At 39.2% G+C, this 144,179-nt stretch overlaps 2 protein-coding genes across 5 annotated transcripts in view; one reads left to right on the top strand and one right to left on the bottom strand.

Annotated features, from left to right (window-relative positions):
• Positions 1-54,179: 54,179 nt before the first annotated feature.
• LOC118800225 (potassium channel subfamily K member 2-like) lies at positions 54,180-112,644 on the top strand. The gene is made up of 7 exons (XM_036560422.1): positions 54,180-54,308; positions 61,246-61,556; positions 81,923-82,040; positions 91,409-91,569; positions 108,767-108,953; positions 109,468-109,607; positions 112,315-112,644. Coding segments are annotated over exons 1-7 (1,248 nt in total). The 5' UTR covers positions 54,180-54,307.
• A 30,791-nt stretch (positions 112,645-143,435) lies between these two features.
• Positions 143,436-144,179, bottom strand: part of prkg3 (protein kinase cGMP-dependent 3) — a 25,820-nt gene continuing 25,076 nt past the window's right edge. For all 4 annotated transcript variants that reach the window (XM_036560419.1, XM_036560417.1, XM_036560420.1 and 1 more), the window contains exon 23: positions 143,436-144,132. In XM_036560419.1, coding sequence (XP_036416312.1) covers positions 144,046-144,132 — 87 coding nt within the window. In that variant the 3' untranslated portion in view covers positions 143,436-144,045. The remainder of the gene's footprint in view (positions 144,133-144,179) is intronic.

Raw genomic sequence — 144,179 nt, 5'->3', positions numbered from 1 at the left:
TTTCAGTGGAGATGAAACCTAAGCTGAGACCAGACTGTAGGGATCTAACACAAATGACATACAAGAGAAAATGCAGCAGGTCAACTGGGCTCAGAAATGTGCCAGACAGGCAAGATACACAGGTGTGTAATTGAAAAAATATCTTGTTTGATAATGCCTACTTTAGGGATTTAGTGCAGGAAATCATGTGGCTGCTAATGCTAATCTCATACGGCACATCATTCACATTCACAACATTGCTTGAAGCTCATTTGCATTTTCTAGAAGGATGAGTGAAAAAAAAAACACCCAAGAGAATGTCTGTGTGTGTGTGTGAGTGGGTGTGAGTGTGTGTGTGTGTGTGTGTGTGTGTGTGTGTGTGTGTGTGTGTGTGAGCATTTCAGAAGAACAGAAATCAAAAGAACAGGAGGAATGCTCAGAAAGGAACAAGAGAGAGAAACAGAGACAGGGCACCTGTTACAAAATGCTCCATGTCCATTAAATATATGTAAGTACGTATATGTAATATTAATATATCCTATTTGTGTATGTATATCTAATTAACCACATGAAATAATATGTTTTAAATCAAATCAAATCAAATCAAATTTATTTGTATAGCGCTTTTTACAACTGATGTCGTCACAAAGCAGCTTCACAGAAATCCGTTTAGAACAAAGTTTCAACATGAAATGTAAATCCTCCAGGTGAGCAAGCCAGGGGCGACAGTGGCAAGGAAAAACTCCCTCAGTTGAGGAAGAAACCTTGGGAGGAACCAAGGCTCACATGGGGGGACCCATCCTCCTCTGGTCAAACTACGTACAAAATAATTATTCTACTAATATTAATAGTAATAGTAGTAATAGTTAGGAGACTTCAGTGTAGAGTGGGCAGCCAGTCCAAGGCAGGTGGCGGTGACTGGGTTGTGGGTAACTGGTCTGAAGCGGGTAGCCGGAGAGCTCTACAAACAATCATCCAGCAGTGTCCGGCCGGACAGGTGAGCAGTCGTTTTCTCGGAAGAAAGGTAGGGAAATGGAGTTAGTTTAGTTCTGTATGGGTGTATGTATAGTAGTATGTAAAACATTTCCAGAGTGTGGCTAATGACTCCGGCAGATCTGACTATAACAGCTTAACTAAAAGGAGAGAACCAAAAGGGCACACAGACACGGGAGCACCCTGAAACAATCTGGCATTCCTCCGCTCCACCGTCCACAAACCTGAGTGATCGCGTGTGAGCGGCGGGACGACAGCACCAGCGTCTCAGTTTACTATAATTCCCTGCGTCCATGGACCCCTGGATCTGCTGCCTTTATCTAAGAGGAAACATTAACTACCAAAAGCTAAACTAAACAAATGAGTTTTCAGCCTAGATTTGAATATTGCGACTGAGTCTGAGTCCCGAACATTTTCTGGAAGATTATTCCAGAGTTTGGGGTCTTTATAAGAAAAGGCTCTTCCCCCAGATGAAACCTTCTGAATTCTGAGAACTATTAAAAAGCCAGCACTCTGTGATCTGAGTAATCGTGGTGGCTCGTAAAGGGAAATAAGGTCTTGCAGGTACTCAGGAGCGAGCCCATGTAGGGCTTTATACGTCAATAAAAGAATTTTGTAATCAATACGGAATTTAACAGGCAGCCAATGGAGTGATGATAGAACTGGACTGATATGATCAAATTTTCTAGTTTTAGTGAGAACCCTGGCTGCAGCATTTTGAACTAGTTGAAGTTTACTTAAATTCCTGCTGGTGCATCCTGACAGTAATGCGTTACAGTAATCTAGCCTTGAGGTAATAAAGGCATGTACTAATGTTTCTGCATCGTGCAGCGATAAGGCATTTCTTATTCTGGCGATATTGCGAAGATGTACAAAAGCTGTCCTAGTGATGCTGCCTATGTGTTGATCAAATGATAAATCTGGATCGAGTATTACACCAAGATTTTTTGCTGCTGAACCTGGTATAACTGGAAAGTCAGCGAGATTTAAAGTTAAATCTGATAATTTATTTCTTGCCACTTTTGGACCCAGAAGGAGAACCTCTGTTTTGTTACTGTTTAGGAGGAGGAAGTTACGCGACATCCAACCCTTCACATCTTTTACACAGTCCTCTATTTTCTTTAACCTGTATTTGTCATCAGGCTTGGCTGATATGTACAGTTGCGTATCGTCTGCGTAACAGTGAAAGTTAATGCCATGGCTACTTATAACTGTGCCTAACGGTAACATGTATAATGTAAATAATAATGGTCCTAAAATAGAGCCTTGCGGAATTCCAGATCTTACTTGTGAATAATTGGAAGATAAGTCATTTACCTTTACGAACTGATAACGTTCCGTTAAGTAGGATTTGAACCACGATAGGGCTGTCCCTGTGATTCCAACCATGTTTTCTAACCTTTCAAGGAGAATATTGTGGTCTATCGTATCGAAAGCTGCGCTGAGGTCAAGTAGCACTAACAGGGATACGTAGCCTTGATCAGAGGCAAGAAGAAGATCATTTGTTATCTTAACTAGAGCTGTCTCAGTGCTGTGATGTGGCCTGAATCCAGATTGGAATTTCTCAAATATGTGGTTCTTATGTAGATATGAACTAAGTTGCTGGGCTACAGCTTTTTCTAAGATCTTAGATATAAATGGCAGGTTAGATATAGGCCTGTAATTAGACAATATGCTAGCATCAAGGTTTGGTTTCTTGATCAGGGGCTTAATAACTGCTAGTTTAAAAGCTCTGGGTACATGGCCCAGGCTAAGGGACGAGTTTACTATAGTTAAAAGAGGATTAATGATAACTGGTAGTACTTCTTTGAGTAATTTTGAGGGGATTGCATCAAGTGTGCAGGTTGTACAATTTGCAGAGGAGATAATCTTTTCTAGTTCTAGCTGTGGGAGTGGGTAGAAATTTTCAAGCCTTTCTTCTGCAGCTATGTTATGTTTTATATCAGCCATGTCAGATGACAGCCAAGTTGGATGTAATACTTTTACATGTATGTAAGTGCCTACATATAATAATACACTCTTCAAAAATATTCTGAAGGTTCTTTAGTAAAGACAATTAACACTCAAAGACCCATCAGACACAGCAGTGCTGCTGGAGTTTTTAAACACCTCAGTGTCACTGCTGGACTGAGAATAGTCCACCAACCAAAGATATCCAGCCAACAGCGTCCTGTGGGCAGCGTCCTGTGACCACTGATGAAGGACTAGAGGATGACCAACACAAACTGTGCAGCAGCAGATGAGCTATCGTCTCTGACTTTACATCTACAAGGTGGATTGACAAGGTAGGAGTGTCTAATAGAGTGGACAGTGAGTGGACAGTGTTTAAAAACTCCAGCAGCACTGCTGTGTCTGATCCGCTCGTACCAGCGCAACACATACTAACACACCACCACCATGTCAGTGTTACTGCAGTGCTGAGAATGATCCACCACCCAAATAGTACCTGCTCTATGAGGGTCCATGGGGGTCCTGCCCACTGAAGAACAGAGTAAAAGGGGGCTAACAAAGCATGCAGAGAAACAGATGGACTACAGTCTGTAACTGTAGAACTACAAAGTGCACCTATATAGTAAGTGGAGCTGATAAAATGGACAATGAGCGTAGAAACAAGGAGGTGGTCATAATGTTATGTCTGATCAGTTTATATATATCTCAGCTGGTCATTTTTCTTGGTATCTGAAGCTGTGATGGATAACACTATTTCTATTTCACATCAACCTTTTTTCATAGGACACATTGAGCCGTCAGAAATGATTCACTTTAAACATGTGAGTTAAAAGGTGGAACATTAACTCTGTACATTGTTACACGACTGTAATGATAAATGGCACCTGATAGTCATTATCAGTATGACAGTCTGTGTCACTGTTTTATGGCTGAATCCACATGTTTAGGCCACAAGCTCAAAAATGACTAAAAAACAGTCAGAAGCCTGAAATTAGCAAAGCAGTAGCCCATGGCAACAAACAAACAAACAAACAAACAAACATACAGACAGACAAAAACATGGTTACATTTATGTTTGAACTGCACTGTTTAGTTTTGTAGTGTGTTTGTAAGTGAGATTTAAAAGGTGCCTCAATGTTTATGTTTGCATGAATCAAAGTGAGAGTTCAAAAATATGGGGTTGCACAGTTATAGCTATGTAATTACAGTCTTTATATATGAATGACAGCATGGAGAGAGAATGTAAACAAATTATAGAGACATCAGAGAGAAAGAGAGATAGAGAAGTAGGAGAGAGGGAGAGAGAGAGTAAGATAGATAGAAGAAAGAGAGATGGAGAGAGAGAGAGAGAGAGAGAGAGAGAGAGATCCAAAGTTAGAGAAATAAAGCAAAGAAAGGCAAAAAAGAAAAGAGAGCAAGAGAGAGTAATAGAGATGAAGTGAAAGAAAGAGAGAACAAAAAGAGACAGAAGAGAGGGAGGAGAGAGGATGAGAGGGTGAGAGAAGGAGGCAGGACGGGGCGATAGAGAAACAAAAGAGAGAGAAAGAAAGACAGAGAAAGAAAAAGCAGAAGACAGAGAAAAGAAAGAGAGAGAGAACGAGAGACGAAGAGAGAGAACATGACAGAGGAAAGACGAAGAGAAAAAGAGGAAGAGAAAGAAAGAGACAGAAAAGGCCACAAAGGTGAGGGAGAGAGCGAGAGAGAAAAAGAGAGAGAGAGGTAGAGAAAGAAGGAGGAGAAAGAGAGAAAGTGAAAAAAGGGAAAAGGAAGAGAGAGACAGTAATAGAGACAGATGAAGTGAAAGAAAGAGAGAATAAAGGGAGAGAGAGAGAGAAAGAGAGAGAGAGAGAGAGAGAGAGAGAGAGAGAGAGAGATGCACATCTGCCATTATTGATTGTCAAACATATAAGAATGTCTGTTTTTTATACTGCAGACTAAATTCCTGAACATGAATTTGCTGATAAAAGAAGTGACCGAGTCTGCTAGAAGAACAGAAGTGGACCAAGAACTGACCTCTGAGGAACTCCTGTTGTGAGGCTGAGGGGGGCAGAGAGATCCATTCCAGGCTACTCGGCAGAATCAATCCTGAAGATAAGATGAAAATCAAGCAAGATGACAGTAATAAATCTGAAGGGTTATTATGGTCAAACCACTAAACATGAGCTTTTTATAAAAGATGTTCATCATCATTTCACTCAAACTGCAGCGACAGGGTCAACATTCCTGCATTAAAACAGCACTTCAGTCCAGACACTCCAGACACAGCAAAGAACAAAAACAGAACGTATGAATAATTTCATACCACGACAAACACAATCACTGAGAGCGACAGGGAGAGTGATGGAGTCGGACTGTTTACTGACGCCCGTGTTCACGTCTGGATGATGGAATTAGGCTCTGATGATGTGTTTCAGACTGGAGAGGATGAGGCAAGATGAAAAATAAAGATAAAGAAAATAAGAAGAGAGAAGAAAGCAAGTGTGAGGACACAGACTGCTTGACCTTCAGTTTCTTTATAGTGGAAGCGATGTGGGTCAGAGATTACCGTTCTGAGGATAAGCAGTTCTGACCCACCAACCATAAGAAACCCTGTCACACTGCCCTGCTGTGAGAGAGAGAGAGAGAGACAGAGAGAGAGAGAGGGAGAGAGAGAGAGAGAGAGAGAGAGAGAGAGAGAGAGAGACAGAGAGAGTAAGAGAAAAAAGAGAGAGACTGAAAGAGAAGAGAGAGTCAGAGAGAGACGAGAGACAGAGAGAGGAAGAGAGACAAAGAGCAGAGAGAGAAAACAGAGAGACAGAGAAAGAGATAGAGAGAGAGAGAGAGAGAGACACAGAGACGGAGACTGAAGAGAGAAAAAGAGTGTGTAGGTGTGCAAGTGTTTCATAGCTGTGTGTGAGTAGCGTGTGTGTTTCATAGCTGTGTACGAGTAGTGTGTGTGTGTGTGTGTTTCATAGCTGTGTGCGAGTAGTGTGTGTTTCATAGCTGTGTGCGAGTAGTGAGTGTGTGTGTGAGAGTAGTGTGTGTGTGTGTGAGAGTAGTGTGTGTATGTGTGTGAGAGTAGTGTGTGTGTGTGTTTCATAGCTATGTACGAGTAGTGTGTGTGTGTGTGAGAGTAGTGTGTGTGTGTGAGAGAGTAGTGTGTGTGTGTGTGAGAGTAGTGTGTGTGTGTTTTTCATAGCTGTGTGTGAGTAGTGTGTATGTGTGTTTCGTAGCTGTGTGTGAGTAGTGTGTGTGTATGTGTTTCGTAGCTGTGTGTGAGTAGTGTGTGTGTATGTGTTTTGTAGCTGTGTGTGAGTAGTGTGTGAGTGTGTTTCTTAGCTGTGTGTGAGTAGTGTGTGAGTGTGTTTCTTAGCTGTGTGTGAGTAGTGTGTGAGTGTGTTTCACAGCTGTGTGTGAGTAGTGTGTGTGTATGTGTTTTGTAGCTGTGTGTGAGTAGTGTGTGAGTGTGTTTCTTAGCTGTGTGTGAGTAGTGTGTGAGTGTGTTTCGTAGCTGTGTGTGAGTAGTGTATGTATGTGTTTCATAGCTGTGTGAGTAGTGTGTGTGTATGTGTTTCGTAGCTGTGTGTGAGTAGTGTGTGTGTATGTTTCGTAGCTGTGTGTGAGTAGTGTGTGTGTGTGTGTTTCGTAGCTGTGTGTGAGTAGTGTATGTGTGTGTGTTTCGTAGCTGTGTGTGAGTAGTGTGTATGTGTGTGTGTTTCTTAGCTGTGTGTGAGTAGTGTGTGTGTGTGTGTGTTTCGTAGCTGTGTGTGAGTAGTGTGTATGTGTGTGTGTTTCTTAGCTGTGTGTGAGTAGTGTGTGTGTGTGTGTGTTTCATAGCTGTGTGTGAGTAGTGTATCTGTGTGTGTTTCATAGCTGTGTGTGAGTAGTGTGTGTGTGTGTTTCATAGCTGTGTGTGAGTAGTGTGTGTGTGTGTGTGTGTTTCATAGCTGTGTGTGAGTAGTGTGTGTGTGTGTTTTCATAGCTGTGTGTGAGTAGTGTGTGTATGTGTTTCTTAGCTGTGTGTGAGTAGTGTGTGAGTGTGTTTCTTAGCTGTGTGTGAGTAGTGTGTATGTGTGTTTCTTAGCTGTGTGTGAGTAGTGTGTGAGTGTGTTTCTTAGCTGTGTGTGAGTAGTGTGTATGTGTGTTTCGTAGCTGTGTGTGAGTAGTGTGTGTATGTGTGTTTCGTAGCTGTGTGTGAGTAGTGTGTATGTGTGTTTCTTAGCTGTGTGTGAGTAGTGTGTGAGTGTGTTTCTTAGCTGTGTGTGAGTAGTGTGTATGTGTGTTTCATAGCTGTGTGTGTGTGTTTCATAGCTGTGTATGAGTAGTGTGTGTGTGTGTTTCATAGCTGTGTGTGAGTAGTGTGTAGATGTGTGAGTGTTTTATAGGTGTGTGTGAGTAGTGTCCGTGTGTTTGTGCAAGTAATGAGTGTGACAGTGTTTTATAGGCGTGTGCGAGTAGTATGTGTATGTGTGAGTAGTGTGTGTATATGTGAGTAGTGTGTGTGTATATGTGAGTAGTGTGTGTGTGTATATGTGAGTAGTGTGCGTGTGTGCAAATGATTCATTTCGCTCTAAACGGCCCCCCATGAACCCCCCCCCCACACACACACATTCACTTGTGTTTTTGTATGTTTTAACGGTTCAGTGTATTCACGGTCACAGCTGGCTCCTACATGCAGCACTAATGAGTTTATGTAAGAAGGTGCCCAGAGCTGAAAGTCTGATGACAACAGGGCAACAGTAACAAAGGGAGGTGGTTATTTCCCACGGAGTGATATGTAAAGAGAACGGTTTACCTGAAATTACAATTCCCCAATTCCAAAACACTTGGGACGCTGTGTAAAATGTAAATAAATGTAAATAAAAACAGTACGCAATAATTTGCAAATATCATAGACTCATATTTTATTCACAATAGAACATAGAACACATATCAGCTGTTAAAACCTCTACATACTCTTCAGCATTGATAGTGCCCTTCCAGATGTGTAAGCTGCCCATGCCATAGGCACTAATGCAACCCCATACCATCAGAGATGCAGGCTTTTGAACTGTGCGGTCATAACAAGCTGGATGGTCCCTGTCCTCTTGAGTCCACAGGACACAGCGTCCCTGGTTTCCAAAAAGAATGTCAAATTTTGATTCATCTGACCACAGAACAGTTTTCCATTTTGCCTCAGTCCATTTTAAATGAGCTTTGGCCCAGAGAAGACGGCGGCGTTTCTGGATCATGTTGACATATGGCTTGTTCTTTGCATGATACAGCTTTAACTTGCATTTGTGGATTGTGCGGCGAACTGTGTTCACAGACGATGATTTCTGGAAGTGTTCCTGAGCCAATGCAGTGATTTCCAGTACAGAATTATGCCTGTTTTTCATGCAGTGCCGCCTGATGATCACAAATCATTGCATTCTGTTTTTATTTACATTTATTTACATTTTACACAGCATCCCAACTTCTTTTGAATTGGGGGTGTAAATTGTGGTGGGGGGCAATGGAATAAAATCCATAGAGAAGCTTTCTAACCTGTTTTCACTCTTTCACAGTGTGGACCACACATGCTGTTGAGCAGTTCAGACCACTCATAGTCTTTGCCGGTCAGGGTGGGTGTGGATGAGTCCATGTCCTCCGTGACATTGGTGCTGTGAGTGAACCGGACAAATCTACACTGCTGGCAACTAATCCAAGGGCTTACCACAGAAAGCGGATGGGAAATAGGGAGGTGTAGTGTGAAGTGTAGTGTGAAATCAGCTTGTTATGTAGATATTACACTCACTGCCATGTTATTAGAGACCCCTCACTAGCTTCATCTTGCTAGTGTACAGTCAGAGACTGTAGTCCCTCTGTTAATGCACAGATTGTTAGCTGTCCCTTAGCTCTTCATCAGTGGTCACTTTCTGACCAAAAGGACACTTTTGTCTGGATATTTTTGGGTGTCGTTTGACTTTTGGGCGAGCGCCAATCTCACTGCTGCGCTGATAGTGGACCACTGCCTAAATAATATCTGGACACAGTGGGCTTGTGGTCAGAAAATGACTAGAGGGGGCTGATAAACTGTGCAGCAAGAGCTGGACTGCAGTCTGTAATTGTGCAACTACATTGTGGAGCTATAAGATATGTAAAGCTCATACGTGGCCAGTGGTAGATGTTTCTAATAAAGTGGCCAATGTGTGGACACACAAGGTAGGCGTTTCTAATAAAGTGACCAACGAGAGGAATTACAAGGTGTGTGTTTCCAATGAAGTGGCCAGTTAGTGGAAGTGTTTCTAATAAAGTCGCCAGTAAATGGACAAACAAGGTAGGTGTTTCTAATAAAGTGGCCAATCAGTGGATGTACAAGGTAAGTGTTTCTAGTAAAGGAAGTGGCCAGTTAATGGATGTATAAGGTGGGTGTTTCTAAAAAATTGACCAGTGAGTGGAAGTACAACGTAGGTGTCTCTAATAAAGTGACCTGTAAATGGATGAAGAAGGTAGAGGTTTCTAATAAGGTGGCCAGTGAGTGGAAGTACAAGGTAGGGGTTTCTAATAAAGTGGCCAGTAAATAGACAAACAGACTTTATTCTAATAAAGTGGCCAGTGAGTGGAAGTACAAGGTAGGTGTTTCTAATAAAATGGCCATTGCGTGCATGTACAATGTCACTGGTTCATGGGAGGGGTTTCTAATATAGTGGCCAATATTTGTATATCGTAATGCATAATACATACAATGATAACACCAATATTTCCGGTAGACAGCAAACAATTCAACCAGCAATAACTGTTGTAAACAAAATGAAGTAGCTGTCCTTTAAAAAGAAACCGGCAATAAAAGAAGCACATTAAAAAAGCATCAAGACTGCCTTGAATATGAACAATGAAAAAATCACAGCTGTTAACCGGACCATTTTTAGTAACACATCCTTCTAGTAATAGTGTCTCTGTCCTGCCATTTATTTGCACTCACTCCTTATGGACCATTAGGAATGGAGGCATCAGCTATTAAAACACTATCTGTTCTCCATTGAGACCACTGACCCTCCGCAAAGTGTGAAATAAGCGCTGGTCTGCTCTGCGCTGGCGTAAACACAGAATCAGAGTCACACCCATTTCACACCTCGTCTCATGCGACGGAGCACAGCTCCACTGTGGGATCAGAACATAATGGCCATCTTCCCTCTAAAGCAACACAGCACAAAGCACAAAGAACATTGTGCATAGCAGTGTCAGAACTGATCAGGAGCGGAAAAAACAACAGCAAACTGTTTTCATAATCCTTAATCCCCAGGGTCTTTAGATGAAGATAATGAGAAGCAGAGAGTGATTCACAGCTAATCTTATTATAGCATAGCTTGAATGTGCTGCATATCCCCAACAATCTGTAAATAGCTTTAAACTGTGAGGCTAATCAGTTTGTAGAACAACAGAAAAGACAATATTTATCTGTTTTCCTCAGCACCACCAGTGACGTGAATGCCACCATGTCCTGATATGAAAGCCCCATATTCGACATTATTAGTGATTGTGTATTGCTCTGCAGTGTGCAGCACTGTTGTTATTTCAGTTATATTCTCCTTCTTTGTCGGCTAAGTCGTTTTGCAGTTTTTGAGGTATTGACTCTGGACCATAGATATGCATACCTAGATGCCACGTTGGGTCCAGCCAGGCACGTCGACGGCACCGCCATTTTGGGAAGGTCAACATCGCTGCTGGACTGCATTCAGTACTGTTACAGAGCGGCAGTTTAATAAAGATACTGTCCGAAATTACACTATTTCAAAAATATTGCTCTCGGAAAGTGGGATAGGATTATATAACGGAGGGAACGCAGTGATCCACGCTCATGTGTGTGTGATGCGTATTGTTTGTGTGATGTTTATAGATATGGCCGTGTGGTTGGTGAAGCACAGAGAACCTGTTGATGTGATTGTTTTTCCTCTGGTTTTATATTAAGCTTATTTCATTTAATAGTCTATTCAGAGGATCTTAACTTTATGTAGTAGTTATTTATTCATAACGATGGATAATGTTTTGTAGTGGTAAATTATAGTATTCCTTAATCCGTGTAGATATTCATAATAGATTAACGTTAGCACCTTCTTATACAAACCTGCGGTTAGCTTCTTATTTGCCAGTGTCTTGTTCGAATTTTCCCGTTCCATCTTAAATTGTACAGCTTCAGGCATCAGAGTGTAACTGCTGCACCATTTAAGGTGGAATGCGAAAACTCAAACAAGAAGCTGGCAAATTGGAAGCCAACTTTAGCTTCTTCCTTCTTACTGTGTTTTGGGGGTTCATTTTATTTTTATGTGTATTAAGATTAGAAGTGATTCACACATTGGTGGATTTGCTGATTGGGAGATCATGTTTCTAAACTCGGTTTTTAACATCAGGTGCAGGCTGAATACTTTCCTGCTGGTCCGGATGGCTAATTAGCACGATCAGTTATTAGAGAAATAAAAGCTACCGAAAGCAGATCCGTGCAGCCTGGATTAATCTATGTTTGAGGATTATAAGAAAACTAATTTGGTTGAGTAATACGGAAGTTGTGGCCGATTTAATCCTGAGACTCCTCAAATCTCAGTACAAGTGAATCTGTTCACAAGCGGATCTTGACCTCTCCAACATGGCGGACGCGCAGACGTATCGCCTCAGATAGAGAACAACAGACAATGCGGCATCTAGGTATGTGTATCTATGCTCTGGACCAACTCTAGAATGTTCAGTCTAATTATAAAACAGATTTTTGATTAGTTGCACGGTTTCTGCATAGCAACCGTTTGCAGTCAGATTATGTGGCCAAGTGTTTGTCACTATGTCACCAAATATGATAGCAACACTCTAGTAACCACCATCAATACCTCTGAAATCACTTTGCACTAACCTAGCAACCACCTGAAATACCATAGCAGCTACCTAGCGACACCCTAGCAACTACTTGAGATATCATAGCAACCTCCCATCAGCAGCCTAGGAACCACCTAGTAACCACAAAACAACACTAAATAGTGACCTCTCTCTCTCTCTCTCTCTCTCTCTCCCTTTGTTTATTTTTTCTTCTATTTCTCTCTCTATATATTCCCTTTCTTTCTATCATCTTTCTTTCTTTCTTCATCTCTGTCTCCATCTCTCTCTCTCTATTCCCTTCGTTATCTCTCTCTCTCTTTTATTTATTTATTTATTCCTCTCTTTCTCTCTCCCTCTCTCTCTCTCTCTCTCTCTCTCTCTCTCTCTCTCTCTCTCTTCTCTCTCTCTCTCCCTCCCTCTCTTTTCTCTTAGCCCCCAGAGCTGTTTTTCTCTGTATCTCGTTTTCTCTTCACGTTGTACGAGTCTCCATCAAGGACATCTCCAACCTGCCTGTCTCCTCTGATTGCATTACATCCACATGTGTTCAGAGAATCTGAGCTATTTTGCAGGAATTTAATTGAGAACTGTTGTCATAGCAAAGCCATTTCACATGTTACGCAATGGCTTTCAAATCCGTGAAAACGATGCTCGTTGTTATCTTGACAGAAAAACAAGAGAAGATACGAAAACAAACACACACAGAGCTGTTGTCAGCGTTTGTATTCCCACATGAAGATCACAGCTCTGGACAGCTTAACCGAGTGGATCAGTTATCTGCACAGCAGCTGCTTCTCTGACAGTTTAAATGTCTCATAATTGGAAAAAAGGTTTGACAATAACACCTGTTCAGAATTCGGCTATTGTGTCTCAAAAGGCCGAACACACAAATTCCGCCTTTCATGAAAAGAGCAGTGTTTGTGTATGACCAATATAGTCATTATTGTTATTATTATTATTATTATTATTATTATTATTATTATGCCTTTCTTAATTCAGTAGTAATAGTCGTAGTAATTGCAGCAACAGTAATAGTCATACTAGTGGTAGCAGTAATATAACATCAGCAGCAGCAGTAGCAGTAAATATAGTAATAGTAGTAATAGCTGTAGTAGAAGTAATACTAGTAGCTGTAGGTAATAGCAATAGTAGTAGTAAGAGTAGCAGCAGTAGTGGTAGCAGTAGCAATAGCAGTGGTAGTTGTATAAACAACAGTAGTAACATTAGTAGTAATAGTACTAGTAGTAGCAGTAGTAATATTAGTAAATGCAAAAAGCAGTAGTAACAGTAATTTATGCAACAGTTAGTTCCAGCCATGCAAGCTGATTGGTTGAGAAGCATTCTAACCGTGCTGTTATTTTGCCATAACTGCACGTTTTTTTTTCACAAACACTGTATCACTCCATTGAGACGCCGTTGCTAAGCAACGACTTTGACAGCTGTAGGAGACACTCAAGCCATTTGCACGTTTTTACTTCTTACTTTGCCACAAACAGAAAATGACTTTTAAGATCACATTTGACCGACAGCAGATTTGGTCAGACTCTGAGGATGAGACAAGTTTTTCAGTCGGCAGCTGTGACAGAAGAACACCTAAACAACCTGGAAGCAGCCAGAAATTAACTGAGTACATTCGCCAAACTAAAATGGTCTGTAAGATGCTTTACAGACTGGCTGGAACAAAACAACATTAATACTCATCTGGCAAAAAATGATAAAACTGAGCTAAACTTGATATTGCGGCAGTTTTATGGCTCAGTCTGATTTGGTCAGACACTGAAGATGAGACTACACGTTTGACGAAGGGCATTCTGTTTATTTCTAGTTAATTCCGGGTTTTTAGGTGTTCTTCTGTCGCAGCTGCCGACTGAAAAGCTTGCTCAGTGGTGATGACAGTGTCGGAATTTAGTGTAAGGTGCTGGAGAACGAACTGCTGACTGTGCAGCGAGTGAGCGGAGTTCGTTACCCTGACATAGCAACAAGCGACCAAATCCCAGCCGTGATGTTATTTTGCGGTGACACACTCCCTCTCGTGTTCTATTAAGTAGCAGTAGTAGTATTAGTACTACTTGCAGTAGTAATAGTAGTAGTAGCAGTAGTAGAAGTAGCAGCAGTAGTAAAATTAGTAGTAATTGTGGAAGCAGTAGTATGAGTAGCAGTAGCAGTAGTAGTAGTAGCAGTGGTAGTAGCGGTATTTGTAGTTGGTGTAGTAGTAGATATAATAGTAGCAGTCATAGTAGAAGTAGCAGCAGTGAAAATAACAGTGGTAGTATTATTGGTAAAAGCAGTAGTAGTAAAAATAATAGTAGCACTAGTTACAGTAGTAATAGTAGTACTAGCAGTACTAAAAGTAATAGCAGCAGTTGTAGTAGCAGTAGCACCCCATGTACTGATTCCAGCACTCATTTCTGAAATGTCTTCTGTCTGGACCACATTTAGAGTGTTCTAGTGCAGTACAATCAGCTCTATGAACTCACAGGGCAGATTTGAGTGTGTAGGTGTTGATACTTCAGTACAGCACACACACACACACACACACCACACACACACACACACACACAGACACACACAAGCAGAGAAAATAGACAGAACACTCACCCACCTGACTGTGAAGGATGACTGTGTAATTCACACAAGATTTGGAACAATAGGTCATGGAGTAGCTGTCTGGAAATAGTACTTCTTTAATTCTGCACAGCTAATAAATGTCAGTGCACAGACTAAATGATACAATTAGCACAGTGTATGTTTTATTACTGAACAACAACATTGATCACTTCTGCTGAGGAGATCTAACATGATTGGTTATTCAGGAAATCTTGTACTTCATATAAAAAAAATGAAATATGAGTGACCTTCATAACTGGCTTTACAAACATCTCTTTTCAGTGCAACACATATACTTTTGTGTTCAGTCTTACTTGCATCACAGCATACAGAAACATATTAAAGACTTGTTTTATTCAATAGTACATTTTTATTCAATAATATTTTTTTATTCAATAATAACTTATATAGCACAGAGTGGAATTAGCAAGACACCAGGAGGATTTGTAGATGTGTCATTCTATAGTTTAACCACAAAAGACGTTAATTACATAATAATTAATTGGTAATTACACAATAATTAATATACTGCATTACTTGTAGCACTTTCTAGTAAAGTCACCCACTTGTAGATTTGATCACCACTTTTTAAATGCAAGGAAATGAGTTTTAATGAATTAAACGTTTTTCCCAATCATTTTGGAATCATTCTGAACACACTTTTACATTTCTTGTAACATAATAATTGAATCCCTTTATACATTTATCTTCAACAAAATCGGTTTTATAATGGTGAAAAAGAGCAATTCTATATGTTTTAAGTGGCAGCTTGAGACAGTTTGTGTTGTCCCTTTAGGGTGTTAAGGCCATTACCGGACATCACCTGCAAAATGCCTCAATAGGTCCCATTTGTTGCTTCGTGGTGGTCACTGAAACTTTTCCACCACAACTTTAAGATTTTCAGTGCGTGACTATCTAATTCTGCTGGAGAGGTTTCTTTATACAGTTTGCTTCTGTTGGAAAAAAAAACAAACTTTACTGCTTTGAACTCCATTAAAGTCACGGGTAAAACTGCTACAGTGACTGTGCTATTAAGTCGCATTTTTCCCTTACTGTGACATTTTAACTGTCTTTTACGGTGACATTTTAACTGTCTCGTCCTGCTGGTTTTAAAGCACTTCGTGAACACAGCAGATGAATTGTAGCTTTTAGTTAATTAGCAGACACAATAAGACACGCAGAGTCCCTGTCAGGTGAATAGATAAATATATAAATAAAATGATCATTAATTGGAAGTTTAATCTAAACTTGTATGTTTTTCAATTTTATAGTCTGGCACCCCTGAGTGAAAATCTCCACAAGCTGTAAAATAATAATGCTAATTAAGTATTTATCTCTCACATCAAACTGCAATGAGTTTAATAAGTTTGTTTATTATTAGCGGGAGAGGAAGCTGTAAAGGGCTGTAAACTCTCAGCTCAGAGCTCTATCAGGGCGGAAATTTGAAGTACTAATAAGACCATATTATCTGCTCTGATTTTGGCAAATTCTTTAAAACTCATTGGACAGTGTTTCGCAATGCAGGTGAACAGTGACCTGAAGCATACTGAGAAAACAGCCCAAGACTTTTTTTAAGGCAAGGAAGTGGAATGTTCTGTAAGTCAGCCACGCCTCAATCCATTTGAGCATGCATGAAAGCATGAAAGCTTTTTTTTTTTTTTATCGAAATTTTTCTTTGTATTTGGATCATTTTACTAAACTGATTTAAAGTGAAAGTTGAAAACACATTTCAGACTTTTAACTGACTTGGACATTTGCTTTGAGTGACCCTATACCCTAATTATGTTTATCAAAACACATGATTGAACATTCCAATTCGCTACTCCCAAAACAATCATAATACTACTGAAATTTTACCACATCGTCCCCTTGAAATTCTAAGTTTCTATCTGACATTTTTGTCAAAATTGAGTTTTTCACATATGTTTATTCTGTAACAGCTTCTTAACATTATCTGAGGCGTTTTTTTGTACACATTTTTGGACTCTTTATCTTGAAAAAAGGTTCTATCTCCAAAGTCAAACTCTAACCCTCAAGAGGACAGAACCTTATAGAACTAAGTTAGAGTTTGACTTTAGAGATAGAATCTGCTTCTTTGTCATGTTGCTGCACTGCTCAGTGATGTGGGAAAAAAAGTTTATAAAACTTTATGAAACATGAAAACATATTTTTATTAAAATATTTTATTAAATAGTGAACATTTGAATTGATGGGGTCTTAATTGCAAGATAAACATAAATTTCATTCATACATCTTTTCTTCTTCTTTCTCCCAAAATAAGACATTTCTATATAAAACAAAACATGATCCTGCTGCTAGACTACACTTACTTGCTGGGACAGTTTATTGCAGTAGCTGTCTAATCTAAAGGAAACGCAAACTAATGATTCTGACCTAAAACTGACCTCTGCACTGGACAAAAATATTTAGAGCTGACCCATATACGTATTGATACAGTAGAAAGTATCCTATAAATAATTTTGTACGTATTTAGACTATTACTATCTCAATCTATGTCTTGGGATTTAATAGATTGTAACATAATCCTTGTAAACATTTTGGGTCTTTTTTTATTAGTAGTATTTTTTTTTAACCACAGTACAAGAACTACTTCAGTCCATTTATGCTTTTAAATTAATGTGCTAAACATAAAAACTACAAGGTAATAAAGAAAAATGATTTTTATCATTGATAAAATCAACTTTTAATAAGACAAAACTGAGCTGACAATAAAAATGTGTACGTGCCAAATCCAGTGTTCTTGACAACAGAGAACAGTTGGTCGTGCAAGGTGATAAATTTCAGTTTTATTTTAGAGAAACTTTGCTTTTGCCAGTCTTTTGGGAATTTTTTACCATTTCAAAATGTGAGACTGCAGATGTTGTTGTTACGTTGGGACTTTCCTGTCTGCTTCCGTCGTTTTGCTGTACTGAGCAGGATGTTGTGATCTCAGGGGGTGTCAAATCTGTAGTGGAGGCATTCTTGAGTCTTCAGATCTTCTCTTGATTCTCGACGTGTACAGAATAAATAAATCGCTTGTCTGATGTTCCTCACAGAGTTCCATTCATTTTTCTCCACTGTTTGTCAGCTGCTGCTCAAACTGTTCGAACATGTCTGTGCTGACTGGAACAAGAGACAAAAGAACAAACAACATTTTTAATCACTGTTTGCTGTTTTTATTCTCATTATCATTAAAATGATTTATTAAGAGTTAGATTTTGACACTTTGTTTCAGGCTTATATCATCTTTTTTGGCCAAAATTTTCAGCTCTTTTCTTTCTTTCAGCCAAAAGCTGAAAGTGCCAGTTGTGACCAAAATGTTTCTGTGGTCAAATTTTTTGGTGGGCAAAATTTTGGGACATCCCTAGTTGTAATCCCGCCCCCCCCGCTTCACCACCAACACCCGCCCCCCCCTTCTCATAAGCCCCCATACACCCCACCCACCCCCTTCCAAATTACACCTATGAACACAAAGTACTGCACAGTACTGTACTCATCAAAGGAAAGAGACCTGAAGGACAAAATGCTTGAAGGATACAGTGAAGTGTACATCCTGCCCACACACACACACGCACACACACACACACTCTCACACACACACACACACACTCTCACACACACACACACACACACACACAAACCTCGGAGCCTCCTTCCTCAGCTAAACCTTCCAGGGATTTCTTTGTATTGATTTTCTGCATCCAGGAAAATAGCAAGTAATATCACTGCAAGATTTCACAAATGAATGCACATCAGTACAGAGCTCAACCTCATATCCACATATACAAGATGACCAAAAGTATCCAGACACTTCTTTTAATGAGTGACGTCTGCTATTTTAAGCTGCATCCATTACAGACACAGGCGTTCAGCTGTGTCTCCATAGAAAAGCACTGATTATCAGAATGAGACACTGTATTTCTTTTCTCTTCTCTTTCTCTTCTCTCATCGCTCTAATTCTCTCTGTCCTTCTCTTCCCATCTCTCTTTCTTATCTTCTTTCTCCCTCTCTGCATCCATCTCTTACTTTCCCCCCTCTGTTTATTCTTTTCCCACCTCTCTACTCTATCATTCTCTCTTCTTTCCGTTTCTATTTCATATTTTTTTCTCTCTATTTCTTTTTTTCACATTCTCCATATTTATTCTTTTCTTCTCTTTCTCGCTTTCTCTCTCTCTCTCTCCTCTTCCTTGCATGCTCTCTCTTTCTTCTCACATCTATCTCTTCTACTCTTTCTGTCTCCATCTCTGTTTCTTCTCTCTCTCTCAGTCTCTCTCACATTCTTTTTAATTTTTTTACTAATTTCTCCCTCTTTCCATCTCTCTCTATCTGTCTGTCTCTCTCTTTCTCTCTTTTTCTTCTGCTCTCTTTCTTTTTCTATTCTCTCTCGTCTTGTTCCGTCTCTCCCTCTCTTTCTCCTTCTCTCTTATTCTTTTCTTTTTCTTTTCTCTACCTGTCTTTCTCTTTCCATCTCTTTTTCTTCTCTCTCTCTCTCTTTCTCTTTTTCTTCTGTTCTCTTTATTTTCTCATCTCTCTCATCTCTCATTCCACATCTGCCTTTCTCTTCCCATCCCCCTTTCTTCTCTCTTTCATTCCATCTCTTACTCTTCTCTTTCTAATTCCCCCTTTCTGTTGTCTTTTCTCATCTCTTTACTCTGTCTAGCATTCTATCTCTCTTTTCTTTCCATTTCTCTTTCTTAACATTTTCCTCTTTCTCTCCATCTCTTTCTTTCTCATGTTCTTTCTTATCTTCCTTCTCTATATTTCTTTTTCTCCCTCTCTCCATCTTGATTCCTTTCCTTTTTCCCTCTTTCTCTCACGCTCTTTCTTCTCTTTCTTGTATGCACTCTATTTTTTGCTTTTCAGCCTCATCCATTCTTTCTCTTTATCTGTTTCTTCTCTCTCTCTGTTTCTTTCCCATTATTTTTGACTGTTTTCCCTATTTTCTCTCTCTAATTCTCTATTTCTTTTGTTTTTCATCTCTTTAGTCTCTCAATCATTCCATCTCTCTCTTTTCTTTACATGTCTCTCTTACCTCTCTTTCTCTCCATCTCTCTTTCTTGCTCTCTCTTTCTTATATTCTTTCTATTTCTTTTTCTCTCTCTTTCCAGCTATCTCTCTTTCTTTCTCTCTCTCTCTCTCTATCTGTGCTTCATTTCTCTATCTTTTTTCATCTCCTCTCTCTCATTCCCCTTTTCTCCCCATCTCTTTAATTCTCTATTTCTTTTGTTTTTTTTTCTCATCTCTTTACTCTCTCTATCATTCCATCTCTCCCTTTTCTTTCCATTTCTCTTTCTTATCCTTTCCCTCTCTTTCTTTCTTGCTTTTTCTTATCTTCTTTCTCTCTTTTCCTTTTTCTCCCTCTCTCCTTCTCTCTGTCTCTGTCTGGTTAAGTGTTCCAGCAGCTCATCGCTGTGTGTGTTTAAATAGATCTGGTCTGAGTGGAGTTAATCAGACGTGTATTGTTTCAGAGTGTCTGAACTCCGTCTGTGTGGGAGACAGTCCTATCAGAGCCGTTATTTCAGAGTCTGAGTGTGTGAGAGTGTAGTTGTGGTGTTCTTGCAGTAAAGAAGAGCCAGAGAAGTTTTAATCGACCTGTTCACTGCCTGACTGAACACACTGAGTGAGAGTGTTGCTGTAATGCATTTCCAGCTCTGACAAACAGCATTAAACATTCAGCAGCTGTAGCTAAAGGCTAACACAATACACCACTCATTCTGCTCCAGCGCTGAGGAGCTCCTGCTGAGGCGATGGCTCAGAGGTGAGAACTGCAGAGCACACTGAGAGGCTGACCACCGGCAGTCAGGTCAGCTGTAAAAATACCCAGAGGCACAGAGATGGAGGAAAAGAGAGAGAGAGACAGAGAGAGACAGAGAGAGAGAGAGACAGAGAGAGAGAGAGGTGAGAGAGAGAGAGGTGAGAGAGAGAGAGAGAGAGAGAGAGAGAGAGAAAGATGGAAAGTAGAAAGAGAAAGAAACAGATAAAGGAAGAAAAACAAAGAAAAATTAAGAGAGGGAGAGAGAGGGAGAGAGTGTGTGAGAGAGAAAGAGAGATTGAAAGTAGAAAGAGAAGAAACAGATAAAGGAAGAAAACAGAAAAATGGACAAAGAAAAAGTAAGAAGGAAAGAAAGAAAAAAAAGGAAGGAATGAAGAAAGAAAGAAAGAAAGAAAGAAAGGGGAAAACAATACAACAAAGAAGGTTAGACAGACAAAGAAGAAATAGAGATGGAGAGAGAAAAAATGGAAGACAGAAATGCAAAAAAAGAGAGTGTACACAGAAGAGGAGAGAGAGCGAGAGAGTGAGAGAAACAGGAAAAAGAAAGATGGAGAGAGGGAGAAAAAGAAATAGAGAGAAAGAAGATAAGTGCAACAAAATGAGAGAAAGCCAAAGAGAGAGTGAAACAGAGAGAGAGAGAGAGAGAGAGAGATAGAGGTTAAATAAGGCAGAGTGGCAGTAAGACTCAGTGGGAGTGAATGTAAGTAGCTCCTGTGCTGACATTTACAATAAGAGCCTGTAGAGCTCCTGCCTTCAGCTGGGCTTTTAGAGGCGGAGCCTTCATTCACCTCCTTATTACATAACAGATCAGGTTGCCCTGGTAACGGCCACCCAGACTGTTGCATGCTGGGTTCAATCTGCTTAATGTAAACAGTATATAATGAAAGCTGGTAAAGCTAGATATGTGTCACAGTTTAATGTAGCAAACTTGTGTATGTGTGTGTATAAAAGTCTATCTACACTTTTTATCTATACTATTTCGAGTATTACAGGACATTGTTGCTCAAGTGGGGACATTTTGCCGGTCCTCACTTGAGCATTTGTTGTTTTTAGCACATTACTTTTGTGGCTAAAGTCTTTTGGATACTGATGTTAAGGTTAGGGTTAGGATTAGGTTTAGGTGTGGGTGTACTATTATTTGGCTACAGTAATACAAAAATCAACAGAAAACCATACAGGTCCTCACATAGACAAGATTTGCATGTGTGTGTGTGTTTTTTCACACATTTTAAGGGTAAAATATGTCTAGACTTGACATGTCCTGTAGTAAAAAGTGAGAAAGTCAGGAATGACCTCTTTTTTTAAACGACTGAATTTTGTTTTGGGTACTGATGTGAAGGTAAGGGTCAATATATATATATAATCTTTATTACTAGTAGCAGAAAAGGCACATACCACTGAATGAAAACAGCAGGGAGGTCACCTCAAGCTATAAACTCCTCTGACCACAACATGCTCACCATATATATATATATATATATATATATATTATATATATATATATATATATATATATATATATATATATTTCGAATGTTGGCCCTTCCTCTGTGCTGCCCCACTCAGGTGAAGCTAACCTTAGCTACCTATATTCACCTTATCTAGCTGGCTATCTTCAGCAGCCCTTGTCTGACCGACAAGCCTGACAACCAAAACACAAACGTGGTTTCATAGCAAAAAGCACCCTATAAAACTCATAGCCTATATCAAGGGTATCCAGCCTATATCAAGGGCTGTTTTTCTTCATTCATTTAAGAACTGTAACTTACCTTATCAAATGCAGCAATTTTCTATTCCTTTTTCCCTTTTCTTTCTTATTGAAAGGAAAATGGTATGATGATAATTGAGTAGTTTGGAATAGTATAGTGGGTTTCTACACCGTAAACTGGGGCTCAAACCCCTGCCTGGATAAGCACCCTACACTATACCAATAAGAGTCCTTGGGCACGACTCCCAACACTATCTTTGTCTACCTGTGTAAAATGATCAAACTGTAAGTCACTCTGGATAAGAGCGTCTGCCAATTGCCATAAATGTAAATGTAGTTTTTTGGACTCAGATCTATTCAAATAACAAGGACCACAGCACTGCAGCATGTTGAAAAGACGACAGCCCCAGGCAGCACAGTAGAGGTTCGGACCAGGACTTGGTTGATACTTCACGTCTTAACAAGCGGATACTGCAAAGCAATAACATGACCTACTTTGTTATCTCCTGATTTTTCTGGTATGTTGTGGTTTCCTGCTGCTATGGTGATAATGACGTTGTTCTGGACTGTATAGCCATCCATAATGCTGTCAAAGCTTAAAGTCACTTTTGGTAGCCAAGATGTTGAATATGGAGAGAGATGAAGCTGCAGCTGAGCTAAAATGATGATGTTTGTGTATGTGGGTGTGACGTTGATTGCCATCCAGTGTGAGATTCATCATGTGGTCAGAAAGTGGTCTTGATCCCATTAACAAGTGAAGTGAGATGGAGGAATAACTGGCCGAGCTTCAGGTGAGCTACCATCAACAGGTTTACAAGCATCTTCAGTAAAGCAAACCACTGAAGCACTACCCTGGAAGAACGTCCAAACAACCGGAATCCACTTGGTTGAGTATTGATTGAACTGCTTTAACAGTGGTTTGAAAAGTGTAGATCAAAAGAGAAAACACACACACACACACACACACACACACACACACACACAGTATGGATAGGTCTGCAGTAAAACTCATATTTTGAAAACTACACTGATGGATGTTTAGAAGAAAACTCATAGAATATTCTTTGTTTTTGGTCTTTGAAACAATAACATAAATCTGGGCTGGAATCTCTCACTGTCATGACAAAACTTCATATCTTTATAATGAAAACATGGAAACTATTTTAAAGTACAGTAATGCAAAAATGATTGATATGCTAAGCAAAAATTAGTACACACTTCTGAACATTTTCATTCGCTATTACCTTTTAGTGAATTTAACATATTTTGGGGGGGACCTTTTAAAATGGAGCCCTTACAAAAGTTACGTGACATTTCATATTTTATCTTTTATTTTTCCACCTCAAGCTGGTTAAGCTGGTAGACCAGTTTAGCTCATTGACCAGCATAGGGAATGTTTTTGTCTGATGGTTTAGCTGTTCAACCAGTATGACCCAGTTGATCAACCAGCATGACCAAGTTGTTTGACCAGCATGACCATCATGATCAAGTTGGTTGACAGGCATGGTCAAGTTGGTCATGCTTGCAGACAAGTTAAACCATCAAACTCAAGTGAAAACATACCCTAGACTAGTCATCCAGCTAAGTTGACTTACCAGCTTAACCACCTAGTTAATATGTTTTCATCTAGTCCAGCTGGATGTCTAGCTAGTCTCGGTCTGTCAGTCTGATGGATGAGTCTGGGTTTGGCGAATGCCAGGAGAACATTACCTGCCTGATGGCACTGTGCCAGCTGTAAAGTTTGGTGGAGGAGGGATGATGCTATGGGGTTGTTTTTCAGGGGTGGGCCTAGGACCCTTAATTCCAGTGAAGAGAAATCTTAATGCTTCAGCAGACCAAGGCATTTTAAACATTTGTCTGCTCCCAACTTTGTGGGAACAGTTTGGGGAAGAACCTTGTCTGTTCCAGCATGACTGAGCCCCAGTGCACAAAGCATAGTCCATAAAGTCATGGCTGGTGAGTTTGGTGTGGAAGAACTTGACTGGCCCTCACAGAACCCTGACCTCAACCCCATCAAACACCTTTGGGATGAACTAGAACGGAAATTCTGAGCCAGGACCTCTCGCCCAACGTCAGCATCTGACCTCACAAATGCTTTCTGGATGAATTGACAAAAATTCCCACAGACACTCTCCAAAATCTTGTAGAAAGATTCTCAGAAGAGTGGAAGCTGTTATATCTGCAAAAGGGGGACAAACTCTATATGAATGCCTATGGATTTAGAATGGGATTCATAAAAGCTCCTGTAGGTGGAATGTGTAGGTCTCCCAATACGTTTCTTCCATAAAGTGTATCTTGGTTGGTGCAGCTTGATTTAGGAGGCTACATTAAAAGGTAGCAATTAAACACAAATATATCAAACAGTGTATTATATCAGAGGAAGAGAGCTTGAGAACAAAACATTGGAGTACAAATGTTTTCACTATTACACTATTGAAAGCACCATGTTTATAAATGAAATGTCAGTGTGAAGAACTTTTGAAGTCTGAAGAACCTCCACATTGTTTCTATATACTTTCCACACTCTGTTTGTGCTGTACTCACCATAAAATAACACTCTATCAAAATGCTTTTGCTTTGTTGTAAGTCTGATGTATAGCTATGTTACCAAAGCAGACAGTTTGGGTGAAATTCCTTTGTTTAGTAACCCGGAAAACCAAAAAAGAAAGATTTACTGGACGGAGCCAGGTCCACTTGCTGAGCCTTGTTGCATATACATGGCGCTCTGAGAAGTGGAGGTCTTGGTAGATGGTGTTATCAGAATTCCATTAACTTCACAAAGGCAGCATGACGCAGAAAAGCCTTTTTGAAACTTCAATCTGTCTCATCAGCAGGAGAATAATGACTAAAATCTGAGTCATAATTCAATCTCATGTAAAGCTGTCATGGTAAGAGATTAATCATGACTGTTAAAAGTGATTGTGATTAATCAGCACAGCAACCAGCTGCATATCAGATGCTTTCTTAAGACAAATCTGAGCTTAGATCTCAGTTAATGAACGCTTATTAGCACACTTGTGTAATGTGGTGCCCAGTTCGGACACTATTCACCGCAGTTATTCAACCAACTATTAAGAAAATAACAGGGGGTTTTTACATTGTGAAGTGCTGGTTTCAATATTAGTAAGAAAGTCTATAGAAATGTGAACCAACTATGCTTGAAAGTGACTAATACTAACCTGGCCCCAGTTATAACCCAACGGTAATGTAGAACATGTAACATTTAATGTGGAACACTCTTAAAAAAGATGGTTTCTTCAAAAGTACTTTAGTAAAGGCAATGGTTCTACATAGAACCCTGAACACTCAAAAATCCATTTGCATGTTTAAATGGTTCTTACCATGGTGAAATAGTTCTTCAGAGTGATAGAGAATGTGTTCTATACAGCACCAAAAAGAGTTCTATTGCTACAAGCTTGACATTGTACACAAGAGCAGAACCCCTTTTTGGGAACCATTTTCCCAAAGGTTCTGTATAGAAGCATATACAACACATTCTCCATCAAGCTAAAGAACGATTTCACCATGCAAAGAGCCATTTAAGAATGCAAATAGTTCTTTGAGTGTTCTATATAGAACTAAAAAACTCTTAAAGAGCCATATGTTTAAGAGTGTATGTTCAATGGTGAATGTGAGACTTTGCAGTAGTTTAAAGAGTTCCTGCCAAAAATCAAATTTGCATTGTATTACATACTGATATCTTTAAGTGATACCAGCCATCTTGAAGCCTGAATTAGGTCTGTACTTCTGTGCATATTTCATTTTTCACAGTGTATCAGAAACCAGATAGACACTCTGGGGCAGGTGTATGTATGAGACCCCACACCTAGTTTTAAAAGCCTGAGAAAAACTGTCCACCACAAGTTGTGGTCACACTTTAAATAAGCAGTACAGCTTATGTAATTACACAAGTGTACCAACTTCAGTTTTTACTCATGTAATTACTAGGGGTGGGAATCTTTAGGCACCTCACGATTCGATTCGATTACGATTCAGAGGGCTGCGATGCAATTATAAAACGATTATTGATCTTTTTTCTCTATACATGATTTCTATCTTCCTACTGTCTGAGGACTTGGTAGTTTTAAAGCAAAGTATTTGTAATGATCCATAATGTAAATGCATTACGGATCATTACAAATACTTTGCTTTAATTATATAAAATATCTTTTATTAATAAATCAAATGGAAGTGATGTGGCAAGTGAACTAGAAGGCTCTCATTCAGAGACAAATAAAATGCTCTGTTGCCCTGAAATAAGATCCAGTGGTAATGGGTGACCACGCAACACGTTACAGCCACCCTTTTGGTCTCGTTGTAGAGAGTGGGGGGGTATTTTTCGAGACTGGACGCTGAATCTCGGCTCCATAGTGTGCAGCATAACGCGAAAGCCCTGGTTCTCAACGACTGAGAACAGACAGCAGACAGCAGGTCACATAGCCCCGAGGTCTGGCCTCACCAGTAGCGAATGAAAAAAGAGGTTAAGACGAACATTTGGAGGACTTATTCGCCTTTATAAGCAGCGCGGTTGGTTAAATCTGCTGAGAGACTGTCTTTCTCTAAAAAGTTGCGAAAATGAACTTGCTTCTCTTTCGTATTTTCCCGTTCCACCTTAAATGGTGCAGCAGTTACATTCGGCGCCTAAGGCAGAATTTAAGGTGGAACGGGAAAATTAGAACGAGAAACTGGCGGATGAGAAGCGACTTCAGCCTCGTGAAACAGCCGGACGCTGAGACATTTTACAAGAAACTCTTCTAGTTTTGAGGAAAAGTTTTCTGGCGGAGATGGGAGGAAAAGCGGCTAAAGCTAAAGCTTAAAGCAGAGCGAAGTAAATCTGCGCTCTCGTTTATATGTTTAGCCCATACTAGGACATTAACACACACTGAGACATACTGGACATTAAATGTTGTGGCTCCCGAGGTGGTTTGACTTCGTTGAAAGGCAAAATGGCTCTTCTTATCATTTGTGTTGTGACTCCTGACCTAACCTGGCTTTAACGCAGAGGGAGCCGGTTGAATTTCTCGCTCCTCCAGTAGTGTTTTTGTTATGTGCCACAGACTGTCCGGGTGCTGCGCTTACCCACTTCCAGTTCAGCCTTTTGCGTTCCGTCAACATTACGTTATAAATTAAATATTTAGAAAATCGATTTTTGACGTTGAATGAATCGATTCAGAATTGTTCACGTCCGCATCGTGATGCATCTAAGAATCGAGTTTTTCCCGCACCCCTAGTAATTACACAAGTGTAACAGGAAAGAGGTTATAACAGTTGTAGATACTGCTCTTTTTAAGGCAAAATATGCTACTACAACTGTCAAGATACAATTCTGTAATTACATAAGCTATAATCCATCTGTTACAGTGAATACATCACTAGTAGTTACATTGTTGTGTTCCATTGTTGTATTATTAATGTGTAACCACACAGTTATTATAGACATATGATATTAAGTTGGATCCAGATGCTAGCTGGCATTAGTGAGAATGTTAACTAACTTTACCACTATTTCACTGATATTAATGCAGCTCAGCTAGGTCTTTAACATTTGAATTACACTGATGATACTGTATGTTTGATGTATTATTACAATATTGTTATAGTAATATTACAGTGGCCATACAATAAGGTGTTTGATACAGTACAACCTGCATGTACTGTAAACAGTTACCCAGAATTCAGTGTATAAAACTGCAAAACACATTTAAAGTACCACACTGGCTTGAAAACAGTACATTATTGTAGAAATTACAGAAATTCTTTACAGTGAGCACGTTTTGCACAAACCTGAACTGCTTTTTGTGGTTTACCATGGATTCATACTCAACACATGGGCAGAATGCATCCGATTTGCACCTAAAACTAACACAATAGACTTAGTACATCACACCCCCAGTCTTTCTGGACACTCTCCAGACACTTCTGAATAGCAGAAGAAATGAGAAAGGGCAAAAATATGGATTTTCCTTATTCATATACATATATTTTGTTTATGTTCACCAGTCCCAAAGACATCTAATACACTGCCTAAAACTAGTCTTATCCTTTTTGGACCGTTGTCTCGAAAGGTAAATCAGTTTAAAGTGTGATCTTAAATAATAGTGATTATAAATACAAATTTACACAGATTTCTCCTGACCGCAAATGTAGTTCAACAACTAAAATATACAAATAGGCAAAATTACACACTAAATATTGTTGGAGAAATCCAGCTTTTGCTGGTAGCTTGTTTCGGATGGTCTGAATTGGTCTTGATGCAAGCTAAACATCCAGCTGGACTAGATGCAAACATATCCTATGATGGTCAACTAGCTGGTTAAGCTAGCAAAATCAACATTGCTGGATGACTAGCATAGAGAATGTTTTCACTTGAGTTTGACAGTTAAGCTGGTCTGCAAACATGACCAACTTGACCAAGCTTGTCAACTAACTTGATTATGTTGGTGATGCTGGTCAACTAGCTCAGTCATGTTGGTTGACAAGCATGGTCATGCTAGTCAACCAGCTTGGTGAACCTGGTCAAACAACTTGGTCATGCTGGTTGATCAACTTGGTCATGCTAGTTGAAAAGCTAAACCATCAAACGAAAACATACCCTATGCTCTTCAAAGAGCTAAGGTGGTCTACCAGCTTAAACAGCTTGAGCTGGTCACTTGTTTTTTTCAGCAGAGTTAACTATTCAACATGGTTTGAGGCAATTGGGTAATGAGTTAAAGCTAATCAGCATCCATTACATGTTAGCTACATTAGCCTCATGGCTCCAGTGTAAAACTAAAGAAGTGAACTCCAGACACCGATCTGAACTCTGTACCCTCTTTCTGGGGGCCCTCTAGTGGCCACTCCACTGGTGGAATTGAAATCAACTATGGCTATTTTTAATTAATTCAACCAAATAAATGTTTTTCCCAGTAACTCAAGTTATCAGATTAACAAAGACACTTTTGTGAACTATTGTTGAGCCGCTAGGGAGCAATGAGGGGTGAAAGAGGAGGGGTGAAAATGATTCATACCTCTCCGCAAAGATGGCCGTGCTGGGATTAAATGGACAATTGCAGCTTTCTACAAATCAAACAATCCAACAATCCAAATTCAGGTAGCTTCCAGTTTTGTAAACCATATAAATTTCCATAATACAAATTCTTTATTCCGTCAGTATTATTGCAGCAAAAAAAAACAAACAAAAAAAAAAACAAACATAAACAACATAGTTCAACTGAGGAAACTCCAATTACCTTTATTTTATTGCTACTACGAAAAAAAAAAAAAAAATCACAGTCTTATTATTCTATCACTACACAAAAAACAACAGAGTTATTCTTAAGTTATAGATGTGAAAAAGGGAAGCCTGGGCCTGCCAACAGATCCTGGAGGCTTCGCCACCAATCTCTTGCCTTGTTGACCCTCCTGACCTCAGATTCCAAGCAAAATTCATTTATTCAGGCTGTAGAGATGCTGAGGATGTGCACGCTGAATGACTCAATAATGAGTTCTACTGAAGATCTGCACAGTGTTCTGGCCTAAGAATAATTGTTTGGTCGGTCTGGCTCTTCTCAGGCCGGTGCTTGAGGGTCATTGGCGCTGGCAGAGCACTGGCTACCGTCCTGCAGCAGCTGGCTGCTAATAAGAATCAGTTCTCTGAGGACCAGGTCTGTTTCTCACACCAACATATCCACCACAGCCTGTCTGACTGCTGGAACAATTCTACTGCCAAAAAGTGGAGCATTCAGCCAGGAACACACCTCAATCACAGGGCAGGACAGGGCTGCTAACCAAGGCCTGATGCTCTGTGCAGTCCTGTGGGGCGTCCAGGCTCTGTCTGAGTCTTTGATAGAGAGGAGTTTCTGCTCTCCGAATGGGAATCAGAATCATTTCTTAGATAAGAAAATATAACATAGGAGAGCACAGGTTTGCCTGCAGGTGATACCACAGCCAATCGTGGCTTTGAGTCAGTCTCTCTGGGTGGGTTGGATCGCTAACATGGTCATCTGTTCGCTGATGTAATAGAATTGGCAGTTAGTGTTCTCCTCCAAGTGTGTTGAAGCTGTCCAGTGAGAAAATGCAGGGGGCTTCACGGTTTCTCAAAGGAAGCACCTGCTAGCCTTCACACTGCAGCTTGGTAGAATCATGTGACAGGAAACACTTTTTCCCCTTGTCCTATAAAGTTGCCATTTTGGAGATACTGGGTGTGTCTCAAAACCTAGTGAGCTCTCTAAGTAGCCACTGTCTACATAGGCAGCTGTCTAAGTAGGCAGCGTTCCAACCATCATCTATCCTTATAAGATAGATAAATGAGACGCTCTAGTTAGACAGCAGTGACATCACCACTTGTTCCCGCCCACTGCACGACACCGGCGTTTACTTACCTCAGCCGCCAGAATCGCATTTAGCCAACATGGTTCCCACTCTGGCAGTTTATATAGCGATTTTAATTGTATTTGCTCTGAATGAGACAGCAAAGTAGACAATAGTTGTGGTCAAACATGAGAAGTATAGCTATTTGTGCACCTTTATGACTAGAAAACAGATAAATACCCCAGAAAATCAGAATAACATAACTTCATACATTTGAAGATGACGTCGCTTCTGCCCGCCATCTTCAAACAAAAGTTGCGGCGCGCTGCATCGTGGGATTGCCTCAGCGGCTGAGGAAACATCAGATGCTCTCTTGATATTCGGCCAAAATGAGGTACCTCAGTAGGCAGCATATTTGAGATATCTAAGAATTGGGACAGCCTTCTTGTCGGGAGCGCGCATATTGTGACGTAAAATGCTGTCTATGTAGAGAGCTCACTAGGTTTTGAGACACAGCCACTGTATGAAGATTTGTTCTAATGACAATGATACTTACTAAAGCGCAATAGACAGAAGCCTCGTCCACTTTTCGTTATGTTAACATTACATTATTGTAAAAAGAAATTCTATTAAAATCAATTATAATCTATTAGGACTTTCAAAGTTAACACATTAATGTGCTAATTGTTAACAGCACTCATTTTTTTGAATGCGTTTTCCTAGTTTGACGCTTTAAATCATTTGTAGCACAGGCTAAAGCCCAGCTGCAGTGTGCTCAATGTTGCTTTCATAGAATTTGTAATTGTTGTCCTCTCATTCATATACAGCCTATAGATGGCTTTTAAAGGTATACCATCAGCATATATATAGAAAGAGCCAGATCCTCTTGAGATCCTCCACTGTAACAAAAATCCACGAACTGGATGAATGAAAGAGAGAGGCCACAGTCACAGAAGAGTTTGACCATTTACTGTATATATGATATTTTTCACTGCTGTCAGGAAAAAAAAAAAAATCATTTGTCATTTTTCAGTTTTTGACATAATTGGAAAATGTCTGTTGCTCTTTACATTGTTTGTACATTTTATGATAAATGGACTAAAAGAAATGGCCCAAAATTACTTGAAAAAACTCTGGTTCCATTGACTTACATTGAAAGTAAAGTATGTTTTTTCCTTCTCCTGTAATGTTACCATTTTGGAGATATGAGATTTTCTTCCAACAACAGCGACAGAATATTCACACTCACTGGTTGGAACATACAGCCAGTGTTGCACTCACTGGACCTCAGGATGAAAAGTGGAGGTTGCATTCACTCTGTGGAAATCAGATTCTGTGTAAAATGTAATAAATATATTATAATTAAGCTTATTTTAGTCCACTCATACAGCTATAACGACATTTCACTGGAAAAAGCAGTGCATTATCTTTAGTGTCAAATGGGAGCATTACTGGGACACAAAATAATGTGATAAGTTATTTGAATCATTTGAGCTAAAAATAAACACAATTATAAAATGTGCAATACTGTGCAGCTTCAGGTTTAAGCAGCAGCCATACTGTATATATAATACTGCACGTGTATTACAATACACGGGTTAAATCTGTGTCTGAGTTCTGCCAAGCACTTTAAAAGGTAACACTAGGAACCGTGACTGATGATTTTGTTGCTAGGGTTAGGTTTAAAATATGGAACGTTCATTTTCATATTCATGGGCGAGGAATTCGTGCTCTGGGTGAAGACGCTGATGCTCTCATATTATTTCCGAGAAAGCCAAAGGGAGCATTAGTGATATTTAATAATCACAGTTCTTCCACCCAAACACTGAGAGCTGGCATTTAATGCGCGTTTCCCATCAGAGATAAGGCTGCTGGCTCTGTGCACTAACGCCTCCATCACCCATAATGCCCTTCTCTCACCATACCCATTAATGTAGTTCATTATCTCTCATAGAGCCGCAGTGAGTCTTACAGAAACTCAACTCCTGCCGGCACCCACGCCAGCTTTAATGAGGACTTACACTCGTTTTTCATCTCTCTCTCTCTCTCTCTCTCTCTCTCTCTCTCTCTCTCTCTCTGTTTCATCATTTACTCGCTTCTCTTTCTCTATGCCTGTTAATTTCTCTCATCTATCTCTTTTTCTTGAGTTTATTCTCTCTTTGTCTATCTCTCTCACTCTTTTGTTCACCCTCTTTTCTCTCTCTCTCTCTCTCGCTCCACATGTTTATTCTTTCTCTTTCTCTCTCTCTCCCTCTCTTTGTCTTTCTGACCTTTCCCTCTCTTTTTTCATTTGTTTATTCTCATCCTTTCTTTTTATCATTTACCCACTTTATTTACTCTTGTTACTCTCTTTCTCTCTTTCTCTCTCTCTCTCTCTACTCTCTTGTCTCTCTGTCCCTTCCTCTCTCTGTCTTTCTGCCTCTTCTCTCTTTCTTACTAGATTTATTCTGATCTCTTATCTCTCTCTCTGACTGTTTCGTCTGCCGCTCTTTTGTTCACTCTCTTCCTCTTTCCTCTACATTTGTTTTGTCAAAGCATTATAAAAATGATCTATATATTAAAAGTTAATAAAAAAGAAGTACAAAACCGAGATTAATATATAACAATACCTCAGTTAAGAAGAGAAAGTGTTATCAATTAATAATATAAAAGTATATACAATAATAAAACAAAACCCATTTGAAATGTGTCTGTAGTATATAACAAGAGGGATAGAGAGAAAAGTGAATTATCAAATATATTTAGGTAAGTAAGAAGGAGAAACAAAAGAAAAGAAAAAATCTATAGTCCACATATCGCTGTTGTCAGAAGAAAACCTCGTATCTCCAAAATGGTAACTTTACAGGAGAAGGAAAACACATACTTTACTTTTAATGTAAGTCAATGGAACCAGACTTTTTTCCAGGTCATTTTGCACCATTTCTTTTGGTCCATTCATCATGAAATTCATCACAATGTAAAGGAAAGCAGGCATTTTCAAATTATGATAAAAACTGAAAAATGAAAATGAGGATGAGGTTTTATTCCGACAGTGGCAATATGTATATTTAACAATGAGTAAAAGAAAAAGTTGTGATGTGGTGGTCGCTCTCTGTCCCAGAGTGTTTGACACTCATACACATATCTGGCTGCAGCGGACGCTGATGGACCCTCTCCTAATAAAATTACCATTTTATCTTTATCTCCCAACATCCTGAAGTGATTTGTTTGTTTTTTAAATTGATTCAAATATTTATTTCTAATAGATTCATTTGGGCAGTTTAGTAGGAAGTGCACCCTCTCTCTCTCTCTCTCTCTCTCTCTCTCTAGCACAGTTTCCATTCAAGCATTAAACAATTTTGAAGTGAATTTCTAAAAAGTTGATGAGAGAGAAATGTGAATGAATCAGTGTTTCCATCAGATACTGTTATTCATGAATTCCAGAAGATTCCACAGAGAAGACTCTCACTCTCTGTGTGTGGAGGGTCTCAAACCTTTACTGCTGTTTTGACAGCTTTTTGTCAACCGTAAACAGCTGTAAACGGTGCAGAGAAGTCCAGTGGAGCGGGCAGGTGCACATTTAGTGCTAAGGTCACTGTCCCAGACAGACAACCAGCGAACCTCTGGGAGCGACATAATGTTAGCTTCTTCTGCTGGGTTTGTTACCAGATGGAGCAGAAACGTGACTGTCACAGCTCCAGCACCACTTTTTTAAAAATCTGTTCCCATCACTGTTTCTTGAGTTTCTTCTCCACTTCATCCCAGTTTACAAACTTTTGTCATGAAACTTCCAGCTTTTCCATTCAGAATTTTAATGCGCATTTCCAAATTCAGATTAAAGAGAGGGATGGAAAACCCTCTGCTGTCTTTCTGAACCCACCACCAACCCCACTCACTCTCCCTCTCTTTTCCTTTATTCTGCTTCTTTCTTTCTTTCTTTCTTTCTTTCTTTCTTTCTTTCTTTCTTTCTTTCTTTCTCTCTCTCTCTCTTTCTCTCTACACTCTCTTTTCTCACCCCTCTCCCTCCCTCTCTCTCTTTCTTTACTATCTTCCTCTCCCTCTCTACACTCTCTTTTCTTATGACTCTCCCTCCCTCTCTCTCTCTCTTTCTTTACTATCTTTCTCTCCCCTCTCTCTCTTTAATCTTTTTTTCTCTCTCTCTCTCTCTACACTCTCTGCCCTCACCTCTCTCTCTCTCTCTCTCTCTCTCTCTCTCTACTATCTTTTCTTGTTTCTCTATCTCTCTCTACACTCTCTTTTCTCACCCCTCTCCCTCCCTCTCTTTCTTTACTATCTTCCTCTCCCTCTCTACACTCTCTTTTCTCATGACTCTCCCTCCCTCTCTCTCTTTCTTTACTATCTTTCTCTCCCCTCTCTCTCTTTAATCTTTTTTTCTCTCTCTCCACACTCTCTGCCCTCCCCCCCGCTCTCTCTCTCTCTCTCTCTCTCTCTCTACTATCTTTCCTTGTTTCTCTCTCTCTCCACACTCTTTGCCCTCCCCCCCGCTCTCTCTCTCTCTCTCTCTCTACTATCTTTCCTTGTTTCTCTCTCTCTCTCTCTCTCTCTCTATTCTCTCCCCTCTTTCTCTGTCTCTCTTTCTCACTACACACTCTCTCTCTTTCTCTCTACACACACTCTCTCTCTCTTTTTACTCTCTCTTTATTCTGTCTTTCTTTACTCTCTCTCTTTACTCTCTCTATCTCTCTCTCTTTCTCTCTACACCCTCTTTCTTTTTATTCAATTCAATCCAATAAGCTTTATTGGTATGACCATATTCAGTTACAGCATCATCAGAAAGGAACAAGAAAAATGAACATTTAGAAAAGAGTGTAAGAACTCTCAGTTTTATTTGATATAAAATAATTATGAAAGAATCACATAAAAGAATAGCAAAAATAGTGGTTTGGAATTAAGTTGTAAAAAAATGTAGAGGAAAAATAATAAATAACAAAAACTTAAATAAATACATAAGGACATTTACAAACAGGGCAGTTTTGATATCTTGCGTGTGTGTGTGTGTGTGTGTGTGTGTGTGTGTGTGTGTGTATGTGTGTGTTTGGTTTGGTCACTCACTGTCCCTCATATTGTGGCAGGCAGATATATATTGTGCTGCTAAAGCGCTGCTCTCTCTCCTAGCCAGATGGGCAGCTTCTCATTTTTACAGAGGCGGCTAAACTTGGGGTGAATCTTCTCGAATTTATTAAAGTATATTTTTTCTATTTTTTCTCTGTTTCTACAGTGTTACTGTCGTACTGCTGGCAGAGTCTCTGCTCTTTAGGCAGTCAGGATCTCTTATAGAGGCTGGTCTGTACGGCCAGGCTGTGTTCACCGAGTCTGTACTTTGTCAGCGTGGTTCTGTTTTTAATATCAGTCAGAATTGGTTCTATAACTGATTGGAATATTTTGAGCCAAATTTGAATTGGTATTTGAATGTGAATTTGTCATTTGATTGCAGTTGATTCACTCAATGAGTCAATTTGCTCTCTCTTTCCTCTCCCATCTCTCTCTCTTTACTATCTTTCTCTCTCTCTCTCTCTCTCTCTCTCTCTCATACTGTCTTTATCTTTACTCTCTCTCTCTCTCTCTATTCTTTCTCTCTTTATTCTGTCTCTCTCTCGTTCTGTCTGTCTCTGTCTCTCTCATTCTCTCTTTCTCTTTACTATCTCTTTCTCTCTTTACTCTCTCTCTCTCTCTCTCTTTATTCTGTCTCTCTCTTTACTCTCTCTCTCTCTTTCTCTTCACTCTCTCTCTCTGTATTGTTATCCACTGTAGGTTATGTCTCAGATTATATATTTTTGATTTGTAACCATCTCAGTGAAACACACACAACACACACACACACACACACACACACGCACACACACACGCACACACACGCACACACACACACACACACACACACACCACACTTCAGAGTGGTAGAATCATGAGAGCTAAAAGAAAATGTGCCTGAGGCAATAAAGAACACCAAACACACACACGCTGTGTGAGCGGCGGCTCACTCCGAGCGAATGGATGAAACAGCCGGTCAGTGTTGTTTATGAGCCTGAATTTTTTTCTCTTCTGAACAGAAGATAAAGGAGGAGGCGAGTCTGCTGTGCGCTGCTGTTTTGAGTGCAGAATATCTCTTCTGAAAGGGGTAAATGAGTTCAGACCATGTCGTGCTGTGTAGCTCATTTGGGGATGCACATTTCATCTTCAGGACTTCTGAAAAAAGTGCAAGTCTTTAAGCTGTGGACACTTCCGTCCAGCTCTGAGCACTGAGACGCACTGAGACGAGGGTAGAAAGAGCTGGATATTCTATTTTCTACAGACAGATGTTTTGTTCATGTTGATCACTATCAGAGATGTCTAGCATCTTCCCTCGAAGTACTTATTAAAATTCCTACAATTTCTCCTTAAAGAACTTTCAGAAATGTGAGATCCTGCAGACTGATGGCCATTCTGAGTGCAGGATGGCCATCATGATCTGTTTAACGGGCAAAATGCATAGCTGACTTCTAGGCTTCATAACTTCAGAACGGTTTAATGACCGGACATGATAGACATATCAGAACACTCAGCAGACCTGCCCCTAACTAGAAAGCATGTGACATCATCGAGCTGTGACATAATCATCTGTGAGTAATCTGGCTTGGAAAATCAAAACCTGATATTATTTCTCTGCTTTTAACCATCATATTGCAAGGTGACATATCAGATCACTCATCAGACTCTGCCCTTACAATCCAGAGTGACTTCATCCACCTGTGACCATTCATCAGCCAGCAATCCAGCTCCAAAATCACCCAAAACCCACTCGCTACTGTTATATTGTATCTGTGCTGTTAGCCTTCATATTATAAACAAAAGGTTAAAAGTATGATTATTCACACATCAAAACAGAAAGAAGAAACCAGCTCTAACATCACACAACCCAGAAATACAGCACAAACACACAGCCGGATCACTGTAAGACCTACTATTAGCTCTCAGCTTTAGCCTTAATATGGCAACAACAGCGACACACCTCACAGCTCAGCAGGACTTACCCTATGTGTCCAGAGTGACTTTGTGGACTTTCAGTGAAGATTCAGTCAATAATCCAGTTAAAAAAAAAAACACCATTCAGATCCTGCATTTACGCCCATTTAAATGCCCCATTTAAATGCATTAATTAATATAATAAGGCAGTAACTTTGTTATCAGCTTAACTAAGACACTGTTGGCTCACTGTGAGTGAAACATTGTGATTCTGTGTTGAGCTGCTAGCGAACAATGAGGGGTGAAAAGGGAGAAGTGAGAAGCCCCTGCTGTTAAAACAATTCAAACCGCTCACAACAAAAATATCGATTAAGTCCAGTTTGTTTCAGGCTTTGTAGATTGAAATATATTCCATCAAAATTATTGAAGATAATGTTTAGTGCTGAAACTGAAGGTCCTCCAAAACATTGCATTTTATAGCTACTGTGAAAATAGGTTAATATGTCATTGCAATGGCATTTACAGTGAAACAACATTCACAATATCATCAATGGGGACCTGATCGACACTACATCGCAGATATGTGGCTTTTTGGATGATGCTGCACTGCAGCTGTGAGGCAGCCTGGACCGGGGACTTGATTGACGCTACATCGCAGATATGTGGCTGTTGGACCGGCTGACTGGATGACGCTGCACTGCAGCTATGAGGCTGCCTGGACTGCTAGTGTTTGGCTGCAGGAAGTGTTTGCCATCTTTATCACTGAGGAGACATTTAAAAATGTTATTACAGATGTCCCCCTGATAAACGGATCCAATTTGAATAGGGTTTTAGATAATTGACAATCGTTTATCAGATCTATTGCATCAGTGTTTTCCAATGCTTGAAAACCTCAAATAAGCCTTGAACTCACTGACCCACCTATTAGCTCTACAAAGCTTAAACAACCCAACTTATCAAATATCTTTAATCAATTAGCATAACAAATCACTGGTGTAAGACACTGATCCTGACATCAATATTCAACACTTGCATAACCTTGGCTTGGCCACCTCCATGACCTGAGCAAAATTCTCCACATTAACTAAAACCCCACCACCATTAAGATGTCCAGTGCTGCTAATTACTTCTAGTCATTCCTGATTTTAAGAGGCTTGTTAGACAATCCTTAATCAGCATGTTAGAAAATCCTTAATCAGCATGTTAGAAACTTTTCCATGTTTCCCTTTCTTTCTTTTTGCCAGCGTCTGAGTGTCCAGGCAATCACAGTCTAGCCCATCTCTTAGCAATTAGTGAATAAAAATGAAACGATCTTGCCCAGGAAAGAGACAATTTATTCGATTACAGGCTGGGCTAAAATAATTATTGTCTTCTATACTTAGATATTAGCCATGCATCTCTCCAAATTCAATCACAGCGCCAGAGCTATTACATAAGGGAATTATGAAATAGATACTCTGGAAATTAGTTATTGCTGCAAATCCTATTACATTTCACTCTATAGACTGTGTTCCTGTGTTACTTGGGATGAAGTTATTGCTCCATTTAGAAAACAGACAACTGACTTGATAACTCAAGAGAAAACATTACCAGCAAATTTACATTCATACTGTTCAATGCTTTTCCATCTATTACATCCAATTAATTACTGCAGTCTTTACTCAATTAGATTGTCTCATTACACAGTGGTTTTGAAATGAAACAGTAAATAAGACTCTTTATCCCTAATCATCACATTATCTGAACATCTTTGCCATTAGAGATGCTGCTAAATCTGATCAGAATGTTTTCAGGCTTTGTGGTGTATTTGACGTATGAATTAAGGCATAAATGGGGCATTAAACCTCTCTATGCCTTTCTCAGAACATTTTGTATGTAACTTTTCTTGTATGTAACTTGTCTGATTGTTTGAGCTCCAATTTAAAAAGCGAATTATTAAAATTAATGAAATAATTCTTTTCGAACCTCACTATTGCTATACTCAGGTTCGGACCAAATTTTGTTGGGGTGTAGTGTGGTTCGGACAGAAAATCGTTGGGGTATAGTCAGGTTCGGACCAAATTTTGTTGGGCTGTAGTCAGGTTTGGACCGAATTTTGTTGGGGTGTAGTCAGGTTTGGACAGAAGTGTATTGGGCTATAATCAGGTTTGGATGTCATTTTAGTTGGGCTGTAATCAGGTTCAGACAGAATTGTGTTGGGCTGTAATCAGGTTCAGACAGAATTGTGTTTGGCCACATTTAGGTTCAGGAAGTATGTTTGTCAAGCTACAGTCAAGTTTCATTAGAGTTTTCTAGGGCTGCATTCTGGTTCTGACAGAATTTTGTCAGGCTACACTTGGGTTTAGAGAAAACTTCAAGCCACAGTCAGATTACACAAAATTTTGTCAGGCAACAGTCAGATTGGACAAAATTTTGTTGAGGTAACATCAGAATATTGTCAGGCTACAATCATATTGGATAAAATTTTGTTGGGCTACAGTCAGCTTGGACAGAATTTTGTCAGGCTACAGTCAGATTGGACAGCATTTTGTCAGGCTGCAGACAGATTGGACTCCAGGCTAGTTGGTTTCATACATAATATTTTTGGGCTACAGTCAGATTGGACAGAATTTTTTCAGGCCAGAGTGAAATTACATAAAAATTTGTCAGACTACAGTTGGGTTTAGACAGAATGTCATTGAGCCACAGTCAGATTGGAAAGAATTTTGTCAGGCTACAGTCAGATTAGACAGATTTGGGCAGGCTACAGTCAAATTGGATAAAATTTTGTTGGGCTACAGTCAGACTGGACAGAACGTTTTAGGACTACACCAAGGTTCACATTCTAAATGTGCTGCTGTGGGTCAGTTTGGATCAGACTTGGGCCATATTCAGGTCTGGTTTAATATTTTGAGCCTGAATAAAGCTCCAAGAATAACAGAATAAATCAAATGTCGAGGTTCCCCTTATTCAGCATCATATAATCACACAATTGCTGTTCTCAAGGACCCAGTGCACCATCCCGCAGCTGCCTGCGTCCAAAGGAAAATGCTGAATGAGGTACTGTCCTTGCCTTGATCTTCAGCCTTCAATGTGTTAGCCTCATCATAAAATCACACCTAACTGCTGATGCGCTCTCCTGCTGAGAATAAATTGGATTACCATTCAGATGAATCTTTTGACTGGTGGGATTGATTGGCTCAGGCTGGAATTATCCCTCTGCAGCATGCCCTGCCATGCACAGCTGTATACATAGGACCCCTTCCAACATGTACACTGCCAATCCCACCAACATATGCATGCAAACACATACATCCTTGAATTCTCCTGCTCTCTCTCTTTTTCTCTCACTTGCACACACAGCTATTAAGAAACCCACTAATGGCACAGGAGCACTAAGGCATTAATAACAAATCAAATGATGTTAACACTGAACTTTCACTAAAAAGCTCTGAAGACTCCAGTAAGATCAGAGAAAGTGCCTTTGCCTCTGGCCAAAGCATCATTATTTGTTATAATGGGCTTTCATAACATTACCATAAGAAGCAATATTAAAGCATGAATCAGAGCTAATATTCAGCTCAAATGAAATATGGGTAACGAGTGGTTGTGGTACATGGCTTTCAGTAATGAGTGTCGTTTAAAATCACTTCATGGATTTCAACTGGAGTGCACTGGAGAAGTAGAGGAACACAAACAGTAGGTGTGAACCATCATAAGACCACTCCAAAGCCCACTGTCGACTGTGTGATGACAGCACTGTGATATGTTTATATGTCAACTGTAATTCTGGACCAAATTTCGGACACTGTCTGAACTTTGTCGTAGGTTTTCTTTGGTCACAAACATACATGGTTTGCATGGAACATGTCACTTTAAACATTCATGCACATTTAAAAATGATGGATCTTCAAGGATTCTTTAGTGAAGAAAATGGTTCTATTTAGAACCACGAACATTGAAAGAACACTTTCCATGATTAAAGTGTTCTTTGCATTGTGTAAAGCTTTTTGAAAAGGGTTCTATATAGCACCAAAAAGGGCTCTTCTATTGTTACAACGTCAGGCTTGTTAAATTGGAGGAACCCTTTCTGGTGCTATATAGAACACTTTTTGGTCCATCTACAGCACATTCTCCATCACTCTAAAGAAGCTTTTCATGTTACAAAGAACCCTTTAATCATGCAAATGGGTCTTTGAGTGTTTATGGTTCTACATAGAACCATTTTCTTTTCTAAAGAACCCTTGAAGAACCTTCTTTTTTAGTGTGTAAACTACCAATTTGAACTCTTTTTGATTTGTGCTTTAATTTGTGATTGTTCAGGGTAAACCTGCCTTAATTCTACTCTCACTGTGAATACAAGTAGAAGTTGCCTCACTTACTATAAGCAGGATAATAAAAAGAACTTTTTCTTTGCTTTAAAATCATTTTGTCTAATAATGACACACGAAATAAGCAAGACATGATATGAATGAGGAGGCAAGATACAAGGAGAGCAGAATATTTTAGTGGCCAAACTGACTGACGCCCCAATAAATACACATCTTTCCTTGACCCACCAGCATATATGTAAGTGGCTAAGTGGCTACAGCTAATCATCCTTGGACAGATGCACCATGCAAGATTTCATAATGTGCTCAGACTACTGATAAGGAGGGTAAGAGAGAAGAGGGTGACCTGAAAGGAACTGGAGCAACAAGCAATGAAAAGTGCTACATCTCAGTAACTGTAGTCACTTTTTGGTCATATGCATATGTTCATAATGTCAAGAAAATGTGTAAATTTGTAAATATACTACATAGTACTGGAATTATATAAAACAAAGACAAAAGTGTCTTAAAAGTGAATATTTGGTTCCCCTTACTGTATATCATTGTTTTTTAGCCATACAGTCCCTGATTGCTTGACCAATCACACATGTTAACTTCCCAACAAAAGCCAAGCATGTTACAGAACATCTTACCTAAGTCTGTTATGTCCCCATGCAATCGCAAGTAAACAGATTACCTAATAGTGCCCATAACACAACACTTGCTTTTTCAATAGACTGACAGTTTCAACAGAACTGTACATGTTTACCACAGCCTACAATCAACCCTACTTTTACACTTAACAGTCAAATGAAGGAGCTTGTTTTCCAGTGTGGAAAGAGGATGTGCCTAGATTGAGTTGTGTTTGGAAGGCGAGGCTGGCGGAAGGGGATTTCAGCCTGTTTATGCAGCCGCTGCCTCAGCCCATCCCCACACCGACAGATTGACCAAGTGCCTGAGGGCTGTGATGCTCTGGCTGAATAAAATGTAACTCTCTCCATGCTGCAGTTCAAAAAAGCTCCAGAAGCTTCTGCTTAAATTGCAATAGCAGTGCTTTCACTTCATATTGCAGTTCCAGAACTCTCCGTCTAAGGTGTCACGCTTGTCCCCTCACTTCACACTACATTTCCAAAAACATATAACCAGAAGCGCCATAAAACACTGCCATTCCAGATTTATGCACCATAGCCCTCAAAAGAAATTCCATAACCATTAACCATGACAAAAGTTCCAGACTTCAGAACCATTAACCCTCACAGAGGTTCTAGACTTAATAAACAAGCTCTACAATCATTTGGAGCCACATCCGAAAATCTACAAAAGAGTTTCAGAAACCTGTAGAACCACAGTTGTAGAAAACTGACCGACAATGGAGTTCCAGAAGTGCCTCAAAGCTGACTTCTGGGATTCTTTAAAACAGTAGTTCTGATGTGGTGTTCACATGTTTGATGTAGACGGAGAACGGGAAATCAGGTATTCCAATGTTTCCAGTAGCAGCACAAGAAAAAGTTCTGCCACAGAAGCAGCAATGGTCTGCAAGACCAAGTGTAAGTGAAAAGCTCTATCAAGAGATCAATTTTCAACTTTTGCTGCCGTTTTAATAAACCAGATATTGTTTTTTTGGGATCCATGAACACCAAATGTGTCATTGACTTTTTTCAGCTCTAACACATGAATGCAGCATAACTCTGTGACCACTGCTATGTATTTCTAGAACTTCTCAAACCATATAATGAGGAGTGCTAGAACTGTTCCAGAATGCTCACAATGTACTACAACACCAGAACCCTCTAATCAAACTGTACCCTCACTCCACAATCCCTTTCCAGAATGTTCAATCCACTCTGCAGTTCCAGAGCCTTTGTGTTGCACTGCAGTTCCAAGACCTCATCCCAAACTACAGCTCCTCAACCTTCTGTTACGGCCCCACATTTCATCTAGGGTGCAATGGGATCAGTAACATGTGGCATTAAAAGACTGAACTGGTGATGGCGGATTAAAAGTTTGAGGAACAGGCCAAAAGAGCTTCTGGAGCCATTTTATTAAATCCAACCACAATAAAGTGGTGTGCTGTGATACCTAATACCACACTGGAAGAGTCAAACTGTGGACGGCACCAAAGAAAAGAACAAAACAAAACCTTCTCTGAAACAAAAGTCCTTAGCTAACCTAAAGAAGGAAACAAAAGCTAACTACTGTACACTTCCCTGGCCAGTAATCAAAAGTACATGTGGTGCCCTCTAACCTAGGGAACTAGACAAAGTGGACTTCTATGTGGTGCAAATGTATAGATACGCCCCTCTTACCTGTTTGAAACCCCAGGTGGTATAAACAATCTCTTGTAAAACAAAGTTGAAAACACAAACTAAACACAGCACACATATGATCAGTCCGCTTTCCCTCTTCGGCCATCTTGAAGGCTTTCTTTTAGGGCTGAAGCTCCTTCTCCAGTTACACCAGCTGGGCCTCTAATTGGTTAGACGTCCTCCTCACATGACAGATTGCCTTTACAGGTACACCTGTAAAGGGAGAGACCGGGAGACATAGACACACACACACAAACAAAAACCCAAAATACGTGCTTGCATGTAACACTTCGCAGAAGTTCTAGAAACCTTTAAAACCACAGTTCTAGAACTCTGATGCACATTAGGGTTCTAGAACTATCTTCCAAAACTGGAGATCCAGAATGTTCTTCAACTCCCACACCCAGTGCTTAAACTGCAGCAGCATTACCCTCACTCCATACTGCGGTCTCAAAACGTTCATCAAAACCTTCATTCCTCCACTCCTTTTTGAGCTCCAGAAAACTCTTTCGTTCAGTCAAGCTGACCCAGAACTTTCTTTTCAAACTGCCATTCTAGCAGTTCTAGGATCTTCATCCCAAACTTTATTCTTCCCATCCTTTCCAATGAGTTCCAGAACCAAAGTTCTAGAAGACCGACCCACACTGGTCCAAAACTACAGTTTCAGCACCTCCTGTTCCAGATGTTTTGGAGTTAAACACTCAGGAGAGCCTCGCTTCTAAAGAACAGGCATTGGAAAAGTAAACTAACTCTCACAGTGTTCCTTCCTCCAATGCAGAGTGAAACTGGACTCTTAACAAGGGAAAAATTAATTCAGCACTGGTGATTTTTCCACCGAGCTGCTAATGCACTTTATACCCATTAACTTAACATAGACTGAGCAAAGAGCCAGTGGGTTAAGTCCTCATTAGTGTCATTCTCAAAGATAAATTGAGTGGACCGAGCAAATAAAGTAGAGTTGATTAATAATTATCTACATTATCATCTGATTTCAGTTAAAGAGGGAGAAATTAAGCTATGCAGCACTACCGTAAAATGCCCACCAAGTCTGCATCTGATGCTTAGAAACTAAAAACTCTTTAGACAGCTCTTAGCCAATGTGAATTGAGTTGTAATTAACAGCATGGGATAGGAGTAAATCATAGACAAAGGAGAGAGAAAGGAGAGGCATAGAGGACAAGCAAGAATAAGGCTTTGTTCACACAGCAGGGAAAATTAGATTTGTACTAATGCCACTTTAGTCTGAGAGAAAAATGGAAATGAAGGTGCATGCAGAGTGCAAAATATGTCTGAAATGAATGTTCAATTTACTAAGGTATGTGTGATTTTTGAAAGTCCCCAAACTGCATATGGTCATAAAGATGCACTGAAGCAATAGATCCATCAACAAGCTCAAGGCATGAACATGAAAGTTCATTGATGAAGAGATAGCAGTGAATAAAATGAAACTTTGCCCACCAAAACATTCTGGTACTGTGTGTTCCTTTGTGGTGTGGAGTGGAGTGTACTTTTTATAAATAATATAATTTTGGGAACAAAAACATGGCCTACAAGTGCACATGTGCTTTTGATTACACATTGCAGCCCCGGCATGCCACATTTGGCACTAGGTCTTTCAAATGTACATCTGAAGCTGAAATGCTATTTTGATGGTAAATAATCTTTTGGTACGTGTTCAAGGCACATCCCTCCACCTATCTGCTGGAGTGTCTCAAGAACAGACATCAGGAAGCGTAAGCAAGTTTTTGAAAAAATCCAACTGGAAAAATCCCACCCCCTACTTCCAGCCCTCCTTCCAAAGCCACTCCCCCAAAACACATGCATATACATGGCCAACAAACATATAAGCTGCATTCCAAAGCCTGGGCTGCAGCCAAGGTAGGGCGGGTCCTCAGTAGGACTGTCCAGTGAAGACTCCTCCTTAGTAGCCTATTGCTCACACAAATGAAACAGTCCTAACGAGCCTGCTTGGTGACATCAACAGAAAGGTCCCACCTCTTGAAATTGCTGTGCGAAACTTGTGAGGGAGCTGGTGAGAGAAAATAGAGCCTGTTGCATTGTGTTCGTTGCTATGGTAGCTAATATGCCAACAAGCCTATGTAGTACGATAAACTACATATATACAAATACTTCTGAATAAAATATGATATATGGATGAATGCTTTAATCAATCATTTTACACTGTAAGGTAATGAAGAGGGATTCAAGGACGTGAACAACTTGCATGCCTCTGTTTTCCGCCATTTTCTCAAAATCACTCCGAATGTAGGCTGCATTTCTAGGCTCTATATCAAGGGCCCTAAATTTGGAACAGACTTCTATGATGTAGTGGCTGAGAAATGCAGCCTACCTCAGCTGCAGTCTAGGCTTTGGAATGCAGCTATAGCCTACAAACACAGATTACATATAAAATAAACATAGCTAGCTGTCACAATTCCCTCCATTTCTGCTGTCTCTGCCTCCCAGCCTCCGGACTCCATTACCCAGAACCCCACTCCGGATCCATGACCACAGATCTCCCTCACATGACTCTACACTGGTCTGCCTCACCTGACTACTGAATACACACACCTGTGCCTTGTTCAATGTGCTGGTGAGTTTAGTATATAAGCCTGGGCTTTAGCTTCGCTTCTTTGCAAAGGTTTGCCTTTGTTTACAGAGCCTTCTGTTCTGTCTGTTTGCTTTATCGTGTATGACCATTGCTTTGTTTGTTTACCCACTTTGCCGTTTGCCTTGCTCTTCCAGTATTGTTGTACTTGCTGGTTTGACCTTATTTTGAACACAGCTTTTTGAACTCCCCTTATGGTTACCATTTTCTTGTTTTGGCTTTTGACCTTGGACTGGCTGACCCTGATTTTGGATCCTCCCTTTGTTAATAAACCCATTTTACTAACGTATGGTTTGTGAGCATCTGAATTTTGTCCGAGCCTGGCGCTAGCAATCTTACACCTACAGCTTAGCTAACGTTAGCGTTGGACTAATACATAATATAGCTATATAAGTAGCTAGCTACATTGGCTACATAATTTAGGAAAATAACAAATTCCCCAATAAACAAAACAAACCAGATAATTACCTGTCCAACAGAAAAATAGCAACCTTGGCATTGCTTCCCAGGCCTTTTAGCTCCCTCAGGTTTCACCACTGTTAAAAAAAACACATCAATATTCATTCTGGCTTCACTTTATCTTTTTGTGCAAAGCCTTTTTTTATTGTTTTTTTTTTCTTTCTTTTTTTTAGCCCTGCAAGCTGTTGAAGGTACCTGTGTGACTTTCTCTGCCATTCTTGTGAACCCAGTTTAGCACCTTTCAGATGTGTGTGTGTGTGTGTGTAGAACCGTATGACGGACTCTGCACATGTACTCATGTGGGCAGGATGTGAGGAAGGTAGGTAGACAGGCAGATAGGCAATCCAACCATTTCATTCGGCCCAAATGAAATGATATGATTGGACGGGGTTTTTACAGTCTGTGGCCAGATAATGTTTTTTTTTATTGTCAGAGCATTTAATTTATAAATTGCTAATGGGATGTAAAGAGTATATAAATAAATATGAAAGAAAATGATTCTAAAATAAATCACCTCCACCTTTAATTTATTCCTGCTTTTAAATTCACACATAAAACCTGCCACTGGTAGTGTCTCCAAGTTTAACAAAACTTTAGCAAAATATGTAATCAGCCTCACTTTCAATAGCTCCTCCATATCTTTCCACAATCCTCCCACATTTAGCACAACTCATCTCAAACACATTCATGTGAGGAAGTCAGTACCCCATGAAAAGCTGAGACTTTTGGACGTAGACATCTGGTCTTCATTTAAACAATAAAGGTGATGTAGTTAAACAATTGACCCTTAAAATGAAGATTCATTCTGTGTATAATTGAAATAAACATAAATGCATTTTCTTTTGTGGAAATTTCAAATGTGTCAAATGTGTGTGCAATTAGGTGCCCAATCAGGTACTAATGATTCAAACACTATCAGAGAATATCTTGTAACCATTTGTCTTATTTAAACAGCAGATATCTAGTCTGGTTTGCTCTTTGTTATTGAAGTGTGTGGTATCATGATGCCTGGATCAAAAGATCTCTCTGAGGCACTCAGAAAGAAAGCTGTAGATACCTGTAAGTCGGGGAAGGAGTTTAAGAAGATTTCCAAAATATTGGAAATCAATCATTCCCCTGTCCAGAAAATCATCTGCAAACTGAGAAGATCTAAAACGACTAAAAACTCCATGCCAGGTCGCCCCAAGCAGATTTAACCTAAGTGCAGAACGCAAGACACTAAAAGTCATTAAGATCCCCAAAATTTCATCACAGGATCTGCAGCAAGATCTTGCTACTGTTGATGTCAAAGTTCATCTACCATTAGAAACAGATTGCACAAGTTCAGCCTACATGGAAGATGCACCAGGAGGAAGCCTTTACTGTCTAAAAATAACATCAGTACAAGGCTAAAGTGGGGTAAAATATCCACGTTAGGACACTAATGGATGAGTTTGAATGGAATGTCAGTGAAGTACTTGGTATTTATTTCATAAAACATTCTGTTGCAACTTTTAAGATGTAACAGTGAATACTTAACCAGTAGTTACATTGTTGTTGGTGCATTGTTAATGTGTAACTACACAGTTAGTACAGACACAATATAAAGTGGGTCATATTTTCTCTTAAGTATTTACACGTGTAATAAATTGAGCTGTTTCTCCAGCAACATAGTCTGATTCTGACTGGTGTATATTTTCACAGTGTTTACATAAAGATTTATCTTTCAAATATAAAGGACATTTGCTGTTGCTGTGTAAATACTGTCCAACCACTAGATGGTTTAAAGCCAGAATTTTGGTTGCCATGACACAGCACAGGTGTATTACGCTTGCTAAATGTTAGGAAAACAGTCATTTCCTGTGCAGATTCAGTGTGAGTACTCTAATAATGCAGGTAATTACACATATCCTGTTACAAGTAAATAAGTACCTTTGACTCTATTACAGGTGTAATTACATAAGAAAAAATATTCAATTACAATAATCAAGATACATTTGTGAGTAAAAACATTGGTACACATGTGTTTACATAAGTTGTACCACTATAATCCATCTGTATCAGTCAATACATCACCCCTAGTTACATTGTTGTTAATATGTAACTACATTAAATAAAGTGGGGAACAGGAGGTATAAGAGAAACAGATGATAAATGAATCTAATAAATGAATAGGGCTTGAGTTGTTAAACAAGAGCTCAGTACCTCCAGGGCACGATGAAATTAATGAAACGAAGTGGCAGTGGAGAACCAAGCCTGGGTGAAGACTTTTTTTTTGGATCAATATGACCTGAAATAAACTAGCCTTGAAATTGTGAGGAAATGGTCTGTTCTGTTTCTCTCGGTCTATTCCCCTCAGCCGCAGCACATTGGGGAGCAAGCTCACTTCTGAGACAGAGGAACAGTCTGAATGTTTAGTGTGTACCTGTGCGCTGGCAGACTGAGAGAGACAGAGAACAGCAGCTGCCTAACAGGAAAAAGATCTTGTTTGTATGTGTGTGCTTTGGCAGGCTGCCATCTGCGCTGGTTAGGGGTTTACGTGACACTTTCTGCCTCATAAAAATAGCACAGATACAGACAGAGATAACGTCTCATAAACAACTGACTATGGCCTAATCCCATTTCACCCCTTGCCCCTACCACCTAGCCCTACCCCATCATTTTGCGTGTTCATGCCTAGGGGTGGGGTGATTTTTTGTTGAGATTGGGGGGAATTGTTAGGGCTACATGACCCTCCAAACAGAGGTTTTTCCGAGGCACACTCCAAACAGTGTATTATGAGAATTAAAGAGGCTGCACAAGTGACCAAAGAAGCCCACAAGTGTGAATATTTTCTTCGTTAAAAATTACAATAACCATTGTGTTGTACGTTTTATGGTCCTTTTCTTCATAACAAGCATAAAAAAATTGCTAGTAGTAAGCAGATGTCTTGATAGCCAGCTAACTAAATTTCCTTTTCCACCTTAAATGGAGCAGTTACATTCTGGCACCTCAGATGTGAGAACTGCTGCTCCATTTAAGGTGGAATGAGAAAATTCAAACAAGAAGCTGGCAAATATCTGACTTCAGCTTCATATCACTGAAAAATTAGGGGTGGCGATAGTGAATAACTGTTGCCTCTCCCCTCTTTGAAGGCATATGATGCCCTAAATGTAACTAAAGCCCAGCAGTGAGGAGCTGAACTTTACCCTCCTCTGCCATCACTGCAGACTGGCAGGGTCACATACAGAGCAGCGCTAGTAGCCTGTTAATAAGGTAATGTTCCTTTATTTGAAGGTTGTCTCATTTCATAGGGGAAGATTTCAACCACTACCCCTTATAACTCAGTACCAAGGGGCAAAGTGACACTGAAAAACAAGGGGTAGGGTATGAATAAGAAATGGGATTGGGCCTATGTCTTTATAAATCTACTCAAGTTCCACCCACAAATGTATTCTTCATAATCACTGTTGCAAGGTTGGAGAAATGTTTTAGAACTCTGAGAAAAATCCCACTTAACCAAATGAGAAACCATAGCACAACTCAGTTTTGGTCATAATTCCAAAATTTCTAAACGTCTAAATTAAATTTGTATTCACATGGGTGGTTACAGTATTGTGATAGCTTCAGTAATGAATAGAAGTAAACACTGCCAGCTTGTTTTCCCTCTATACTTATTTTAGGAGTTTTCATCCACTCTTCCTTGCAGAACACTTCTACTTCTACTACAATATTCTTGGGCCGTCTTTCATGCACAACATTAAGATCTACCCCCAGATTTTCAGTGATGTACGAGTCAGAGAATTGAGTACCATTCAATAAGCTTCAGCTTGAGTTTCTTGAAGTACTTCATGGTGGATTTTGAGGTATGTTTTGGATCATTGTCCTGTTGTAGCAGCCAGCCTTAGTCTGCTTCTTGTCAAATTTGCCTCCAAAATTTGTTGGTATATAGTGGAATTTATGACTGCTTGCCAAACAACCCCAAAGCACTTATGCTTTACAGTTGGCACAGTGTTAGTTTCATCAAATGCTGCTCCTTTTCTTCTCCAAACATACGTTTGGTGATTGTAGACGAAGTGTTCCATTTTTATTTCATCAGTCCACAGTACTTGTTTCCAAAATGCCTCTGGCTTATCTAGAAGTTATTTTGCATACTTCACGCACTGACTTGTGATGAGGTTGCAGGCAAGGTTTCCATCTGATGACTCTGTAGCACCACTCTTGTGGCAACTAAACCCTCCTCCTGGTTCTTTGCCATCATGTGGGGGTTTTGCTTTGCCTTTCTGGCCAACATATGAGCAGGTCTATCTGAACGTTTTCTTATTCTTTTAGATCCAGCCTTGACAGTTCCCCTTAATTGCCATTGGAAAGTAGAAATTGTGATTTTGAAGCACTTTGATCAATCAGCTTCAAACAGCTTCATTTCAGATCCACATCCAGCTGCTTAGAGGATTGTTATATTGTTGTTGAGTGTTAATTACATTTTGAGACTTCACAACTGAAAGAATCTCCAAACATTTTCACTTGCCACAATTAATCTTTATTTTTCAACAGAAACAAGATTTTCAACAAGGCGGAGACTACAAAGCAAACTGTCAAACTCTTATCAAACGAACCAGAAATCAGAAATACTAATTATGTGATTTAGACTGTCAGAAGCATTCAGAAGAGTCTAGTTACTTTTATGTTCGATATGTTTATGTTTATATACCTAGCATGCAATGAATATCTGACATTAGCAGTCTGGCTAGCTGTATATCAGTGATTAAGCGACCTTATATTTGAGTGGCATTAACAAAAATGCTAAATTATGGTGGACATTTTAAGATGTGAGATCACCTATAGGATTTTTAGCAATAAACACATAATGACTGTGCTGCAGCACCATGACTTTCCATAGGCTGAATGGACAGTAGTTTGTGCGTGAGGTGCGTCCAACAAACACTTTGCTTCATGCACACATTTGAAAACAGTGGAAAACAACTACACACTGTTTTCCTATAAAAAATGTTAAGTACTGTTGGAACGCCAGTCCACCCTGACTTTTACTTCTGGATCTGGGTTCTAACATTCTGGGCCATTTCCAACCATGCTGCTGGATTAGGAGCATCCATTTTTTTCTATCATCAAGTAATGTAATGACCATTTCGGCCAGGCTGTGTACTCCCGCTCTGATAAACCTCCTGGAATTCTCACTCTCTTTCTCTCTGCATCTCAAAGCAGTTACACAGGAGTGTGGAGGCTTTCATAACGTCATAAACACGTGCTGGAGAAACTAACAGGAATGAGCAGACTGCAGTGTGAGGAGGTGAACTGAGGGGACAACATGCTGTCCTTTTAGCATGCTTATGTCTGTATGTGGTCATGTGTTGATCTCTTTGTGGGGGCCAAATGTCCTCAGGGAGGAACTATGGTCAATTAGTCAATGAGTGATATATATATAATTTATACAATTTTAAGATCTTTTTGAGTAAAATCTGAGTGTGCAAGATTTAAAGTATTTTGTCAAATCTGAATATTTCTGTGTATAATTTAAACCTTTTCATGTAAAATTTCAAGATCTTTGTGTCTGATTTGAAGATTTCTGTGTAAAATGAAAAGATTTTTGTGTAAGGTTTAAAGGTTTTGTGTAAGATTTGAAGATCTGAACAATCTGAAGGAAGATTTAAAGGTTTTTGTGTGAGATCTGAAAGGTTTTTTGTACAACTGGAAGCTATATTAGTAAAATTTAAGCAAGGTTTGAAGGCTTTTGTTCTAACGTTTGAATGTTTTGTGATGGTTCGGTTTTTGTGCATAGTTTAAAGGTTTTTGTGCACAATATAAAGGTTTTCATATACAATTTGATGAAGTAAAATTGATTGCAAAATTGCAATTTAAAGATTTTTGTGTAAATTTGAAGGCTTTTGCATACAATTCTAATAAGTATGATGAAAAAAAGGAAGATTTCAAGATTTTTGTGTACGAATTGAAATTATTTTGTCTAGCTTTTCAAGATTTCTGTATACAATTTAAATATTTTTGTTGGACAACTGGAAGATTAATGAGTAGAATTTGAGCAAGAACTGATTTTTTTTGTGCTAAAATTTAAAGACGTTTTGCATAAAATTTGATGGTTTGGGCAATTTAAAGATATTTATGTAAACTTTGAAGGGTGTGCATACAATTTGAAAAAAAAGTATAAGTAATAATGGAGTAAAATTTCAAGATTTTTGTCTATGATTCAATAATTTGTTCAAAGATATTTTCAAAGAATTTCCTGAGTAAGATTTCAAAGTTTTGTATAACAACAAACACTTTGCTTCATGCTCACATTTGAAAACAGAAGAAAACAACTACACACTGTTTTCCTGTTGAAAATTTGTTAAGTACTGTCGGAACGCCAGTCCACCCTGAACTGGGTTCCAACACTCTGGTCCATTTCCAACCATGCTGCTGGATTAGGAGTGCCCATTTTTTTTCTATCATCAAGTAATGTAATGACCATTTTGGCCAGGCTGTGTACTCCCGCTCTGATAAACCTCCTGGAATTCTCACTTTCTTTCTCTCTGCATCTCAAAGCAGTTACACAGGAGTGTGGAGGCTTTCATAACGTCATAAACACGTGCTGGAGATTTGGAATTTTTTGAAAGATTTGAAAGATTTTTGTGCAGCATGTCATGATTTCTGTGTATGAATAAACATTTTCGTGTAAAATTCTTTTTGTAACATTTGAAGATTGTATTGTGAACCTAACCCAAACAAACAGAGAACATTTATTTATTTAATTCATTTGTTTAGTCATTTGTACATATTTAAGAGCTGTTTGTTAATCTAACGCTTGCATCTGCAGTGGACTGTCCCAAGTATTTGAGCCCCCTCGAGCCTTGTGGTCTGAAGCCCCCTAAGGCTGCTGGCAGTCAGGGTCCCAGGACACTGGCTTCAATGACCCCAGAAATAGGATGAACAGTTAGTGACTGTTGGGACATCTGTCTGCTCTCCACGACGACCGGGACTGATTTCAGATGCATCTGCTGGTTTCCTAATGGAATCTAAAGGTGTCCTACAGGAAAATAATGGTCTCTAATGGTAACCATGGAGCCAATTTCCATTAAAAAAGCAAAACCATCAGGATTTTATCCAAATCTGGTCTCTGGTTGCTGAGGTTGAGCTGAGAGCTGAGTTGACTGGAGCGCAGCACAATTTACACGCGCTGGTACACAAATACGTGGAAACACTAGTGCGTAGGGGGCAGCGGAGGTGTGCACGCGCACGTGCGCATGCTGAGTCGGCACTGGCGCGCGCGCACACAGCTTCAGTCCAGCACGTTCAGTACTTAAGCGATGCGGGCGCGCGCCAGGGAGCCCGACGTGAGTGCGGAGAGACCGCGCGCTCCACCTCAGCCAGCGCGCGCCGCTGCTTCACCACAGAGCACAGCCGCCGCGTCCGGTGAGCAACGCTGCTCTAAGAGAGAGAGAGAGAGAGAGAGAGAGAGAGAGAGAGAGAGTATAAAGCAGAGCGCGAGGAGCGAGCAAGAGGAGGTGGAGGAGGAGGAGAAGGGAGCTCGAGCTCCGATCACGAGTCATGAGGAGCCGGAGAGGACGGAAACGGAGAGTTTAGGCGCGCTAGCTCTGCAGATGAGGACACGAGGCAAGAACCGGGGATCAAAGAAGTAAGAGCGGTTATGCTTTACGCACGTTCAGAATGTTTGGGCGGCTCGTGAGACGGTAGTTTGGTGGCTCGTGAGACTCTGGCTGTGGCTGGATGGGGTCCCAGGGTGTATTTAGTGTAGGGAGGGAGATGCTGAGGTGGAAGCAGCTCATGACTGATAGACCACTGACCACTCCAAGAGTCAGTAGATAGCAAGAGGAATTGAATAAATACTCAAACAAACAAAATTACCAGCTTAGGTTTTTCACAAAGCCAATATATCATCCAACAGACTGATATTTGTTGATATTAATTGATATTCAGATCATTTTAATTAATGACGAGCATCTAAAAGTTGACTATTAGAGATGGATGTTGGTAAATTGTTACCAGTGGGTTTCAATATGGGGACAACAGTGCTGGATTTGACTCTGGAGGGCAAAAAGAATGAATCCACTCCAATCCAGTAACAAATGGAACCACGTATTGATTTATCCGTAACTATGAAATAGGTATCATTTATTGTCCTTTCCACTTTGCATGCATGAGTGTTCTGCATACAAAACTCCAGACCTGGTTTTCCTACCACATGAGGAAAACGCCATTAGTTTTCCAACAGTATTTGTCCTTCTTAATTATTAGTGATTGTATAGTCGGCATGAGGTCTCCTTCTGCAGTTTTAATGGATGAAATGTGGATGCAGGTAAAAAGTTAATGCAGTGAAAGTTTTGCTCCAGTGAACTTTTTATTAATCACTTGTGGAACAAAGACAAAGAGGAAGAAGGAACGTATTCTTCAAGCAGAAACAGCGACAAAGTTATTATTTTTCTTTTAATCAGGGCGAATCATCTAAAGCTGAGTGGGTAACGGCCCATTCTGCTAAAGCGTTCATCAACGACTCAGAGCTGAAGCTCCACTGCAGCACTTTAAGTGAGATGGCTCTGCTTTAGCGTAAAGTTACCATGAGCTCTGACTTGAAAGACGACATTAGCATTAATGTAGAGGTGGCAAAAATGCAGTATCACGATACTTCAAGAAGTTTTCATGATATGCCATATGTCACTATATATACATATATAGTGTGTGTGTGTGTGTGTGTGTGTGTGTGTATAAGTGATATGTTGGAAAAGATGAATTGCATTAAAAATGGTTCATGGTTTTATTGTCAAGTTGTTGCACCCAGGAAATATGATACATGAAGACAATTGCTTTCTGTAAGTTTACGAGTTTCGGCAATTGTGTTCATGTCATATATTTTTTCATAATGTGCCACTCTAAATCCAGTTAAACATGAATTATTGTACTGTCTTCGTTATCAAAAATGCAGTTTGAAAGTGTTTCATATCCAAGATATGCTAAGAAAAGAATAATGTGATACAGTACGATAAATACGATAAATATGGCTTAGCCCTGTGTTGATGTGTATGTGGTGAAAAGGCTTTTGGCTTTGTCGCCCCCTTCTGGCACTGAAGGAAACTGTCCTAGATATATTGGACATTACTGGTTTTACGTTAAGAAAATATCAATATTTACTGACAATTTTGTTCTGATTTATCAACTTTACATCAACAGAATTGCTTATTGTCCCAGCCCCAGAAAAAGAATACTCACAGTATGTGACATCATGTTGTTAGCTATAAAATTGTTGGCTTATTTAATAGCTTAGTAGTTTTCAAAGAAAAGTTATCAGATCAGTATCGATATTGGCCCATAGTTAAGGTTGTATACTTAATCGATATGAGTATTAGAAAAGAGAACATGGCATCATTCCGTCTCTACAGGTTCAAACTACACACAGTGTGAGTGAATGCAGTTTCAGGACACATTTGTTACAGGATCAGCATCCGTCTGATCTCCCATCCAGTGTCTTCTGCTGATATCAGTCCGAAACCGATACCCATCGATACCAATATGTATTGGCAGAGTAAATATGACTATTTTTGTCTGTTATTTTTATATTACAGTCGTGTGCAAAAGTTTCGGCTCCCCCGGTCAAACCAAGTTTTGTTAACACATCCTCTACAGAGAACACACTTCTGCACACTTTACTGCACACTTACTGTTTATTTGCTGAGGATCTATTTGCTCAGCAAATGCATTTATTTATTTACTGAGTAGAAACTGCGCATGGAAATCTTCAGAAAAAATGCCTTGTTTAAGTTTGTTCTCTGTAGAAGACGTGCAGACTTATTGTCACTTAGAAAATCAACAAAACATAATTTGAGTGGGGGTGTTAAAACTTTATGTACAACTGCAAATATATGTAACAGTTTATTTTTTATGTTATGTTTTTGTTTTATTGGTAGCCTATTTATCGTATTATTTGATCCTTTTATGCTGCTCATGTCTGTGCCACCTTTTCAGCTGTTTTTATGTCTTTGTCTTGTTTTATGCAGCCTATTTATTGAATTCTATTCTTTTTCATTTTCGTTTGAAGTGCTCTTTTGATTTAGCCTGGTGTACCTGTATGTGTATCTGAAGATTAAAAGTCAAGTGGGCTTTTGCTGTGCGTGGGTTGAGAGAGAGAGATAGAGAGCGAGAGACAGACAGAGAGAGCTTTCAAAACCTTATACATTTTTAACACAATTCCTCTCACTTCTAAATAGCACATTATGTTCTAACACGTCCAGTTTGCAACTGCAGCTTCGAGCGCTGCTTCTCTGCTTGTAAACTCGAGGCCTGTAGCTGATGTGTAGTTTAATTAGATTTAATGTGATGTAGTTATAGCATGGCTGTGGATGGATGGACAGTAGAGAGAGGTCAGTGCAGAGATCAGAGCTTTTACAGGCTGATGAGTCCTATGGGAGTCATCACTCGTTCCCTATGGACATCTCGATTTATCAGCGAGTCAATTTATGGAATACTTTTCGCTGTTGACTCATAATATTTAAAGAGTAATTCACTTAGCAAAGGTTTCTGCATTATTAAATGGTTAATATGTAAACAAAGTCATTCAGAGCGGTTTGATGTGAAACACTCTATTCTAGATAAACTCAGAATTGTTTAAAATGGTGGTGATAGGAACCAGACGTCTGAAGAGTTTAATGTCCATAAAAGCTTCTTAACAGAAAGATATTGCATAAAATGGTTATGAATATGGTACCTGATGACTGAGATATTGTTTTACTATAATTTTTGAGGTACATATTTTTGTGGAGTGGTACATGCAGGGTGTTATGAGGCAAAAGAGTCCCCAAAGAAAATATCATTTTTCAGGTATATCATTATTTTACCATCATCAACATTACATATAAACTCATAGGACACATGAAGGTCCACTGGTTGTTTCAGGCAGGAAACAAATGGCTATATTTATGACATTGTGACCCACCACACAACGTTGTGTTGTGTTGTAATGGCAAATAGTCCCCCAAAAAATTTATCTTTCTGTTAAGAAACTTCTACATGCAAATATATAAAACATCTGGATGGTCTGACCACTGTACACACTGCTGTTTCACATAGAGCTCAGTGTTTATCTTCTGTCTTGGTTAAAGATGTAAAAGGTGACAATTTAGATACGTTTCTGAGCCTTTTGGCTGCAGTTGGTAACCTATCAGGGGGTCTTGTGTAGAAGCACAAACACTGTTTGTGGTCTGGCAGAGGAAAAAGTGAATCAAACTGTTGTATGACTGACAAGAAAAACCATAATCACTGGTAAAAGGGGTCAAAAATGAAAGAATGACTTAGAGTTGAATAACAAATGCTGAAATTACCAAAATACACTCCTCTAATATAGAGCAATTTATTCTAACTGTGTTTCAGTAAGGTTTAAGCTACACCAATGACCATAAAGTGATTTGCTGACACGTGAAAATGTACACATCTCAGTTCCTGAGCAATGAGTCTGTCTTCTTCCTCACAGGCTACTTTTAAAAGTGTTCCTCAATACTCACCTGTTAAATATTTGGTGAAACAGTTGAAGAGAAAGCCAATTCCAGTACAACGTTGCTAGTCATATGTTGTAGCTAGCTAATGTTATTACTCTCCTGTCTCCTTCACTCCCCCTCCTCTTCCAACCCACCAAAATATACCCTAAATCATATGGCCAAAAGTAGGTTATTGAGTTCAGGTGTTTCAGTCACACCCACTGCTAACAGTATAAATTCAACCACATAGCCATGGAATCTCCATAGACAAACACTGGCAGTAGAATGGATCATACTGTAGAGCTGTGCCCCAGTCAGTTCAGAAAATTTCTGTCCTGATAGATCTGCCCCTTACAACTGTAAGTGTTATTATTGTGAAAGGAAAGCATCTTGGAGCAACAACAGCTTAGTTCTGAAACAGTAGAAGCATGTAGCATGTAAAAACTGCCTATCTTCTGTTGCATCACTCACTACAGAGTTCCAAACTGCCTCTGGAAGTAATATTAGTACAAGCACTGTAGGTCAGGAGCTTCTTGAAATGGGCTTCCATGGCCGAGCAGCTGCACAGAAGCCTAAGATCACTATGCTCAATGCTAAGTGTCGGCTGGAGGGGTGTAAAGCGCCGTCACTCGACTCTGGAGCAGTGGAAGAGTTTTCTCTAGAATGATGAATCACACTTCACTATCTGGCAGTCTGATGGATGAATCTGGGTTTGGTGGATGCCAGGAGACTCTACCTACCCAAGTGCATAGTGCCAACAGTAAAGTTTGGTGGAGGAGGGATAAAGGACTGGAGCTGTTTTTCATGGTTGGGCCCCTGAGTTCCAGTGAAGGGTGATGTTAATGCTACAGCATACAAAGACGTTTTGGACAATAATATGCTTCCAACTTTGTGGCAGCAGTTTGGGGAATGCAGAATGAGTGTCCCTGCGCCCTGAGCCCTGACCCCAACCCCACTGAACACCTTTGGGATGAACTGAAACTTTGATTGCAAGCCAGGCATCAGTGTCTGACCTGACTTCACAAATGTTCTTTTGACTAAATGGCACAAATTCCTACAGACACACTCCAAAATCTTGTGAAAAACCTTCACATGAGAGTGGAGGCTGTTATAGCCAAAAAGGAGGGGCAACCTTGTATTAACACCCATGGTTTTGGAATGGGATGTCCAACAAGCTCATAGAGATGTGATGTTCAGGTGTCCACAAACTTTTGGCCATATAGCGTACATGTGAAAAACGGCTGTTTCATTTTCAGTCGTGAAGACCCCTGGTTCCCATCACCACCACTGTAAAGAAATCTAAGCCACTAAGATTCTCATCAAAGTAGGGGTTATATGGAAAGTGTTCTCAGGGTAGGGCTGAAAATGTATCTCTACTGAAATCACAATCTGAAAGAGTGCAATGTTCAAATTGCAAAAGCGATTTATTTTAATTCTGTCCTACATTATCCAAAGTTTTCACAGGTTTTAAGCAAAGAAATTTAACAGCACCGATGTGGGAACTATGGGCCGATACTGTTCATGTCTATATCTGTCGAAGCGAATACATACAGTTTGAATGGTCCTGTTCAAATGACAGGTTTTGAATGAGATGGTTCCCATGATGGTTAGTAAGGCTTGATCTTGTCCCCATGATGGTTAAGCAAGCACTTAGTAAGGCTTGATCTTGTTCCCATGCCTTATTAAGACGTGACCATGCATTAGGATCTTGTTCCCATGTGTCAATATGGCATAATTTGTATTTATACGGAATCCCCTACAGAAGTGTATTTTCTGTAGAGGATGTGTTCACTTACAAAATCAACAAAACATATCATTTGACTGGGGTTGCCAAAACTTGCATATAACTGTAAATATTTGAATAAATATAGAAATTGGGACTTAAATCTACCAGGAGAAATATAACATTTATTTTAGTAGAGCTAAAATGCAGTAAAATTGATAAAATGAAGATATTTTAGCAAAGTAACCCAGCGTCACCTAAACCAGGCATGTCAAACTGGTGACCTTCCAGGCCAAAGTGCTGCAGAGATTAGCATTTACCGCTCTGAATTCAGTTCATGAAGGGCTTGCTAATGAGCTGATCAGCCGAATCAGGTGTGTTTAATGAGGCAGTGTGCTGAAATCTGCAGTGTTTCGGCCCACGAGGACTGGAGCCTGACACACATGATCTAAACATTCTGCTCTTTTGGAGTGCAATAAATACAAATCAATACAATAATGATTTGAAATATTAGCCAAATCTAAACATCATGCTGATACTTTGTTTAGACAAAAATACTGATATAATTTCTATGTCGTCATGCATCCTACATCAAACCAACCACTGAGTTATGCAGAAATGTTTAAAAGTTCTGCTGCAGACGTTTGGATGTGGTTTTATATGATATTTTAAATGAAGTCTGTTCTGAAATGTCTATTCTGGGCTCTTTTTTCTAGTCCAGCTTCTTTTTGGCTTACAGCATCACTGAGGAAATTGTGCAGGACCGCTTTCATTCATCATGCCACCATACATTAAGATCTGCTGTAAGATTCATGCTGTTAGCTTTCATAACCTTCTCATGCATAATTCCCATAACACGCATGAGCTGTTTGACTTTAATGGGGACCAATCCTGCTTTAATAAGACATAGGCAGCGTGGTAGTGTCATTCATTATTCAAGCAAATCATATGTAAATTTAGAGCTCTATAGGACATTTTTCATTGGTGTGTTATCGCAGTCAGTAAGTCAAGAGAACTCAGGAAGCAGTTACTGAATTTTTATCCTCAGACCAAAGAAGATATTCAATGGAAAGCTACCATTAACCTCTTAAAATCTCAGCGTTATTACATATTAAGGCTTATTATTCAGTAACTACAGGGACTTCAATGCAAACTGGTGGAGCTATTCATAGGTTATAGAATAGTGTAATAAAACATACATATACATTTATCTATCCATTCCTTCATCCATATATGCGTCCATCTATCCATCCACCCATCTGTCCATCCATCAATCCATTCATCAGTCTAACTATGCCTTTATCCATCCATCCGTCTATTCATTCATACACTGAGCGCATTCACTTACCCTTCTCTCTCTTTCACAGTGGCCGCTCCTGATCTTCTGGACCCTAAAGCTGCCGCCCACAACTCCAAGCCTCGCCTTTCATTCTCCGCCAAACCGGTGGTGCTGAACTCGCCGGAAGACTTTGAGCCGCGCATCAGCGTCATGCGGTGGAAAACGGTGCTGACCGTTTTTCTGCTGGTGGTGCTCTATCTGATCGTAGGAGCCACTGTCTTCAAAGCTCTGGAGCAGCCTCATGAAAGCTCGCACAAACTGGCCATCCTCAGCCAAAAGCTCCAGTTCCTCATTGACCACCCATGTGTTAATGTAACTGAGCTGGAGGACTTGGTGAAGGTGAGGCGAGAAGACACTTCACTACACTCCCACTGTAATTCATTTATGTTTATATATCAAGGTATGTCAATGAACCTACCTTGTGTCCACACTTGTCCATTTTTTAGCTCCACTTAGCATATAGGTGCACTTTGTAGTTCTACAGTTACAGACTGTAGTCCATCTGTTTCTCTGTGGTCAGGACCCCCATGGGCCCTCACAGAGCAGGTACTATTTGGGTGGTGGATCATTCTCAGCACTGCAGTAACACTGACGTGGTGGTGGTTTGTTAGTGTATGTTGCGCTGGTACGAGTGGATCAGACACAGCAGTGCTGTTGGAGTTTTTAAACACTGTGTCCACTCACTGTCCACTGACACTGAGGTGTTTAAATACACCACCACCACCACCATGTCAGTGTCACTGCAGTGCTGAGAATGATCCACCACCCAAATAATACCTGAACTCTGGTGGTCCTGTAAGCAAGTATGAAGAAAAACAGATTATGACTGCAGTCTGTAATTGTAGAACTACAAAGTGCTCCTATATGGTTAGTGTTGTTGCAAATGGACAGTGAGTGTACACACACACGCACACACACACACACACACACACACACACACACACACACATATATATATATATATATATATATATATATATATATATATATATATATATACATACACACATATATACAGTGGAGGAAATAAGTATTTGATCCCCCACTGACTTTAAAAGTTTTAAAAGTTTTATAATTTTATGCAAGCTTTATTTTAACAGTGACACATAGAATATCAAAAGAAAAACTGAGAAAATTACATGAAATGAGAAATAAAAATTAATTTGAATTTCATTGAAGGAAATAAGTATTTGACCCCCTAGTAAAACATCATTTAATACTTGGTGGCAAAACCCTTGTTGGCAAGCACAGCAGTCAGACGTTTCTTGTAGTTTTTTATAAGGTTTGCACTTCAGGAGTAATTTTGGCCACTCTTCTCTGCAGACCATCTCCAAATCCTTAAGGTTTTTAGGCATGCAACGCGAAGCTTCAGCTCTCTCCATAGATTTTCTATGGGATTGAGGTCAGGAGACTGGCTAGGCCATTCCATGACCTTGATATGCTTCTTATAGAGCCACTCCTTTGTTTCCTTGGCTGTATGTTTTGGGTCGTTGTCGTGCTGGAAGACCCATCCACGACCCATTTTCAGTGCCCTGGCGGAGGCAAGGAGGTTGTCACCCAGGATTTTGCGATACATGGCCCCGTTCATCTTCCTGTCGATGCGGTGAAGTTGGCCTGTGCCCTCAGAAGAAAAACACCCCCAAAACATAATACTTCCACCACCATGCTTGATGATGAGGATGGTGTTCTTAGGGTCATATTCTTTATTTTTCTTCCTCCAAACACGTTGAGTTGAGTTGAGGCCAAAGAACTCAATTTTGGTCTCATCTGGCAACAGCACCTTCTCCCAGTCTCTCTCGGAGTCATTAATATGTTCATTGGCAAACTTGAGGCGGGCCTGGACGTGAGCCTTCTTGAGCAGAGGAACCTGGCGTGCACTGCAGGATTTTAAACTATTACGTCTCAGTGTATTACCAATGGTTTTTTTGGAGACTGTGGTCCCAGCTGCCTTGAGATCATTAATCAGCTCCTCCCATGTAGTTCTTGGCTGATTTTTAGCCTTTCTCATGATCAGTGAGACTCCATGAGGTGATATCTTGCATGGAGCTCCAGGCCGAGGTCGACTGACAGTAACGTTGTACTTCTTCCACTTCCGAATAATTGCACCAACAGTTGTCACCTTCTCATCCAGCTTCTTACTTATGGCTTTGTAGCCCATTCCAGCCTTGTATAGGTCAACAAATTTGTCCCTGACATCTTCAGACAGCTCTTTAGTCTTGCCCATGGTGGAGATGTTGGAGTGTCACTGAGTCTGTTGGCAGGTGGCCTTTTATACGGGTGACAATTTGGGACAGGTGTCTCTCATGCAGGTAACGACTCCACTGAGATTATGGTGTGTCAGTGGTCTGTGGGAGCCAACATTAGTCATGGTTTTTAGGGGATCAAATACTTATTTCCCTCAATGAAATGCAAATTATTTTTTATTTAAATATTATTTAATTTTCTAGATTTTCTTTTTAAAATTCCATCTCTCACTGTTAAAATGAAGCTACCATAAAAATCATAGACTGTTTAATTATTTGTCAGAGTATACATTTTCAAAATCAGTGAGGGATCAAATACTTATTTCCTCCACTGTATGTGTGTGTGTGTTCCCATCACTACCACTGTAAAGTGTGTATATATATATATATATAGATATTATGAGTGGTAAAAACATGTATTATATTAAGAAACATCAGGTGTAATTTTTGGCTAAAAACAGAAAGTATGCTCTAAAGTCAGTGCAAGTCAATGGAAAAAGCTTACTGGTTGTTTTATTAGCTTAAACTATGCGCCCTCTGTTGGTTTGGTAAAACTTTCTATGTCTATATAATAATAATAAACATTTACTAATAAAAATAGTGTGTGGCCACAACTTAGTAAGTCAGGGGAGTGAGACAGTTAAGTCATAGCCTCAACTTCATAAAGCATAGGAACGAGACAATAAGTCATTCCTTTACCTTACTAAGTTGTGGTCATGACTTAACTGTCTTGCTCCCACACCTTACTAAGTCATGGCCACACACTAAGATCCCATTCCCATGCCTTAACAAAATTGTGGCCAGGTATTGCTTTTATTAGGAAAGATGTCACCAGCAGGGCTCTGTCGAGAGATTCATGTGGAATCGAGTGAAGGTGCTGGTGGAGACCCAAGCTGGGTCCCAATTCAGGGGCTGCGTCCTTCAAAGGATGTGTAGACCCACGAAGGCTGAATCGAAATGAGTCGGCCTGTTTTGCTTTAGACCACATTGGCTTTTTAAACATTTGTATCATTAGCCATTCGATTCAGTTTAAACCCAATATTTATATTTAAAAGTGTCTCCTCAGTCGGCGTTCACTCCTCTGCTGAGGCCGCCATGTTCTCGAATCCTCGCCGGCACGCAATGAACCTTAGGATATGTTGGCTGGTGAAGGATCCACCAGTTGGATCCTTTGTCGCCATGGAAAAGGACACATTTCTCAGCCACATGTGAAGGAGCCTTTGAAAAGGGACAGCCTAGTCGCGTCGCTGTGACGCATTTGGCCTTCAAATGCAGCCTCTGAAGGATGCAGACCCTGAATTGGGACACAGCTATAGACTCCAGGGTATTTAGGTACCATGGACAGCTACCAAAGGATATTCTATTCCTCCCCCCCAACACCGCAAAGTTTGGACAGCAGAGTCTGCTGAAATGTTTGAAGAGTGCGGGGTCAATTTAGCTGTGCTAACCCAATTTGTTTGTACATTTTGTACTTGGAATTAGTTCAAGTTACAGAATTAATGGAAGGGAAGTAATGGAAGTACTCGAATGACCTCAGGAAGTCAGTTTCTTCATTAAAAAGTCGAGTAGAATGCACTTTGAGTGACTCTGTGCAGTTTCTCTTCCTGCCAATGGCTAGATTAGATGAGCTGATGAAAATGAATGAACGCAGTAATATCTGTCTACGACAGCAACATCTCTCTCTCTCTCGCTCTCTCTCTATCTATCTCTGTTTACCTGTCATAGTTTGATTGACAGATCTTTGAGAGCCTTTTAGAGTTGACTTTTGAGCGTAATGCCTCAGGCTCTGTTGGACTCTTCGTGTCTTCTTCACTCACCCAGTCCTTTGTATGCCCTTTTTTGCTTTCTATCAGAAGACGAAACAGTGCTGCCTCAGTGCTGCTGTTAGATAAACATGCTGTGACTGCATTTGCTTATGAGAAACACACTGTAAAAAAAAAAGAAACCTCACTGCTTTAATTGCACTTTACTGAACTTTAAAAGTAGTACTTTATTTGGGCGGTTCACTGTAGATGCTGTGAGACCGGGGTTTGCAGGAAATATGGTTTATTCAGAGCTCTGTACACCTGTCTTAGTCTCACCCCAATCTCAACCGCAGCTCAGACATGCTATGTCCCTGACCCCCCTCCCCTGGACCCTTGGTACCATCGTAAAACTGAAGTCAGAGTTCTCAGAGCCTTAGATCCTGTCGTGAAAACCTTACTGTCGTAAAACGACCAGAGTTGATGTCGTAAATTGAGTGCTCTGCTCCAGGAAGGCCCAATCCTCCTTAGGGGGTGTCGTAAAGGCCATCTGCTGTAACTGTTCAAACCATGAGAACAGAATGGAGGTGGCTTCTTAAACCCTTCAGCGTTAATACTGTTTAGCAATGAATAACGACAATCACTGCAGTAAAAAAATAAAGAGAAAACTAGAAATTACAACAAAATAAACCTATTCCCAACAATGCTTTTTAGATTACCAACCTGCTTTTAACTCACATTCATCTACCTAAATTTCAATTCACCTCAACCTTCTCTAACTCTAAACCTGGTTTAGACCCTAATTCAAACCTTAACTTTAATCAGAAACCTAACCCTGGTCCTCCCCCAAACTGTGGTCCAAATTCTAGCCCCAACCTCAGCAGTGTTGAGAATCAACAGATCATTTGTTAACCATAGTGTCTGTTGATAATTTATATCAGCAAATAATTACTTTTTAATTTTTACTATTTTTAGAATTTCACATCAGTGTTGCAAATGGAAAATTGTGTTTTGTGAAAATGGGACATCCATGACTTTTTTCCCATTGAAGGCTAAGGCATGAACCTTGTAGAGAAGTTGGATAAGTCTGATCAGGAACCAGAGGTCACACTCAGACCAGGCCTCGTAGTGATATAACGGAAAGGTTGCAGGGGCTCTAAGCCTGGAACTAGGACTACAATAGGACCCTCAAGAGAGTTGTGACCCCCAGGTCATGAACCCTTGGGCTAAACAATAGCTATTATTCTAAAATGGTTATCCATCAAGATTCAGTGTTAGGTTTTGAACTGAAGCGTTTACTGAATGATTCACTGTAAAACTGCAACAGAGTAAGGTCTCTGTTACGTGTGGGGAAATAAATGCATGCCACTGCTTGCTTGATGCTAACATAACACTGGAAATTCCCTACAGGCGATAGTGGAAATTTAGCGTTCGATGACATTATTGTTTCAGAGGTATTTAAGTGATTATAAATACATATAAGGTGAATGTTTCTGCAATAAACACTGCTACATTATGATATTTTCTTACTTGCGAGAAAATGTAAGTTTATAAAATGACACAACAGCAAGCGACTGGAAGTTCTTGTCCTCCTCCAACAGTCCATAACTGCTTTGCAACAATGGTATACTCTTAATGAACTACAATTTTTGGCCAAAGAATGGTTTATTGTGATTATTATTCATTATAACTTAAATCATTTATTGAGGTTTTGAACATTTTGTCATATTTCATGTTGGCATTGTGTTGTAAAAGGAGTAAGCCCCCTGTAACCATGCATCACAGTGATTTTTCCCCTGCTTACTATCATGCCTAATACTATCCCTTACTTGTGATAAAAGCACTGTAGTGTACAACATCTTGTGGCTTATTAAATTAAACTGCTGTTTAATAAATTAGGATAATAACAAATAAGTTGGAACCACTTTATAATAACAGGCCTCAATGAATGGCAACTTAAACATTTATCATCTATAAATAGTGCTTAGTTGCTTCAATTTAAAAAATGGTCAATAATTGCGTTTATTAATGCATGTATAACTATGATATAATTATTACAGTCATTAACAATCTATTAGATAATGATTAAGTTGTGGTTTCATAGGGCTTGTTATTACAAAGTTTTACCAGTAAATTCATTCATTCATTCTTTCATTCATTCATTCTTTCATTTATTCATTCATTCATTCATTCATTCATTCATTCTTTCGTTCATTCTTTCGTTCATTTTGTCAGTCTGCTGTAAGAGAAACGTGATTCTGCCACGTGACTACAATTATGCATAATTGCATTATTTTTCCTTTACAAAAAATATTTACACTTTTATGGAAAACAAAATTTTGTTGATATTTGAAATAATGTGTCTGATTACCTTTCCCATCCAACATTTAGCATTAAAACATTTTTCATGTGAAATCTCTTGAATGGAGACCTGCCTAATGACAATTACCAGGAACTCCTTGAGGACGTGAACTATTTTTCAGACACTGCAGGCTAGAAACAACATCAATGCTTTTGTGTTCATTAGTCAAAAAAGCCAATCAGCTAGACTTAATGAAGAAAGCAAAGCAGGATGTTCCATTTGCATTAAAAACCTTTGAGCTAAGTGCACCTCCTCTGAGTGCTTTATTCAGGCTTGCTGTGGGCTCTGCTTTTCAACAACCCACCGAGATACAAAAGGGAATAAAGAGGAAACACTTTAGAGGGTGACAGGTGTGGGCAATCACTCATTAACCTGACTGCCAGACTCAGTTCCTCAGAAAGACCCTCGCCGCATTACAGGCTGCATCATCTGTCACAACAGAAAGAATGAGATGGAGTAGATAAATATAATATTCCAGAAGGCTGCTCTTCTGAATGTGGATTACGGTTAACTGAGGCCATGAGTTAACCATAAAAAAGGGGATTCGGTTTAAGGGTTTATTGGTAGCTGTTTTGACCCATGATGTTTTCATTGATTTGAAAGATTTGAACACAATATGTTGGGATGAACAGGGGTTTTGCAGCTACATACCAAATCTAAACCTAGATCTCCAGGCCAAAAGTGGACCGAATAACCAAAATGTCCAAAAATCAATTGTGAAATTAGAATTCCCATTAACCAAGTTATCATACTCCTTTTGCTGTGTTATTTATATGTAGTTATGTATTACATAATGTTTACATCATGGCATCATCCACTGTTGATGGCTGTCAGTCATCACAGTGTTGAGCCAGCGTCGTATTTGAAAAATGCTCCTTGTTTTTCCACGATGGTAGCTAGCTATATTAGCATCAAGCTAGCGAGGTTAGATCAGTGCTTTTGGGATTTTGATGTCAGCTCTAGTTTAAATACATACATTCTTAGCTTGTAACAGGCATGTAAGTAACATTGAGTGTGTTTACATGCACTTAATAATCCGATAATGGAAGAAAATCAGATTTTGTCGGTAATCCGATCAACGTGTTTACATGCACTTGAGTAATCAGATCATGGGGAAACTCCAGGTCTACATGAGTCAGGCAGTAATCAGATTTCACAAACTCACAGAAGAAGATGTGAGGTAAACATAGCATAAAACTCAAACTCAAACCGCAGCTTTTTTAAAAACATTGCGCCACTTTACCCGAAAATATGAACATACATCATCTAGAAGATGAAGAATATTTAAATCCTTCCTTTTGTTGTGAATGTATTTGGTTTCAGCGTCGCTCCAAAAGTGTTTTGCTGCATCTTGCGACAACACTGCTCGCTTATTTCTGGTACCGCTCTCTGTTTTCGCAGACTGAGAAATCCGAAAGAAATCTGAGTAAGAGTTTACATGCACTGATAAATCTGATTACTGAGCTAAAATCCAGCTGTTTGTTGGATTTCTTAATCTGATTTCTAGACCTTACTCTGATCTAAGAAATTGGAGTATACTGGAGTATATTGGAATTTACATGACTGTTTGAATAATCAGATAACTGCAGAAATCTAATCGTGATCGGATTATCAAGGGCATGTAAACGCACATGTCTCTGTTTTTAAGTGACATTTTACGTAAAGGCTTAAAGTTGAAGAATGTCTTTTTCTTTTATTTTGGTAGCTTTAGCTTTTTAGCCAGTGAGCGTTCTACTACATGTCCAGCCTACTAGTGAGGACACAATATAACCAGTTTTGAAGATAATAGAATTTGTAAGAAAGTTAATGAGAGTCTGTTAGGAGCAAACAGTGATGCTCAACCAGCAGTTTATTCTTTCATTATCATAACAACTACAGCTTCAACGATGTTTCTGTACATTTCTGCTAAATACAGTATAGAACCTCACGTTCAGCTCCCAATCACCTCAAATCCTTTATATTAATATTATTTACCATTGCCAAAAAAGTTATACTGCTGAACTGGAAGCACAGAACCAAAATCTCAACAAAGCACTGGCTTAACCTCCTCACTGATCACTGCAACTTGGAAAGACTTGGAAAAATAATACTAAACCATTCAAGGAAACCTCGTCACACTTTTTACAATATATTGAGAGCAGATTTATCTTTCCAAACTCCAAAACAAGGTTAAATTATATTACTATCTACATCATAATTATGGCATGAAAAAAAGGAAAGAGTTTTTTTTTTTTTTTCTCCTTCTTCTTCTGCCTTGTCTCTCAGCCATCTCTGTCCTTCCTTTCACTTAAAGAGGTGGGACGGGTGCTGCGGTGGAGGTGGGTTGGGTGGTTGGGTGGTTTGGGTACCACATCATCTTATATCTGTATGATTGTTAATAGATGATGAGTTGTAACGTTAATAGTGAAAAAAAAAAGAAAAAATGAATGTCCCCGGGTGGTTTTGTGGCCAAGGAATACTGGGCCGGGGATTTAAAGATAATAAATAAATAAATACAGTATAGAAGTGTAAAACTCGCCCATATGGATTTGCACTTCTAATTGAGTCTAAAGCTGAACATCATTAACACTTGTTTTTAAAGAGTTTTCAGCTCATTATGTTCATCGTCCTCTGTGGGCCTGTAAGGGTAGAGATGGCGTGTAGATGTCCACTTTTATGGACTATTAATGGACCGAGCTGATCCTCTGTGAAAGTGCTTATCATACTGAAAGTAAGCATGGTGAAGGACCCCTCAGGCCTGGGGGTGTGGTTAGCATGCAGTGAGCTAGCATTTGAACCACTGGCTCACGGAAACAGCTCACGTTGGGAGACAGGCTTTGCAGAAAGATCACTGCTCACAACTGGAGCGCTCTGATGATTTATTCATGATTTTAGAGACCCTCCTGCCACTCATACATTTTAAGGGCATCAGTCTCTCTCCTCATAGTGATTCGATTCGTGTAGGAATCCTTAGAAAACAGACAATGCATCATGAAATTCTCATTATGTTTCATACAAGTCTCGTGATTCATTTGATTGGATTTGATTCTTTCAGTATGATTCAGAATGTAGAGCGATTGTGCCGCTTTAGCACTTCCCTGGTATTGCTAGGGTGATGTTAGATAGTTACTATGGTGTTTCAGCTAGTTGTTTGGTGGTTGCTAGGGTATTGCAAGATAGTTGCAGTGGCATTTTAGGTGGTTCCTATGGTGTTGCTAAGTGGCTGCTATGGTATCCAAAGTTGTTGCAAGTTGCTGCTAACATACCAACTAAGTGGTTACTATATTACCCAGGTAGTTGCTAAGGTGTTACTAGGGGGTTGCTATGGTGTTTTAGGTTGTTGCTAGGGCGCTGCTATGTGGTTGCGGTGGTTTTGGAGGTGATATTAGGGTGTCATTGGGGGGTTGCCACAGTGTTCATAGGGGGTTGCTTTGGTATCTTAGGTTGTTGCTGGGGCCTTGCTACATGGTTGCTTTCAGTTATGAGGTGGTATTAGGGTGTTTTTGGAGGGTTGCCAAGGTGTTATTAGGTGGTTGATAAGGTGTTTCAAGGGGGGTTGCTATGGTATCTTAGGTTGTTGCTAGGGTGTTGCTATGTGGTTGCTTTGGTATAGGAGATGGAATTAGGGTGTTGTTGGGGTTGCCAAGGTGTTATTAGGTGGTTGATATGTTTCCCAGGTGGTTCATAAGGTGTTACAAGGGGGGTTGCTATGGTATCTTAGGTTGTTGCTAGGGTGTTGCTATATGGTTGCTTTGGTTTAGGAGGTGGTCTTAGGTTGTTGTTGGGGGTTGCTAAGGTGTTATTTGGTGGTTGATATGTTTCCCAGGTGGTTGATAAGGTGTTACAAGGGGTGCTGCTGTGGTATCTTAGGTTGCTGCTAATACTACCTCCAAAACCGCAGTGGTTGCTGCAGTTGTGAAGGTGATATTAATATGTTGTTGGAGGGTTGTCATTAGGTGGTTGATAAGGTGTTACTAGGGGGTTGCTATGTATCATAGGTGGGTCATTTTACTGGCATGGCTGCTAGTTGGATCCACTTGTCCCTTTAGGAGGAAGGGTCACTGCAAATCGATACAAAGTTATTTTAATCAATCATCTTTATCCTATGATGAAACATTTCTATCCTGAAGGTATCGGTATCTGCCACCATCTACAGCAGGCTTATCTTCGTTACTAAAGTGTTTCTAAAACTATTGAAAAAATGTACTCGAACTGTAATAAAAATAAAATGAAGTTTATCAGAAAATAAATCGAAACAATACCCCCTGCTACAAGAACAAAATCTAAGAACTATGATGAATTAAATAGTTTTGGTTTTAGGGGTTTCAATGTTGGTCTAGAAATGGATTTGAATGCATTTTTAGCTAAATTAAATTTGAAACTAAATAAAAATGAACTCTTTCTTTATAGAAATTTATATGAAGAGAAGAAATATTTCCAATGCACTCTTCATATTTGCTAAAACTAGATTGAAATTAAACAAAACATAATTTCAAAACTACACACTTAAAAATGATGGCTCCTCAATGGTTCTTTAGCAAAGAAAATGGTTCTATATAGAACCATGAATACTCAAAGAACCTTTTGCATGATTAAAGGGTTCTTTGCATTGTGAAGGCATTTTTCAGATTGATGGAGAATGTGCTATAGATGGTTCTTCTGTAGAAGAACCCTTTTTGGTGCTATTTAGAACCTTTTTCAAAAAGGTTCTGTATAGAACCATATATAGCACATGCTCCATCAATCTGAAGAACGCTTTAATCATGCAAATGGTTCTTTGAGTGTTCATGGTTCTATATAGGACCATTTTCTATACTAAAGAATCCTTTGAACCATATACATAAGTATGTATAATGACCCTGATCTATCTTAGGTAGTTGTTACGGTGTTGCTATGTGGTTGAGGTGGTTTTGAGGGTGGGAGATGGAGGTTGTTAGGTGGTTGCAAGGATGTTGCTAGGTTATTGCTAGATGGTTGCAAGGTTGTTGCAAGATTATTGCTAGATGGTTGCTAAGGTATTTCAAGAGCTAGATTGCTACTAATATGTTACCCAGGTGGTTGCTAAAGTGTTATTAGCAGGTTGCTATGGTTGCTTAGGTAGTTGCTACGGTGTTGCTGTGTGGTTGATGTAGTTTTGGAGGTGGGAGGTTTTAAACTGACATGTTGGACCATTGACCATTATTATCAAAACATCTTGTGATGGACTCTCTTTCGGAAGAAAGGTATTCCATCCTTCCTTCACAGTCATAGAGATTTGCACAGTCTATAGCAAAGTGCATTAAACTCACTCTATCTATCTCTCTCTCTCTCTCTCTCTCTCTCTCTCTCTCACACACACACACACAAACACGCTCAAACATCAACATAAATAGTGTTTTCACACTGTTTCTCTCTCAGTCTCACTCACAGACACATGCACAAGCACCCTTCAGACATGGTGATGGAGTGTGTCCGGTGGTCCCGATCCTCCTCTGAGATTAACGGCCGTGCTGCTTCTGCTCAGGGGGAGTAATTAAGCATGACAGTGATGAGGCTGGAACTGAAGGCCCCACAAAGCCAAAACCAGAGACAGAGAGACAGAGAGAGAGGGAGAGGGAGAGAGAGAAAGTGCCAAGATATTAATGTCAGTAATGAGCTTTGAAAAACTTCAGATGGCCTTGTTTAACCTAGATCTGCCACTAGAGTTAGCTTAGTGCTAACATACAGCACATATGTGTGCTAGAAGAAATTAATGATTGTAGAGGTGTTTTTTTTTCTTGTTTTTGACCAAGTTTTTACATTTATGGCCTGAACTGAAGGTGTAGCACAAATAGTCACAGTACTGTAGACAACATTAACTTATTGAGTGCCCAGTGAATGGTCCACTACACCTTTGCCACCTGTGCCATTCTTTGTCAGATGTGCATCTATTTACTGAAGCACTTACTTACACTTACATTTTAAAGGATAACTGGTATTTCTCACTTTATCTAAGTGTTCCTGTAAAGTAGCTATTCAATTTTGAGTAATTATAGTACATGTACTTACTATGAACTCGTGGCGGAAATTCGTTCTCAGCACTGTAGTAACACAGCTAAAGAACCCTTAAAAATGTTTTTTTATAGCACCAAAAAGGTCGGATAGAGCTGTTTTTTTGCGGAAGAAAAATGACTGAATTGAACTCAAAAGGGAAAGAGAGAGAGAAAGTAGAAAGAGAGAGAGTGGGAGAGAGAGAGAGAAAGAGAGAGAGAGAGAGAGAGACTGAATGATGGTAGGACAGTTTATTAATAATTAGTGCTGTTGGGATACAGACCAGACACATATGACTGAACATCACACGGTAATGAGATTGTTGCTGATGGAAAGGAATAAGAGATACTGAGATATCACGAGAGATAGATAGATAGATAGATAGAGAGAGAGAGAGAGAGAGAGACGAGAGAGAGAGAGAGCAATACTGCGTGTACTGGGTCGTGATAGTTGTGGGCGAAATGGCAAAAATATAATACCATGATACTTCAAGAAAGTTTCACGCTACATAGAGTATCTCACTATTTTCATTTTTTCTGACACCTCAAATGCTGCAGCAGGCAAAAAGAACCAGCACTGCCACATTTAAAAAACACTATCAACATTTTTGTGTGCAAATCATTTTTCTTTAAGGTTTCATAACCTGCGCTGCACTAATTAAGCTCTCCTTGTAATCTAACATGCAGCTGGTCAGTATCGATAATATCCATCATATGCTTAAGCCCCTGTCCCCAAAACATCTTCTGCCCAGGACATACTGCTTTCCATCATAACATAATCTTGCATCTTCAAAATGATACGTTTGCACAATACTTGTTTAGGGTTGTGTCTGTCCGCCTGTCTGTCTGCGTCTCTGTTTTTCCTCTTCTTAATTATTGTTATTATTGTTGTTGTTTTCCCTTCTATCATGATTGGTTTGTTTGTTGGTGTTGTGTTTATTAACTCTCTGTACACCTCATTTGAGTGGGTGGGTTTGGATGTGGTTTGGAGGGGGGCACCACAGCTTTGCCACTGGCTATGACTTGCACTGTTGTGGATGAACTGCAAATTGAATTAGTAAAAAAGTAGTTGTCTCTTAAAGTGGAAGGGTTGGTGGTGTTGCCAAAGGATATTGGTCTGGTTTAGTTAAAATTGAATAATAATAAGTAGCTTTGTAGGAAAATTGCAAAATGTTGGAGTTAACCCTTAAAATCCAAGAGTTATAAATTACTAAGTCCTATTATTCAGTAACTACATGGACTGCAAAGCAAACTGGCTATTGGTTAGAGTTATATAAGGTTACAGAAGTGTGTGGTACAGCGTTGGGCCCACCAGTGGGTCCTGGCTATTTAAGGGGTTAATGTAACAAGATTTTATTAAAGTAATTATTATAAAAATCCAACATAATCACTCGATGAACAACTGTATTTTTCAAATGAGTAAACATTTAAAAACTTGAAAAATTGAAGTTATGTGGTTTTGATAAGACAGTGATGATATGGTATGTAGTGAATGCAAAGGGCAGCTTTTATTTTCAAATTATGTAAAATAGCAAAAATGCCAAAAATGAAAAAACAAGGTTTTGTCCCAGGAGTGCCGAGATATTAATATCAGTAATGAGCTTCAAAATGAAACGTACAGAATGTATTTTAAAAGCTTCAGATATCCTTGTTTAATCTAGATCAGCCAGCAGGGCTTAGTGCTAACATACAGCACATAGGGGTGCTAGAAGAAATTAATGATTGTAGAGGTGCTCTTTTGTCCTTATTTTTGACCAAGTTTTGATATTTTTGACCTGAAATGAAGGTGTAGCACTTTAGTCACAGTACTGTAGATAACATGAACTGCCCAGTGCCCAGTGGAAGGTCCACTACACCTTTGCCACCTGTACTTATCTACTCTTTTCTGTCAGATATTCATGTATTTACTGAAGCAGTTTGCTAGTTATTACCACTGTTATGTTGCCACTTATACTTAAGGTTTGAAGTACAAATACTTAGTATGTACTCGCAAAGAATGTAGCAGAAATTACTTTGAAAAATACTATTAAATACTTAGTAAAATGAACTGCTGCTGTTTAATTTTGGCCATGAAGTTACTTTATTGAATATTATTAAAATAGATCATGATCAATTCCACCACTTTCAAATCAATGCATTTGTACCCCCTTAAAACAAGAGATTAAGGGTTCTTTAAGTGGTTTTTTGCATAGTTAAATGGATCTTCTCTATGATGGAGAACATGTGGATTATGGTTCTTTAAAGAACCCTTAAAAAATATTTTATAGCACCAAAAAGGTTGGATGGAGCCCTTTTTGCTGAATAAAAATGCTGAATTGAACTCAAAGGTGCGAGAGAGAGAGAGAGAGAGAGAGAGAGAGAGAGAGAGAGAGAAGAGAGAGAGAGAGACAGAGAGTGAGACAGAGAGAGAGAGCAAAGTGCGAGATAATTAGAGGCTTTGCCAGCGTTTTGAAGGCTGACTGCAGCTCAGTGTGGTAGCAATTAAAGCATCCAGCAGCCACACAGAGCCAGTGCAGGGTGTCCTGCTTAAAAGCTGACCAGCTGCCCTCACCTCTGGTCCTCTGTTCTCTCTTTTCTTTCTTTCCTTCGCTCTTTCCTTGACCAACCTCAACCCTGCTCACCCTTACTTCACATGCTATCAGAGTCACTAACAGCTGTTGGGCCTGCGGGGTGTGGTTGGGGGGTGCACTTACGTCTTTCTGATTCTGCATGCAATAGGTCAGCTGAGAGCTCTCACACCCACCGGCTATTGATTGGGTCATACGTTCACAATAACACTGTTTCACAGGGCAGATTTGTTTTGTGGTCTCGCTACACAGGTGCTGAGTCAAAGGATCAAATGGATCCATTACAGAACGCATTAACACTACAAACAGGCTTATGTTAAGTAGGGTCAGGTACATAATACCCCTCACACAGACATGCAGGCTTGCTTTTGTACAGTGAGAGTCAAAGACCACCCTTGATTTACTTCAGTTTCAGTTGAAATGGCCATGAAGTAAAAGCTTCCACTCTTTTCAGGAGACTCACTTACAGTTTCCCAAAGAAACCTGCAGACACACCTCCAAAGTTCAGTCTTAGAAGCTGGTTGATGATTTTCTGAAGTAATCAAACATATTTAGTGATGTTGAGGTCTGGACTCTGGGGCGGTCAGTACATTGTTCAGCTTCTTTGTTTGATATGTCCGTCTCCTTTTCTCAGTGAGGTTCTTCTTGAACAGCTACACATCCTTTCAGACCCACAGCGCTGAGTCGTCTTCTCACAGTGGAAGGATGGACAGAAACACCTGTGGATGTTTTCAGATCTGAAGCAGCTTGATTTTCTCCTCTGTCTCAAAGATGAAAGCTTTAAGTGCTGTTTATCTGATGAGGGGCAGTTTTGGTGTCTACCAGCTCTTCCAGGTGGTTGTTAGGAGTCACATTTTCTCTGTAGCTTTTAATCAGTTTTTTAAAACTCCTGTTTTTTCACTTTGACTTTCTTCTTCCTTATACAAGTGGATTATCTTATATCTAATCTCTTCAGAAATATCTTGTATCTAATAGCTGTTTGACTGGAAATGAAATACGTGAAGGGTGGTAACCAAAAGTAAAAGGGTTAGAAGTTCATATTTTTACAAAATGAAACATGAACAATTTGCAAAAAATCACTTTACAGAGCTGGGAGGATTTGTTGGTCCTGTTATGTTTTGAGCTGACCTGCAGGATGTCATACAGACCATATAAATCAAATAGAGTACTCACAGACTGTGTGTATATACTGGGGGCATTTACTGTTTTATGGCTCAAAGCTTTGAGTCTCTACAGTGCCTTACTGGAGCATAAAGACATTTACATGCTGCTTCACAACAGCTTTAATATTTCAGAAGTTACAGCTGCAATTCCAGCAGATTTTACTGTAAAAGTCTTGTAGGTTGAAGGGTTACTAGGCTTCTGTGCACTGTGCACTGTTACTGCGGTGCTTTAAGGTCTTTAAAGCTTTAAGGTCTTTTGATGATAGATATAAATACTTTAACGACTTCATGTTGCCTTGATATCTTGGCGAAGCTCCTCTTATTATAAATCTCACCCTCACTCACCTTCAAAATGTCCAGAGGGTCATTATAGAAGAGCTGAATGTGCAGTTAAGCACCACAGACAGCCACCAGGCCACTCTCTCTCTCTCTCTCTCCTCTCTCTCTCTCTCTCTCTCAGTGATTATGAGGGATTATGTGTCCCTCAGTATATTGTCTTTATAATGGTAGCTAATGTCACTGCAGTTTCCTGCTTTTAGGGTCAGTGTTGTCCACAGTTTCTGGATCGTGTTGACATATGGCTTCTTCTTTGCATGATACAGCTTTAACTTGCATTTGTGCATTGCACGGCAAACTGTGTTCACAGACAATGGGTGGATTCAGGGTGGATTCTCTCCACATCATCTCTATATATCTTCTATTCAACGTGCAACTGACCTAATTCAAATTAGCCAACGGGTATAAACTGTTTTGTTCTATGGAAAAAAAATTCCATAACATGTTTGAAAATCACCCTGTGTGGTTAAACACATTTAAAAGCCTGGATGTTTTGTCCAATATACATTTTTCCTCAAAATAACATTGTGAATGGTCCCTATTTGAATGGTTATTAAGTTGCAAGCTCATTAAATACACTCTTAAATAGATGGTTCTTCAAGGGTTCTTAAATAAAGAAAGTGGCTCTATGTAGAACCATGAACACTCAGAGAATCTTTTGCATGATTAAAGGATTCTATGCATCGTCAAATGGTTCTTCAGATTGATGGAGAATATGCTGTACATGGTTCTGTATAGAACCCCTGTTGAAAACCTTTTTTGGTACTGTACAGAGCCCTTTTGGCTAAGAATGTAGTTGAAATTGGATTATTGTGACATACATCTTACATTAAAGCCAACACATTTTATTGGTCATGCGCAAACCAGCAACTTGACTTTCATGTATAGTATCAGTCAAAAGTTTGGACACATCCTCAGAGCAGATTTTTGAAATGGCAATTTAGCAAATTCTTTACTCTTCCAGCTGAAGATAAAGTCATCAAGCACTACTACATCACAAATAAGATCACGAGAATGTAAACTAGAATGGTATGTTGATGTGTCAACAGCTATTTTCAGAATTACTATTTTGTAAGGAGTTTTTAAGGTATAATCAGCTAGTTAGAAAGCTAACATCATTAGCATTTATGCTAGCCCCCACAGAATGAGTGTTTTCACATTCAACAGAGGGAATTACCCAAATTAGATGCTTTAGAGTTTCACAAAACTACCAAAATTGGTATGGTTATTATGACGGTTCCAGCTGTGTCTCAAGCAGGGGGAACTAGAACCATAGGTTCTTTTGGTTTGGGTCAGTTTTTATTTTTGAATTTGCATTGAAAAAATGCCCAAAATTATAAATGAAAGTTACTTGTTGAAAAGAAAAAATGTTTTAAGTACAAACTTTTACAACCCCATATCCAAAAAAGTAAACTATATTTTTAAAGGAAGATACTACAAAGACAACAAATCAAACGTTAAAACTGAAAAATATTATTGTTTTTTTGAAAAATATATACCTATTTTGCATTAAAATCAAGTAGATCAAAATGTCAAAGAGTTTTGACTGGTACTGTTTTTGACTGGTACTGTTTTTGACTGGTACTGTGACTTAGTGACATAATTTCATTATTTGAAGGTAAATTCCAAATTCTGCATAATTAAATGTTAATGTGTATATAAGGTCTTTCAGGGTGGTTTAGTGTGAAATGTCCCATTGTAGAAAAACGTACCGAGACAGAATTGTTCACAGTTGTGATGATAGGAACCAGACGTCTACCTCTAAAACTTCCCTCACAGGAAGATATTACATGAAATTCCTGCCTCAGACATTGACTTATGATAGTTCTGAGATAAAGATTCGGCCTGCATGCAGGGTAGAGGGGTGCATTCTTGGCACAAAGGCACAGGCGTATGCAAAACTTTGAAAATTGCAAGTCAAATTGCATGTTGTGTCCCCTGTAGAGGGTGTGTTAACTTATTATCACTGTCATTTGACCAGGGATGTTTCAGCTTTGGCACATATGGCCCTATACAGCTTCACACAGTGGTGGTCTTCAGAAGCTTAATGCACGTCTGCACACGCACAGAGAACTCTCCGCATGCTTGCTGCGGCGAATAAGTTGCGATGGACAGGTGTTGTGTGAAAATTAGTCAGGTGGCTCCCCGTTTGACCTCGTTAACTTCCTGTGAATGAGACCAGCGTCTCCATGGTTACTACTAGATGGGCTGACGAACAGGCTGTAATAACTGCTCTTTGACCCGTCTGTTAGAGAGGTGTTTGATTAGCTCTTGTGTGAATGTGCATAGTGGGGGTCTATTATCAGCATCATAAAAGTGTCCTGACATTAATTTCCCCTTAATATTTTGATAGTGTGGTATTTTCAATAATGATAAATGACTGAACAGGTTCGGCTGTGTGAGTCATGGCTGTATATGTGGACTAATGGCCCGAGATTAAACATAACAATAATAGTTAATAAATAAATAATCAAGTCAGTGTTTCATTAATTAGTTACAGAATGAAGCGGGTCGTTACTGTTGATTATGTTAATAATAGAGTAATCTGATTATTCTGATGAACAGATGTGTTAAAAACAACACAACTCACATTGTGTTCTTTTGGCCTCAATGCACCACAACAAACTCAAAAAATAGACAAACTCAATTAATTTATATGTATGAATGAGTGTATTTAAAATTTTTTATCATTTATTTTTAACGATTTCTTTATCATCTAGAAGTAATGCTACCAATGTTTTTACCTATTAGATGAAGCTTTTGTAGCTTTAGCCCAAGTTTGGAGCTTTTATTCAGACTTTTATATTGAAAATTAGAAGCAATTTACTCAGAATGTTCTAAATTATTATTCTGATTTGCTGTTATGAGGACTGTATATGAAAAAATGGTAGCGTTAGCATTACAATCCTGCTTAATGACATCCAAAACTTGGTGCTGTCCAACAAAATGGCGCCTACCAAACGTTAGCTAGCTTGCTTGTTTGCTTGTTGTTTGTCTCTCAAAGCACTTTTTACAGCGGCTTTTACTATTACATGTGAATTTACCCACGCGTCATGACATCTAAATACTAGCTACATTAGCTGCTGGAACAAAGTAGCTCCTGGCTAATGTTAACCAGCTAGCAAGCCTACAGTTTTCAGGCTAACGGACACGGCCACTCTCGTGGTGATTTTTCACTGGATTGTTAGCATTTTAGGCTTATGTTATGTGAGGACTTCTAACAAAATTATTTGAGCCATGCTTTATTACTTTAAGAACTTAGCTACATAGCTAGCGCTTTCAATAAGGTGCCTTGCTAACGTTAGCTAGCTAGTCTGTTGTTTTTAGCATGTCTAAAGTAGAATTTACTTACTCTTGCAAGTTTTTTCAATTAATTGTTAGCATTTTAGGCTGACATTATGTGAGGACTTCTAACAAAATTATTTGAGCCATGCTTTATTACTTCAAGAACTTAGCTATATAGTCAGCCCTGTCAGTAAGGTGCCTTGGTACTATTAGCTAGCTAGTCTGCAGTTTTTAGCATGTCTAAATAGAACTCTCTCACTCTTGTAATGTTTTTTTTCTCTGAATGTTTAGCATTTTAGGCTTATGTTATGTGAGAACTTGTAACACAATTATTTGAGCCGTGCTTCATGACTTCAATAACTTAGCTACATAGCTAGCACTTTCAATAAGGTGCCTTGCTAACATTAGCCAGCTAGTCTCTATGCCATTTTTTTCTCTAACTAACTCGTGTCAGCTCTCCAGATATCTCTCTAGTGTCATTCTGAATAAAAGATCAGACTCTTGGTCTTTGCCAGAACTGTGTAGCTAAAGCTAACTACATAGTATTTTCTTCTTGGTGTTGCTACCATTAGCTAACTTAGCTACGAGACTGTCAGCCATGTGTTGAAAGCTAAATTAGCCTTTTAGCTAGGTAAGTTTACCTCAGGTAAACAGCTAAGGAAATAGCTAACTTTATCGTCTTATAACACAGCAAATATTAATTATAAGGCCTGCAAGGTTATTGATCCATGATAAACTTTAGTGTGACAGGTTTATTGTTGCTATTTTCACAACACGAAAACAATAAAAATGGACCAATAACCAACTGCATGATCGTCATGAATACTGCCCAGTGTTCATCAATAAGGTACATGATTTTCAGTGTGTGAGATCAACTGAGTAATTGGGAAAGTCTTAAAGTAAAAATTACTGACAAGAATAGATGGAATGTAAGTAGTTCAGTGTTGAGGAAAGTACAAATCCTTCAAAACGAGTGTAAGGAACTGAGCGTCTGACTGATCTTCTGTTCTCTGATTGCAGCAAGTGATGCTGGCCATCCGAGCAGGAGTGAACCCTTCAGGGAATTCATCCAATCAGACGAGTTTATGGGACCTGAGCAGCTCCTTCTTCTTCGCTGGGACTGTTATCACTACTATAGGTAAGACACCCCCACACACACACACACACTCACACACACACACATATATATCACTGCTTTAGACACTGAACGCTCAGCCTTCATTTCACTCAGTCACCACTCAGTCATCGTCTCTTGGATTGGCCGGTTCGATCCCCTCAGCTGACAGTGTGTGAGTGAAGTGCCCTTGAGCAAGGCACCTAACCCCCAATTGCTCCCCGGGCCCTGTGGATAGGGCTGCCCACCGCTCTGGGCAAGTGTGCTCACTGCCCCCTAGGTGGGTGTGCTCACTAGTGTGCATGTATGTGGGTGTTTCACTGCACGGATGGGTTAAATGCGGAGGTCTAATTCCTCTGTGTGCAAACACAGTTGGCTGATGGTTCTGAATTCTAATTCTAATTCTATTTTCATTATTAAACATGCAACCATAACTACATTGTAATTTTAAATTCTATAAACAAAGTGCAAAAGTATTGTTATATATTGCTATAATATTATTAATATTATTTGCCTTTTTCCAAGTACTTTTGTAACAACAAGAAGTTTTCAAACTTTATTAAACGCTAAATAATGTAATGTAACTGTAATTACCTATTTATAGTGATCTGTATATAAATTGAATTTGATTTTTTTTTAATGTGATGCACTATGGAAATGCAATTTATTAGACCTGGATATTAATTTTATTAGAATTTAATTCTCCATTTTAATTGTTCACTTATTTCAATGTAGGTTTTAAATTTACTTTAATTATTTTTTTTATGTTAATTCTATTAAAACTTTACTCTAGATATTAATTTTATTAGAACTTCATTTTCCATATTACTTTTTCTATGACTTCAATCTAGATTTTAAGTTTTTGGTTTTGGGTATTAAGTTTATTAGAACCTAATTTTAGGTATTTATTTCATTTTCATTGTGGAGATTATGTCAGTAGAATTTCATTCTGAATAATACTTTTATTACAACTTTGCTTTGGATATTAATTTCATTTTAATCTCATTCTGGATGTTTATATTGTAGCTTTATTCTAGATGTTAATATTCTGCAGCATTCTCAGTCATTTTAGAATCATCTGCAGTTCTGTTTATTATTTTGAACACATCTAACTATGTTGTTTTAATTTTATTTTTAAATGTATTTTTTTATGTTTATTTATTTTTACCCTATTTGATTCACACCTGCTAGCTAGGTCTCCCCTATCACATGATGCTACCCTGCTGGGAGGGTGAAGGCTAGCATGTGCTTCCTCTGAGACATGCAAAGCACCACCACATCTTATCAACCTGCCACTGGGGGGTAGAGGGGGGACTATCAACACTCTGGAGGGAGAGCGCCAACAGTTCTGTTACATCAGCTGACAGACACCCACATTGACTAGCATCACGTTAAGTGATGGAGGGAGAGGGAGGACCATCCTACTCAATGTTTACATTTAATGTCTCTCTGTTGTGTTGGTTGTGCTTCTGACTTTTGGCTTGCTGGTGGGGGGCATTTAAGGGGTTAAGGCTACAAAGAGAAGACTAGAGCCTAACAATCTTCAGCTCCTGTGCTGATAGAGGCTAGATAGACAGCGATGTTTCACTGCAGTGCCCCAGGGGAACCCAACACTAGAGGAATTTTTGCCCCCCTGAGTTTTTACTCAGCTTGTGTGAGGCTGTCGTTTCACTGTTGTAACATTGCTTTTCCTGGACTGTGGGTTTAGGTTACTCTACCCACCATTTTCGGAACATCAAACTGTTCCAAAAGTAGAAAAGTTGCTAACCAGCCCACAATGTTTGGACAGCTTTGTATCCACCCATGCTTTACAGTGTTTTCTGCACCTAGTGCCACCTCCTATATAGAAAAAGCTCAAAACTGATCCTGAATCATAGCTCCTGCTCGGGACACATTAAATATGATAAATAATATTCTACTTGTGGTTGTCATTGTTTTTATGGAGCTCACTGAGTGTCCTAAAGAGAGAGAGAGAGAGAGAGAGAGAGAGAGAAAACAAAACAGAGAGAGGAGAAAGGAGAGAGAGATAGAGAGAGAAAGAGAGAGATAGAGAGAAAACAAAACAGAGAGAGGAGAAAGGAGAGAGAGATAGAGAGAGAAAGAGAGAGATAGAGAGAAAACAAAACAGAGAGAGGAGAAAGGAGAGAGAGAGAGAAGAGAGAGAAAATACAGAAAGAGAGTGACAAAATGGAGACCAAGAAAAAGAAAGAATGAAAAAAGAGAGAGAGAGAAGAGAGAAAGAAACAGAGAGGAGCAAGAAAAAAATAAAAATAAATAAATCAAATAGAGAAAAAGAGAGTGAGAGGGAAATAAAGAGTGAGTAAAATTTAGAGAAAAGAGAGAGAAAATTGGAGCAAGAGAGGTAGGGAGAGAAAAGAGAGAAGAGAGAGAAGAAGGGTGAGGGAGACAGAGAGAAGAGAGAAATAAAGAGCTGAGAAGAAGAGAGAGAAACAAGAGAAAAGAGAAAAAAATAAAGAGAAAGAATGAGAGAGAAGAGAGAGATAATAGAGAAAAAGAGATAGCGAAGAAGAATGTGTGAGAGACAAAGAGAGAAAGAGAGGTGAAAGAGACGAGAGAGAGAGAAAACAGAAGAGAGAGAAAAAGAATGAGAAAAGAGAAAGAGATAAAGAGAAAGAGAGGGAGAGAGAAAAGAGAGTGAGAGAAAGCAGAGAAAAAGAAAGAGAGAAGGAGAGAGTGAGAGAGACCAAGAGAGAAAGAGAGATAAAAGACAAAAGAAAGAGAAAAGACAGAAACAGAGAGACAAAAGGTAGAGCAACAAAGAGCTAGAGAAAGAATGAGAAAAGCGAGAGAGAGGAGAGAGAGAAACAGAGAGGAGAGAACAAATAAAAAGAGAGGGCAAGAAAGAGAAAAGAAAGAGGGAAATAAAGAGTGAGAGAGTGAAAATAGAGAGAAAGAAAGATAGCAACAGAGAGAGAGTGAGACAGAGCGAGAGGAGAGAGAAAGAGAGAGAGCAACAGAGAAAATAAATTGTGGGGAGACAAAGAGAGAAGAAGAGTGAGAAAAAAGAAAGTAAGAGAAGAATGAGAGAAAAACAAAGATATACTAAGGGAGAGAAAAGAAAGAAAAAAGAAAAAAAGGAGCAAGAGAGGTAAGGAGAGAGAAAAGAGAGAAGAGAGAGAAAAAAGACAGAAAAGAGAAAGAAATAAAGAGAAAGAGAGGGAGAGAGAGAAGAGAGCGAGAAGAAAAAGAGAAAAAGAAAGAGAGAAGGAGAGAGTGAGAGAGACAAAGACAGAAAGAGAGGTTAAAGAGACCAGAGTGAGAGAGAGAGAGAGAGAGAGAGAGAGAGAGAAAGAGAGAGTGAATGAAAGTATAACAGCATTCATTTCAATGACAACACTCTGTCAAATGATGTCCTGACTCGCTTGTCACCTGTCTCGCTGCGCCGCTCTAAAAAGGAGACAGACAGGTAGCCGGCGTGGGCGTGTGGGCGTGTGAGCAGCGGGCGAGACTTATTTGCATGTGTCAGAAGCAGCTGTGCTGTGAGCTGCTGTGTCTTATCCTTCCAGAAACTTCCATCAGCACCCCGGCCTGAAGGGTCCTCTCCATCTGCCCCATCTCCTCCACAGCTTTGCGCTCGGATGACGCGATTCCGGGCGACTTTTCATTAATTTCACTCATTCGCTCAGATCTTACATGCGCTGATTGCAATTAGCTGATTGGCGGAGAGACAGGGCAGTGCTCTGGCTAATCGGTGGAGAGAGATGTAATGGGCAGGCGAGCTGTTGGAGTAAAGGGTAAAGAGAAATGCTAATTGCATGGAGCGAAGTGTTTTCCCAAGTGTCCTTAAGATCAGGAAATCTCAGGCAACACTGAGAAAAGGCCTCAGTCATCACCTCCATCTGGTGTTCTTCAGAGAGAAGCGGAGACAAAGTGAGAGTGAAAAATTCATGATGGATCACAAAGCTGTTTAATTCCCGAGGGAAATCAGCTCCCTTCCCTCTGAATCTTCCCTCTGAATCTTTCTTTGCCACCACCTCTTTAACCCCCTGCTCTGGTAATGAGGCCAGGATTCGCAGCCCCCTGCTACCTGCTTCCCATCGTTTCTGTGATTAGAATACTTTTAATATGCTAATGATGTCAGAAATGCTTCCGCAGCGGAATGTCTGTTCTGTTGTGTGATGTCACAATGTGTTTATTTGGTAACGCTTTATTTGGATAGTCTACTTTGGATGCTTTGTAGATACTTAACCCTTGGAACCGTAGAATTTTTGGAGTAATTTTTTGGGGTATTTTGGGTCAATTACAACTGCAAATCACTGTTGTCGGAACAATTGAAGAACCATCTTTTTTGAGAGTGTAGGGCAGTAAAACTCAGTAAAAACTGAAGAACCATCTTTTTTGAGAGTGTAGGGCAGTAAAACACAGCAAAACCTGAAGAACCATCTTTTTTGAGAGAGTAGGGCAGTAAAACCTCAGTTAAATCTGAAGAACCATCTTTTTTGAGAGAGTAGGGCAGTAAAACCTCAGTTAAATCTGAAGAACCATCTTTTTTGAGAGTGTAGGGCAGTAAAAACTCAGCAAAAACTGAAGAACCATCTTTTTTGAGAGAGTAAGGCAATAAAACCTCAGTAAAAACTGAAAAACCATCTTTTTGAGAGTGTAGGGCAGTAAAAACTCAACAAAAACTGAAGAACCATCTTTTTTGAGAGAGTAAGGCAATAAAACCTCAGTAAAAACTGAAAAACCATCTTTTTGAGAGTGTAGGGCAGTAAAAACTCAACAAAAACTGAAGAATCATAACATGATTTGCATCATGACAGAGTTCTTTAGATTGATATAATAAAATATCCATGGATGTGCTATAGATGGTTCCATATAGAACCTTTTTGAAAAGGGTTCTATATAGCACCCAAAAGGGTTTATCTATTGTTACAAACTTGACACTGAGAAAATGCATGAAACAAGCCTAAAAAACAAACTCGAGCTCAGTTGAGCCCAATGTTTTATATTTTAACCAGCCCAAATCTTGATATTTTGCCGGGTCCCAGATCAGTTAGCTGACCTCTACTCTTAATACAACCAGTCTCTAATAACCACATTTGTCATTACTGAACTGGTTGAGTCCATTCAGTTAATTACTTGTTTGCACATATTGGTTGTATGTGCAAACAAGTAATTAACCAAATGGACTCAACTACATTTGTCATTACAAAACTGGACAGTGGAGGCTGGTGGCTTTGGACATTCACTGTGCTGGCCATGTGTTTCTAATGGCACTGGGCAGCGGTGATCTGACCGCTGTGGAGAATCACACAGGCTTTTAAAAAGCCGCTCTCATTCAGCGTCTCTTTTCAGCTTTCTCTACAGTGGCTTCTCCCGAGCTATTATCCCTGACATGTCACACATGAACATTTATATTCTCCTCTCTCTGCTGCCCCTTTGCTTTATTTTCTCTCTTTCCTTTCTCCTCTATTAGCTGCTCTTTTTCTCTGCTCCATTCTCACTCTCTCTTATTTCCTCCGCCTGTCTTTCCCAGCTATGCACTTACACTCACATGCTCTTGCTCTCTCTCCCATTCGTTCTCTCTCTCCTCTCTCTCTCTTTCTCTCTAAATGAATAGATCTATACCACAGTGACTTCTGCAGTAATGTGTTTTGACACAGATGGATGAAAAACTGTATTAGTACAGCACTCGCTTTCAAGGCACTTGAGGTCACTCAAACCAGAGCGGCTTCAGGCCGACTCCTGCTGGACTCTCCAAAGGACAGCCCAAGGATGGGGCTTTTTTCTGTATTTAAAGGTCACTGCAGAAAAAAAATATATATATATGTATATATAAAGAAACATTACTAAATTGGTAGATGCTGTTTCAATGCAGCACTGGCTATAAATACCTGTGCGTTGTGTGATGGGATTCATAGATTGAGAAAAGGTGGTACAGTGCAGTGAATGTCTTTTTCGATGTGTGGAAAATAAAGCAGATGTTAATGATTGGCAAAAGGTAGTGATTGCATTTGCACACAGCCACAGTGTGAAAAAAGTAGTTGAATTTGCAGGTGTATTGAAGCATACGGTCATACAGGTCTACCAGCAGTAGCAAAAATCCCAGTCTACAAGAAATTCTCACCAGAATCATGACTGAAAGACGAAACTGACCGACAGGCACCGCCGGCATGCTTCACGGCTTGAAAAGAAAAATCGCTTCCCTGTGGCATATTCTTTCAGAAATTGGTTGTGAAGGACCTGCATTGACTTCTAGAAGCAATTCTTGCCTGGAAGCAAAGCGTTTTTATTGACAAGCTCCCTGGACAAAAAATTAGCCACCTTAAACACGCAAGGTGACTAATTTTTTGTCCGGGGAGCTTAGGTGAACTACACAGTTGCCTAGAGCAGCACTTGCCTTATTCTGTAGGAGTGTCAGGAATTACTCAGGCTGTCCCTAATCCCGCTCCCACCCTTCATTAAACCCCACCCCTAAACAACTCATCAAATGTAGCTTAGCAACTGTAGATAGCTACAGCAGCTTCGTGAAGTAGATACTTATAAATCAGATACATATTTCAAGAGTTTGAAGAGGAGAGTGAAGTTCTACCAGTTTTCTAAACCGAAGACTCAAGATGAGAGGTGTAGGTGTGGATCGAACAGTATAGACCATCACATTACCAACTAAACTTGAGAAAAAAACAGATGTGATATGACTGATATGTGGCTAAGTGAGCTAAGTCAACTAACGCATGTGGCTTGTTATTGAAGCCTGTTTTTGTTAACTGGTTGAATTCAGTGTCATATTTAGCTGAAAGAAATAATGAGATTAAATGACCATAAAAGTCAAAGGCAGAAAAACAGTCACAATCATACTCTTACTCTGTCTGTGAAGAGGGAAGAGTCTAAAATGAAAGATAGTTTTGATTTGTTTAATACTTTTTTGGTCACTGCATAATCCCATAGGTGTATTTTAAAGTGATAATCTCATCACTGTTACTCTGAAATGTGGAAAATAGTAAAAATAAGAAAAACTATATATAGTAATTAACAAACAATTTATAATAATTATTGTACAGTAGTTACTGAAAAATGTATAATAATTGTTGAATAATTTATAGCAGGTACTGAATAATTTGTAGTAGTTACTGTATAAATTATAGCAGATATTGAATAAATTATAGTAGGTACTGAATGATTGATATCAGATACTGGATAATTTGTAGTAGTTGCACAATACTTTATAGCAGATATTGAATAATTTGAAGTAGTTACTGAATAAATTACAGCAGATACTAAATAATTTGAAGTAGTTACTGAATCATTTTTAGGTGTTACTGATTAAATTATAGCAGACACTGAATAATTTTTAGTAGTTACTCAATAATTTATAGTAGTTACTGAATAATTGATAATAGTTTTTGAATATTGTGTTGTACTTACCGCATGATGTATAGTAGTTGCAGAAAAATTCATAGTTTTAAATTAAACAAATAAAAGTAAATAATTTACTGCCACCATCATTCTCACTGCATGTTTGCAGTGTTTGCAGAGTTGTGTCTGTTTTCCTTCATTTGATGGAGAAAAAAGTGCCTAGAAATGGTTGAGCGGCATGTCATTCATTATTTTGCAAATGGTCAATTCACAGCTTACAGTAAATAGTAGCATAATTTAATAACATAATTTAAGCTCAGATTGAAAAACGAGTGTTTTTAGTGATGCTCACTCACCCGTCTAATAATGACTCATAGTGCAGTGTTAATTTTGGGTAAACTGACCACTTTTTAATCGATTTAAAGCCCTTAACTATAAACCTGAAGTAAAGGCTCCTCTGCATATTGTAATATTGACACATGAGAGAGAGATAGATTATATGAATGAGTGAGTGAATGATCATGAGTGTGTTTGTATGAATGGGTGATTATGTAAACCATTCAATGTGTGTTTCCGTTAAGCTGAATTTTGTAGAACATAACATAAAAGAAAGGCTTTAATTATTTATGCTAAACGTCACATCTCCCTTCAAGTTCACACTGAACCGTTTTTTCCTCCAATAAAATCTTCAAGCGCAACACTTTATGTGCCCTCAGTTATGTTGATGTAGTTTTCAGTTGCTTGTGTGCTTTAGTTCAGTTTTGGAAGATGCACTTTACTGCAGCCTGGAGCTGTGGAGCAGGAGTTGGAGTGTGTATCTGGAGTGTGTGAGTCAACCACAGCCCCTTTAGCAGACGCCGCACTGAGGCAGCGACGTTACGCTGGGATAATGCGCTCTCATGCATCATAAAACTCATAAATGCAGGAAAATCAGCTTTGGCTGTTTATTTTGTCCTTGAGATGTTTGATGTTGAGCTGCAGGGATGCAGTGGCCACGGCTAATCTGGACTTCCCTCACTTGCGTAACTCATACTTATGACTATGAAACACAAACTTAACCTCTAAACCCTCAGGAGTCACAGTTAGCGCTGGCAGTAATAAGTGTGGTGCCTTTGAATATGAATCATTTCTCAGTTGTAGCTCAATGAAACAAGAACACTGAAACAGAACCACATTTGAGGAAATATTTCATTATGATTTGACCCTGTTGATGCAGAATGCAAATCAAATGCGAGTGTAATTCATAGCAAGTCATTATAAAACTGCGTTCAAAGCCGTTGCAACATCCACAATATATGCACACCTATGACCACCTCACAACAACTGGATTGTGTATTACTGCGCCGTGTCATGACAAAAACCCCTGTGCTGTTAATGGAATGATCTTTGACTCTAATTCTGCTCACATGGACCACTGATTGTACTGATGAAGAACCCGGTTCTGTTTAAACGGAGGGGTTTACATCTTATTTTCTCAACTAGAACTTATCTGGTCTTCCAGCTAACAGGCGAAAAGATAGCTAACATGCTAAACAACTCCATCATTAATATCACTGGCTTGAATTAAAGTACTTATGATATGCTTCACTGTGAAACAGCTAAAAAAAACTCTAAAAATGTTTCTTGAATGTCTTACAAATTTCAAATGTCCATGTTTCAGTCAGAAGTAGCATCAAACCCAGGCTGAATCCCAAACAGCTCCATATTCCCTAAATAGTGTTCTATCTACAGCCAAATAGTGCACTATTTGTTTAGTGTGGAGTCCCAAATGACTTTTAGTTATATTATGCTCTGTTAGGCTGCAGGATCCAGTATTTAAATTCCTACGTAGTGCACTATGTAGGGAGCAGGGGGCCATTTGTGATTCAGTCCCCAGCGTGAGAAGACGGGACGCCGCTGGATTGGTGCTAAATAAGACTCGTTGCGGTGGTGATTTAGTGACTAAAAATTACTTAGAAGTTCTAGGGTTGTTAACTGAATGCAGTTTACAGAACTAAATCACATTAAATGGTTTTAAGTCAAGGTGGTTGGTTTTCCACAGTGTGCTCAGTCTCAGCATCTCTTTCCTCCTGCAGGATTTGGAAATATTTCGCCTCACACGGAAGGGGGCCGAATATTCTGTATCGTCTACGCTCTGCTGGGAATCCCCCTGTTCGGCTTCCTGCTGGCCGGAGTGGGCGACCAGCTGGGGACCATATTTGGCAAAGGCATTGCCAAAGTGGAGAAAATGATTGTGGTGAGTTTTACATAACGTTTCATAGATTCACTGAGCTGAAGTGCTTCATGTCTGCATGCAGTCTTTTATGTTGTTTTCCAAATGACAAGGAAACAGAGAAGCAAAGGTTTGTCGTTACTCTTGCAAACCCTAACACAGCTTCTAAAATTGAGAGTGGACCACCACCCAAAATTATCCAAAAAAAGTGACCCTGTGGAGAAACTGGCCACTGATGAAGAGCTAGAGGATCGATAACAATCAGTGCATAAACAGATGGATTACAGGCTCTAATTGTACACCGGCGAAGTAGAGCTACAAGTGAGGGGTGTCTAACAAAGTGGCCAGTGACTATAATTGGCACTGATACTGTATGTACAGTATTTTGTTTTCATTTGTTTTAAACTGAAGCACTTTCTTTACAGATGTACTGTGTTGTGATCTGTTTGGAAGGACAAATACCTGAAAAGGTTGAAGTGGAAGTGAAATAAATTCATTTCAATATAGCTGGTCCACAGGGTGATCTGGGAAATGTGTCCTACGTTTCCATAACAACCACATCTGAAGTTCCTCTCCTGTGCCATTTAAAACATTTATGGCACGGTTTCTCTTTTCCCCTCTCTCTCTCTCTCTCTCTCTCTCTCTCTCTGTCTCTCTCTCTCTCTTTTCCTCTCTCTCTCTCTCTCTCTCTCTCTCTCTCTGTCTCTCTCTCTCTCTTTTCCTCTCTCTCTCCTCTCTCTCTCTCTCTCTCTCTCTCTCGCGCGCTTTCCCTCGCTGTCTCTCTTTTCCTCTCTTTTCCTCTCTCTCTCTCTCTCTCTCGCCCTCTCTCTCTCTCGCTGTCTCTCTTTGCCTCTCTCTCTCTCTATCTCTCTCCCTCTCTCTCTGCCTCTCTCTCTCTCTCTCTTTCTCTCTCTCGCGCGCTTTCCCTCGCTGTCTCTCTTTTCCTCTCTTTTCCTCTCTCTCTCTCTCTCTCTCCCTCTCTCTCTCCTCGCTGTCTCTCTTTGCCTCTCTCTCTCTCTCTCTCTCTCTCTCTCTCTCTCTCTCTCTCTCTCTCTCTCTCTGTGCAATCTGCCAACATCACAATAAGCTGAAATGCCAAGCGGGCAGCTTTGGGAATAAGACATAATGCTAGTTTTTTGCTTCAAGAGAGAGGAAAGAGGCTCTTTCACACGAGCTAATGCACACTGTACTCACTCTAAATATGCCCTCACAGGGAGATCAAACTGCCTCGTTTTTGCTTTATCGCGCCTCTGCTCATGTTTATCACGAGCTGATCTGGGAGAGTTTTGCAGCATGTCTGCCAGATTTGAACGGCTATCTGTTTTGGGGAAGAAGGAGCAGATTTCAAATACCAGCTGTCCATTTTTCCTCCTAGTGAATCACAGAGGAGTGATGAGGTCTGAGATGGTGCTGATACTCAACCTCCTTCTCGTGCACTCTAGGGCTCACAATTCCGCAATAAAAAACAATTACTCTGTACTAAATCAATCAGTTAAAATAGGTGTTCTCAGTGAATTAGCTTAGTGACTAGTTTGCAATGTGAACGATAAACCGGCTCAGTACAAAGCTATGTTTAACAGACTCTCCAGTAGGGGGCTCTGTTAAGTCACTTTTTCACTGAAAGGGAGGAAACTCACACCAGCAGGATCCCATGAGTAAATGTATGTTTAGTTACAAATTTAATGTATATGAAGTAAGTCCTAATTTAGTTAATCTATTTTTATTGATTAGCACACTTATTATTCAATTAATCAATTGATTACTAGTCTAATAGTGACAGCTCTAGTACACTCAAAAATGTCAAAAATGGTTCTTTTATCCATGAAACTATGTAGTTTGAGGTGTTAAAAACTCTGAATGTCCTTATATTTTCAGAAATATATGGAAATATATTTTGGTGACTGTAACATGGTTAGCATAGATCTGGTGTAGTTTTCTTTTGTCATGGACTCTTATCCTGCCTTTTAGTTATACAAATAAGATGGTTCTTCAAGGGTTCTTTAGTAACAGCAATGCTTCTTTGTATGGTGGGATGGTTTTTCAGATTGATGGAGAATGTGTTGTATATGGTTCTATATGGAACCTTTTTAAATGGTTCTATATAGCACCATTCCAGACACTTCTGCTGTTACCATGTCTAGCTTATAACAACAGAAGGACACTTTTTGGTGCCATATAGAACTATTTTCAAAAAAGTTCTATATAGAACCATATACAATACATTCTCCATCAATCTGAAAAACCATTTCGTCATGCAAAGAATCATTTAAGCATGCAAATAGAATAGAACTCATGGTTCTAAATAGAACCATCGCCTTTAGTAAAGAACCATTGTAAAAACATCCTTTTTAAATATCTAAAGATTTCCGCCTGTATTTGTCTCTTTTCTCTTTTTGTCTCTTTTTGTCTCTTTTTTACGGCAAGTACAACCTAGAAAATGTCAGCAAGTTCCTTAAAGTAACTTCATCCATGCTGCAGCAGTGACTGGTATATAGGCAACGACACTAGCTTAGCTCTAAATACCTGAACTCCCGGGATGTTCAGAATCCAAGCCCTTTCACATTCCTCCCATTAAGTCTTGTTGTAGACAGTTCATCAGAGACTCGTTCAATTCATCAGCCTGCAGGCAGATCGGCTTCGTTACCTGACCTGCTCTGACCGATGGTAGGTCAAATCTACAGCAGCCTGCAGCCCCACAAGCCTTCATTAGGGAAGACTATAGCCCTGCCTTTCTTTCCTTCGCACATATATACATGCTGTAAGCCTTGTTCCTGGAATAAATTGAAGTCTTCAAGTCACCTGCAGCCATGTGAGATCATCTTTGTGCACCTCCCCAACGTTCTCATACATACACTTACAACAAAGGCTGAACCTACGTGGAATAAATTCCCTGATACTGCAGATAAGAGGCCAAATTAAGCCTTTAGACAGATAATTATAAGACAGTTTTTTCCATTCCCGCTGCTAAGACCTCTTGCACTGCACATATTGGAGTTCAGCCAATTACACAGAGCTTCCATATTGCTGGGTAAGCTTGGTGAAGCTGCTTGTACAGTTTTATTTGCTTTCTGTAATTGGAAATACCATCATTTTACTTCTACTTTTGGAAGGTTGGTGGGATGCCACAGTTTGGTTAATAATGTCATTTTAATAATAGGCAATGATTTAGCTAATAGCATGGTTTTGGGGCACTACAGTAACATTCTATAACTGAGAAAAAACAGCTGTCATGTAATGACTACATATATAAATATCACATGATCCAGCCATTTAGTGGACACATGCGGCTGTGCCCCCTATGTACTATATTTTGCCCTTGCCTAATTAATAATAAAGTGGGCAAAAAGGGCTTCAATGGAGCAGTGCCATTGAAGAACCACTTTTGGTTACATAAAGAACCTTTCAGTGGATGGTTCTTTAATGCAGTGGTTCTCAAAACAGTCCTCAGAGACTTCAAGCTTCAATCTAACGCCAATTTCTAAATATTAAACAGCACTGATAACCAGGAGAGAGTAAGTGGTTAGGGTTAGCTTAGCTAACATGCTGCTTGATTCTGACTAACAAAAGCTTTGCTGACACAAATTTAGATGATAATGACTCAAATCTGAGGAGGCGAAGTTGAGCGGCTGATGTTAAAGGAACGGAAAGCCGAAATTAAACCTGTTCTCTGGTGTCTGGAGCTGGAGCCTCATAGCTAAGCTAATGCTAGCCAGCTCCTCTCTCCACGTTAACTTATCATAGAGATCCAAAAACCCCAGTGCAGATTCAATTTGATCAACTGGTGCTTTGTTTTCACAGGTATAGATGATGAAAACTTACGACGGCGAGAGCAAAGATAACTGATTGATGGTAGAATGACCGAAAGCTGCAATTCCGTTCTGTAGTGCTTTAAGCTGTGGCCTGCTAGGCTAAGCTAATGTGAGTGTACAGTGCCTCACACCGTGATTAAAAACACCCGTTCAGAGGATAAAGACTCGTATCTGAGAGCACAAATTTGAATGACTGGTGTTAAAATGACAGAAAGATAAAAAAAAAAAAATACAACTGTCTTGTGGTGCTTTGAGCTGTACCCTGCCAAGCGATGCTAATGTAACTAGTTATCCGGCTACAGGTGAAACCTACCGCAGTACAGGCTGTTTCAGTAACAGGTGCTCAAATAGCACCAGTTTAGAGGATAAAGAAGATGAGAGCATGCTGAGAGACTGGAATTGAGGTGACAGACGGAATCAAACGTGGTTTTGTGGTGGGTGGTGTGTGCACGGCTATTAGCCTGTTAGCCAGGCGGTTAGCCACTCGTTTGTGTAGTTTTCCTGGGTATTTCCTGTTTCTGTATTAGTGGTACAACAGATGGAAAAAGAAACAGTAACCGGCCTCACAAGTCCAGACCGGCACGGAACAGCCCAGTATGGCCCAGCTCAACAGTGAATAGAAAAGCAGCCATTGTTTTCATGATTTCAATTTTAAAAATGAGATGGTCACATGTGAAGAACCTTTTTGAAGAAACTCTGCACAATGTGACATCCACCTACTATCAGTTTTTTTTTTAGTTTGAGCTGTATATTCAAGCTAAGAACCATTTATTTTTAAGAGTACAGGTAGTCAAATCCATTTGTCTTGATTGAGAAGATCATTGAGGCATGTTTCAGAGGTAAACTGCTCTGCCAGAATTCGTATTGAAGCTTTAGCTCATTTGTTTTCAGGAGTTTGCTTCAGTTTAGGCTGCTATTATTGGCTCCAGCAAGGCATTCGCATGGGGACTCCACGGCCTCTCGTACCAAACAAGATAACGTATTCTCGTTGCGTTCCTGAGATCCATATAAAATACGGAAGGAATGGCCGGGCCTGTTTTCTCCTGCGGTTCCTCCCTCCATATCCAATATTTACAATCAGGAGCACTCTCAGTGCCGTGCTGACTCTCACACCAGAGTGAAGTGAAACAGGCATCTGGGATGAAGAATCTGCCTGAAAAACATCCAGCTAGCTGCAGCTTGATGCTTGCGTAACTACAGACAGAAGGGATCAAGGCTGTGCAGGGGAGAAAAGACTTCTGTACTGATGCACTGCAAGCACAGGAGGAACATCAATCAATAAGAGGCTTGTAGAAGCATTGGCTCACTTTTTTGAACTAAGAATTTGATGTACTATGTAAACATTATTAAAGTTTTAAAACGTACCATTCGGTCCGCAGTCCGCACAGTCTAAATATGGAAACTAAGCTGCAAAACAGGCCCATTGTGGCATCATTGTTTACATGATGTCATAAAACAAAACATTTACATACATCTGTGTTTAGCCCCGCCCATTTATGCTATGCTGTTATAAGGAGTGGTTCAGCCTAGACTGCTTTTTCAAAGAAGCACATCATAGGGCAGCCAGTCAGAATAGAGGTCATTTACAGATGTCAGTCTTAAAGTGACATTTCAGCCTAAAATTAGCAATTAATTAGTGATTTGTTATGCTATGTAAAACTCACAATTTTGTATCATTTGCGTATATTCTTCCATCAGTGTTTCACTACAATACCCATCATGCATTGAGCAAATAAGCTCCCCGGACAAAAATTATTCACCTTGCATGTTTATGGTGTTAGCAACTTCAGGCTCTTGCAGATGGCTTTGCATGAGGATGATCAGGTTATAAATACCTGCGCGGTGTGTGACAGGATTCATAGATTGAGAAGAGATGGTACAGTGCAGTGAATGTCTCATACGATGTGTGGAAATTAGATCACAAAGCAGATCTTAATGATTGGCAAACAGGAGTGACCGTATGTGGGCGTGCCAAAGGCCACAGTGTGAAGGAAGTCACTGAATTTGCAGGTGTATCAAAGCTTACGGTCATATGGGTCTACTAGCAGTGGCAATAATCTCAGTCTACAGGAAATTCCCATCAGAATTGTGGCCAAAAGACGAAACTGATGGACGGGTTGTTGTTGTTGTCTGATTCTCCTCTTCATGATGATACATTTTCAATAGGAGACAGATCTGGACTTCAGGCAGGCCGGTCAAGGACACACACCCTGTGTCTACGAAGCCACGCTATTGTGGCACGTGCAGAATATGGCCTGGCAGTGTTGCTGAAATAACATGGGCTTTCCAGGAAAATACGCTAGCACATGTCTCTCTAAAATCCCAATAGACACCCATGTGTCAGTGGTACCTTCACACATATGCAAGTCATCCATGCCGTGGGCACTCAAGCACCCACATATCATGACAGATGTTCGCTTTTGCACCTTTCACTGATAAAAGTCTGGATAGTCAATTTCATCTTTGGCACAAAGGACTCTTTCCCAAAAACCCAAAACAAGCTGAAATGTCAGTTTATCTCACCACAGCACACATTTCCACTGTCTTTCAGACTATCTGAGCTGGGCTCAGATCCAGAAAACAAATTGAAAATTGGTTTATGTTTACCAGATGCAATCAAGTTGGTCAGCCAAAGCATTAAAAATCATTTCATTGTATTTTGTCAGTTAAATAAAAGAGAATTAACAAATTACAGACTCTTGTTTTTGTTGCATTTTTCAAAATGTCCCAACTTTTCCAGCAATGGGGTTTGTTAAATACATCAGGAGGGTTCACATAAGGAGGGTTTCTGAATTGGAAATTCTCGTTCTAGAGACTATTGTGGTACCACGGCAGAAAATGAGTAGGTATGTTCACGACAAACGAAGCAATGGTTATTATTATTATAATTTTTTTTTGTTTTGGCCTTTAAATAAGTTACATGCTATTTATCTCTAGGGGCTATAGAGAGGCTGGAAAATGGTCATGTTTAGAAGGATTCTTCCCTTTTTGGTACATAAACCCACAGAACCAAACAACAAATGCAAAACCAAATGATGGTCAGTAGATGCATAGCACCAACAATGATATAATTGGGTATTATTCAACATATTGGCTCTGTTAGCTACAGATTGTTCATAATACTTCCTGATAAGACAGTATGCAATAAATGTTTTGACCAAACAGCTTTTTATTCGTTCAGAATAATGTCAATATTCTGAATAAGTGAATGTTCAGACTGTACAGTTGGATATAATGTACTGTGCATAGGTCAGTTCCCCTAATAGGCATGCAGTGTTCTTTCCTACATTGTACCTGAATAAGTAGTATTACGTGAGTTTTCTTCCAGCCCAGTTTTCTGTTAGAAGCTCATGCAGTAGAATGGGGCGAGACTATTTGTGCCACCATTAGTGAGGCAGGTCGGTTCAACAGATCGGCTGAAGTGAATTGAATTTAATTAGACTGAATTGGCTGGCTATTTTCTTTTTTTCTGACACCCTCCATAATAGATAAGAGGACATTCATTTCTCAGCTTTATCAAGTTTTACTGAATGACCAGCACACATTGTTCAGCACCAGAGAGAACAAAATCACCATGCAGATCCTTTTCATTGTCTGGAAGTAATGAAAATAGTCACAACGAATAAAGACATGGTACATCGAAAGCAATTTTAGTGGTCTTTCTATATCAGCTTACGGGTGGCACATGCAATGAATAAGCAGTCGGGTAGTTCTATGCAAATGTCAACCATATCATGGATAAAGTGCAGTAACAAAGCCCGAGGCTGTATAATTCATCAGTAACGTTGCGTATGCTGTAAGATATGAATCCTGTGTGAATACAGAACATTTCAGTAAGACTTTACTGTAGTGTTTATGAGGTTACATGACACTTATACAACCTCTTTATTGCAAATTCCATGCATTTGCCAACTGACGTCAGGCAACACTGAGAGTTTTTTTCCTGATGTTTGGTTGCATCACAACACTTGGTTCAGTCGATTGTCCAGTTACTTTCAAACCTCTTAAAAATCGGGGGCTATGTATGCAAATGGTTGTATTTTCTACATCCTTCACCTAATTTGGATGTGAATACCCTCAAATTAATGCTGAAAGTCTACACTATTTTCTTTATTTAATTCCAGTATGCTATGCTAGACAGCTAAAATAACAATTACTATCTACATCCAAATATTTATGGACTGGACTGTATGTGACAGCAACTAAAATCCTGCTGGTGTGGGTTCGTGGTTGGGTTCTGTCTCTTTTAATAATGCACTAACGTGCAATTTGAGTGCTTATAGAACGTGAATCAGAATCTGAATTGGTGTTGAAGAAAAAAATCTTGACATTTCACAAAATGAAGTTAAAAATTAAATATTTTATGTGGTAATTTAATAAACTTTTATGGCACAGCCATGAATCCTCTTAAAGTTGTTCAGCTAGGTCTATTTTAATTGGCCGAAAAGCTGTGTTTGGTGTAGCTCTGGGGTCTGAAGAGGGGTGAATGAGCTCCTGAATGAAATCCGAAAGGAAGTTCAGCAGTACATCAGTACAGTCATGCCATGGATGATGAGAGGGAGGAGTTGGGTTGGTGAAAGGTCACAGCAGATCTCGCCAACAGTATGTGAGGCATAGCTGAAGTAGCAGCAGTAGCGTGAGGAACTTGACTGTTGGGGGATGGATGCTGTTCTCTACCACAAATTATACCAAAATTAAATACTATTTTACAGATTTGTAAAATATTGCTTTATCCAAGCATCACGTTTTCTGTCAATCAACAAGCATGTAGTAGCAAAGCAAAGCTCTGTAAAGTCATTTCTTGAAAATCTGTCGGTGAATTTTAGCTTGCATGAGCAGGTTCGGGATGAATTCGGGATGAGTTAAAACAAGGCCTGACAACATATTGTGTTTCAGGCCAGGTTCGGGCCAATTTTTCATGTACATTAAAACTGTTCATGTAATATTGGGCTTGGGGTTGGGCCCAAGTTTATAATCTAACAAGTGATTTTCTTAGGTCAGGGGTCGGCAACATGCCGCTCTTTTGCTGCCCTGTTGCAGCTCCACAGCGGTATTAGACTTTTGTAAAAACAAAATACTCCTACTTTGTCATAAAATAAAGCTTTACTGATCTTTTTAACACAGTTTTAACAATAAACAGTCTTAAACACTGGAATTAATGTGTAACTGCTAATTCATCAAATTTTAACCTTGAAGGTTGGTGCACAGACTGCTGGTCACCATAGCAATGCAGACAACAATCTTGCCTAGCTAGTAGCGAATAAAACAGCAAAGATAAAGATTTAAGACGAACATCAATTATTTGGAGACGAATGGACTATAAATGGTGTTTATAATCACTCCAGCTGGTTTCCTGATACGTTTAATCTGCAACGAGAAAATGTCAAACACTAAAAAGTCATGAAGCTGAAGTCAGCCTCTCGTTCACCAACTTCTTGTTTAAATGTTCCCGTTCCACCTTAAAAAGTGCAGCAGTTACATTCTGGTGCCTCAGGCACCATTTAAGGTGGAACAGGAAATTCAAACAAGATGGATGGCAGATGAAGAGCAGACTTCAGCCTCGTAAAAAAGTCGAACATTGAGAGACATTTTACAAGAAACTGTTCAACTTTTGTGGAAAAGTTTCCTGCCAGAGATGCGAGAAAAGCAGCTATAGCTGAGCTAAAGCTTAATGCAAAGTAAAATAAGTGTTTTCATTTATATTTGTTAGCCTTTATTAGGACATTAGCCCATACTGAGACATATTTACAGCCAAGATGGTAAAATGTTACTTCAACAAAAAGACAGAAAATGTTGTGGCTCCTAAAGTGGTTTGATTTTTGTAGAAAGGACAAAATGGCTCTTCTTAACATTTAGGTTGCCGACCCCTGTCTTAGGTAGTAAGTTTGTTACAAAAACAAAAAAGCCCAATGTTGGACATTAAAAGTCAGTCCAAACCTGACCTGAAACTCAGTGTTTTATTGGGCCCAAGTTTTATTGAGTTGGTGAGATTAATATTTAATTGTTATTTCTTTCCATTCCATTATCAATTGTTTAATATTAAAATTAGCCATGTTACTATGTGTTTTTTATAGTTTGTGGAGGACTGCCTGAAATATTTGCACAGTGTCAGAAATAACAAGGAGTGAAAGGATTAAATCCCCCTATATTAGACATTTTATTCCCTTTTGAATACAAATAAAGGGGCGTAAAATGACCACAATGTTATGTTACAGTTGTAAAATTGAGAGATATGACAAACTAAACAGCTGCTGTTTGTCCTGACAGCATAAATGCGCTCATCCATAGATTGAATGGACTGCTACATGCTGCTGCAATTCAGATCAATTGCTAGTCAGTTGAATTGGTATTTTGTGTGTTAATGGCTTTTACTTTCAGTCAGTAAATTTTCCTTTAAAAAGTATTTCCTGAACCAACATTATCCCCATAACACAACAATGTCAAATCCATAATGGCAAATTTACAGTGTATCCCAATTTTCCACAAATAGCATGTCTGTTTGATGTCACATCCATAAAGCTGATGAATTGCCATAATATGTAAATGAAAATGGGAGTTTTGAAGATGTCTCCACTGTCCCTGAAAGACTGCATGCTAAGATTCGCTAATTGTCTCTGTGGTGCTAAGCTTGTGCTCTGAGACGTCTTGTAAGTCAATATGAGTCCAAATGTCACATCCATAACACTGGAATTGGCCATTTGCTTCAGTCACTCAATAGCAGCACAAGTTTAGAGCAGTAGGGGTGATGCATCTCTCTCTCTCTCTCTCTCTCTCTCTCTCTCTCTCTCTCTCTCATTCTGGTCTTTTCTTTTATTGTAAGGTATAAACTAAGGGAATGTGTGGGATGTTCATTTGTTATTTGTCCAGTTTCGCTCTTCTTAGTCTTTCACTGCCCACTCGACATTTTCAGGTATGCAAATGTGTCATTTTAGGTCCTGGTATAAATGTCTGTACTTGTCCTGATATTTCCAAAAATAGACTAGAAATAGTGTCTGTGAACAAACTTAAGTTGGCTTAACAAAGCCAGCTAACAACACTTCGAAAGCTAAAGAGGTGCAGAACACTGTTGATTGCTTTTGATAACTTAAGTGGGTTTATATAGTATGCCCAGGTGGTTGCTATAGTGTTGCTATGAGGTTGCTATGGTATTCCAGCTTGTTGTTAGGGCATTTCTTGGTGTTTGTTAGGTGGTTTCTAATGTGTTGCTGGGCTGTTGCTCTGGTATCCAATTGGCTTTACAGTTTTGTTAGACCATTGCTTTTTTAGGCTGTTGCTAGCTGGTTGCAGTGGTATCCCAAGTGTTGTTATGAGGTTGCAATAATATTCCAGCTTGTTTTTAGGGCATTTCTTGGTGATTGTTATGTGGTTGCTAATGTGTCACATGGCTGTTGCTGTGATATCCAAGTGGCTTTTACAGTTTTGTTAGGCCATTAGTTTTTTAGGCTGTTGCTAGATGGTTGTTATGGCATCCCAGGTAGTTGCTATAGTGTTGCTATGAGGTTGCTATGGTATTCCAGCTTGTTGTTAGGGCATTTCTTGTTGATTGTTAGGTAGTTGGTATGTAATGCTAGGCTGTTGCTATGGTATCCAAGTGGTATAAGTTTTATCAGGCCATTGCTTTTATAGGCTGTTGTTGGGTGGTTGCTATGGTATCCCAAGTAGTTGCTATGGTGTTGCTATGAGGTTGCTATGGTATTCCAGCTTGTTGTTAGGGCATTTCTTGGTGTTTGTTAGGTGGTTTCTAATATGTTGCTGGGCTGTTGCTCTAGTATCCAATTGGCTTTGCAGTTTTGTTAGACCATTGCTTTTTTAGGCAGTTGCTCAGTGGTTGCTATTTTATCCCAAGTAGTTGCTTTGGTGTTGCTGTGAGGTTGCTATGGTATTCCAGCTTATTGTTAGGGCATTTCTTAGTGATTGTAATGTGGTTGCTAGGCTGATGCTATGGTATCCCAGGTGGTTTTACAGTTTTGTTAGGCCAATGCTTTTTTACGCTGTTGCTAGGTGGTTGCGGTGGTATTGCAAGTAGTTGCTATGATGTTTCTATGAGGTTACTATTGTATTCTAGCTTGTTGTTATGGCATTTCCTGGTGGTTGTCAGGTAGATCCAGGTAGTTGCTAGGCTGTTGCTATTTTATCCCAAGTGGATTTGACAGTTTTGTTAGGCCATTGTTTTTTTAGGCTGTTGCTAGGTGGCTGCTATGGTGTTTCTATGAGATTGCTATAGTATTCCAGCTTGTTGTTAGGGCATTTCTTGGTGATTGTTAGGTGGTTGCTAATGTGTTGCTAGGCTGTTGCTATAGTATCTCAAGTGTTACAGTTTTGTTAGGCCATTGCTTTCTGAGGATGTTGCTAGATGGTTGCTGTGGTCTCCCAGGTAGTTGCTAATCATACTTGTGTGATGGTGACATGTCCAAAAACGTTTGGCTACACTGTCTGTGGTGGAATAGTCAGGTATAAATTCTATACTCCTTCATTTTTTTAAACAATGGTACAGTTCTTTCAGATTGAACCAGTCACAGTTACTGCAGAGAAGTTTTGTGGAAAGTGCAGATTTTATACTTTCAATGCATACCACATTTGTGTTTGTGAGTAGGAGATATTTCACTATGATTTGAATTATTGTAATGTATATGTAATTATTGTGTAATTACATTTAAATAGCGTAACAGAACGATAATAATAAATAAGGGTTATGTGGAGTCATGACCAGGTCATTGAGTGTTTCTCAGCTGTAATCCTGGAAGGTCAAATGTTCAGTGTGCAGTTTAGTGTCTCCCTGCTCTGATACACCACACTTAACTAATGAAGCACTTGCTAATTAGCTGCTGGGCTGAATCATGCGTGTGGCACAGCTCTTTAGCACAGGCAGTGAAGAGTGCTGCCAGATCCTGGCTCTGCTCCCAGCATTTTAGAAACAGCCTGTCTTTGATTTGTTGTGTGCGGCTCACCAGACCACGTAGACTCAGAGTGAACTGAACAGACACTGCTTATTGAATGGAAATAAGTGATTAACCCTTTAAAATGCAGGCTTATTATTCAGTTATTATCCAGTAACTACCATGAATTATTCATTAAATACTATTATTTGTTTGGTAACTTTAATGAATGATTCAGTAACTGCCATAAAATATTCAACAATTGCTCTAAATTTTTTATTCATTACTAAAGCAATAAGCCACGAGAAGCTGTGCGTTACTGCAATTTTATCATGGGGAAGGTTCCTTTTCACTATGGTATCATTGCTAAGAGGCCATGGACTGCTAAATGAGGAGAACATTCAGTCACTCATCGCTGTATATTGCGATCATTTCATGAATGAACTTTTTGTTGTGTAATAATGAACATATGATGATGCAGCACTGTAAAAACCTTTATTTTATAAGCACTTTTTGGTCACCAAATACCACCACCAGTCTTATTTAGCACCAATCCAGCAGCTCCCTCTTCTCACACTAGGGCTGAATCCCAAATGGCTCCGTGCTCCCTACATAGTGCACTACACAGGGATTAAATACTGGATCCTGCAGCCCAACAGTGCAAAATATAGCTAAGAAATAGTCATTTGGGACTCAGACACATCCACACTCAATAAATGATGCACTATTTGGTTGTAGAGACTTTCATAGCTAGCACAATATTTAGGGAATATGCAGCCATTTGGGATTCAGCCTGGGTTTATTCCATTATAAAGATTATTCCATTAACAGCACACGGGTTTTTTGTGCACTGGTGCAGTAATACAGAGCTCAGTAGTATTGAGGTGGTCATAGGTGTGCATATATCGTGGATTTTACAACAGCTTTGAATGCGGCTCAGCCAATCAGATTTTAGAACCAGAACTATCAGTTTTAAAAGATTAATCATTATTATTCAGGATCTACTATGAATTATTAACTAACATACATTATTAAGTAACTACTATGAAACTAATGTGTACATTCTGTAGTTATGAGTGAGCAGCTGAAGTGTGGACCCACATACAGACTTTAAGGCCTCAAGATTGATGCTACTACTGTTTTTATCTGTGTAATGATACTTTTAATAGATTACAGTATGTCATACAGTGTCAGAAACCACATTAGAGACATGCTCATTAAACCTCCATGCAAACTTTTGGAGCACGTCAACTCCTGTACACAAGTTTTCCTCAGTTTCCAGTTCATTTGTGTGGAGAGGTGTTACCAGTTCATCAGCTGTGCTCTGCTGCCCACAGTCATGAAACAGGTGCAGAAACATCTGCTCAGCTCTTATTAAGTGTAGTGTAGCACGGCATTGCGAGCCAAAGTGCTTTTCAGCGAGAAATCCACACAAAAGTCAATTTGGATAGAGTGTAGAGCGCCAAATAGGACGGTGTATTACAGGTATAGACATGTATAATGCTCCACTGTGAGAGCCACACATTAAGCACTGATACAGGCACTCGTACCTGCTCTTTGCTCCACTGTGAAGGTGCTTTATCTCTCTCTCTCTCTCTCTCTCTCTCTCTCTCCTTCTCTCCCCCTCTGTCTCTCTCTCTTTAGCCCTCTCTCCATCTTCTGTGTTGCTTAGCAAGCTGTAAATCTGTCATTCTGTGAGGGATGTATGTCAGTATAATTTACTGAAAGTGCCTCGCACAGCTTTTATTATCTGTTCAATACATCCTTTCTCCCTCTGTAACTCTCTCTCTCTCTCTCTCTCTCTCTCTCTGTGTCTTTTTTTATTTTTTTATTGAAGTATATTGCTGTTGTCATTAAAAACCGTGTAACCTCTTTTTAGTCTATACTTTTTCACACCCTTTGAAAACATCTGCTGCCCTTTGCAACCCTACAGTTACACATCTACTGTGTGGGGATTTCATGATGAACAGTCCAGAATGACTTGGAATCAAATCTCATTACATCAACAATTGGTAAAAACTGACAACTTGTTTTCTTTTTTTATGTTTTGTGTGAAAATCTGATGAAGTTTCAGGTCAAATTTTTGCAGAAACATACAAAACAGAAAAGGGTTCACAAACTTTCAAGTACCACTGTATTTTTCCACGTTTTGCAATATCAGTGAAGATATCAAAACTATGAAACAACACATGGAAATACACACACGGATTTTTTTTTCTTGAGGGTGTGAGCGTATAGATCTAGCTAGCTGGGTCTCCTCATCACATGATGCTACCAAGGCGTGCACCTTTTTCTCCTGAGATGCATGAAGCACTACTGCATCTTTTCAAACTGCTGCAACATCATTGGACAGCTTAACACGTTTGGTAGAGAACTCTAACTGCCAATTCTGTCACGTCAGCTAATGTCATGGCTGACTTCATGCTAAATGATGGGGGGAGAGGGAGGACCATCCCACCCACCTTGAGAGAGTGCCTTGTGGCATCGCTGGGGATTGAATTCACAATCTCCCAACAATAGGGCCAAAAAGAGGATGGTTGTTCTGCTCGGTTTTGGAACAAAATTTTTGCATATGCATTACTTCCCTATTTATATAATATATATGTCCAAACTTTTGATTGGTATATTTTTTATGTATAATAAATGCCGTTTGAAAATGCGATCAGCTTTTTACATCATATGAAGATTTCATGTCGAATGGACAAACAGAAAAGGTCCAAAACTATTTAAAATAAAATATTTTTATATTACTTACATTGAAATTTAATAATGTTTTTTCTTTGCCTGTAAAGTTGAAATGAATTCTCTGCTTGGTGCTGGGCTAGCAAAATGTTTGAATATTCTCCTATTATTTTGGGTTGTCTGCTGTCCCCACAAAGAGGGTAAAACCAAGTACAGGCACATACAGACACATAAAGAACTCAGCTGATGCAGAAAGAACTGAGCAGCTGCTGAAAATCGCTATTACATCAATATTACAGCTATTACAGTCCTCTTAAACGCAGTAAAATGTCAGCTAAGTGCCATTCTCCTCATTGTGCTCCAGCTCAGGTGATGTTAGTGTCAGCAGGAGTAAAACCTATTTCAAACAAGCCGATCCTCAGTGCAGAAACTGTGAGTTCATCACGGGCGGAGTGTGTGTTCTTGTAGAAAAGCTTCCTTTCATGTCTCGAAGTGGTTTAATGATGTCACTGACAGGCCGTCCTTTAACGTGTATGGCTGATAGTGTGATCGGTCGGCTGTCTGAGACTGAAAGTGCATTTCAGGCATAGAAAGCAGCCTGAGGAGAGAAAGTAAGCGAGTGAGAGAGACGCCACTCAAAAGACCAGAGGGAAATGATGATTCATCCACTCACAAAGTCAGAGTGAGAGATGCTCTTTAATATGGGTTTAAACAGTCGCTTCTGTTCTGTTCTGTTCTGTTCCATGCTTGAAAGAGAATATAAACTCAATATAAACTCATTTGATGAACATTTCACATCACTCAGGAGGACAGTCAGATACAAACAAGGTGAGCGCAGTGCTGCTCTGAGTTGTCCTTAAACAGCCCAGATACAACTTACTAGTCACTCACTGTTCTCACTTTTGACAACAGTCAAAAATAAAGGAACTCTTGCTTACAGACCTTTTACACAGGGGTATTAGGCAGAACATGTAAAAGGCATTTACAACATGAAAAACTGGTAGCACTTTGACTTTTCTGTCCATCCATACAACCACCCACCCATCAATTCATGCGTCCATGCTTCCATCCATCCATCCACCAGTCCATCCATCCATCCATCCATTCATCATCCAACCATCCAACCACTAACTCATCCATTTATCCATGAAACCATCCATACAACCACCCACCCACCCATCAATTCATGCATCCATCCATTCAACCACCCACCCACCCATCCATCCATCAATCCAACCCCCACTCATCCATCATCATCTGTCCATCCATCCATCCATCCATCCATCCATCCATCCATCCGTCAATCCATCCATCCATCTATCACCCATTGATCCAACCACCAACTCACCCATCCATCCATCAACCATCTATACAATCACCCACCCATCCATCAATCCATGCATCAATCCATCAAACCATCCACCCACCTATCCATCCATCCATCCAACCACCCACCCATCTGTCAATCCATCCATTTATCCTTCCATCCATCCATCAATCTCACCCCCACTCATCCATCCAACATCTATCCATCCATATATCCATCAATCAATCCATCCATCCAACCCCCACCCACCCATTCATCATTGATGCATCCATATATCCACTGGTCAGTCCATCCATCCAATTACCCACCCACCAATCCATCCATCTATCCCTCCATCCATCTCTTATCAATCCATTCAACATCCATCCATCCAAACCCTCACCCATCCATCCATTAATCCATTGTCCACTTGTCCACCCACCCACCCATGCCTCCACCCACCCACCCATGCCTCCACCCATACATTCAACAATCAATTCACCCATCTACTAATCCATTGGTCCTTCTGTATCTTTCTCTCTCTACAGAAGTGGAAGGTGAGTCAGACGAAGATTCGCGTGATCTCCACTGTTCTCTTCATCCTCTTTGGCTGCCTGCTCTTCGTCACGCTGCCAGCCATTATCTTCAAGCACATCGAGGGCTGGAGCACCCTGGAGGCCATTTATTTTGTCGTCATCACTTTGACGACCATTGGCTTTGGAGATTTTGTTGCAGGTGAGGGTGAACAGTAAATGACAGCACATTAAATAATAGTTTTGTTTTATTTGGAGTTTCCGATTATTTCCATTAGTAGACTAAATTTTCCTTATTACTGTTATTTTTTACTAAACCAGTCAGCTTCCTCTCCTGCACTATAGGAACTGGCTGTACTGGCTGCATAACACAGCACTGGCTAATCTACTGGATTTAAAAGAATTGGGTTGTTTAGTGCTCTTTGGCAACCACATAGTTGGAAACAGCAACATGAACAGACCTGATCTAAGATCAGTTCCTCTGTATATATAACAGTATTCAGTTGGATAGGAAGAATGAAACTGCATTGCAAAAAATTATATCTTGGCAAATTGAAGCAATATATCGATTTGGACAACCAGACAAAAAAATCATGGAATAATTAGTTCTTCTTACAGCTGTCTCATGAGAAAAGTTGTGCATATTGACCAGATTTTATAATATTATTGTTGAGATTTTACAACCCCTGACCACAGTCTGTCTCTTACCCTTTCAGGTGGATCTGAGATGGAGTATCTGGACTACTATAAGCCAGTGGTGTGGTTCTGGATTCTGGTGGGGCTTGCGTACTTCGCCGCGATACTCAGCATGATCGGAGACTGGTTCCGGGTCATATCAAAGAAAACGAAAGAAGAGGTGCGCTCTCTCACTCTATTATTTTCACTTAGTTTCAAAGAGAGACTGAAACTAGCCTCATAACCCTGTGGCTAACAGCGTGTGGCCTGGTATGACCTGAAGCAGAGTCCAGACACTCTCGGTTCCGTTCCACTGGTTGGAACTCTGCACTTTAGGAAGTATTACTTTCTGATCTTAACTCTAGGATCAAAGTTTTAAAAAAATGGCCAAAAATGCTAAATTAAAAGTTATTAGAAGCTCAGCTTTATGTTTATAATGCTAACTGGGCCCTACTAGCATCATTAGCAAAATTTGCATAGAGTGGACAGAGAATGTCAAAATGAAAGGGTGGTACCACTGACATTTCATGATTTATGCATAATTAAATGGTTATTGTGTAAACATAGTAATTCAGAGTGGTTTGGTGTGAAATGCCCCCTTCTAGAGAAGCTTACTAAGTCAGAACTGTTTAGATAGGAACCAGACATCTGAAGAGTCTAATGCCTCTAAAAGCTCCCTGACAGAAAGTTATTACCTGAAATAGTTGTATATATATATATGCTGCCTAATTTCTGAGACACTGTTTTATGATAGTTTTAATAGATAGGATAGGATTTTGGTGTATAATGTATTTTAGAATCCATTCATGGTGCAGGAGTGCATTGCAAGGCCATAGTCTTACAAAAAAAACTTAATTTTATCAGATTTTTCACTATTTTACCATTATAAATATTACATATAAAATTTAGAAGACAAGTGTAGGTTTACTGGTGGTATTGGACAGTAAATAAAATGGCAATATTTCTGTTAAAGATATGTGACCCCTGGTTCCTATCACCACCATTGTAAAGAAATCTGAAATATGAGTTTTTAATTTTCTCTACAATGAATCATTTCACACAAACCACTCTAAATGACCAAATCATTGATTTGTGCAGAGGTTTGGAGTTTCCCTTTAAGTACCACTGAAATAGCATAGTTTATGTGATATGTTTTTCTGTATCTGGCTATGCTTAAACAGAAAAAACCTTACAATTTAGTTTCATTGTAGTTTCCAACTTATTCAAAGTAGTGAGCTTTAAAAAAGCAGCTGAATGAGTCTGGTGTTTAAGGGTTAATCTACATTTCTCTGTCTTGAGGGAAAATAATCCTTCATCTGTCAAAACGGACTGAACTACATGCATGGTTTACTCCTGATCGAGCATGACTGAGCAGATGATTTTTTAACTGGCAGATGAATCGAGCATAAACAAACATATTTTGTGATTTATGAGGCCTGGTCTAATACCCACAGTGCTCAGCGTGTGTAAAAGAAAGGCAGAACAAACAGAGAAAAAGCCCTGAACGCAGACAAACACAGACAAACACAGATGAACACAGACAAACACGGACGAACACAGATGAACACAGACAAACACAGACGAACACAGATGAACCTAGATGAACATAATGAAGCTTGGAGATAAAAGCTCTTAACTGCTCACAAAGCCAAGTAACCCAGTCGCCATCACACCTGTCGCCAGGTTACCTAGCAACCGCCTCCCTCTCCTGTGCTAAGCGGCCATGAAAGATATTTATTACATACGGAGAGAAAATGAAAACGAGTAGACTGTAGACCACACACACACACACACACACACACACACACACACATGCACACACACACATGCACACGCGCACACACACGTGCACACACACACACTCACACACATGCTCACACATACACACACACATACAGCAGCCATCATTAAATTTAGTTGTACATGAATCAAATATAACAGTCTCCCTCCCTCCCTCCATTTCCCCCTCCCCTCTCTCTCTCCTCTCTCCCTCTCTCTCTCTCTTTCTCTCTCGTTCTCTCTCTCTCTCTCTCTCTCTCTCTCTCTCTCTGTCTCTCTCTCTCTCTCTCTCTCTCTCTCTCTCTCTCTCTTTCTTCCATTTCTGTCTCTCACACCCCTGCCATCTCTCTCTCTCTCTCTCTCTCTCTCTCTCTCTCTCTCAAAAACACACTGCATGTATTGGCACATCTCACAATTTCCACCTTGATTATTATTCATTATATCTTACCAAATTGGACCAGGCCAACATTATGTGATTATTATTTAAGTGTTGCCTTATTTTATTTAATTTACTGTGATGTTATATTATATTATATTATATTATATTATAATATATTATATTATATTATAATATATTATATTATATTATATTATATTATATTATATTATGTTATATTATGTTTCTTTTCATTTTCTGAGAACATGAGAACAAGTGAGAGAAAGAGAAAATGAGAGAGAAAGAGAATGAGAGAGCAGCAGTTGTACATCATTCTACCTCTCGTTCCACTTCATTAAATTGGAAAGCCTCTTAAGTGTCTTTTGGTTTCAAGTGGCTAAAAGTCATCTCCCCCCGAGACCCCCAAGATCTCATTCACTTCATTCTGTTCCCACGAATGTTCTTGTCAGCTCAGCAGGGTTTAAGCTGACCTCATGTCCTCTCGCTTAACTCTTAGCAGTCTAGAGCTGTTATTGCTGAACATTTGGTTTGCATTACATGATTATTGAACTGTAATTACATAATAACATAATTAATTACACAGTTATTTACATAATGCATTAGTACAATTCCCTCTTTGTTTAAATGGGCTACAAGTGAGAGAAGGTGATGGACTAAGAAGGTTAGCTCGTTCTCTTTAGTTTATTTATTTATTTATTTATTTCTCTCCCAGGTGGGTGAGTTCCGGGCACACGCCGCTGAGTGGACGGCCAACGTCTCGGCCGAGTTCAAAGAAACCCGCCGGCGGTTGAGCGTCGACATCTACGACAAGTTCCAGCGCGCCGCATCCATCAAGCGCAAACTGTCGGCCGAGCTGGGCCTCAACAACCCGCCTGTCAACCAGGAGATGGGCAAACGCACGCTGTCCGTCAACCTGGGGGACGAGCGAGAGGCGTACCCCTCCTTCCCCCTGTCCCGCAACGGCAGCCTTTTCATGAACGGCCTCAGCCCGGAGTACGCTGCTGACCGGCGGGACATCGCTGTTATAGAACACCTGAAATGAGAAAGGGAGAGAGAGACAGAGCACGAGCCCTACAACTGGAGTGAAGAGACAAAATTTAAAGAGTTCTTCTTACCTCAAATGTGGTCAGTTAGGTAAGACTTGCTTGGTGTCTGAAGTTTGCTTCTCTGGTTTTGCACTGGAGCTCAGGCTAATGTGGCTAACAAGCAATAGAAACAGAATATCTACATACTGCATGGATGATGGATGAAATTCAGGCTTCTACTACTGTTTATAGCTATATAACCTACTTCTGTCCATTTCTGTAGATAACAGTACATCATAGAGTGTCGTTAACCTGATGAGTACCAATACTGGGCCCACAAAAAAAGAAAGCTAGTCATTTACATCTACTCCCAAATTATCACACATCCCTGTTGGCAACAGCACAATCACTTTAGCAATCTTAGCATGTAGAACAGTAGCTTTCTGTGAGCTACTGTGGTTTCCTATCACTGTGTAAAATATGCATGAGGCTTCTATTTTGGTTGATGTTTTTTTTTGTAGTTCAGAATGGCACACAAGCACATTTAGAAATTGTGTTATTAATTAAAAAGAGAAGCTACCACCTAGTAACACCATCTCGGATACCATGGCAACTACCTAGCAACACCTTAGCAGCCACCTGGGTCACCATATCAACCACCTAGCAATCACATGGAATACAATACCAAACCCCTTAGCAACCACCTAGCAACACCTTAGCAACCTAAGTGTTTCCTTCATGAAATGCACAGTTGTTTTCTAGCCTATATTGTCTATTACAGGTTAGCCACCTTAGCCTCCAGTGCAAAACTAAGGCCGCATTCACAAGGAGGTCATGCTGTTCATCAAAAATGCAACACTTGCTAATCATTTTAAGGAAAAAATGTGTTGGTGGGCAGCAGACACCAACTTGTAAAAATTATGCTCCATGGTCCACTGAAAAGGTTCGCACATGCTTCCATAACCAATGCGCCAGCCAATAGGAGACAATCTGGGGCAGAGCTTCATCCAGTCTCACACAGAGCTGTACAACCCAACTCAAACATCTATTAAGACAGCTCAAATATTTGAACAGTGACCACCAGCAGTTTACAAGTACCCATGTTTAAAGGAGTTTCCCACTCATATGATTCTCAATTAGAGAAGAAAAACCATCAAATATGCCTTCAACAAACGAATTCCCAAAGATGAATACCAAAATATCTTGTGACTCAGCCCGAAGGAGCAAACTTCCGACACCGTACATGTCCTGGCTGATTGACCACATTTGGGGTGAGGGGGGAAAATTGAGCAAATATGAAATTTCACCAAAATATGGCTTTAATAAGGAGGGTTCAGGGAAAATGAGAGGGGGGTGCAGTTCCAAAAGGAGAAAAATAATGAGGAGCGAGAGGAGATTACGAAGCAGTGAGAGGAGAGCGCGTGAAGGAAGTAGAGATGAAAATTGCGTCAGGAATGGAGAGAAGGTGCTGCATTTGCTAGGGCAGTGTGTTCTGTGCTCCACTCAGCAGGGGCTCCTACTTCATAGATGAACCCACAGCACTCACAGATAAACCCTCTGATTACAGGACTAGGGCTACGTCCTCATTACAAGCCTTGTTGCTCAGTTTCGATTTGGCGCTGAGATGTGGTCTTTCGGTATGGATGGTTGACGTTTGTGTGTTTGTTGTGAACAGATGTGAGGCCTGAGAGGACCCACATGGACAAATGTTCGTTAGCCTCTATCATTAGCAGATGCTAACACACCAATGAAACTGAATGATGAGGATGCACAATGAGACATAAACACATGAATTTGGATTCATGACAGCCACATGGCCAAGTATCAAACCTAGGACTGCCTATGAAAGCCTGTCATCATTAGATGTAGTTGGTGAGTTTGATAGGTGGTGTTGCCACAGCCATCCATGTCCAGAAGTCCAATCATAATTGGTTTAGTGTCCTCTGTGTGGGTAGAACGGTCCTCCCTGTACCCCCATCATGATGCTAACCAATGTGAGTGTGTGTTAGCTAACATAACAGAATTGGCCATAAGTGTTCTCCTCCAAACATGTTGAGCTATCTAGTGGTGTTGCATTAGCAGCAGTTTGAAAAGGTGTGGTGGGGCATCATGTGTCTCAGAGAACATGCTAGCCTTCACCCTTCTAGAATGGTAGCCTCATGCAATCGTGTGAGACCTCACCAGTGCATGGAATTGGCCCAAATTGGGAAGAACAATTGCATGAAAATACAGTAAACACATACATATGTGATGTTAGCAGTGGCTGACTTGGACAACAAATGGAGGACAGTCATTATAGACCATGTTGAGGCAGTGAAATAGCTGTCCAGAGAAAATAAATGCCATTGCAGCGCTGGACTGGCATGCAAATGCCCCTTTTCATTGCTGCACAAGTCGGTTCACACTAATCACAGATTATGGGGTAATGTGAACCATCAAGAAAAAAAGATCTCAGCGAAAAAATCAGGACTGAGCGATAAAACTTGTAATATGACGAAAGCCGAATGTTACAATGGTACAAAGGTTTGCTTCTAACGCACCTTCAGCCCTGAGATTGCTAATTCAGGGACCAATACACCTGCACACCAGCCCAGTTTAAGGACAAATACAAAATACTCACGTGAGAGATGATGAGACTGACCCACCTGCACAGGTGCTGCCCCTTGACTCTGCCCCCTTTCTGAGAAACCACTAATGAGCCCAAAGGCCCCCGAGTCTGCATCAGATGAAGAGTTTTTTTTCGCTACGCCACTCTGTATCATCAACGATGAATCAGACTGCGTCTGCTCTGCCTTTTCTACTCGCTACTGTTTAGAGACCTGGCAAAGAATCTTTTATTTTCTCCTCTAAAAACGAGGCCATGAGCGAAAGGACGTGCTGGAACTCAATGGAGAACTGAGTTCCAGCCACCGATTGGTGAATGTGTTCATCGTTCTCAAGGCCAAACTAGTTTTTGTTGGTCACTTCGGCGTACGGAGAGGACATCTGGACCAGAGAATGTTCTTTAGTCCTGCAGCTTTTTACTGTCAGAGAAAAAACAAAAGTGCCTTAATTCCTATGGAAACTCTCTCTTAAAGAACGTTCACTGCATGTGTTGATCTAATTCTGGAACATCTGCTTGGTTATTGTCTTAAGATTTCACAGTTCACCTTAAGAATATGTTTGTCCTTTGCTTTGAAGGGAAAGTCCCCACAGTCAGTGGAGATGGGGCAGGGGTTTCGAACTTTGAACTCCGGGTAGCTAACCAGAGGACCAGTGAGGTCTGCTGTTGCCATGGTGATCTGGGAACAGGACGTGATCCTCTTGCCCGAAAAAGAGGTTCCCATCCCCGCAAGGATTACCATGGTTACTATAGCATGGCAACCGAGTATAGTCTGACTCGCACCCACTTCTCACCCCGCAGGCTACAAGTGCAAATCCGAGACATGACTGTAGAGCAGATTCAGTGGCGTTTCTCATTAAAACTAAGAAGATTCCATTTCTTTTCCATGCCTTATCTCAGCCATGTGGCCATTTCGCTTGGAAATATATGTTATAGCACAACAATGAAGGTGTATTTGGTTCTAGAATATGATACATGCCTAGTATCCAGTCTTAACAAATTGCAGCCTGAACGTTGCCTTGCTAGCAAAAACCAACAGGGCAAAATAATCACAGGATATTCTTAGACCAGTGGCTATCAATCCCAGTGCTTTTTGAGTCTCTCCTGCTCTCTAACACACCTGATTCAGCTCATCTCATTATCCAGCTCCAGAACTGAGATTGAGAACCACTGGCTAGGACCACGAAAGGACACTCTGCCAATACTGACACTCCTCTCACACTGCTATCAAATATCTTAGATGTATTCATTTTTACGAATCATTTTCCATTTTAAATAGAACTGAAGCAATTTACTTGGCCACCACTAAAGACATGTTTATTTTACACTGCAAAGAAATGATATCTTAGCATGTGAAAGCAAGGTGATATTTCTGAGTTGACTTTTTTGTAGACAGTTTTTACTAAAATGAAATTCTTATTGCTTCAAGAGGTGAAATGATCTACCATAAATGAAAAGTTTAAAAATACGTTAACTAATCTTACAATCTTATAATTCTTACAACCCCCTTAAAACTGAAATATATGTACTCACATTGCATAATTCCAGTCAAAGTCATAAAGTACAAGCTATTCATGTTTCAGCACCATGACAAAAGCAAGAAAACTATTAAATATAATATCAACTTTTTCAGTATCCAGGCCCAATTCCATTTCACCCCTCGCCCCTACCACTTAGCCCTACCCTGTTCACACCTAGGGGTTGTGTGTCCCAATTTTAGGTAAGATAGAGGGGTAGGGTGAAGTGTTAGGGCTACATGGCCCTCCAAATGAAGGTTTTTTAGTGGCACGCTCCAAACAGAGTGTTATGAGAAAAAAAGAGAAACCGTCAAGTTGGCTGCACAAGTGACCGATGAAACACAAATGTGAGAATTTTCTCTGTTAAAAATGATGAAAAACATTGTTTTATCTTAGTTTAACATCATTTCATCAAGCATAAAAAATCACTAGTCGTTTGCTGATGTCTTGGTAGCTAACTAGACTGAGACGCCAGCATGTAACTGCTGCACCATTTAAGGTGGAACGGGAAAATTCGAACAAGAAGCTGGCAAATAGCTGATTTTATATCACTGAAGAATTCGGGGTGGGTGATAATAAATAATTGTCCCCCCCTCTTTGAAGGCATATGATTCCCTAAATGTAACTAAAGTCCAGCAGTGAAGAGCTGAACTTTACCCTCCTCTGCTGTCACTGCAGACTAGCAGGGTCGCCTACAGAGCAGCGCTAGTAGCTGTTAATGAAGTGATGTTCTTTCATATTTGAGGGTCCCATTTCATAGAGGAAGATTTTAACCACAACTCCTTGTAACTCAGTTCCAAGGGGCAAGGTGACACTCGAAAACAAGGGGTAGAGGTAAAAATAAGAAATGGGATTGGACCTTAATGTGTCAAAACTTTTCCCTTATTAAAGCCTCCTATCTTTTCAGGAGACTCGCATTCAGTTTTTCAAAGAAATTCAAAGGATATTTTTCCACAGTTCAGAAGTTTGATAAGTTGGTTACATTTTCTGCTTTTTACAATCTATTTTTTAATTCTGTTTTGAATTTTTTTCTCTCATTTTTCTGACTTTTCTTATGCCCTACCTATACTTAATCTCCTCATAAATATCTCTGATATTAATAATAACTTGTAATTACTGACCATTTTGACTGGAAATTAAATAAATGAAATTATAAAAGATATATATGATGCCAAAATATCATGGTTTGCAGTGTACACTGTGTCTGGCAACCTGCATCTAATGTATGCGACTATTTAATAAGTTATCTTGAATGGGATTAATGTGAGTTTTGAAGGAAGTATATGCAAAGTGAAGGGACACTGGCAATAGAGATGTTACTGAATGTTACTTGAATACTTTCCCTGCTTTTTCTGACAGGTTTTATCCTGCTCTTTCCTTTGTTTTCCATTCTGTGTCTCTGAAAGACCAACTTCCAGTGCATGTTGTGAAATTTCAGAATGTTTAGGCTTGTCAAAAGCCCAGGATATAGAATGGAAATTGTTAGCTTTCAAAAACTGTCAAAGTTGGAAGTAGGAGATTGTTTTAGGAGTATGTATGTACGTTATATACAATAGATATGTTTATGAAACAAAATGTAATACAAAGCAGTTTAATCAACAAATTCATTTTCATACTACAGTGATTATTACACTAAATATCTCTGACATGTTATGAAAGGCAAAGGTTAAAGGGTAGCACTTTACTTGGACCCTCCTGCATAACACAAACATCACCATCCATAAACCTGTCATTTGTGTGACATAAGCTGTCATAACATCAAACATTGTTAACATGACACTGTTACATTAATGGGCATAATCTGTCATGACAGCATTTGACATCTGCAATGACACACTTATGACATAGTTATCTCAACGTAACAGGGTTTAAGGAAAGTGTTAGAGTTACATATCTCACTTGTGCGTTTCTATGTTGTTTATACTTTTATGTTCACATTTTTGTGACTTTAACACACAAGCCTGTGTCCATGCATTAATAATTTATTGCTTTATGCCAAATTCAGGAAGTGGCCTTTTGGGAAGTAGTGAAGAGATTGGAAGTGGCTTTGTCCAGTAAAACAGGCAGGATTGTTATATTTAGATAATGGGACTGCACAGTAGTCACCTACCTAGTTAAATAGACCTAATCCCATTTGCTGCAAAGCCCAAATCATGAAACAAGTAGTTTAGGAACACTGAAAGATTAGCTTTCATCTGTTTACACTCTTAAAAATAAAGCTGCCAAAAAGGGTTGTTTTGGAGTGATGCCATAGAAAAAACACATTTGGTCCCTAAAGAAGCTTTTTGTGCATGGTTGTGGAAGTGAAGCTTCCAGCAGATGGTTGTTTAACATGAAGCTTTCAATAGATGGTTCTTTAAAGTGAAGCTTACAGCAGATGGTTTTTTTAAGCGGAGCTTTAAATGGATGGTTCTTTAAAGTGGAGCTTTAAATGGATGGTTCTTTAAATTCAAGCTTTCAATGGATGGTTCTGTCAGGTGGAACTTCCAGTGGATAGTTCTTGAATGTGGAGCTTTCAATGGATGGTTCTTGAAAGTGGAGTTTTCAGTGGATGGTTCCTTAAAGTGGAGCTTTCAGTGGATGATTCCTTCAAGTGAAGCTTTCAATGAATGATTCTTTAAATTCAACCTTTCAATGAATGATTCTTTAAAGTGAAGCTTTCAACGAATGATTCTTTAAAGTAGAGCTTTCAATGGGTTCAATTTTTTTTTGTATATTTGATTTGTAAGTATGAAGAACCTTTTTGAAGCTTAAAGAACCTCCACATAGTGTGGTGCGGGGTCCTGAAGAACCAGAAAACCTACCTATAAAGATGTGTACATTGGCTTATTCCAACAAGCATCAAGATTTGAGATTTATAGCAAGTTCACAACGGGCGTCGTCACAAACCAACTTTCCAAAAAATTCAGAGTTCAAGTTCCGAATAAGCAAGCCAAGGGTGACAGTGGCAAGAAAACTCTCGAAGAGCAAAAGCAAGAAACCTTAAAAGGAACCAAGTCACAAAAGGGGAACCCATCAACCCATGTACAACAGAGGAAAACTCAACTAGAGCAATATAAATAAAGGATAAGTTTAGGTAATTAATGTACAACAGTGAATACTGAAAAAAAGAAAAGAAATGAGCCTGTCATTGGACAGAAATATTTAGATTAACCAATGAAAAAACTTCCAGAGAAATAGATTTCTAAAAACCACTGTTAAGGCTGTTAACGTGACGTGAAAACAAGAAATAAAAATGTGAAATATTCTGACGCAATTTTTTCGTATTAAAACTATACAAACTGGACTTGACACATTTTTTTTGAAGTTTTGCCATGTTTTTCATGCCATGAAAAAATGGGCCGAATATATATATAATATGCATGCATAATATATATATATATATATATAAATATTGGCAAAATATATATGAACTACATCAAGAAAGGTCCTTAACTCTTCATTAATTAGGCAAATTGTGACAGTGTGCAGGGATCTTTCTCCTTTTAAGAAGCAAAAGGAGAACAGGGAGTTTCTCTACTGCATTCAGCTGAAACTGTGAGTGCTTTCAGCCTCAGCTGGGATCTCAGCTGAGTTTGAGCTGATTTTTTTTGATGCAGCTCCACACTAAGCAAAGCACAAAACAAACAAGCTGAAAGTACAAATAAGATCCAATTTTTTTCTACTGTTCAGTTTGGAAAAATGAAAGCTGCGTAGAGAGCTTCATGTTAAGATGTTAAAAGTCCAGTTTGAGCCCAGTTTGAGCTGTTTTGGAGATTCTGATCTTTCTGGTGTTTGTAAAAAAAAAACACAGCTGCAGCACAGCTGCTCCGTCATCTTGGTTGTTGTCATGCCAGCAGCAGAGGCCACTGTAATTGGTCGAAAGTTCGCCAAAATCAAAAAGAGGGCGAATAAAAATGTCATTTTCGCCGTCCAAAAAATCACATTTGGTGTGGAAGATATTGTCAGTTATACATGTGACTTTACTGATCTTAATTTATTGTTCAATGAATAAATCGCACCAATAAATCGCGTTCACTGTGTAAAGGCCCTAACACTGTTACTGACTACTCTTAGAGACCCGTCAGAAAAACAAATGAGAAATAGCTCTAATAAAACCAGTGGCTTCTGTTAGAAGCATATCTCAGTAAAAATGAGAGTAAAATCCATGAACCGATTGTTGTAACGGCTGTGTTTGTTCATGTTTATGTCAGTTCACCTCAGAAAGCATTAGGACAAGTGGTGCTTGTTGGAATAAGCCTTTATAAATGTCTATCTGTAATAAAAAACTAGCCTTATGATAACACTTGCTGAAGTGAAATAACATCAACATGGAAAAAAGCAGCCTTTATGACAATTGTTGCTTGTTGGTAGGCTTATGTCAGTTTCTTGACAGGCTTATGTACGTGTCATTGGCCTTATGAATGCTGCCCTTCAGAAAAATGTTAACCCACTGGCTTTTTACTCATGTCTTATCTCTAAAGTCCTAAATGTTTTTGAATCAATATCATGTTTCACGTGAATTTACTGAATTTCAGTTTCATTTACTGTATCATTTTGCATGCTGTGCAAAATAGGCATCTAGAAATTAGGAATTTGTTAATGTCAACATGTAACATTGCACTGGGATATGATCATAACACCTTCGAGTAAATTGTTATGGGATATTTTATAGATATATAATATAATACTGGGTCTAATAGCTTTCCAGACTTACTATTGTACCATTATATTAGGCGTACATACAGCCTAGGTAAAAGGACCAGCTTTTCATTTTGTTCTAACCAATTTAGGAACTGCATGTTGGAGTTAGCACAACAGAATGGAATAGCAAAATATTGGCTGTGCTTGGAGGGAACTGATTGTTTCTGAACACTGATGTAAAGGTTCCATACCAATTAAAGGTTTTTCCTAAAACTTACATCCAAGCCAAAAACCATTTGTGACTTTATTTTTAAGAGTGGAGCAAAAGGTTTGCCACTATCGTATCTAAAACATGAGTACATGACAGGAATGCTCAATCATAAACCTTAAAGTATGTAGCACGTTTTCCTAGGCAGGTTCTAAGACTGTGGTTTGGCTCACACAAGCTGACTAATGAAACTCAGGCAGGATGATGTTAAAAGCTTGTGGAAACCTCGCTCCCCTGATTTCCTGTGCGTTTGATGTTTGATGTGATATGACAATAAGCCCTCCTGTCACAGGGAGGAAGTGGAATAAGAGAGACTGTAGCCCGGCGAAGACCTACTGTTACATAAAAGCAAGTCTGCTGCCTCAGGGGGCTTCTGTGTGTGCACGAGCATCATCATAAATTTATATTCTACTCCCTGGAACCTGTCTGAAAGTGAACTTCTACACACTGCTCACTTTAGGTTGGAGGAAAAAAGGACAAAGTAATGACATGTCTGCAGAAGGCGAGTCATTCGGCCTCAGCGTAATAGCTATAATATACAATTCAGCCCAGTTCCAGGAGCTGCTTAAAGTGAAAGTGCAGGACAAAATCTAATTTACACAGGTTTCCCCTTTACGCCAAATGTAGTCGATCAGCTGAGATGTGTTTGGTGTCTAATGATTGCTTCTTTAGTTTTGCATTGAAGATATGAGGCTAATTTTGCAAACAAGTGATACAAGCAGTTATCATTGTGCAAAGATGTTTACATGTTGCTTCAGTCCAGGCTCAAGTCTCTGAGGTGTGAGTTCGAGTTAAGTCTCGAGTCTCTGAGGAAAGTCCAAGTTGAGTCTCGAGTCTCTGAGGTGTGAGTCAGAGGCAAGTCCTAAGTCTCTGAGGTGTGAGACCGAGTTGAGTCTCAAGTCACTGAGGAGAGTCAGAGTCAAGTCTCGAGTCTGAGAGGTGTAAGACTGAGTTGAGTCTCAAGTCTTTGGGGTAAGTCTGAATTGAGTCTCAAGTCTCTGAGATGTGATTGTGAGTTGAGTCTTGAGTCTCTGAGGTGTGAATCCAAGTTGTGTCTTGAGTCCTTGAGGTGGGAGTCTGAGTTCAGTCTCAAGTCTGAGGTGAGTCCAAGTCGAGTCTTGAGTCTCTGAGGCGTGAGTCCAAGTGGAGTCTCAGTCTCTAATGAGTGAGTCAGAGTCCAGTCTTGAGTCTCTGATGTGCAAGTTTAAGTCGAGTCTCAAGTTTCTGAGGTGTGAGTCAGAGTCAAGCTTCAAGTCTCTGAGATGTGAGTCCTAGTTGAGTATCAGGACTCTGAGGTTTGAGTCAATGTCCAGTCTCAAGTCTCTGAGATGTGAGTTTGAGTTGAGTCTCAAGTCTCTGAAGAGTGGGTCAGAGTCTAGTCTCGAGTCTCTGGTGTGCAAGTCTGAGTCAACTCTTGAGTTTCTGAGGTGTGAGCCCAAACTGACTCTCGGGTCTCTGAGGTGCGAGTCTTGGATATTTAGTAGAGAATTTTTGTTTCATTTTTAGTTTTTCTGTAATGAAAGTCTCATTATTTGAAGTCACACCAAACCTGATGCTGCTGCTGTTAGTCACACTTCATCTTTGAAAACTGAAGGTTTTAGTCATTTACCACATTAAGGTTGGCAATTTAGGCTGGTAATTTAATTAGTTTTGTTTGTATTTCATTCTTAGTCAGAAATTTCACAAGTCTTAAGTCTCAAGTATGAGTCAAGAGTGCGTCAAGGACAATTCCGAGTAGAGTCCAAGTCCCTGACTCGATTTCCCATCTCTAGCAAATGGCATGGCAAGTCATCACACATTGGCATGTTACATCATCTCCAATAGACTTGCTTATGTGGTTTCTGATACTGTAGGACCACATCTGTAAAAATGGACAAAAATAAATTGCTATAAACATTAGTATCACCCAATTAACAATCTTAAATTATGTCCATACAGTTTTCCAAGTCCTAGAATGCTAATCAAAGTGGTATTAGCTTCATTTACCAGTTGACTGCATTAGCTCCAGCAAAAATAGAGGCAAAACTTCAGACATCAAACATGTCTTGACTCACTGACTACAGCTGGGCTAAAGTGAAAACTGTGTAAATGTATTTTTTTTGACAAACAATCACTTTAGGCCTAATCCTGGACTGAATAGAACAAACCTGAAAAGAATTTAACCAAAGACTCAACTTAATCTGTGTGCAGTCATGCTATTTGCCCCTGAAACCTTTAGCTAAGGTGCAGCTTTTCCCCTGACATCGTATTTCAAAACAGGCCTTATTAGTCCCAGTCTAACAGTAGCTTTGACTGAACTGTTAGTGCTTAGCATCCAAAACTTGGTCTAAGGCCAATAACATCACTTTATGTCCAAAAGCATCCGGACACCTCAGCTGCACCCATTGCTGGCACAGGCCTTCAGTTCAAACATAGAGCTTGTATAATCTCCATGGAAAAGCAATGACCAATAGAATGGAACTGGAGAGGCTAAGCCTAAGATCTCCATGTCCAATGCCAGTGGAACTGTGTTCTCTGGAGTGATGAAGCTCCATCCAATACCTTTGGGATGAGTTGGAGTGATCCAGAACTGATCATCTAACAACAAATGCAATCAAATGCTTACTGCAATGTTCCAACATCTAGTTTAAAGCCTTCCCAGAAGAGTAGAGCCTGTTACAGCAGCAAAGGGGGACAAACTCCTTATCATTTCAGAAGAGACGCTGGAGAAGCAGGTGTCTACAAACTTTTGGACATATAGTGTATTGTAATGAATGTACCTCTAGCTTCTGTCTCAGACAAAGAGACATTTTTGGGGCTTTTTTTTAAATCTCTCACGAATGTAGGCACTGAGCGCATTGAGGTTTTTACGACCTAAAGGTCATCCAAACACTTTCAACACCCTTTTGTAATTAGATGAAACATGAGACCAGACTTTGGCAGATGTTTTCGCTGTGCAGTCACTGACTTTCTATCTGTCCGAGCTCAATCCCTGTGTATATTCTGTGCGAATGGACTGATTTACTAAGAGCTGCATGTTTAATGTTTATTGCCAGTGTTTTTAGATCAGATTTTTTGTGTGTCAGCCATAACAGAGAATCTGATGGTTCAGTTCCACTGAGTCTTAAGATGTGTCGATGATTCTTGTATCTACAAATCACATCCATCTTTTCAAATAATCCAACACAATAAAGCTCTTTTTCTATTATACCTTCTCTTCTGTATTATGTCTCAGAGTGATCTCCAACCTTGAAACCCTGAATATCTCACACAATTCTGGAATAAGGCTTTATTAGTATGGAATATAACCCTGGTTACTCAACGTCTACGGCCTGGCTGCATTTTCTTAATACAGGGTGATTCAAAAAGATTCATCCGATTTCAAAATGATTTATTTGACTTGTAAATCAATTTATTATGTCATTTTACAAGTGCTCAGTATGAACCTCCTCCAGCTGTACGGACAACATCAATGCCATAGTCAAACTCAGCCCATACTTGATTGAGCATGTTGGGTGTCCCTGTACTCACGACTCTTTCAATGCGATTTTGGAGATCATCCAGTGTTGTGGAACCAACGCCGAATGCTCTGAGCTGTTGGAGGTTCACTGCTGATGAAAATCACGTTGCACAGTTATGACGGATTATTGAAGTGGAGAACGCAGAACGCTTTCTGATCAGGAGTCACCATCTCCTCACAGACTGACAGTCAGAAACTCTATGACCCCCTCTTTCAATTAGTTTGTGATTGGTTCCTAGATGCCTCACGGTTGTAAAAATATGGTTCTTTGAAATCGGATGAATCTTTTTGAATCACCCTGTATTTTTTTCACATTATGATCATTATTACATGAGAGTTGATGGTGTTTAACCCTTAAAAGACTTAAATTATTTGTCATTTGATGTATATTACATAATTATTCATGTAGTTACATAACGATAGTCAATTGCATAGTTACATAATGAATTACATTTATATTGTGTGTATATATATATATATACATATATATATATATATATATATATATATACACAATATATATATATATATACACAATATATATATACATTTATATTGTGTATCAACAGGTTTGAGTGTGTACTTCTGACTGTTTTCTCTCTGTTTCAATGTACAGAATGTGGCATGCAAGCTTCCAAATACAGGGGTTCCTGTAGGTTCTGAGACCCCCTAATTAACCTCTTGGGACCTTAAATGTCTCAAAATCAAAATTCTGTGGAGTGCCTGAAAATTATGTTGTCCATTTGGGAAAAATAGATGCTCAAATACTAATTCAGGGGAAGAACATTGAGCCAGATTCACGAAAACTTGAGAAGGTTCTTAAGACAAGCATTAAGATGTTCATAAGAATGGGCATCATTCACCAACCATTCTTAAGAAGAAATTCCTTTGTAAAACCCACGTACACAGTTTTCACGAAGATTCTGGCATTCACCAATGTCTTCTTATTTAGGGTTTTGTTCTTAGGTAAGAACAGAATCTGCACACACTCAAAGACACAAAGGTGAGAACAGTTCTGCAATTTAAGAACACATCATGAATCTGACATAGACTTTATCTTAGGCTCTTTCTCAGAACACATTTGAGAACAAACTTTAGATCTTGGTGAATGAGGCCCATTGTCTAGCCTGCTTCACATTAAGTGAGGTTCTGTCTCTGATATTCTTAACTAACTAGATATGCATCACTGGTCTACCTCAGGGTGGCACTGTAGCAAACTGGTTCACTCAGTTGGTCCTTCATAGCCTAGCAACTGTAACTGTGCTCAGGATACTGAGATATTTCTCAAACTGAAGAGGAAAGGGGAAAGAGGAGATGTGTAAGAACATAATAAGTGCATTACCAAACTAGAGAAGAGCATTTCCAAAAAAGAAATTGTTAAACTAAACATTTTACTGCCATTGAAACTAGCATCAGTGCTGCTATGGGAAGTGAGTTAGCATCCAGCCAACGCTGGAACAGTCAGGCAACATGGGACACCCATACCAGGGGGTATTTCACACACTGGTGGTATGGATTGAAAATGTACAATATGCGCTTTCAAAAGAACTTCACTTGTTTCAATGAGTTTCGATGAGCTATGAGTGGGATAAAGAGATATATCAGCCACTTGTGTTACTTCAACAACCAGATAACAATAATAATTATGTGACAGTTCTGAAGAAAACACAATTTGTATACTTAAACTCACATTTGTCTCTGTCCAAGAGACCACATTCAAAACTATTTCCATCCCTGCCATCCAATGTTCATTCAAGCTTTTTTTTTTATCTCAACATAAAATACAGGGGAATTACTCAGATTTTTAAAAGTTTCTGCCTAATTCAATTGTTGAAATATACAAACACAGTCAATCAGAGTGGTTTGATAGGAAAAATGTGGATTTCTTTACAGTGGTGGTGATAGGAACTAGGGGTCACATTGTCTTCAACTCTAAAATTGTAAGGGCCCAGTGTGCACCGCTGGCCGCCAGCAGAGGGCGGCGCTGAGGTGCCATAAGTTTAGGGAACTCCAATTCCCAGAAACCCCTAGGGCTGATTTGGCCCAACCTGGCACATCTGTCGACTCCTCTACTTAAGGCTGTGGCAAACAGCAGCCATTTGTCACACCTTTGTAGAGGGGTGACCGTTACGGTACTTAGCCCAGGTGGGTATTTAAACAAAAAGAAAAGAAAAGAAAAGAGGGCTGAAAAAACAAAAGAGGGAATTTGCCCCAAAAAGAAGCACAGCTCCAAGCCATACAAAAGGTGTTTACTCCATAAAGAGCAAACAGGTGAAACATAAAGTCGACCTTCCTCTCATAAGCAAAGAGGAAGTAATTTTTGTTTTCTGATTATCTTTTATTTCACTTTTCTATTTTAGCCTGTGTTTGAGCATGCTGCTTTCAGCGCCCCCTTTGTTTGCCTTTTTCCCGCCATTTTTTTTCCAATTCCCATTCATTGAGGTGTTTTTCCTGTTTTTGCCTGTGCTTCCTGGTGGTGCAGCAGTAACTCCTCAGTATATAGGCGGTTCAAGCCTGGCTCTGAGCCACCTCAACTCCAAAGTGCACCATCACCAAATTCACACTCCATCACCTCAGTAAGTTAATTTAAGACCCCCTTTTCATGGGTTTTCCTCTCTGCACTTGGGTCCGCCTCCCTGCTGTCCCGAAACAAATATAGCCATTTTATATCTTATCTAAAACCAGCAGTTATGCTACATGTGTGTTATGATTTTCTATATGTAATGTTGATGATGGTAAAATTGTGATAATCATGAAAAATATGTTGTTCTAATTTTTAAAAAATTAGACCATTTGAGACCAAATTCTTCTCAAAACTATCATAAAATGTGTCAGGCTTTAGGCAATATATTCATAATGTAGTTTCATGTAATAACTGTCTGTGAGGGAGCTTTTAGAGGCATTACACTTATTGGACATGTCAAGCCAACTTAATAAGAAAAAAGTATTACTTGAGACCTCAATGTTTGTCAATACATACAGGGGGGCAGAATGGTTGTTTATATTTAGAGTGCAGTGATTTTTATTATTTTTAGGATATTTTTGTGTTTTTTCGTGAACAATTTGTGTTTGATGCACCTAAATTGTTTTTAAAATGTTTATGTGACATTCAAAGGCAGCACTATCTATCTATTCATTGAAAGTAAAGCTTAAAGCTTACCTTGAGGTCAGACACCAAGCTGTTTGAAAAGAGTTTGCAACATCAGCACATCCACTGCCACAGTATAACCTCCACCTGACAGAAGCGGACATCAGGAGACGTGACCTTTCACATCACGAACAAAAACGGTGAACACGTGAGTTATAATGCGGCTCACGTGCCGTCAGTGTCCTCCACTCCAGTGTGATCAGGTTATTTACAGTAATTTGAGCTGACAGCTCTTTCCCTGTATCTATAAATAGATCCAACTTGGAGAGGACCTTGACTGATCTAGCACATGTTCCCATTAATCAATGTAATTACACTGTAATTACATTACATGAATGGAAGACAATTGGAAAGGAGTGGAAAGGGAAAATATTATTCAACGGTGTTATAAGAAAACAGGCATGAATCTTACGAATCATCCATTTAAAGTGAGTTGAAAAAGAAACTTGTAAAACAAAATCCACTTTTAAACTAAATGCTGATGTGCAAAGAAACGAGAAATATACTTGGAGTTATATTTTTAGAACTGATATAAAATATTGTGTACAATGTGCCATAAAAGGCCTTTGGAGTACCTTGTATTAAAATAGTTTACAGGGATACCGAGATCTAGTAGAACAAGCATGAGAGAACCACTTTAAAGGACAAAAAAGAAGATAATGGATGCAGTTACTGGCAATTTTCACTCATTTTCCATCTCCCTGCCAATTTTTACCCCATATGCTAATGTCAGAAGCTGGACAAAGAGGCCAGTAATCACGCATCACACGTACATTAGCTAATGAGTCATGACAACTGCACAATCACAAGCTCTCAGCATCTCACTTGGCATTCGTGTCGCCCCTCTTAGATAATCAAAGATACATGACCAGCTGACAGATTTCCCACAGGAGATGTGTTACGTACTTACAGTACCGTGCAAAACCCTTAGACCAGCCAAGAAAACGGTTTAAAGCTGCTTATCTGTGCTTCTGAAAAATGATCTGAATCATTCTACTGAATTGGTTCAGTGTTCAAAACATGTTTGACTATTAACTGACTTGGACTTTAGATTAAAATCATTTTGCTTTGAGTGACCCTTAACCTTAATTATGTTCATTTTATTAAAACAAATGACTACTTAATTTTGTCACTACTTAAACAATCCAAACCCAGCTGAAACCCTACTAAATGTTTCAGTAGTGACTGGTTCAGTACTGACAATCTTAACTCATTTTGAGCAGAACTCAAAAACACTAGCCAGTATATGACTAGCAAACACAGCTTTGAACAGCTGCACACACATAAAATCATAACATTTTTTGTTAAAATACACACAAAAAATATATGTTTCGGTAGTGGCAGTTCTTAATGTTCCACAGTGATTTTCAGACTTTGGGACATGTTTACTTCAAAACAATGGGATCTAACTACCATGTGGCCATGAGAGGGATGCGGTCTCTCTTTCTTTTCAAAAATGCAGGGGTGTGACTAAAATAAGTCTCCACCTATAGACTAAGATTCTTTTGTGTTTTAGTAGTGACATGAAATCATGTCAATACTTGCATATTTTTCAAATGTAAAACAGCGTTGAAAAATATGTATTTATGTATTTATTTATTTTTAAGTTGTTATTTATTTATTTATTTTCAATTTTGTGGTTAGGCTTTGGCACAGAGTCCTCCCAATAGAAAGTATCCTAAAAATTATGATTTGTATATATATTATATATATATATATATATATATATATATATATATATTATATATATAAATATATATATATATATATATATATATATATATATATATATATATATATACTGACAACAATAATCAATCCATACAAATCATGTTTGTGCAAGTACGCCACACAGTAGAATGATGTGCCACAATTCCTATGTCAGTCCTTTGCAATCATATGGGGGTTTTGCTTTGTCTGTCTGGTCAGATTCCTCTTAACTGCCATTTCTTAGTGGCATCATGGGGAGTGGAAATTTTTAATTGGAAGCACTTTGATGCCTTTTTATTGATTTTTCCTGTTTTGTAGACACCATTTAGCTTTATTTTCATATCCTTAGCCAGCTGCTTGGATGAGCCCAAGGTTTTTAAGGGTTAGCACAAGGTCAGCATGAGTCAGAGAATTTATTACACTTTCTCAATAAAATGTGTCATTTGGCAAGAAGTGCCTAAACTTCAGCAAACAACTGTTTGACATTCATTGGTTAGAACATGCAGCCATTGTTGCTCTCACTGAATGTTGGTGATGAATACTGGAAACTGCACTCACTCTGTGGAAATCACATCATTTTGATGTTTAGGTTTTGCTTTCACACAATAAAAATAATGATGTTGATTTACTAGAAGGAATAAGTCCATTCTGATGGAGGTTGTTTTCTCTGTTTATACTGATGTAACAAAATGCACTGCTTTTAAAAATGACAGTAAAACAGATCTTACTTTACAGTCAAATTTTAACAAATGAGAAAATTAAAATTTGATTAACTGCACAAAAGAAAGTCTTGCTTAATTCTTATAATTATTCCTATTTATTCTAATGTTAGTCTTTACCTAAGTAAATAAAATCATTTGCTCTGGTGGCCTAAAGCTTGTGCACTGTATAAAACTGCAAAAAAAAACAAAAAAAAACAGCCTCTTGCAGTTTTCAGTCTTTCGCTCAGTCTTTGCATTTACTGTGTGGTTTTATCTTGGAAATGTGGAGCAGAATAAATCTGCTGTGTTTCCATCCTGGACGCAGCAGGCATTTGAGAGCAGGATCAAGGCTGGAGCGGAATGATATGATTAACAGTCAAGCATGATAGGGCATATGGCAAGACTGAGCTTTAGAGACATTTTTCAGTGTTTCTTAATATATACTTCTTTTCCACGAGCAGTTTCTGGTGGTTTAAGTGAGCAGCTCATTGAAAAACTAGTCCAATTAACTCAAAAGGCTACCCAGATTGAATCCATACTTCAATGGAAAATCAATTGACACAGTTTGCCCCTTCACTCAAATGTAGTTGAAATATAGAGAAGACATGTTTGGTGTCTGAAGTTGGCTTCTTCAGTTCAGCACTGCAGCTATGAGGCTAATGCAGCCAATAGCAGTGTAACAATGCACTGATTCATTAGGATGCATAAGTCTGAAGGTGTCAGTGTGTTCAACTCAGTTATAATATATTACAGTAATGTAGCTAATGTAGCTAACAAGCTTACTAAAATTAATATCATCCACACTGCATGCTTAAAGCCAGTACACAAGCATGGACACTTAAAGCTGTGCAAAGACAGTTTTACATGTTGTTACATTTTAACGTGTCACAATGTAATTCATAACGCAACTTAAGCACAAGCTGCATTCTGACCATCGCAGCAAGGGGTGATAGCCAAGCCTGGCCAAGCTTTTGAGTATCACCAGAAAGCTTTCTTCAGGTCAACACTCAAGGCAGACCAGCAGTTTGACTATTCCCACAGAGAAGTGGTTCATTTGTATAAATATACACAGTTGTGTGCAAAAGTTTAGACACCCCTGGTCAAATGGCATGTTTTGTTGATTTTTTTAAGTGAAAATAAAACACTCTACAGAGAACAGACTTCTGCACACTTTAATACACAATTACTGTTTATTTACTAAATTTAACATATTAGAAAAACCTGTGAAAATGTGTGTATATATATATATATATATATTATATATATATACCTGTTCACCCTGTTACACATGTGTAATTACATAAGAATAAACTTGTTCTTACAACTGTCAAGGTTCACGTGTAATTACATGAGTGTGTATTGATAAACATAAGTTGTACTGATGTAATGCAACAGTGAATGCATCAAATCGACAGCAGTTACATTGTTGTTGCGTATATTATTAATGGGTAACTACATGGTTATTAGAGAGATTTAATATAAATGGCAACATAAAATTTACCAGCTTTTGAACTTTTTGAACTTTTTGGCTGCTCTGAAGACATGAATGATGTCACTAATGACTAATGACGTCAACAAGTGGCTGAATAAGTTGGCATGAAAGCAAAACCCAAGAAGACAAATAAACTCAGTTTTAGTAAAAAGGAATATTTGTATGCTAACTTGACATACGTAGTGTCTTTGAGCATGGCAAAAGTTTGATATTAATACAACTTTTATTGTGTAATATTTGTGGCTCTCACAGTGACTCTACACAGGATCTTTCCCACTTGCAATAAAAATATATATCTGAATGATGAACTTTAAATTCATATATTTAAGCTGAAAAGCAAGCAAGCCAGGCATTGAATGTTGTGGACCCTTTTCACGGGGTAGGTTGGCCACGTTAGTTTCAAAGCTCTACTGTAAAACTAAAGAAGAAAACTTAAGACACCAACCATGTCTGAGCTGATTGATTCGATTTGAAGTGAGGGGTGTGGGGGGGCTGCTGTGTTCATTTCATTTTGGGCCAAATTATCACTTTATGCAGAATCTGGAGCAAAGCTAAACTATCACTTCAGCTCAAAATAATGATGTCAGTGTTATGTATTACTTAGCGATCTCTTTAGCATCCTTCATATTTCCCCTCCACAATTCAGCAGGCTTTATATTCTTCATCTGATGAAAAATGCTCTGTTGTTCTTTTTCTTTCATCCAAGCTCCAGACAACAGCAGCGTCTTCACATCCGTCATACGCCGTTAATTTGATGCTTCCTGAGCAGCTCTGAGTGAAGATTACGCAACAAGTGCGAGTCATTACAGATTTCTCGAATGCGCCGAATGACTGATTTTTATCTCTGTGGGCTAAAATTAATGGAGCTGGCAAGTCTCTGAACAGCAGGCCAGAGGCGCGAGCCGTGATGTGTTTTGTCTAGCAGCTTCAGGTAATTGGTGCAGCTTGGAGACAGGTACTTGATTACGGCAACCAGCAGCTTTTTAATTAAACTGAGCGAATGGAGATAGCTTTGCGTTTCACGCCTTCTGCCTTCTGAAACCTTTTATGAGGGCAAACAACTTGTTCATTCCATGTGGGTGCAGTTTAGAGGCACAGTCTGTAGATATAAACCATCAGAACGGTGATCCTGACACTTCATTTACCTTAAAGGGCTCGTATCATGGAAAACTGACTCGTCCTCTCTATCTTGACATAAAACAGCTTGTATCAGTGTTTGAAATGTAACATTATAGCCTGCAAAATGTTCCAACTACACAATCTTCTCAGGCTTTTGTCAATCAGCATCCAAAAATCATTTATCAAATACTTGTAGGGGTTTTTGCTCAGTTGAAACGTCTTGTTCAGGAATACATTTGAGTCACCTTATTAGCAGTGAACAACATTTGAAAAGGAAAAAGGCAAGATGTACTGTTCCATCTCTTCTCCAGAGTACATTCTCTGAGCTGCTGTACAGGAACGCTGGAGTAATGAGTAATGAGCAATGAGTAATGTGGAATCCTTCCATTCTACACAAGCCGGGACTATTCAAGCTGCGATCAAGGCAAATGGTGGAATATTGAGAAAGCTTGCTTTCAATACATCATCAATTTTGTAGGAAAGCCTCAAATCTCAAATGGCAGTTTTATGGAAAAAGAAAAACTTATTTTGAACTTTCATGTAAGTTCATAAAAAGAGATTTTATTTCAAGTCATTTTAGTCCTTTTTTATTGCTCTATTCATTATAAAATGTTAACACAGTGGGTGACTGGCACTTTCAAATAATTAAATAATTAAATACAAACCCAGTTCCAAAAAAAGTGATTTATAAATCTACTTTGTAGATTTGTAGATTTGCATTTGAAAGAAAACAATCCAAAAACACGGATGTGTTTTACCTTCTCAACTTCATTGTTTTGGCAAATATATGTTCATTCTGAAATTGATGCCTAAAATTGAGATACATTCCAAAAAAAGTTGTGAAAAGGGCAATTTAAGACTAGAAACAGTGTGAAATATTATTATTATAATGAACAGTCCTTTATGAACAAGGATGGTTAAGACTCATCACCAAAAATGCATCAGCAAAAAATCCAAAAGTTAAAAATGTATGTTCCACCACCAGGGATTGCAAGGATTTTAGGTATTTCAAACTGTATAATGCATCTTTGTGTGTAAAGGGAAAGGCCGAAAACCACAAATTAATTCCCATGATTTTTCAGATGGCACTGCAAGAAAATCTGGTATGTTTCTGTGATGTCAATAAACATTGTCAATAGACATTGTTCGTCGCTACATCCACAAATGCAAAAGTTGGGTATGTAATATGCACAATGGAAGTGATATATCAACAACATCCAGAAACACTGCCGACTTCTCTGGGCACAAGTTAATCAGAAATGGACTGATGTACAGTTGAAACGTGGTCTGACATGTCAACCGTTCAAATTGTTTATGGAAATAATGGTTGTCATGTCTTCTAGGCTGAAGAAGAAAAGCACCATCCAGATTGTTACCAGCATAAAGTTCAAAAGCCAGCATCTGTCATATGCTGACCAACATATGTTGCCTTCTAGGTGACGTCTTTTTCATGTAAACCCTGGCTTATAGCATGACAACACCAAACCATACTCTGCATGTGTTACAACAGTATGGGAGTGTAATCAGACTGTGGTGCTACACTGGCCTCCTTGTTGTAGTTTTGGACCATTGTCTATTTAATACAGGTCAAACAGAATTTACTAATCACACTACAAACCCCACTTTTGTAGGATCGGTTATGAATCATGAGGTTTTGATATGAGAGTGAGTCATAGCAGAAAAGACCAAACTGATGACCAACAGTATCAATGGCGAGTCAGCAGACAGACTTTTGAAACATTTAACAGACCTTGCTAGAATTGCACAAACAATAGCAGGGCTAGCGCAACTCAAGCCCATCTGGAATAATAACAACACCACCATCAATTCTAAAGTGAGGCTGATGTGATCCCTTATTTTCTTGTATACATGCGAAACATAGACCAGACATGGAAAGCTTATGTATTATGAATGAAATGGAAATCTGTGAAAGGAATAAATCTGCTCTTTCTTCACTGGACCTGATTCTCTTGGTGGCTTTGTGGGTTGAGGGAGAGTGTGGCGGGTCCCCTGCCGTGTTAACTGGACAAGAGATGAAAGTCGGTGTGACCTTTATCTGTTCAGAGCGGTATAAACGCTTCCACGCTGGGCTACACAGAGACAGCACTTGACAGCTTCATGGCCATCACACGTATCTGAATACAGCGCATGCTGGTCTTCAGCCGCAGGTAGCATTGTGGTGTGATCAGGGAGAGAGCTGCTATATTAGGAGCTCACTACAAAGGTGGACAAAAGGGGACAAAAAGGTGGACAAGACGATTGTCACTGAACCTAAACAAAACATTGCTGATTTGAATCTGCACCCTAAAAAAAAAGAAAGAACGTTCCAGGCTGTTTCTTTAGCTTACCACACTGTCAGAACCCTTAATGAAGCCTTCAGCTCTCTGAGGAACTTAAGATAGTTTACAAGGTTCCTTGATGACCCTTTTTTTCCAGCATGGCCTGAAACCTCTTTGAGGTACTTATGGAACTGTTTGATAGGACTTTTTAGCTCATTCCAGGCTTTGAGGCCTTCTACTATTACAAGTACTACACTTTAAACACTGCACTACAATTGAAACCAGAAGAATGTTGGTGAATGAACTTTACAATGGCTTGACAGAGCTATTGCTTTAGAGGGTGGTTACTAAGGTGTTGCTAGGCAATTGCTATGTTATCCCAGGTGGTTGCTAGTATGTGTACATACATGTTTGCTAGTAAGTGTGTGAATAGGACAAAGCAGCACTACACATAATCACAGGGAATTAAAAAAAGGAATTAATTAATGAAAAAAAAAGTATGTAAAAAATATAATCCAATAGAATTGTTTATTGAACATGTATGTTGCCTTTTTTAGGAAATAAACACATTTTTGCATACACACCCTACCAGATGCAAGTTTGTGTAAAAGCTTGGAGATGGTCATCAGGAGCTCAATTCCACTGGCTACCAGTTGTGGATCTTTGAATGAAGCCATATAATATAAGAAACAGAAAAAGTATGTGAATCATGTTAGGTAGAAAACGTCTAACAGCGCTTCCAAAGGCAGAAGACAAACTACGGTGTAGAGGTTCTGCAGTGTGAGGTTCAGTTCAAGCACAGTGGTGCCTTTCACCATTCATGGCTGGATTAGCTGTGCTGTTGCTCACTGTGAAGCGCAGCGGCTTCCAATTTCCCCTTTCAATTAAACTAATGTCCTTACTAATATGGCAATATGTCTGATAGCTCATGTAGAAAGAACTGGAGTGACAGTGAAGTAGCATTAAAAAAGCAAGATGAGTACTATAAATTACTCAATAATTACTCTTAATTATTCAGTAACTACTATAAATTACTCAATCACTACTCTTAATTATTCAGTAACTACTATAAATTACTCAATCACTACTCCTAATTATTCAGTAACTACTATAATTTACTCCGTATATACTATAAATTATTCAATAACTACTATAAATTACTCAATAAATACTATTAAATATTGCAAAACTACAATAATTTATTCAGTATATATTATACATTTTTCAGAAACTACTCTAAATTAGTCAATAACTGCTATTAATTATTTGGTTAGTACTATAATTTATTCAGTAACTATTATAAATTACCCAATAATTGCTATTAATTATTTAGTAACTACTACAAAACATTCAGTTACTACTATACAAGCCTTAATAACTGCTAATAAATAACTACTATAAATTAATCAGTAACTAGTGTGCTACTCAATAACTGCTATTAATTACTGAGTAACTCCTATAAATGATTAATGGTATAATGCAACTTATTCAGTAACTAATATAAATTACCCAGTAACTGCTATTAATTATTTGGTAATTACATTTTTTTCAGTGTATACTATAAAATATAAATGATAATATTAAAATAAATTAAAATAAAAATAATAAATTAAATAATTACTTATTAAATTACTACAAATAAAATAAAACACATGAAAAATAATATTAACATAACTTATTCAGTAACTACTATAAATTACTCAATAACTGCTATTGATGACTTAGTATCTACTACGAAATTATTCAGTGACCACTAAAAATTACTTAACTGCTATTAATTACTTAGGAACTACTATGAATTATTCAGTAACTACAATAAATTACTCAAAACAGCTATTATTTATTTAGTAACTACTATAAATTTTCAGTATGTACCATAATATTCAACAACAACAATCAATTATTCAATAACTACTACAAATTATTCAGTAGCTACTACAAATAAGTCATTTATAGTAACTGAGATATTCAGTAATAACTCGGTACTTTCTATAATTATATAACTACTATGAATTAGTCAGTAATTATAATATATAAGTAACTACTATTTAACTAATATAAACTATTCAGCAACTACTATGAATCATTCAGTAAGAACGTAATGTAACTAATATGAATAATTCAGTAACTACTACAATATATTCTTTATTATAAATGATAACTACTCAGTAACTACTATGTAATATTCACCAACTAACATGAATTATTCAGTAACCTTTATGAATAACTGTGTAACTGCTATGAATTAATAACTACTACTATGATCTCTATTATTAGGATCAATTGTCATGATATTAAATAGTATGATTACTGGATGCCTTCATTTCACTTGTTTTTAAATGGAAAGCATCATCACCATCTTGTACATGCTGCATCACACACAGATACGGTTTAGCTTTACTGTAAATAGGTGTGTTTTTTAAATGGGGGGTCTCCTATTTGCCCCTGCAACCACTGCTTACATTTCACAGATTTGATGTGTTACCTTAACCCTTTGCCTCACAACTGCTCAAGCATGTGGTTTAAGACTTTAAACACTATTTCTACAAATGTAGAGACTGACATCTACACCTCTAGGGGGCCTGAGAGAACAGACTACACAGTACAAATAGCCCATTCTGTGGCACCGCTAGGACAGACATGTGAGGGCTGCATGACCAGCCCTAAAGAGCATATCCAACAAGAGAGCCATCATTTTGGGGCTGAATGATCAGAATCTGCTCCAATCATGCAGAAAACATTAACACTGCTACAAAACTGTAGACTGGTTTGACAGCATTTCAGCAATTATTCAGCAGAACCTGTAAGTCTGTCAGAGTGGCATGGATAGATTTACCAATGCTCCTTAATTGGCTTCCCCCCCTGAATCCTGCATTTGATCTGTTTATCTGCTGTTAAGTTTCTTCTCTACCAGTCCTTACTGTCAGAGCATGGGGAAGTCAGGAGGCAGAATTGTGGGGTTGCTATAGAAACCATTCATTAAAGGGGCAGCATGTGTCATATTGTGTTTGGTGTGTGTTTTGCGCATGTTGCTGTGTGCAGACCACAGACAGGGTCTATCAGACTCTCACTATACAGCTAACAGAACAAAGCGAACCAGGAGAAGTGCAGCCAGGCCGCATAAGCACAACATAACCACTGAAACATGCAGAGCACTGAAAAAGCAGAGTTTCATGTAGGGATGCATTGATATGACATTTCTGAGCCAATAACAATAACCAGTAAATCTATTAACTTATACATGCCAAAGATATCACCAGCAATAACAAAAGCATGTTGTAAATGTTCTTCTCACTCATATCTTGAAAAGTTGAGAAATCACTGAAAGTATTTCTGTAAATGCTACAATGATGTATTGTGTTCAAGTACGATACTTTATTTCTGCACATTATATTTTTATGGTTGTTCTAGTATATTTTTACATCTCTGTCTAAAGTCCCAGGGAACACAGAGTAAAACATTAACATTGTTTAATATTTAGTTTGACACTAAACTTGAGTGTTACATCCAGCAAGGCTTGAATGACAAATATAAGATTTAAATACAAAAAAATCCAGCTTAAAAACCACCAATGAGACCTATCTGAGAACTGTGTGGGTGTGGCTAATGAGCAGCTTGGGCAACAGGCAGCCACAGACAGGTGGTCTAGCTTGCTAGCTGTTGGTTATGTTGGGTTAGCTTTAGTTCGCTAATTTTCTTTGACTCTGAAACTGGTTTGTGTGGGCGGGGCCAGAGACACAGCCATGTGATTGGTCAAGGGGAATGCTTATGGAAGCGCTACCAAAGATTACCAGGGTACATCAAGAGGAGAGAAATATGGTGAAATATATATCAGTCATTTATTGGTCACCGGAACATCATTCAAAAGATATAAACTTAGTACATGTTTACTAAGTAATAATAATTAACTAATTACTATAATAATTTACTAATTTTACTAATTTATAATAGTAATAATTTACTACTATATATATATATATATATATATATATATATATATAGTGTGTGTGTGTGTGTGTGTGTGTGTGTGTGTAATAAAAAAAATCTTGAAATTGATGAAAAGTTCTTGTCTTGTTTTTGCAGAAAGAACCATTTTTTTTGCCATTTTTTTCTTGACTCTCAACAATCAGAAAAGTCTCAAACCTGTTGATAAATAACCTAAATTACATGTAAATCTACTTTATGTAACTACTATGTAACTAATCCTACAATTGTGTTATTACATTGAAATAACAAAGGAAAATGACAATGTCAATATATTTGACCTGTAAAGGGTTAAAATGTCCTGTATATGAGTGTATAATAGCGGCTGACATATTCTGCTCCTCCAGGTTTTGTCACTGCTAATCTGCTGCATCCTCTCTTATACGGTTTTCAGCTCCAGATTAGCGAGAAGCTTTCTGTTCTCCCGACCTTTGATCAATGCTAATGCCTCAGGAAATGTTCTCTTTGGATGGATGTAATTTTCCTTTTTTCCTCCTCTTCTTTCTCTCTTTTTTAGGCAGTCACTCTCAAGGCCTGTTTCAGATTGTGTTCGCGCGTCACTGATGTTAATTCATTTCTGAGAGAGAGACAGAGCTACACTGACAGCGCCTGTTCACACCGCCTTAGCTTCTTTATAAATCATGTAGATTAGAAACTGTTATCCAGAGACGTTTATGAATACAGCAGCGCTGCAGTCACAGTTCAGCTGCTTAACTATCATCAATACAGTAAAGCACTACAGCACTAACGCACTGATTCACTGCACTCAGATTTACCTGTGACTTTAAAATCTCTACTATACGTTACTTAAATAACACATCACACATGACCTGTTTTTTTCTATGTTACAAAATATTCAAACTTGAATGAGCTGCACAACAGATCAAAATAACAGAAGGAAAGAAATAAAGAACGAATGAAAGAAAGAGCAAACAAATAAACAAGCAAAGTACTGAGCAAAGGAATGAATGAAATAGCAAAAAAGAAAGAAAGAAAGAAACAAAACAAACAAACTCAGACACAGCAGTGCTGCTGGAGTTTTTAAACTGGAGTTTTTAATCACTGTCCACTCTATTAGACACTCCTACCTTGTCAGTCCACCTTGTAGATGTAAAGTCAGAGACGATAGCTCATCTGCTGCTGCACAGTTTGTGTTGGTCATCCTCTAGTCCTTCATCAGTGGTCACAGGACGCTGCCCACAGGACGCTGTTGGCTGGATATTTTTGGTTGGTGGACTATTCTGATGGACTACAGTCTGTAACTGTAGAACTACAGAGTGCACCTATATAGAAAGTGGAGCTGATAAAATGGACAATGAGCGTAGAAACAAGGAGGTGGTCATAATGTTATGCCTGATCAGTGTAGATTGATGAAGATGTTTAAAACTAAACTTTAGCCCAAACAATGTGTGATACACTACATACTGCCTGGGTTAAAGGGGAACACCACCAATTTTTAAACATTTCAGCATAATTTAGTGCACTTGTATAAAAAGATGGTTCTTCAAGGGCTCTTTAGTAACAAAACTGGTTTTATATAAAACCATGAGCACTCAAATAAGTGCTGTAGATGGTTCTATGTAGAACCTTTAAGAAAAGTGTTCTACATAGCACCAAAAAGGGTTCTTCTATTGTTACAATGTCAAGCTTGTAACAACAGCAGAATCCTTTTCGAGAAGGTCCTACACAGAACCATCCACAGCACATTCTCCATCAATCTGACGAACCCTTTCATTATGCAAATAATGCAAAGGGTTCTTTGAGTGTTCAAAACAATCATAACATAATGTCTCAGAATTCAGGCAATATATTAGTAACTGTTCTGGTGAGGGAGATTTTAAAGGCATTAAACTCTTTAGACGTCTGGTTCCTATCACCACCACTGAGAATATCTGTGATTTGGTTAGTTTCTCTAGAACAGAGCATTTCACATCAAAGCACATCAAACCATCTGAATGGCTTACTGATTTAACTAAGAATAAATTTTGAAAAATTGGTGGAGTTCCCCTTTTAACACAGTGCATTATCTGTTGAAGTCTAGGCTTAGTGTTGGGGACACTTACAACACAGCAAATCAGAACAACACAGGCATATAAATCTGTATCACATCCACACGCAGGAACATTCTGGAACGAGTCACGGTCCAGTCTAATTACGCAACACTCACATTCTGTCCACCAGCACCCAAATGCGCCTTACAGCCTTCTTTGGCAAGACTCCTAATGAGAAGCAGCTGAATATTGAAAGTATGTGAAGGAAAATCCATTTTAAATGAAGTAAAGCAACAAATCTGCAAGTCATTCATTACTGCATCTGTTACAGATGGTAGATATGAGGTCATGGGTGTAAAATCAGGGATCAGTTTCTACTCAGATTTTATTAAGCGACTGGTGATTTGGTTATTTTTATCTTTTAATCTTATTAAAGTTTCCTAACTATAAAGTCCAGATATGCGATACAAGCAGCTCCAGATCTGTTTATCAATACAATTTCAAAGTGCAACTTTGTGCCAAGTTGTGGTCTCAATTCAGGCTGTGATTTAAAGGAATATTCTATTTTAGTATTTTTGAACACAATGTCTATCTGCCACATTTATAATGAACTACTGATTATCACAGACAATCATTTCAAAACATTGCATCGTGTTTGTTAAAGAACAGCATACATACTGGCATGAAACTCACAATGGAAGCCAATGGGCTGTTGCTGAACTCCACAAACAAATGAATTTCCAGTGAAAACGGACTTTAAGTATATTTATACATATTTATTTTTAGTGTCAGGGGAAAAAGCAGAAAAAATAGCTTCAACTAATTATAATATCAAAAATTTCAATCTTTAGTACGGAAGTCCAGAGAGGCCGTGACCTGTAGTTATAATTTTCTGGATTGTAATCTTGAGATAACAAGTTAATTATATTGTGATCTCAAGTTAACAACTGTTATCTTGAGATTACAAGATAGTTAACTTGTTATCTCAAGACAACAACTTTGTTTTCTTGAGATAAAAAAAATAATTAACTCGTCATCTCAAGATAACAATCCAGAAAATTATAACTACCTCATAGCGTCTGTGGACTTCCGTACTTTAGTGAGTCACTCTTCATCTTTATTACAGCTTCCATTCTTTTCAGGAGACTCACTTTCAGTTCCTCAAAGAATCTGCAGACACACCTCAAAGTTCAGTCTTAAAAGCTGGTTGATCATTTCCTGAAGTAAACAAACACATTCAGTGGTGTTGAGGTCTGGACTCTGGGGCGGTCAGTCCATTGTTCAGCTTCTTTGTTTGATGTGTCCATCTCCTTTTCTCAGTGAGGTTCTTCTTGAACAGCTACACATCCTTTCAGACCCACAGCGCTGAGTCGTCTTCTCACAGTGGAAGGATGGACAGAAACACCTGTGGATGTTTTCAGATCTGAAGCAGCTTGATTTTCTCCTCTCTCTCAAAGATGAAAGCTTTAAGTGCTGTTTATCTGATGGGGGCAGTTTTGGTGTTTACCAGGTCTTCCAGGTGGTTGTTAGGAGTTCAACTTTCTCTGTAGCTTTTAATTTTTTATACTCTAATTTTGGAAACTTCCGTTTTTTACTTATTTTTGCCCGACTTTCTCCTTCATTATGCAAATAGATTATCTTATATATAATCTCATCAGAAATATCTACTGAAACATAAACAGTTTGTACTTAACGGCTGTTTTGTTTGGAAACGGAATAAATGTAGGGTGGTCTGACTTTTGCACAGTGCTGTATATAGCATGAATTTGAAACTAGAGCAAAGTACAGGTGTTAGGATGAAACTGGCAGTATGTTTTGAATTAATAGGTTTTCAGGTTGTTTTTAAGTGCACAAAAACACAACAAAATTACTGTCTGTGGTCGTCAACAGTATAATTCAGTAGAGATTAGGCTGACCAATGCTGGAGTATTCCTCTAAATGATGCAGCTGCATGGCATGTGGTACACTTTGTCTTCATCCAGGTGTACATTAACACAAATGTGCCTTTCTGTGCAAAAGAACATTCATCACACATCTGTACACATCAGCTTTTCTATTCAGATAAAGTTTAAACAATCAAAAATATAAAAAAAAATATTACTGCTTTAGAACAAGGGTGCCCAGTCCTGGTGCTGGAGATCTGCCAGCCTCAAATCCTAATCTAACACACCTAATGTGGGTAATGAAGACCTTCGAGAGCAGCCAGTGTGATGGATATCAGTTCTCCAAGATGGTAGAGTTCCAGGACCAGGACTAGGTCCTTCCTGGCTTAGAACATTACCATACAACATCCAATAAAAGGCCTCCAGCAGAGGGCGCCATTACTATTACCAAGAACCTTTATGAAAAAGGTGTAACACTAGCCTCTACACTCAGACAGTGTAGTGTTGTCTTCAATTAACCGCCATGTCTCATAATCAGGCACAGCAATATAACGGTTTTAGAAAGTTCTGGAAAGTAAGTAAGCCTGAGGAAGTCCCCCGGCTCAGAAATCTCGATCCCACCCGGAGAACTCCTCCTCCGCCTGGGTCTTATCAAAAGGGAAACGGTCAAAGTTTATGTAGCAGGGACCCTGCAACAGACAACATATACACACTCAACTACTGAAAGTCAGAAAGA

Source organism: Colossoma macropomum, unplaced genomic scaffold (genome assembly GCF_904425465.1).
Source record: "Colossoma macropomum unplaced genomic scaffold, Colossoma_macropomum, whole genome shotgun sequence".
In the NCBI taxonomy this organism is placed as follows: domain Eukaryota; kingdom Metazoa; phylum Chordata; class Actinopteri; order Characiformes; family Serrasalmidae; genus Colossoma; species Colossoma macropomum.
The sequence above is the reverse complement of the archived record's forward strand: the minus strand, read 5'-3'. Positions and strand labels throughout refer to the sequence as shown.

Bases quoted from the DNA above. Each gene is read 5' to 3' on its own strand.
- LOC118800225 (XM_036560422.1), top strand. The intron at 108,954-109,467 runs GTGAGGGTGAAC...TTACCCTTTCAG, and splicing joins CTTTGGAGATTTTGTTGCAG to GTGGATCTGAGATGGAGTAT. The intron at 109,608-112,314 runs GTGCGCTCTCTC...TTTCTCTCCCAG, and splicing joins CAAAGAAAACGAAAGAAGAG to GTGGGTGAGTTCCGGGCACA.